We start from the raw sequence: 138,496 nt of genomic DNA, 5'->3' as shown, positions 1-138,496 counted from the left end.
GCAGGAGAGAGGCCGAGACAGAGACAGAGAGAATGGCCACTCGGGTCTCTGGGTGAGGAAGCCCTTCCCGTACCTCCACTCTCTCCAAATCAAGGGTCTGCCCTTCTTAGCTGCCCGACGCCACACGTCCTTCCTGGGAGGGAGGGAAGGCCACTCAAGAACCACCCAGACAGCGGGGCCCTTCTCCAGGGCGGTCCCGGCTGCAGGGCGCTGCTGCCCTCTGGTGGGCATGTGGGGTCCTGCGTGCCCCCAGTCCTCAGGAGGGGCCCCCGCTGCAGCTCATCTGGACGCCCTACCTGTCCGTCCTCGGTAGGTGGGTCTGCGCCTGTGGGCAGGTCCACACTTCCCCTCCCACGGTTCACTGTCAAAATGAAGAGTGACAGAGGCACATTGCCCTCACCTAGGCTGCAGGCTGGTTTCCACTCCCTCCAGGGACCCAGCAGCCTCTCCGCCACCTCTTGGCTGTCCTGACCTTGACAGCTCTGAGATGCCGGCCGGGTGTTCCCCGACCACCCCGCGATCTGTAGGTTTTCCCGGAGCTCTCTGGGGTGCGGGCTCGGGGTAGCTGCAGAGCTGGAGTGCCTTCCTGCCACCGCGCACTGAGCTGGTTGCCGTCCTCGTGCCTGGCTGCTGCTCACCTCGACCCCTGGGCTAAGGTGTCGGCTAGACTCCTCCTCTGTCCAGAAGCGAGTCCCTCCGGCAGCCCACACTCGGGGGAGGGGGCTGTGGGCTGCAACCCCGGGGCTGTCACAGCAGCAGCATCGTTCCTGCGGGATCTCCAGCCGAGCTGGGCGGCTCGTGGGTCACTGAGCCAGTCTCCACACCAGCAGGTCCCTCACCCGGGGAAGGCACTGGAGGGCTGGATGTGGCTCTGCATATCTGCTGGGAACAGGGACAGACCACAGACCAGGTGGGAACCGGAGTTGCCTGGGGCAGACCCTGCCTGGGCTGCCGGGACTAGGAGAGGCCCCCAGACAGGTGCCAGGAGCCCAGGAGGAGGCCAAGCACCCCGGCCTGGGGCGTCCATCCCTCTGAGCCCATGGAACTCCCCCCACACCCAGCATCGGTGGGGTCCCAACCCCCTCCCACCGGGCTGGGACATGCACAATCTTGGGCAAAAGCACAGCCAAGCCCTGTGGGTCTGGGGCCAGGACTCGGTCTCCAGGTGGCCAGGTTTCCACGCTTTCTCCCTGAGGGAAGAGGTTGTCACCTTGAAGTGCCTGCACCCACCCTTTCCTCGCCCCAACCCCCCTCCCCCCAAACACACATACACAGAGAAGGTGCTGGGAAAGCATGGGCCCCAGGCTGGTGGGGCTGAGGGAGTCCAGCCAGGGTGAGGGAGCCCAGGAGCGATGACCCGTCTGTCCACTAGGAGTCGCACTTGGCCGTGCCATGTGCCCAGCCTCCCGGCGTGGGAACCTGGTGATCAGAGTCCCGCAGAGTGGGCCAGCCCTGACCGCTGGGGGCTGCCCGCTGCTAAGAGCCACCGCCCCTGAGGGCTGCCCTCCCAGTCTCTGGTGAAGAGAGAGGTTCAGACTGGAGCCCACAGATCCCCCACATCCCCCAACAGAAGCAGATGAGGGGACATGGAGACAGCCCAGGCCACAGTGAGAGAAACAGGGAGGAGGAGGGAGGGCAGAGGGGGTAGGCGACCTCCAGGTGCCGCCTGCTCCTGGTAGCACCCTCCACACACGTCCTTCCAGGAGGGGGAGGAAGACTGGCAGGGAGACTAGTGCTTGGCGAGTGCCTGCTGGCTGCCACACACACACACACACACACACACACACACACACACACACACACACACACACACACACACACACACACACGAGTGCTTTGCAGAATGACGGTGTGACCACCCTGGATGTGAAAACACGAACACGTCCTGCCTCCAGCCGGTAAAGCGGCTGCTCCAGCCTCCAAGGCCCCCTCCTGCAAGGCCCCCTCGCCGCCCCAGCCGCCCCCTCCCTGCAGTCCGTGCCCTTCTGCTGAGCGGGTGCTTTGCTGGTTACTAAGTATTCTGATGATCACTTTGGGGTGTAATGATCCCCGTTTTACAAAGGAGAGAGCAGAGGCGTAAGTGCACCTTCCCGGATGCACCAGGGCAAGAGTGGAGCCCTTGGCCGAGACCCAAGTTCAAGTCCAGGCACGAGGTGGCCGCAGAGGTCTCTCAGGGAAAAGAAACCCTGTGACCGAGCGCCACACAGAGGGGCCCCCCGGGGCCGCTGGCTGGTGCTCCCCAGCTGGGAGCTGGGAATGGGCCACGTGGGGGCCTTCACACCACTGCCGTGAGCACCTGCTACCAGCCTGGGGGCGGGAGGACGCCGACAGCCCAGCCTCTGAAAGGCCAGGGCAGTAATGCTAGTCACTCAGACCAAACCTGAAAAGGCGTCATTTGCAGCCATTTGGTTGTGAACAGCACAAAAGCCTTGAGCCAGTCATCTGGTTTCTAAAACTCTCACCCGATTCATCAAAGAAGCCACATGAGTCCCTGAGTCCCCGACAGACGAGGCGGGACGTTCTGACTTCAGCCTCGCTGGTCGTGCTTTCTTCCCACTCCTGAACTTGAACGGAGGTACCAGTGTGCACGCTGGCGCCACACCGACGGCAGCTGTGTGCATAGACTGACGGTAGGCGAGTCGGGAAGACCCGCGAGAGCTTTGTGTGGGAGCCTCCCGGCTGCAGCGTTTAGGGAGGGGACGTCTGCAGACCTTACCTGTGAGCTGAGAGCTACCTGGTTCACATCAGGAACATTACAAACATGTTTGTTTACACTGACATCTGGAGAGCCAGCTTTTAAAGGTTTACCAGCACACGGCTGTCCAGACCCCGAGATGGGCAGGAGCAGAGCTGCCCATGGCCCTTGGTCCAGGGCGAGGGGCAGGGCTGTCTCCATCCTGGTCCCCGACGCCCTCTCTGTCCTTGCATCACCTCACTAGCATCCCCTCTCCCCCTTCCTCTAAATGGCCCGTTATCCTCTGGAAACCGTCCATACTTCACTTACTGAAGCAGCCAGGGACTATTATGGGTCATTTTGTCACCGTGGCAACCACTGTGGTCTGAAGGTTTTGAAGAGCCCTGATTAGGCCAGGAAGGCGGCTGTGAGGGGGAGTGACAGGTACAGCAAATCAAGGGGGTCTTTTAGGGGCTGTGCGTGGAGCCCAGCATCAAACGTCATCCCCACACCGCTGAGAAGGCTCCAGGCGGGGGATTAATGTAGCTCCCACTGGCAGCGGAGCCCAAATGCAAAGCTAATGAGGCAGCATGACATATGGGCCTTGGCCAATCTCATAACAAGTCTCCTTCCGAGGGGGAACGCGGCAGAGTCCACAGACGCTGCCTGCTCCAGGCCCCTCCCAGGCAGCCGGAGGCGGGGGAGCTCCGCCATGTGCGACCCCGGGCCAGGCCTGGGCACCTGGGAGGGGACCATCCTCACACAGGGGAGGCCTCCCCCTGCCCTGGGACACTACGGGGTCTCAGATGGAGCGGCCCTCAGGAAGACCCCACATCTCCCATCTCCCAAGGGTCTTCCTGGGAGACCCTACAGTAAAACTCAGGAAAAAGAACAACACATACTGTGAATGACTAATGACACTCATTACAAGAAGGTTTCTCCTGCTCCACTTGCAGATCAAATTATTGCCACCCGCCACTTCAACTTTAGGTTTTCAAGCAATGACAGTAATGGTTAACGCTTGCTGAGCTTTCCCTCTATTCCTGGAGTTATTTAATTTCGGGGGGGAGGGTGTAGCTCAGTGGTAGAGTGTGTGCTTAGCAGGCACGAGGTCCTGGGTTCAGTTGCCAGTACTGCCATTAAAATAATAATAATAAATAAATAAACCTATTTACCCCCCAAAAAAGATACCAAAATCAAACAAACAAAAAAACTACTTTGGGTGGATTACCTCCTTTCAGCCTTCACAGTAGCTCTACAAGGAGGGTGCAGCCATTCCACCCATTTTACAGATGAGGAAACTGAGGCCCCCAAAGGTTAGATAATGTTCTTAAGTCACATGGTTCGTCAGGGCAGAGCAAGGACTTGAACTTGAACTTGAAGCCTGGTTTCTGACCAACGTGGCCCAAGCGTGGACCCCCGGCCGGCCGAGGTCAGCTCTGAGACACAGTCCAACCCTGCTTCCAGCCCCAAACACTTCAGCAGCTCCGGCTTTGGGTCTCCACAGGTGAGATGGGAGGTCTGCTTTTCAGAGCAGCAGCCGGGGCACAGGAATAGCCCGCCACAGCACTCCCTCCCCGGGTGGGACGCTCACTCCAGCTTCACTCCCAGTGTCTGGGGCCCCAGCAGGCATCACTGGCCCAGAACCTTCCCTGCCCCTTCCCTGCGAGAGGATGCCACTCCCCACCATTGACATCTGGCTTGGCCATCGGACGTGCTAATGAAACATGAGGGGGAGGGTGACGTACCACTTACAGGTGGAGGTCTGAGAGCCAGGGCCTGGCCCCACTTTGGCCCTTTTCTCTCTGCCATGACAGGGGACGCTCCTCTGCCTGAGTCTCGAAATGAAGAAGAAACAGGAGCAAAACTGCAGTCGACATTCCACCAACACATTACATAAGTGAGGAAAAAAGCTGCAGCTGTGAGGACTGTTTGTTACCACAGCATAACCTCGTGTGAGCTGATTGATACACCTCCAAAGACGTGGACTGACCTAACCTGGTGAGGAGTTGGGAGGAGGCACCCCAGGGGGGCCCACAGAGCTACGGCCGCCCCTCTGAGCAGGTGCTCAGGAGCGAAGGGGTCAGCTGTGGAACTGACCAGACCCCACCCCTGGCAACACTGCCTCTCCCGGGCAGAGGCCAGTCATGTCCCCAACTGCAAGCGCTCAGGCCACTTCTGACATCCCCGGTGAGACTGCACGGAGCAGGTATCAGACACAACCTCCTCTGTCCACGATGATCCATCCATCCTTCCTCCCTCCCTCCCAGGGTCCCTACAGGGAGAGAAAGTTTTGAATTGGGTTGCTAGAGCCCTTTCCTTTGTGGAAAGATCGCACGGTCTCTCCACGAGGTTTTTCAACGTGGCTTTGTTACTGAACCCAACTTGGTCTCTCATCCCGTAGACAGCAAAGCCAGTCTACTGACCCCGGGTTGTGGTGAAGGGAAGTGCAGCGTTTATTGCAGGTGCCAAACAAGGAGTCCTGGAAGCTAGCGCTCAAAAGGTCCAAGATCCCCACTGGGTTTCAGGGAAAGGTTTTTAAAGACAAGATGAAGGAGGGGGTGTGGGGTGTGAGACCAGCTCGTGGGCCTTCTTCTGACCGGCTGGTGGTGACGCGGCCAAAATCATCAACCTGGTTCCAACCCGTCTGGGGTCCACGTGCCTGTGAGCAGCCTACGGTTAGCGTCTTCCACCTGGTGGGGGTCCTCGTATCTGCAAAGCAGCTCAAAGGATGTGGCTCAGAATATTATCTATAGCCCTTGAGGGGAACTAAAGGTCCCTGACTTCGCTTAATGGAGAACCTGTCATTATTTCAGTCCTCCTTGACCACTCTCCTTTGTCTCGGCACTTTCTCACTTCTCTGATAAATCTGTTCTTTGGAACTCGGGGAAGGACTCGGAGGCTAAAGCCCTTCTACAGACAAGAGGCAGGCAGAGGACATGGAGGGGGTCCATCCCAGGAGGGCCCCACAGGGTCCTGCTCAGCGACAGTCCCCCCTTTGCTTTGATACCCCTCAGTCTTGAGGGAGGAGCAGGTGCAGGACAAGAAGGGACCAAGGCTTTGGGTAGAAGGTTAATCACGGGCCCGACAGAGGGGCTCGGTTGTACCGGGATTCGCTTTCCGCTTCTCCACGTGCTCCAGTCACGTGGCCTCCCCATGTGGCCCGGGTGGCTGACTTCTCACGTGGCCATTCAGGGCTCCCACGAGAGTACTCATGGGAGCTGCCAGACCTTTGTAACTGGCACAGTGTCACTCCCTCCACCTTGTTTTGGTGAGAGGAGGGCCCATAACCCCGTAAACAAGCAAGACCCTGCGGGGCCTTCCCAGGACAGACCCCTCCCCTCCGAAGTCCCCAGATAACAGTATCTCATGCACATTTCCTGAGTTGGTTTGCAGCTGCTAAAACTCCCACCAAGGCGGGAGGGTATAGTTCAATTGATAGAGTGCCTGCTTAGCATGCATGAGGTCCTGGGTTCAATCCCCAGTACCGTCAGTAAAAAATAAATAAACCTAATTACCTCCCCCCAAAACAACAACAACGATAAAACAAAAACCAGTAAAACTAGTTTTAAAAAACTATTTTAAAAAATCATTTAAAAAACGAAATAAAACAAAAATAAAACCCCCACCAAGTGGAGGAAATTAACTGCTTGATGACCGTGAGCACGGAGCCCCCGGACCCACTGGCGCCTCAGGACTGATCACGTTAACCCCTATGACAGCGCCCTGTGACCCCGCCATCAACCACTCAGAGGACTGCGCATGAGCAGATCACACACCCTGCGACCCCCCTCCCTCACCTCATCTTTGAAAGTGCTTCTCCGAAACCCGTCAGGGAGTTGGTGCCTTTGGAGCTCCGGCTGCCTGGACTCCTTTCCTGGCGCCCACAATAAATGCTGCAGTTCCCTTCACCACCACCTGCTGTCAGTGTTCTAGGCCTCACTGCGCGCTGGGCCAGGGGACCCCAGGGGGTTCAGTGACAGGCCTGTGGATGGAGCAGCCTGTGTCATGGGAGGCTGAACATTCCAGGACTCAGGGCCCCCAGGCCCACCTCGACCGTGCCCTGCTTCACTGTCCCCCAGACTCACGGGTCTTCCAAACACGCAGGACGTGGTCCCGGCCCTAACAGGGGTTCCGACGTGGGCTGGACTTTGCTCTGGGCCAAGCACACCCAGCCACTCGCCTCCACCGGGGAGGTCCTTCAGGGCTGTTTTTCTCTAAACACACACAAAGGGGAAATTAACAGTCCCAGCGAGGCGAGTGCAGCCAGGGGTCCCAAGCAGCCACGTGTCGACTGGGTCCGGCGAGATCCCAGCTGGTGAGACTCAGAGCCTCGGGAGCTGGGGCCGGGCAGTTAGGACGCTGCAAATAAGTGACTGTGCTGGGCTTTGCCTGAGCCTGTGTGTCAGGTGCTGATCAAGAGAAGGCGGAACGCTTCAGAGACACAGGCGGGCAGCACCCGGCTCTCCCCGCTCTGTGAAGGCTCTCGGCGACCGGGCGTGCACACCCCACCAGGACTCTGCGAACCCCGTGCCCTGCACACCCACGCGCCTGCACACTCGCACACACACAGAGGATCAGATGGCACCCTCAAAGCACCAACAGTCATGCAAACACTCAGGCAATAAAGAAGGCACATTAAGAAGACCCTACACCGTATGGCAAATGGGGACGGCTCCTCAGTGAAGTGTGCCGTCAGCACACAGCGAAGCCCTTGTGTCAGCTTATGAAAAGGAATGAGGAACAATTTGGGTCACATAAATGTATTCAAAAAAAGAAGAGGAAAATGAGATGCTGGCATCTTGGAGGAAAGTTAGTTTGCCGTGAAATAGGTAACTTCTATGTGCGTCTTTTGAATCAACACTTAAGAGGGGGGAGGGCACAGCTCAGTGGCAGAGTGTGGGCTCAGCATGCATGAGGTCCTGGGTTCAAGCCCCAGCACCGCCATTAAAAATAAAGAAGTAAATAAACCTAATTACCTCTGCTCCCAAAAATATTAAAAAAAAAAAACTGCATAGTTCCTAATGCTTGAAATGTCCACCCTAACTGACAACAAATCTTTCTGCATCTAAGAGACTGTAGATTCAGACCCTAATGAGCCATGGGAGGGGCACCAGGAGCAGAGACCAAGCTGTTATCATTTAGAAAATAGAAGTTTCGCCCGAACAGGGGAGATGAACAGGGCCTTCTCCGCTTGGAGGAAGATGGAAAGCTTTCTGCTCTCACAAGGCAGCTGGACTCTGGCCCTCCATTCAGTCTTCACCCAGAGCTCCGGAACCAGCCTCTAACTTGAACACCCTGGTTCGCCTCCTCATGGCTCTTGCTGTCAGAGGAACCAGTGGTCTCCCTTCCCGCAAACTGAGCTGCCCGAGAAGTGGGGAGGGAGCAGCCTGGGACTCTCCAGCCGGGCACTCTGAGCTCGTGGCTGTGCTCACCTTGCTAACCCCGTGGGTTCAGCTGAAAGCAGAGGGCAGGTAGTGGCGTCCCCTGCACGGGCGCAGTGAGGGGATGTGGCGTGCGATGCCCTCAGCACAGCACTTGGCCCCATGTGTGCCTGCCATTAACACGTAACTGACAGGTGGCCCTGAGCCCCCACCACCCCACTGCCATGTCGGGGCTGGTGAGAGTTGAATATTGAACATTGAAAGGATGGACCGGTTACAAGTGACGGAAACTCAACTCAAACAGCTCAAACAAACACAGGTGAACAGAAGCCAAGGGAGAGATCGTCTCGCCCCATAAAAGGTGCGAGAACACCAGGGCCCTCTTGTCTGTCTCTGCTTTTCTTTTGAAGCCGACATCTACGTGGTATCAGAGGATGGCTATAAACCCCAGTGGACCTCTGTCTTGCAGCCTTCGGTTCCAGGTGAAGAGACTTAAGTATCCGTGATCTAACCTCGGGGCAGACCCTGACTGGTCCTTCCTGGATCAGCCGAGAGAAAGGAGAGCTCTGACTGGCCAGCCAGGAGGTGAGCCCACCTGAAAACTACGGGGTGGACCCACACAGAAGAGACAGGGCAGGGTGATCACACTCCCAGAACAGGTGAGCAATTCCACAGACGTTAAAAATATCACCTGTCCTCTGCATGGGGCGGGGTGGGGGGACCTGCCAACATGCCCCAGAGTGAGGAGACGGCTCCACTAGTGAAATGATAGCAAACCTGGTGACGGCGGTGGTAGGGATGTCTGCTCTGCACGAAACGGCTTTCTAAAGAAACTGATTCCTGAGTTTGGAACGTGCCCTCTTGGAGAACAATTGCTGAGGACATAAAACCCCAGGCCCTCCAGCCCTCACCACTCTCCTCCCTTTTCTCCCCACAGACCTGATCTCAGTCCTCTCCTCGGCCAACGAAAATGGGGGGCAGGACCTCCAGTGATTCAGCGGACACTGGAGGCTGGGAAATCACATCAGAGAAGGGCCCTGAGCCTTTGTTACCAAGGAAGGGGTGATGTTTCCTAGAAAATGAGAGAAGCAGGGACTCCAGGAGGATTCGGGGATCAAACAGAGTGTGTTAAGGAGACAGGAGAGAAGGGGGCTGGTTAGGGTGGCCTTTGCCAGGGGCGGCAGTGTTTGCCGGGGGTGGGGGCTGGTCGACCCCGTACGTGACCTCTCCACTCCTGAGCATCCCCTCCTTCCATCCTGTCTTTAAAGACCTTTCCCTGAAAGCCATCAGAGATTTTGGACCTTTTGAGCACTAGCTACCCGGACTCCTTGTTTGACACCTACAATAAACGCTGCACTTCCCTTCACCACAAACTGCAGTCAGTAGACTGGCTTTGCTGTCTGTGGGATGAGAGACCCAAGTTGGGTTCGGTAACAAAGCCACGAGGAGAAGCCACGTGGAAAAACCTCGTGGAGAGACCATATGATCTTTCCACAAAGGAAAGGGCTCTAGCAACCCAATTCAAAGCTTTCTCTCCCTGTAGGGACCCTGGGAGGGAGGGAGGAAGGATGGGTGGATCATCGTGGACAGAGGAGGTTGTGTCTGATACCTGCTCCGTGCAGTCTCACCGGGGATGTCAGAAGTGGCCTGAGCACTTGCAGTTGGGGACATGACTGGCCTCTGCCCGGGAGAGGCAGTGTTGCCAAGGGTGGGGTCTGGTCAGTTCCATAGCTGACCCCTTCGCTCCTGAGCACCTGCTCAGAGGGGCGGCCATAGCTCTGCTGGCCCCCCAGGGGTGCCTCCTCCCAACTCCTCACCAGGTTAGGTCAGTCCACGTCTTTGGAGGTGTATCAGTCAGCTCACATGAGGTTATGCTGTGGTAACAAACAGTCCTCACAGCCGCGGCTTCATTCCTCACTTATGTGATGTGTTGGCTGAAGGCTGCACGTCACGCTCACTCATGTTGTGTGCCTCCAGGTTATTATGACTACAGCAGAAACTTCATTCTACCAGGGAGAAAAAGTCACATGCAACCACATGGGGCTAAGCACAGGTCTCAGACACTCCTGACCCCCCAGAAAAGACCCTGGAAAGAGCGCTTTTTGCCCACACACGGGATTCTGTGTTACAGAGGATCACAGCGCGGAGAGGTCTGAGAGGTGGCGATGGCCTCAGGCAGGCAGCATCCCAGGACACGACCTCCAGCCCCAGGCCTGATTGTCCAGGCTCTGTGTCTCCTTCACGCCTAATTAGATTCCGTTGTAAAGAGATCAAGGCTGTTACTTTGTATCAGCAAGGCATCTTTTTCTGCAGGATTGAGTTCCTGAAATGGGGGAGGCTGTCGGGAGGGAGAGCCGGGAAATGGAGGGAAAGAGCCGGTGTTAATAGACTTTGGAGTAAAATCCTGACAGATTCAAATTGATTCTGCAGCCTGAGAAAATTGAGTGCAGAGGGAATTAGATTTATGCAGTGTTAAATGTAACTGCCTCCCGGTATCTACACCAAAAGCTGTTACAGCAGTAATCTTTGGAGATGGATGGAAATTGTGTGTGAATAGACCAATGAAGCGTCGGGGAACGGGCTGCTTCCGTGGAGATGTACATAGCACAGCAGCATGATTATTAATGACACGATAAACACCATGTGCTCGGGCGGGATTTAATCAGAGCATCTCAAAGGACCATCAAGCCCGAGGGCCCTGGACACTTGCGGTGTGTGCGGTCACTCGGGAACTCCAGGGGCTACTGAGGAAGGCTCTGGGCCCACAGTCCCGGGCAGCTGACAGGCTGTGGGGTCTCGCCTCTCCCAGCTGAGGGCAGGGAGGGCAGGATTCATTCTGTCCATTCATTAGCCCTGATCCAGGACACGCTTAAGAGGACCAGACCTGGCCCCCCCACTGCCATGACAGATCCCTGGGAACCTCCCGGTCCTCTAGCCCCTAAACACACAGCCAGAGCCGTGCCTCTACCCAGGCTCTGGAATCTTTCTTTTTTTTTATTGTCTCTGAGGACTGAAAACTAAGGTGTTTTGAGCCTCACTGAGTAGCAGCTCCTTGCCCCCTCCCCCCAAACCAGGAGCAGCGAGACAGACCCCTAGTCATGTTCAGAGGAGTGTGTCAGTCAGGCTGGAACAGGGTCTGCTGTGTAACAAACAACCCCCACACCAGCAGCTCAATACATCAAAGATGTACTGCTCGCTCACACTATGTGTCCAGTGTGCTCTGTGTCATCACCAGGGAGCCAGGAACCCAGGCTGACACACACTTCTACAATCATCAAATCAGGAACTAGGAAACATCATAAACTGGCCTCTAAAGGCTCAATTTCCATTGTCTGAAGCCAGTCACACAGCCAGGCCGAACTTCCAGGCAGCAGGGAAGCGTAATCCCCCAGGTGTCCGGGAAAGGAGACCAGATGACTTGGGAACAGCCCAAATGACTCCGGGCCAGCTAACCCTGCTTACCCTCTCTCTTGTCCCTGCACGCAGGACAGCCCTAAATTCCAGCCACGTCACAGCCAGGACCTCTGGGTGATGCTCTGGAGGGCTCCTGACAGGTCCACACAAGGCACCTCTGCATCCGAAGGTGCATCAGCTAAAAATAAAAATCACTTCGTCCCATGTGCTCGATGCTACACAGGTATGTGCACCAGGGACAGGGCGACCACGGTAAACAGAGGAAGAGCAGAGAGACGAGGCGGGAGTGGAAGAGGGTCCCCCGGGGGGGACTTCTGAGCCCCCCGAAGTGTGCGTGCTTCTTCACCACCCAGATTCCTGGAGGCAGCCCCCACGTGCTCTTCCCCCGAGGCCCCAGCCCTGCCCTCAAGGACTTCGCTGTGCCAGCTTGGCCAGCGTGACCTGGGGTTGGGGTGTCTGTCTTCCGGGGGACGGCGGTTTGTCAGCCTGCTCTCTGGTCTCAGGCAGTTGGCAGAAGAAGTTTGTCTCAAATGTACACATCCTCTTTTTGTCCAAACGGGTCTTGTTCTGTCATCACAACTGTCTCGGAGCCTTAGCAGGGGTCTCGTTTCTCACCCTGGGCTCAGAGCACCACCCCCAGTTCCAGCACCAACACCCCCAGGAGTGCGTGGCCCCACCCCGAGCTGGTCTCTGCCGGGCTGTCCGGCTCCTCGCCTTCCTCCGTGGATGGTGGCCACGTTCCCCGACACACCGTGTCCACGTGCAAACCCCGCGCTCTCATCACATCTGCGCTCTGAGATGCCTTCGGCCACGTGAGACTTTACCAGTGGCTACGGTGTCACACCTAACCTTGATTCTTCTCAAATCCACGTGTTTTTTTAAGTGACTCTTTATTCTTATCTTACCGCTATTTGTTTGGTTGGTTTGGTTTTGATGGCCGGGGAGGTAATTAGGTTTATTCGCTTATTTTAATGGAGGCACTGGGGATGGAACCCAGGACCTCCTGCCCACGAAGCACGCGCTCCACCACTGAGTTCTGCCCGCCCCTGTCAAATCTGCACTTTAAGTGAGTTTAATTTGGGGGTCTTAAATTGAGTTTGCTTTTCCAAGCCTTCTCATTCCTTTTCCACTTTCATTCCTGCTTCCAGCTGGCCAGTTCTTATCTGAGTTTGGCTCTCTCTTAAACCATCTCGCCAAGTGCAGCCAACAGCTCCCACCAGATCCCACTGGCATCCTCGCCGTCAGCCTCTCTCCCCAGCGCTGCAGTTTCCGTAGGTTCACCTGGTCCCAGTCACCGCAGTCACCTCCTGCCAAGCACCTCCCCCCACAGAGCACGGGGCTTTCTGTCCGTCTTCCACCTGAGCCAGCGCCACACAGTCCGCATTGTTTACTTTTTGTTCCAGCTACACCGTTTCTGAAACTTTTTACAAGACTGGATTCAGGCATAAACCTGGGCGGTTCAAAAATAAGTTTCTTGTGATTTTTAAAAAGAAGACCAGGAGGAAGATCCAGAGCTGGAAGGCCATCACAAAGGACATACTTGTACAACGCGGCAAAGGGATGGACGGCAAAGGCGAGGCGCCCGGGCAGCTCTGCCGGCCGCGGCCAGGCCAGCGGCCAGGGGGCTCTGAGGGGGCCTGCCGCCCGGGGCCCGACAGCAGCGCGCTGGCGCCCTCCGCCCCGCCTCTCCCCTGCCAGAGCCTCCTCGGAACAGATCCAGGCGGTGTCAGCCCGCGGGCTACGCTGCTTCCATAGGCTCAGAATTCCACGTCCTCGCCGGTGTCCCACGGGACAGGTCGACTCAACTCAGTCAATGTGTGTGGAGAGCACGAGAAAGCAGGGCCTGCTGGGCTGACGGATCTGCCCTCGACACGCTTTATTCACTCATTCATTCAACAACTAGTTGTTGAGGACCTGCTGTGTGTCAGACACTGACTGCGGCCCCAGGGATGCAGCCAGGAGAACAAGCGGGCACACAGAGACCCCTGTTCTTGGGGAGCACACATCTTAGCAGCAAGAGAGGGGAGACAGGAAACAGAGTGCCGAATCCCCGTGGATTTTGTGGAGACAAATAAGCAGGGAAAAGACGGGGGATGTGAAGGGGTGAAGTTAAGTAGGGGTCATGCAAAAAGCGAGAGAGTGGCCTAGTCACACATTCTCGGAGAAAATCATCTGAGGCAGAGGAAACAGCCAGTGCAAAGGTCCTAAGGCAGATGCAGTGTGGAATGTCCGAAGAACAGCAGAACCCAGGTGCGGCTGGAGGAGAGAGCAGAGAAGAGCTGGAGAGTCAAGATCGGGGTGACAGGGGAGGCAGGGCCTGCGGCTGCTGCAAGGACTCTGGCCTCTGCTTGGAGAGCAATGGGGGCCCTGGGACTGCGAGCAGAGAAATGACGCGGGCAGTCTGGCTGCTGACAGAGAGCATCGTGGGGGAACAGCATGGAGAACGGGTGGGCACACAGAGGCATGTAGCAGCTGTTCACTGCTGCCTAAGAAATGGCCCCAATGCTTCGCAGCTTAAAACAACGCCAGTCCGCTACCTCGCATCTTCTTAGGTCAGGAGCCTGGGGTGGCTCCACGGGGCTCCCCAGCCCAGGGCCCCCCACAGGCTGCTGCTGGGTGTCGGCAGGCTTCCCAGCGAGGGGTCCACTTCCAGGCTCACTCCCAGGCTTCTCAGCAGCGTCAGTCCTCTGAGGGCTCAGTCCTCGCTGGCTTTCAGCCAGGGGCCGCCCCTGGTCCCTGGCCCCACGGGCCTCTCCACAGGGCTGCTCTCAACGTGGTAGGTGCCGGTTCCATCCAACCAAGGAAGCAAGAGCGAGAGAGAGAGATGGGAGCCAGCACCTTCCTGCAGCCCAGCTCAGAAGGGGCCTCCCATCACTCCCGCCATTTTCCGCTCATTAGCGTTGAGTCTCAGGCCCCACCCACAGTCCAGGGATCACGGGGTTGTGGCCCCAGCAGGTGAGCCTCACCGTGGTGTCAGCCGGACGCCGTGCAGAGGGCGAGAGGGGAGCTGGGGGAGCAGCCGCCGCCCTGTGCGCCAGTCCGAGCCTGAGAAGGCAGCGGCGTGGGGCAGAGTGGAGGCGGTAAGAAGTGGCTGGGTTTGGATCCTTTGGGGAGATGCTGCAAGTGGTCTTCGGGTTGTGAGACCGAGAGAATCATCTTGTTTCTCCGCCTGAAGATGGGGTTGTCCCGACCGAAGGCTTAACTAGCCCAGACCCACTCTGGACAGGGGGCCCTCCTCCCAGCAGAAGAGGGAGGGAAGGAGAATGTGGGAAACTCCAAGACCCAAAGCCCCAGCTCCAGTCCGCCCACCCTTAACACACCGGTCACACTTCCCAGTTACTAAGTGAGTTACTCGCTGCGTGAAATGGGGGCTGCAGGAGCCTTGGAGGCCCTGCCTGATCCTCTAAGCCAGCTGGCCTCCCACTTAATCCTCTTTAAGACCCAAGGCCTCTGGGGAGGGCCGCTTTTTAAGGTTACAGACAACATCCCCACTCCAGTGGTTGCCCGGGGCAACGATGAGGGGCCGAGCACCCCAGCTGAGATTGGATTACTCGCCTGTGGATTCATCCCTGCACATTTATCCTGCTCCGCCCAAGGCCGAGAAGAGATTTGTGGCTGTGTCATAAGCGTATGGATGCAAAGAAGAAGTGATGTGGGAAAAATGCAGACCAGGACGACAGGAATTCATCTCAGCCAGGTTTGCCTTTCTTGTGCTCCTTTTGGTTCAAAATACTCCCCGAACTGAATGTTTCTGACAAGAATCCGGCTTGCGGAGACACACAGCACCCCCACCCCACCAGGGAAGACGAGATTTGAAGGCAACTGATCTAAGACGTCAGTCTCTGTTTTTCAGGGAAGATGTTTAAGGCAGGCCCCCAGAGGCTGGAGAAAACAGCCCTTCACCAGGGCTGGGTCTCTCAGCCCGGTTCTAGGAAGAAGCCACCCCACCCAGCGGCTTCCACCACCCTCAGGACAACCTGCAAGGCCATCTCCCCACCTCCTGACCACACGGCCCTCTGTCCTCTGCATCAGCCACGCTTGCTTCTGCCTCAGGGCCTTTGCACTTGCTGGGCCCTCCCCATTTCACACACCTGGGTCCCCTCAACTCACTCAGCACCTTCACCTGAACCCCGTCTGAAGCAGGGCCCCCCTCACTCGATAGCACATCTCAGGGCACTCATCACTTTCCTGAAATTAACTTGTAACGAGCCTCCTTGCCCAGTGCCTGACTCCCTCCCCAGGATGGAAGTCCCAGGGCACTGGCCTTGCACACTGTGTCCTCCCTGATCTGGGGAGGGAGTGAATGAATGAGTGGGTGAGTGAACGAATGAAAGAATGGGAGGCCACGTGGGGTCAGGACAGGAGCAGGTTGAGAGGCAGAGTCTCCTCTCGGCCAGAACTGGGCATGGCCCCAGCACCGGGTCGGGCACCTGCGCAGGCCAGGAAGCACATCCCAGTCAAACAGCAGCGGGGTTAGGGTCAGCTGAGGCCACTCACCTCTTCACAGACACAAGCCCAGTCACCACCTCGCTTGTTCTTGCCAGTTCCCTGCCCCAGCCCGTGGGCTGGGTCACCCCTGCACCCTGGATGGGGAGATGGCCCAGGCGCCCACCAGGGAGGGTAAGAGCAGCTGGGAGAGGCCAGGGGAGCCACTGTGTGCTGGGCCAGCCTGGGTGGGCCAGAATTTCCCGGTGCTCAGGGCAGAGACCACCAGGTGGCAGTGTGAGGACGTCCTGCCTGGGCCCAGCCCCTGAGCCCCAGCTGGTCCCCAACAGACGGAGGCGGGGGAGGGGGGTGCGTGGTCAAGGATTGGGAAAAGGCCCCTCCGCTTCCTGGGCAGGTGGTCAAAGCTGTTAGTGGGCACACCTCCCACGCCAGACCTCGGGCAGCAGGAAGACATGCTGAAGTACTTGTATTCCTGGGCCAGGCGCCCAGCACACCTGCACATACCTGAGTGCACACCTGAGCCCACCTGTGTCCGCCCACACTCCCCTACACTCTTCTCATTTCCAGCCTCACTGGCCACACTGATGTGGGCTCCGCCACTGGGTCCCTGTGTGACCTTGAGCAAATTATCTAACCTGGTACCTGAATTTCCTCATCTCCAATGGGGACAATGACCTCCTTCACAGAGCTATTGTGAGGGTGAAACAAGACAATGCGTGTCAGGTCCGTCGACAGATGACTGGATAATGAAGATGTGGTATACATACACAATGGAATACTACTCAGCCATAAAAAAGACTAAAATGATGCCATTTGCAGTAACATGGATGGACCTGGAGATTGTCATTCCAAGTGAAGTAAGCCAGAAAGAGAAAAATACCATTTGATATCACTCATATGTGGAATCTTGAAAGGAAGGAAGGAAGGAAGGAAGGAAGGAAGGAAGAGAGAGAGAGAGAGAGAGAGAGAAGAGAAAGAAAGAAAGAAAGAAAGAAAGAAAGAAAGAAAGACAGACAGACACTAATGAACTCATCTACGAAACAGAAACTAGACTTGCAGACTTAATAGGCAGTCTTATGGTTACCGGGGGAAAGGGCGTGGGAAGGGATAAATTTTGGAGTTTGAGATTTGCAGATGTTAATCATTATATATAAAAGCCAGATGTCTTCTGTACAGCACAGGGAACTATATTCAATGTCTTGTAATAACATTTAATGAAAAAGAATATGAAACAAGTATATGTACGTATGTGCATGACTGGGACATTGTGCTGTGCCCCAGAAACTGCCATATTGTAAATGACTATACTTCTGAAAAAAAAAAAAAAACAAAAAGATATGGAGGAGAGAAAAAGACAATGTGTGTCAGACCCCGGCCTATGGTACAGGCCATTTAGGGGCTGCTCCTTTGTTTTCGTTCTGCCCCTGACCCTCGAAGTCACAGCCACATCTCAGGGTGCACGACCCTAGGATGGCCATACAAGTCCATGCTGCCTGCAGCTCTCCAGCCGTGGTGTCATCCCAGGCAGGCCACCAAAGTGTGAGACAGCAAAGAAGCAGGTTTAGAAAGGGGTTGCAAGGCGGGTGCGGAGCCGGTGGCGACACGATGGGGAGTGGTGGGGACTGCGGCAAGTCAGAACAGGAGCCCACGTGGAGGGGCAGCTGTGCCCAGGCAGCCCCAGCTGACCGTCCCCCTGCAGGAGTGGGAGCCAGCGCGACCACGTCTTCCGGTCCTTCGAGAGAAGCTGAAAGCCTCTATCTGGGGGGGATGATCCCCGTTTTAGAAACGTTCTGCTGGCCCAATGAAACGCGTCTGTGGTTCGGATGTGGCCTGAGAGGCCCGGGAGTGTGACTTCTGTGTCAGAGTCCAGGTGGCGTGTGGGTTCCACGTCGGCACTGACCACACTGTGCATGGAGGGCCGGGCACCACTCAGTTTCTTCGTGTGTCAGAAGGAGGTGTCGTCCCCTGGCAGGGCAGCTGTAGGATGACAACGACGGGCCAAGAAAACACCTGCACCTGCCGTAGGCCCGGCGCACAGGTGCTCCATAAACCGATTGGCGTTTGAGGGCGTGGCCCTGGACCTGGGAAGCCTGGGTTTGGAACTCACGTCTAGTCCTGGGTTGTGGGGAGATTCTACCCAAAATGGCCAACCCTATATTTTTCAGCCCCACTGCTCTTCCAGAACCTTCCCTCACCCCTCCACACCGTAGGGTGGAGCCTAACCCCTCCCTTTGGAACTGGATGGGCCCAGCTTCTGCCTTGGTGAGCAGAGTGGTCAGAAGGGACACTTCCACCTTCTGAGGCGTGGCCGTCAGGGGCCAGAGCCTCCAGCTGGCTTTTCCCTCTGTGCTCCGGACACTTGCTCCTGGAACCGGCCACCACGCTGTGGGGATGCCCAAGGCCACATGGTGGCTCAAGACCCACCAGGCCCGGGAGATGACCTCAGCCCTGGGTCTTGCCAAGTGGAGCAGAGACCAGCTGTCCCCACCAAGTCCTGCCAAACCGCAGATTCACAATAAAACTTAAAGCCATCGTAGCTGTGTGCCACTTAGTTTTGGGATGGCTTTCATTCAACCATAGGTTGCTGAGAAATGTCTCCTCACCCAGGGACCTTGGGGCCGCTAGTGCCTCTGTGCATGTTTCCACGTCTGTAATTACAGGTAATGAGGTGCCGCCCCACACGGGTGCCGCGAGGATTAAGCACATGCACGTAGTGTGCCGGGTTGAATAGTGTCCCCTAAGCATGCGTGCCCCCCACCCGCGTTTCAGAATGTGGCTTTATTTGGAAATGGGGTCTTTGCAGATGTAAGAGGGTGGGCCCTGAGTCCAATGACTGGTGTCCTTACAAGAGGGGCGAGGTCGCAGCAGCCCCGACACCCTTCTCGTCTAGAGGAGGAGGAAGCATTCGCCGTGGGTCACCCTGAACCTGCCAGAACCCTGCTGCTGGATCGCAGCTGGGGCCAGATGTTAGCTTTAAAGCGACAATAAAATAGACTCACACTCGCTGCAGGTCCACAGGCTCCTAGCAGGGCTCCTGGGATGGAATCTCCCAGACAGCGTGTTCTCCTCGGTAGACAGGGCTGTTCTGGTGCTGAGCTGGCACAAAACGCCAGCTCCGAGGGCCTGGCGGCTGAGAGAGGAGGCCCAGCCCCACCCCGCCCCCGGACACACACCGCCGCTGCGGTCTCCCCAGATGTCCGGTGCAGAGCCCAGGTCCCAGCTGGGAAGCTTAGCCACTCGGCTGGGTGGCCCCATCACTGCTGGGGGCCCCCAGGCCTCTGCTCCCCGGGTTGCCTGGGCGCTGGGGGGGTTGGCCTCAGCATTTGCAGGCCTTCAACCACCACCTGCATTTCCAGATTCGGCAGCTCAGGGGCCCGCCGTGGGGAGAGGTTGCCAAGCGGGGCCTGAAGCAGGGCTGGGCCGCAGCTGCTCCGAGCTCGGCCTCTGAGCCTTGGCTCCTTCCCCGCCTTCAGGGAGTTTTGCCAAAGGCATTGAAGCCTGGAGCCCGGCCTCCCACCCGCCCCCACCCCTCCAGAACAGAGCAGAGGTGTTCACGCCAAGCCGAGGCAAAGGCCCCAGGGAGCCAGGGAGCCTGTCCTCGGGCCTGTCCGTGAGCGTGCAGGCCTGCTGCCCGGACATGCCTGTGGACACAGCACTTGGGCTGTGCACACAGAGATGCGCGTGTGTCCGTGGGGTCACATGTGTGCGCCCCTGCTTGTGGACACAGGAGCCCGTGTGCCTTGGCTTCCCTTTATGCCTGTGAGGCTAGAGTCCAACGTGCACGTCTGGGCGCCCAGATTTGTTTGTGTCTGGAAATATGTGTCTGGACCCGCGGCTGTGCTTGGGTAGGCACGAGTGCGTGTGTGTGTGTACGCGCGCGCGCGCATGCATGAGGGTCTGATCGGGGGCTGTGTGCGTGAGTGTGCGCATGTGCAGATGTGCTTGTGTTTACCTTGTGCACGTGTGGATCTGTGTGTGTCCCCCCATGGGCACGGGTGTGCTTGTGGCATGTGCAGGATGGGGTGGGGGGACTGGGAGAGGGTGCGCCTGTCTAGCCAGGACTTCCAAGGCCGCGAGGCTGTCCTGCTTTGCTGTCGGAAGCTGATGTCAGGGCCCAGCCTGGGCACACTCTTCTGCTCACTCCCAGGAATCCCAGGCTGAGTGCTACCCACCCAGGGCAGAGGTTTAGGTAGGGGTGGGGAGGTGGCCCCAACTTGTGCTACACGCCACACCCCCAGAGGCCAGCACCAGGGCCTCCCCGGGCCCCTGAGCTCCCCAGGCATCTCTGCCCCAGGCTCCAGCTGGAGGAGGAGCAGAGAGGAAATAGAAAATCCCGCAGAGGAATGGAGACAGGATTGTGAGAACAACTTCCCAAGGGCTCCCCTCCCTGGCAGCAGCCCCCAGTCCCCGCTGACCCAGCCTGCCTCCTCCGGGGCCCCAGCCCTGCCTCAGCCCCAGGCTGGACACTCCCCATTACAAGCTTCCCTGAGGAGGAGTTTGAGGTCCTCCTGCTGTCCCTGCAGGGGTAGCCTTGCCGTTAACAGTAACAGGGATTTGCCCATCTGAGGAGGGGCTGGCCGGGAGCTGGGGGCGGGGAGCAGAGCGAGCCCACTAGGCCTTTGGGCTGAGTCAGAGAGGCTGCTGCAAAGCAAAGGGGGGCACTGGGGGGGGGGCAGCTCTAGGAAAACATTGAAAACAAAAGACTTGCTAATTCTGCTTCCTAATGGCTGCGTGATCATGAGACCCAGGCCCTGGGCAGAGAGGCCTTCCCTGAGGTCTGAGGCAGGGGTCCAGCTCTAGCAGAGCGGGGCGTCGGATGGAGGGCTTCCGGAAGCTGTGTGTGAGATCATGGGGACACCTCCATCTGCCCTCTTTCCCCGTAATGACTCCAGTGCCCCTCAAAGGTGGCTTGGACCCCAACCCTAGGGCCAGGTTTCAAGATGACTTTCTGAGAGCACTGTCCCCAGATCTGTCCAGGCTTTTCCCACAAAGGTGTAAGGATGCTGGATGGTCCTTCCTGGGGTGGGCTGGCGTGTGGCTGGTCAACATAGGACTCACCCTACTGCCCAATCCGTCCTCCGTCCTCGGCCGCCTTGCTGTGCGGGAAATGTCTTGACAGCCGCACCTCCCAGTCTCCCCGTCCACTGGCTTCTGCACTTGCCGGCCAGCTGGCCATTGTGGTGTCCCCTCCCAGGTCCCCAGCTCTCGCTGGCTCACGTCACAAGGGCTCGCGGGCATTCCTTCAGGGGCGAGGCTTCCCGCTCTTGCCAGTCTCTGGGTGTCTCAGCAGCCCCTTAGCCTTGCCTGCAGTTCTGTCTGTAAACATCTCTTTATCAGGTTTCTTGATTTGAATTCTGTTTCCTGATGGTAGTGTGAATGATGTGGGCAGAAACCCCAAAGTCTCCACCGCTGTCTAGGGTGGGTCACAGGCGACGGGAACTGGAGATGAGACGTCTTCATGTGGGTTTGCTCCCCAGACTCAAGCAGATGTGCCCCTTCCCTCACCAGCGCCAGCGTCACCCCAAACGTGGCATCCCCAGGCCCACACCCCCATCCCATGCACTGAGCGCCAGTCTGTTGTCTGGGGGTTCAGAAGCCAAGGTCCCCACCCTCAGGGAGCTTACGATGTTTGGCAGAGAACGAACAAGTCTCCATGCAGAAGTACAGCCTTTGCAGGCCAGCTGCGAAATCTGCGAGGTCTAGTGCAAAAATTGAAGGACGTAGCCCCCGGCTGAAAACTCAGGGAAAAAATGTCCTTTAAGCACTAAAACTACAGTTTTTTTCTTTCTTCTGCTCTACTCTCTTGCTAACTGTCATAGTGTTTTTCATTTGATATTTAATGTCATTCTAACCAAATAACAATCTGACCCTGTTAGTATGAAGTTTGCTGTTCGTTTTTACATCGTGTGATGCACGTGCCAGAGCACAGAACCCATGTGCCGTGTCAGCAGCAGCACGTGGTGTGCGCGGTGTGGCTCGTCCCAGAAGAGAACACACAGCCTAGACCAAGGGCAGTTGGAGGAGGAGGAGGGACCGGGGACGTCAGGGGAGGGCAGAGGGGGTGGGCAGCCCAGACACCAGGGGAGGCAACTCCTGACCCACTGAGACAGGAAGGGTCCACAGTGGCCACACATCAGGACACTAGTTGAGCTGATCACGTCGCGTAGTTAGGGACACGAGATGCTCCCCTGCTCCTGCCCGCTCCACCAGAGAGACCCTGTGATGCCAAGGGCAGCAGGTGGGCATCTGCAGGGCACCAGGGCCCAGGTGGCAGAGGCTCCAGGCTCCCAGTGGGGTCAGGTCTCCTGGCCTGGAAGAGCCTGAGGAACACATGAGAGGTCGCTGCTACCCATGTGGGCGATCGAGAGGTGGCCTGGAACAGGAGCGGCCCCGAAGCCTGGTCCTCTGGGGTCAGAACAAGACGAAGGCAGATCCCACACCCTGCAGACCCAGGACCTCTCACCCTCATGTTCTGGATTCTGGATTATTTAATAGTGGGCGGGTGTTTCGTGAAATGGGGGAGTGGCTCCTGTGTTCCAGCAAGTCCCCACTCTGCGAGAACAGGTGGAGTGAGGGGCAGCACCTGTCTCCTCCCACTGTTCACCTGACAAGTCCCGCTGCACAGGGCCCACCTCTGGTACCCAGACGCCCCTGAGCCAGGCTTCAGAGCAGAGCAGAAGCTGTGTTTGTAGCAGCCATGGGCAGTAAGCAGTTAACTCAGAAGGTGCACACCGGAAGTCCTCCCAAGGTCTGCAGGACTGGTCCCTGCCAGCTCCGGGGAGGCGACCTCTGAGCCCAGGGGAGGTCCTGCCTGATAAGAGTGTCTCTGTTTACCTGGGGCCGTGGGCAGCCAGACTGTCTCTGCTGCAATGTGATTTATGGCCAGGTCTTTGGCCACACGGCATCAGCTTGACCTCTGGAGCGGCGGGAGGCTCAGGTCAGCCGTGTGGGCAGGCAGCTATGTCTACGTGACCAAACCCAACGAGAACTCTAGACCCTGAGGCTGGGTGACCCTCCCTGGCTGGCGACACTTCGCTCACTGTCACACATCACTGCTGGGAGTATCTCGCGCTGCCCCTGCGACTTCCCGGGCCGGAGATGACTGGAAGCCCAGCCTGGGTTCCCTTGGACTTGGTCCTCTGCGTTTCTTCCTTTTGCAGATTCTAACCTGGACCCTGTGCTGGAATCACCTGTATCCCTGAGCATAACAGTTTTCCTGAGTCCTGTGAGTCCCAGCAAAACATCAAACCTGAGGGTGATCTTGGGGACCCCCTAAACTTGCAGGGGGTGTTAGAAGCAAGGCTGCCTTGGGGACCCCACGCAAGCAGGAAATACTGTTCCTGGTGTCAGCACTCAAAGCCAGCAGGGGGGGCAGCAGAGGGCTCTACCTTCAAAGGCAGCCATGGTCACCCCTTGCTCCCTGTCCCCTGGCACAGAGAACATGTCACACTCTGGCCTCTGACCAACCTGCTTGTCTTCTGCACCTGTGAGCTAACCAGTATCCTTTGCACTAAACTTACTTCCTGCAAAGATCATGCAGAGTCCATTTCTGCTGCTCCAAACCCAGAATGCTGACTAATCCAAAGGGTGGCATGCTCGCTGGGACCCAAGCTGGGCGGCCGAGAAGGCCACTGGCACGCCAACTGCGACTCCACCTACCAGGGCGCGAGCAGGTGTGCAGCCCCCGAGTGGGGGCAGGTGCGCCACAGCAGCGGTCAGCGCGCAGGCGAGACAGCCGGTCTCGCTCTTTGAGGTGGGAGGAGGGACAGACAGAAAGTCAAGAATGTGGATGCACAGACCCACGAGGAAATAGCTGTGACTGTTTCGTGAAGGTAATTCCTAAAAGTGAAACCACCAGGTCAGAAGGGTCTGAGCCATTATAAAACTGCTCCCCAAAAAGGGAGCCCTCCTACACTGCTGGTGGGAATGCAGTTTGGTGCAGCCACAATGGAAAACAGCATGGAGATGCCTCAAAAGACTAAAAATAGACTTACCCGATGATCCAGCAATCCCACTCCTGGGCACATATCCAGAGGAAACCTTAATTCAAAAAGACAGCTGCACCCCAATGTTCACAGCAGCACTATTTACAATAGCCAAGAACATGGAAACAGCCTAAATGTCCATCAACAGATGACTGAATAAGAAGTTGTGGTATATTTATATAATGGAATACTACTCAGCCATAAAAAAGAATAGAATAATGCCACTTGCAGCAACATGGGTGGATCTAGAGATTGTCATTCTAAGTGAAGTAAGCCAGAAAGAGAAAGGCAAATACCATATGAGATCACTTATATGTGGAATCTAAAAAAAAGAAAAAAGGACACTATGAACTCATCTACAAAACAGAAACAGACTTGCACACATAGTAAACAATCTTACGGTTACCAGGGGAAAGGGGGTGGGTGGGAAGGGATAAATTTGAGATTTGCAAATGTTAACCACTATATATAAAAATAGATTAAACACAATTTTTTTCTGTATAGCATAGGGAACTATATTCAGTACCTTGTAATAACCTTTAATGAAAAAGAATATGAAAACAAATATATGTGTGTGTGTGTGTGTGTGTGTGTGTGTGTGTGAGACTGGGATGTTGTGCTGTACCCCAGAAACTGACACATTTGTAACTGACTATACTTCAACTAAAAATTAAAAAATAACAAAATTGCTCCTAAGAAGGACCATTTCCATGTAATTAATCGGCCGACGTCCTGTGCTGCGGCCCTGTGCTAGTGCTGGAGACCCAAGCCGACTGCCGGCCAGAGCAGCCGCTGTTCTCCCAGTCACCGAGCCTTACTTGCTCAGATGTGTGTGTCTGTTTCTTCACCCTCCGGAGGCCCCAAGGGAGGAATAAGGCAACATTCTGAGGTCCTGGTGGACGTGAATTTGGGGGGAAGCTATTCCACCCAGCACATTGTCTCCCAAAATAAAAACCAAAACTGATTGGTGGCCTTGAAGGCCTGCTCCCTCAGCCTTCCACCTTCCCCGCTGTGCTCCGGCCACGCGTCCCCTCGAGGTGTGGCCAATACTCCTGCTCTGTGTCCGCGGGCCTTTGCACTGCCCGTTCCCTCTGCCCTCTGCCTTCCTGACGCCCCCCACCAAACTTCCGGGGCTCGCCCCTCACGTAAATTTAGTATCACCTTCCCTGGTCACCAGTGAAACACATCAAACCAGCGTCACTGGCCACCGCGTGGCACACGACGTGGCTTCACGAGGCCACACGTCCCTCTGACGACTTTGTCCTCTGCAAGGGTGCCACCCCCAGGGCAGGGCTTTATCTCTGCTCGCTGGGGCACCAAGCGCCCGAGGCGCGACTGGCACGTGGCAGGGCCAAATCAAGTCCTGAGAGAGGGCTCAAGGGCCTGTGTGGAGGGGCTGAGGCCTCCGGGCCAAGCGGGTAGCTGGCAGGTCCCCCAGAGGACACCCCAGCAGCCTGGCTCCTGACCACCTGGCCCAGCACGGGCGTCTCCGCACGCCAGGCCACAGGAGGACGGCTGATTTAATTGAATTCCAGAATCCCTGCAATAAGCCAGGAAATTTATACCTGCAATTTGTGGGGCTGAGCTGAGCCGGCAGACGCCTCAGGCCTTGTTACGCACCAAATGGGAGGATTTACTGGGGCCAAAGGCACTGTGGACCTGGCTTGGCTCCAGCCAACCAGGTGGCCCTGGGTGGCTGGGCTGCAGGCGCGAGGTGCCCACTCAACCCTGACCAGCCCCAGCCCCAGCAGGCCTCAGAGGCAGGGCAAGCGTGTGGCCAGTGTTGGCCATGCTCTCGGGCCTGGACCTTGGCCTGCATGAGAAGGGGTTAGGGAGACATCTGTCCTGCTGCTCAGCTATTCCAGGTTCATCCAAGGGACTGAGTGGGGGACGCACGTGCCAATTGGCAGGGCCCAGCCAGAGCAGGGCTCAGGCTGCAGAGGAACAGGCATCCCCAGATGGCTGTGTCGGAGCCCCAGGTGGGGGCACAGGGCAGCTGTGAGGCCAGTGCCCTGTATTGGAAGCTCTCTCCCAGCTCCTGGGCCCAGAAGGCCCAGATTCTCAGCCTCCAGCCACCCAGGGAAGAGCGCTGGATAGAGGGGACAGCCAGTGCAAACCCCTGAGGCAGCCCCGTGGCGGGAGCACAGGGTGGTGGGGGCCGAGGAGGCCGAGAGAGAGCACGGCCCCCTAGGCCAATTACAAAGAGTGGCTTTTATTCTAGGAGAGGGCGTACTGGGTGAACGGCGCCCCACAGCTGCCCGCATTCTGACCCCCGACTTCACCAGGCCCACAGACCCACACAGGATCCAGGGTCCAGAGACCCTTGGGTCTCTGCTTCCTCCCGGCGGGAGACAGGGGGCTGGGCAGGTCCCCCTGGGGGAGCAGGTAGTGCAGGAAGAGGGGGGACTGCTCGGAAAAGAGGGAGGCGTGCTGAAACCAGTACCAGGGCTCGCCTTTTCCTGCTCAGAGGCCCAAGGCAGAGGACAGGGGTGTGCGGGGCGGGGGCGTCAGTCCCAGGCACGGAGGGGGCCCTGAGGGGTAGCTGTCCTCGGCATGGACGGCCCAGGGAGGAGAGCCACTTATCTGGAATTGTAATAGAAAGGAGCAAACCTGTCTCTGCATTAGACCTGTTCCTTTGACTTTAACCCTGGGCTCTGTTTCCTGGGCTTAGTCATGCTGATTCCACACTTTCTGTAAATGAACATTGCCTAGAGCCTGAAACACACAGGAGAGCCCCTTCTCAAGGCTCTGACCTTTAAGGATACAACACTTTGCCACTCATGTAAAGATAAGAAGTTGCAGAACAGGGAATAACATTTGTCTTGTTGGAGGTTTGCAGGAACATCGTGACCTGACCTACGGGCACAGGTGCAAGGACAGAGGATTCCGGCACCAAGAAGTCTGCGACAACCAACCACACCCCCCCCCCTTTTTAGTATAAAAGGAGCCTGAATTCTGACTTGAGGAAGATGGTTCTTTCCCCAGGACACTAGACCCCCATCTTCCCCATCTGCTGGCTTTCCCAGTAAAGTCGGCTATTCCTTGCCCCGGCGCCTTGTCTCGCGATTTACTGGCCTGTCGTGCGGCAAGCAGAACGAGTTTGGACTCCGCGGCAGAATCAGTGTGGCTGTTTGGGGCTTTCTGGGTTATGGCTTTGTAAAGAAAATTCTGGGTCCGTGTAGGAGCACATGTGAAGGTGTGTGCACACATGCATGGAGTGTGTGAGTGAGTGTGAACGGTGGGTGCAGTGTGTGACGACGTAGCCTGCCTGGGGTGGGCCAAGATGACAATGTTGCTGAAGTTCGGGACAAAAGAATCGATTAAATGCCCCCCCAGGCTGCGGGGTGGGGCCCCCCACACGTGGTGGCGGCAAAGATGGCCAGGAGGCGCCCCTCGACAGGTGACTGTCTTCCCATCTATGGGGAAGGGAAGGAGGAAGGGCTACTCCCCCCTCCCCTGCTGATCCAAGGCTGGCCTGTGTCCCACCCTGACCAGCAGGATTGGGGTGTATCATCACGTGAGCTCTGGGCCTGGACCGCGGGAGGCCCCAGCCTCCGCTCTCACCGCTGTGGAGCCCCAGGGGAGGCTGCCCTGAAGACCTGGGACCTGGGCTAGCCAGCCCTGAGAGAAAGGGGCCCCAGGCCTGGGGCGGCATGGGGTTTACATCCCCCACGCCGGCATGGCTGAAGGTTCTCGGGGGGACGGGGGAGGTGGTTCCATGATCACGGGGAGGCCGGCGCCAGGCCCCTCCTGCGAGCTGAGCGTGACCGCCACGGCCCAGCACTGACGGGTGTCGGCGCTCATCTAAGGACTTGTGACAGCTGACTTGTCCCCTGAGGCCTAACCCCCAGCGTCTGTGAAAGCGTCCTCATTTGGAAAGTCTTTCCGAGGTGATCAAGTGAAAATGAAGACTTAATGCCACGCAAATCCCCAGGACCACGAATATATTAGCTTACGTATCAGGGGACGAAGGCTGCTGATCAGCTGACCTTAAAAGAAAAGCCTGTAGCCCTGACATGGGAGAGGGGGCCGAAGAGGAGGCTGGAGGGACGGTGTCACCCACCTCAGTCCAAAAATCAAAACTGTCCCTGGGCTGGTCCGAGGGCAGTGGTGTTACAACTAACTGATCATAGCCAGTTACAGATTTCTGGGGGGGAAGGTATTAAAGAAAGGTCTGCAGACACCCCCTGGTAGGGGGCAAAATTATCCTAGTGAGCCCCCGCCCTGGTCTGACGCGTAGGCTGGGGTCTCCCACCGTCACACGCCCTGCGCCGCGTGGCCCTGCTGCTGGAGGCGGGGGCCAGAAGCACAGAGGAGGCGGGCGCAAGGCGGCCTGCACCCACCTCCCCACCTCTGCATCCCACACACCCCAGGGCCCCCGGCTGGCAGGAGGCCCTTCCCCAGTCCACCAGCAGCCCCTCTCTGGCCGACGGCCCTAGAGGACAGCCTCCGGGGGGGGGGGACCTGGGGAAAGCAGACTGTCCCAGGAGGGAGGGCGACCCCACCTCACCAGGCAGTCTGGATGCTCTTAGGAAAGGCACACGGATGCTAGGCAGCAAGAAAACAGCGTCCACGTGAAACTCCCAGCTGTTCTCAGAGCAAAACCTGCTCTGACGTGGCGCCAGCGCCTCTGCGCGCCTCCCGGAAGCCGGGGTTCCGGGTCCCCGGGCCCTGGTTGCAGGCAGGGGCTCACACCAGCCTCTAAGAATAGTTGTTTCATGTGCTACTTCCAACCTGCATCTCTCTCTGGTGACCTTCAGGTCGGCACAGAATCTTGCAGGCAGTGGCCTCGTTGCCTAGCATGATTGTAGCCACAAGGTCGAGGAGTGACCCCGCAGATCCCCCTTCTTGATCAGCCCTCCCTCCACCTGGCTGGTCACCCGCCTGCCTCAGCTTCCAGCCTTGCTGCCTGTATTTCACCACAGGCTAGCCTGAGAGTCTGGCCAAACCTCCTGCTCAAATCCACACACGTTTCACGGCCACACTGAGCCTCGTCGCCCTGGCGTGGCTGTGCTGGGCAGAACCTCAGCCCCCCAGAGACACCAGGGGCGAGTCCCTGCAACCCCTGAGTATGTTACCTCATCGGGCAAAAGGGACTTTGACGATTTTATTAATTAAGGTCCTTGAATGGAGAGATTGCCCTGGGTGATCAGGGTGGGCCCAGAGTCATCTCGGGGTCCTTGTGAGAGGGAGGTGGGGGGTCAGTCGAGAAGGAGAAGTGACAGCGGAAGCAGAGGTTGGAAGGATGCGCTTGGAAGGCGGAGAAGGGATGGGAGTCAAGGATGAGGGCAGCTTCTAGAAACTGGAAAAGGCAAGGAGTGAATCCTCGCTGGAGCCTCCGGGAGGAACCAGCTTGCTGACACGACCCCCAGATTGGGGTGGGGGGGGCAGAAGAAGAAAGGAGTGTGGCTCTGAGTCACAAGGGTGTGCAGCAGGGAGCCTGCCACCCGGTGACTGCTCCTTTCTTCCAGGGCCTGGAGCATCCGCTCCGGGGTCTGCCTGAGAATTGCGCCCAAGGCCACGTTCACCTCAGGGCTCGGTGCCCATCCTCTCCGCCCTTTTGGAAACTGAAGTCTCGCTTTGTTTCCCTCTGGGTCCCGGACCTTGTCTCCCGGCTGTGAGAGCCCTCCCTGAGCAGCTGGATGGGGCACACCAGACACTCAGGCCAGAGGGGCCCCCGCGGGGTGCTTGGTGGAGACGTCCGGTGGCTCCAGCCGTCAAACCATGTCAGTCCGATGTTTGCTCAGATGGCTGGAGAGCCAGGCTTGCGTCCCATGGTCTGCTGGTAACAGGCTGGGTGGGGAGGCAGGAATCGGAGGCCGAGAGAGAGCCAGCCAGCCCCACATGGGGCCAGGGCCCGATACAGCAGACCCTGGGGTCCCACAAAGAGAACTTCCTCTCCTGAGGAGGGAAGGACTGTCAGGTCCACTTCCTTTCTTTCCCCATGCCTCCAGCTCTCCCAGCCGGCTGTCCTGCATCTGCGGCCAGGCCACCTGACGGCCATCCCCAGCCCCGGCCCCCAGCCCAGGACTGGCTCTGGCGGACACGTTGAGGCGCTGGTGTCTGTATCTTTCTCTCCTGCTTGAAGGTCACACTCCAAATTTAAATTTGAAGGCTGCATTTAACTACCATCATTACTAAAGTATCGTGTGATCAGTAATGAAGTCTAAGACGGAACAGATGGAACCTGGGGTCATCCCCGGACCCAGGAGCCCCATCTCTCACCCACCCCTGAGAGGGCCTAGCAGACCCGCCCCGGCTTTACAGTGAACGTAGCGTTCACCTCGTGTCACTCTCGACATTGACCAGTTCACTGTCTCACTAATTCACGGACTAATTCCCTCATTCCTGGGCTGAGGAGCCCCGTCCTCCTGGGACCCAGCTCTCACACTTAACATCTGCTGGCCCCCCAGCAAAGACGCGCCCATCGGGAGCCTGCGAACGTGACCTTACTTAGAGAAAGCGCCTTTGTGACGGAACTACGTTATGTATTACCCCAGATCAGGGTGGGCCCTAAAGCCAGTGGCAAATGTCCTTACGGGCGATGAGCAGCGGAGGGGACACCCAGAGAGCTCCGTGGAGGTGAGGTGCCCCAGAGGCAGAGACGGGAGTGATGCAGCCCCAGGCCCAGGACACCGAGGATGCCCGCGGCACCAGCACCTGGAGAAGCCTGGACCAGATTCGCCCTCTGACCCCAGGAGGAACCAGCCCGGCAGCACAGGTCTCAGAACTCTGGCCTCCAGGCTGTTTTCAGCCCCCAGTGTGTGGTCATTTGTTCTGGCCGGAGGTGACTAGTCCAGCTGGATAGAGAGTGCAGAGCTGGGTGGAGAGCGGGTAGAGGAAAGGGTGCTGGCGGATCTGGGTGTGGGGAGACTGGTCTGCACTGGAACGTTTTTTCAGCTTCTCCAAATGTTTGAAGATTTTTCGAAACAAAATGTTGGGGGAAAAAATGAAATGTCAGAAAAATAGCAAATCAGTCTCTCCCCAGCCCGACTTGAGGAAATCAGAATAAATGTTTAAAGACTAGAGGTTTGAAGGGCAGCTTAACTCTGGCCAGCAGAATTCAGGCCACCCAGTGTCCCCCCGCTGCCTGTGCCAAGGCCTCCCCCGTCCCCAGCACTCTCCACCTTGGCTGTGCCCTCCTATCCTGCTCCCAGACCCCTGAAGCCGAGTCTTATGAGCCCACGGAGCGCCCCTCCTTGTGAGGCCTTAGCAGGACGACCTTACTTGCCTCCCATGTGTGAGGCTGAACATCCTTAGGGACAGGGTGGGGGCCATCCTTCCCCCGCCACGGCAGCTACTCCGAGACCCCAGGGCAGGGTCACTCCGTGGGAGTGGGGCCTCTCGCCCTCTGGGCTCTGCCTGCTGCCAGCGCCTGGAACAGGGCCTGACTCACAGCAGGCCCACCGACCATCAGCACTTGCTGGACTGGACGGGTGAATGAATGACTGAATGAATGAGTGAACAAGTGAATGAGGGCATCAGACACCGCCCAGGCCGTCACTGCTGTCCTGGGGACGCCACGTGGACACAGCCTTTCACGGCCTTTTACGTGAGTCGCTGTATCGGGCAGAGAAAATCTCTCTTAGCTCTTTTCACGTGTTTGCTGCTGTTACTCAAGCAGAATAAATACGACCAGCCCCCGGCTGGACCTGGCCCCCTGCCTGCCACCCCGTGGAGCCGGGGGGCCTCTGCCAAGTGCTGCCCTGGCTCCTGTCCCCTCCCCTCTGCCGTATGGCCTGTAAGGGGGACACAGCCTCTGTTCCGTCCTCAGCACTACAACCACCCACTGAGCCATCCAGGGAGAGTCCCTTTGCCTCTCTGGCCCCCATCGTTACGTGGAGATGGGTGATGCTGCTGACCTTGGGGGTGTCAGGAGGGCCAGGGGCACGATACGGATAAAGGGCCCAGATAGCGACTGCAGCTGGTCAGCCCGCGTTGCTGTGGCTGCTGCTCCGACGGCCAGCAGCAGTAGATATTTCCTCCTGGACCAAAGTCCACACTGGGTGGAGGGAGGGAAATCCCTGTCGGGAGACAGGCCACGCCCCCAGGACAGGAGTCAGGTCTCATGCCCAGGCCTCTGTAAGTGAGGAAGATGCTGTGAGGGGCCTGCACCCTGGAGGCGGAGAGGAAGGGAGGAGGGCTGGGCAGAGGGAGAAGCCCCCTGGGTGCGGGTCGGAGACGGGAGGGATGTGGCCACGAACCAAGGGACGCCCGGGGCCGCCAGAAGCAGGAAGACGCAGGAGGGTCCTCCCCTGGAGCCTCTGGACGGAGCGTGGCCCTGTCCATGCCTTGGCTGCAGACTTCTGGCCTCCAAAATGGTAAGAGAAGACATTCGTGTTGCTTCCAGGCAACCGGTTCATGGTGCTCTGTGACCACAGGCCCAGGAAACAAACACAGCACCCCAAAACCCCAAAAGCACCCCCGACTTGAGGAAAGGAACGCTTTCCTGGCTGCTTAGGCCAGCAGGTCTCCTACTGGAAACCTCTGCACCTTCGCACAGTCCTTCAGTCCTCTCGTCCGCGTCTAGTCCATTGGCACCAGAGGTGGGCGTCCCTGTGCACAGAGGGCCAAGGACGTGGTCTCAGAGTAGATGCATTTGGCACTGAAGGAAGAGAAGTACTCACATCCGGATGCACCACCTTCTGCTGCCTGGGTTTGCCGTGGCCTCCTGACGTATTCATTCATCCGTTCATTCATTCCAGGCGTTGGCTCACATGACTATAAATGGAGGCTGGGAAGTCCCACCGTCTGCCGTCTGCAAGCTGGTGGCCCAGAAAAGTGGGTGGGGTAGTCAGCCTGAGTGGTAAGACCTGAGAACCAGGGGAGCCAATCCCAGCCCGAGGGCAGGAGGGGACGAGATGAGATGTCCCCGTCACCATGAGGCAGGAGACAGGGGCGCATTCTCCCCCCTGTACCTTTGGTCCTAGTCAGGTCCCCGGCATTGAGTTCACCACTGGGGAGGCGCCCGCTCCAGAGTTCACCACTCAAACGCTAATCCCGCCCAGAAACACCCTCGCTGACCCTGAACAACGCTGCATCTGGGCACCCGGTGGCCAGTCACGCGGACGCACGACGCAGGGCCCCTGCAGGCTCTGTGCCTGCTCCTCCTGCAGCCCGGACACGGCATCCAGAGGACGCCTCTGGAGCATCGCTCGTCTCATGTCCCCCCAGTGCCCGTCTGGTTTAGAGAGGGTGTCGCTGCAGTGACAAGCCTTGCACACGTGCCCCGGCTTCCTCTCCAGCCTCTCGCCCCGCCGCCCACAGCCCAGCGGAGCTGCCTCCCTACACCCCTGCCTCACTCACCTCCCCACCCAACCCCTGCCACCCCCCCCCAGGTAAGGCAGCTTCCCTAGGCCGGCCCCACCAGCCCTTTAAACAGCCTCGTTCCCAACCCCCTTCCTTCCCGTCTCCCTCTGTGGCGCCTGATAGGACGCAGCGGCCAGCTGCGCGGGGCCGCATCCCAGGCCTAGAGCACCAGCGCACAGCAGGTCCCCACGCAGCGTTGGTTGAGGGAGTGAGGGTTGGAGCACACAGCATACCGGGGCATCTTGGAGGCCCCCCCCATGTGATCACCTGGCCCGCCCCACCCCAACCCCGGCCCGGAGCACAGCGAGGGGACCCAGATGGCACGGCTGCTGCACGTCTCTGCCCGTGGAAGGGCTTTGTGTGGCAGAGAACGCGTCTCTGGCACTAGGATGCTCAGTCTGCTCCAACCTCAGGCCGCGAGGGACGCCCAGGAAAGCAAGCCAGCTTTGCAGAGGGTGTGGCGAAGCGTTAATCTCACCCAAATTGAGGGCTGGTCTTTGGCTTCGGGAGGGTCCCCCGCCCCGAGGCCCCGGGCGTCCTGTCTGATGGGAGTGCCGCCTCCTGGGCCAGGGGTGCATCAGAGTCCTGCTGGGGTTTACAGCAGAGCTCTGGGCCGAGCAGCACGCATTCCACCTCTGGAGGGGCTGGACACCAGGGGCAGCCCTATGGGACCCCCAGCCCCGGTAAAGACCGGACACCATGGTGGGGAGCCCCTGGCTGGCAGCACCCCATTTGTGCTGCCATACATCGCGGCGGGGACTCAGCTCTGTCCACGGCCCCACGGGGAGGACACCGGAGGCTCGTGTTCGGGAATCTCCTGGGTCTGTCCCGTGCCCCTCCCTTGGCTGATGCTACTCTGTGTCCTTTCCATGCGGTGAACCGTGACCGTGAGACAGAGCTCTCCAGGGACTCCGGGCGTCCTCCCAGGGGTGTGTCCAACCTGAGGGGGTTTCAAGGACCCCAGCTCCGCAGTCGGGTCAGAAGTAGGGGGTCTTGTTTGTACTGGGCTCCCCCTAACTTTGAGTTGTCTGACTCTCACAGGATAACCAACACCACGACTGCTCCCCAGACTCACATGCTGCCTCCCTGGGAAAGCGTGTACTCTGCGGGAGCCGGAGGAGACATTCTGGCACGTCTGTGTGGACGGCGGGTCCTTCCTGTTCCTGCTCCGAAGGCTCCACCCCGGTCCTGGGTGGTGGCCTTTGGTGATCCAAGGGCCACTCAGTGCACGGGCATGACTTAGACCCAGGCCACAGAGCACACCCAGGGGACATACTCTGAGTCCACTGGATGTGGGACCGCCCACCTGCACCGCACAGCCTCTGCCTCTCGCCCAGTGCCCAGCCACCTGTGCACCTGCTGTCCCCACCGCCACCATGTGGGGTCCGTGCCTCAGGCCTTCACTCCAGCCTCTCTTTGAAGCCCCTGGCCTCTGCATTTACCTGTGACCTGAGCTGTGCCTGCCCAGCGTTCAACAGCAGGGCCAAGCACGCCTGTGTAGGGCCGTAGGGCCGTAGGGCAGACACCCCACCTGGGGGGCCCTGCCGACCCTCAACTGACCCCCGTGAGACCCAAGTCCAGCTCCGGCCTCTAGGCTGAGGTTACGAGCTGCTGGGGTCTCTGGTGGGCCCCTTGGTTACAGCAGCCGGGACGCCACAAACCCTGCAGCCATTGCGAGAGCATCTGTCCAGCCTGCGGGCTTTTCCAAAGCCGGTCTTGTTTGAACAACAACCCAGCGGTGCACTCACCCGCATTCACCCTCTGGCAGATCCCTGGGGGGATCAGGAACTGGGATCACCCAGGTGGCAGCGGCTGTCCCTGGGGCCACCTCGCAGCCCCTAGGAAGGCCTCCGCCTGCTGCTCCCTGCCTGTGGTCGCCCAGGGACGGTGAGGTGGAGAAGAATTGGGTTTGTCAGATGAGTAGCAACGCTGATTGAATCTGCTGGCTGGCTGCTGGCACCCTGCCGCCGTCTCTCCCTGGTGGGCTGGGAATCCATTTGAGATCGTTAAAAAGACGGTAATTGAAACATCCCAGGGACTAGACCCTGCGGTGAGAGAACACTGTCTCCAAGGACAAAACCCCAGCCCCAGGGCTCCGGCTCAGACCCCGGGGAGGTGGGGGCAGGGTGGGAACCAAAGCCCAGGAATAGACACAGGCACCTGAACCCTCCCGCAAACCGAGGACAGGGCAGGGTCATCCGTCTTCGCTTTTCCTGGAATTTCTGTCTGCCCTTCACCACCCTGCCCTGGGCCCCGAGAGGACAGGTCAGGGCCCTCTGCCCTCTGACCACCACTGGGTCCAGCCAATGGGAGCACCAGCGGTAGAGCAGGGGCAGAGGCGGGGGGCGGGGTGGGGGTTGCTCCCGGGTTCCCCCGGCTGCGCCCCTGACCTACTGCGACCACAGCTCCTGCAGGCACCTGTCCGCGTGGGGTCCTGTCCTCCCTCCCTCCCCGTGTCTGTCTCCCTCTGCTGTTCCGGCACCTGTCCCTCCGCCTCCACCCCTTAGCCGCAGGTGGACACAGCTCCTTCCTGTGCCAACACTACACACCTGTGTCCCTGTTCAACAGAGCAACTCTACTTCCTACAAAAATATTTCTTAGCAGTTGCCCTAGAATTTGCAATATACATTCACAACTAACCCCAGTCCATTTCCAATAACACCGCAGGGCTTCACAGGCAGGGCCGGAACCTTGGGACAAAATATTGCTGGTTCCTGGCTCCTCTCCGGGTAACACTGCATCGTTCACTCCCCCCGAGCTAGCACCACGCAATACCTTGTTCTAGCGTCCTTTGGAAGAAACTTTGATTTGCCACAACCCAATGACATGGCACGATCATCCGTGTCCTACAGAGGAGGACATGGAAGCCCAGATTGCTGCATGCACAATGTTTGAGGTCATTCACCGGCACAATGTCAAGCTGACTTCAAAGCCCTGCGCTGAGCCACGGTGCCTGCACCCCAGAGAAGCTGCGGGATGGGTGAGAACGGAGCCTCAGCTGGTTCCAGCCACCAGGCCCTCCTGGGAGCCCCGGGCCTCCTCTCGCCTCCCACACTGTGGGCCTCCTCTCGGCCTCCCACACTGTGGGCCGCGCCCTCAGGCCAGGCTCCCCTCCTCATCAGGATGCAGGACACAGCCTCACGTTAGCTGAGAGGCTCGTGAAGTGTCTGCCGAGCTGCCAGCTGGCGCAGCTGTTGCCATGGAAAAGCCCGGAGCGTGCAGACCGCCTGGCAGCCTGACACCGCTCCCCTGGGACCCCCCAGCCAGGCTGCTGGCCCAGCGCCCAGAGCACATACATGGCAGGGGACCTGCTCTCAGCAGGCCCCAGTAAGAACAGCCAGGGGCCTTCCCTGGGCGGGGCAGAAGACGTCAGGGCCCCCTGCACCCGTCGGGGCTGGGTACCCCCACTGTGGAGGACGGGAGCTCTTTCTGCCTGCTCACCTCTCTCTCCCTTTCTACTGCTTTGAGGAGCACCCTCCCCCTGTAAGTATAGTCTCAGGGACGCACCCTCACCTTGGTCAAACCCAGGTCTGGCCAGTCACTCGGTGCCATTCCCCTTCCCTCTGTCCATGACACAGGTTGGTCCAGGCATGAGCAGGCAACCTTAGTTAAACCAGTGATATTCCTGGATCTGTGCACACACTCAGGAAAGACAGATGGCTAAGCACAGAGCCAGGAAGACCAGATATGTCAGTCTGGGTTGACCTCTGGATCAAGCCATGCCTGAAACCAGTATCCCTGGCAACTCCAGTTGCCTGAGGTAACACAGTTCCGTTTTTATTCATGCCTGATTAGGCAGAGTTTTTGTATCCTTTGGTAAGAGCCTAACACCCTTTGGCTCCTAGAAAGATCCCTGCAGGTGGGCTGTGTACTGTTTCCACCCTGACCCGCCCTGTGTAACTTTGAATAAATCACCCCCCAGAAGCTTCGGTCACTGTGTGTCATGGGGACTGATCCCCACAGTGGCCCCTCACTCTAAGCATCCTCTTCATTACCTCCTGCCACCAGGAGGACCCCAAAAGAACTTCCTTGTGATGTCAGCCTTTCCCCATCTTCAGAAAAATATCAGGACATTCAGGGATCCAAGAGGGCCTGAATGCTGTCTTTTTAACAGAAGTTTGAGCCTCCTGCTTCGCCAAGGCAAGAAGAGCCTTGTCTCTGTGTGTAGCCAGCCAGGAAGTTCTTCCTAGTGTCCATCCTTGGGTTCCAGCTTGTGCCCTGCTGTTTTCCCTGGGACTCATTCCTTGCCTGATCCTGACCCTGCACGTGGAGTCTCCCAGGCTGTCTTCTGTCAGGGCTCAGCCAGAGGGACCCCTGGGTGGGAGGCTGTGTGTCCATCACCCTGGATAGGAACTTTCATACCCCTCAGCACTTCCTGTCAGACCTAGTGTGTTTTCCAAGTGGGGCTCAAGGGACTGGAAAGGGGTCACCCCACATCCTCTGCCTTCTTGGAGGAAAATTCCATAACTTACCCCAACTGAGTGCAAGTCCTCATGTCCCCCCGTCACATCACGTCTATGAGAAGTGACACTGCAGAGAGCCTAAAGCTAATGTATTGATCTTCCAGCAAAGGCTTGACCAAGCTCTGATGTCCAACATGCTCCCCTGACTCTCCCCATGCAGGCAAAGCACTCTTGCCTGACATCTGGGCTGAAGACCCCAGTGGCCAAAGAAACCTTCCCTGCACTCCTCACCACCATCATGACCTCCAACTCTACTTTCACTCTTAGGACGTTGATGATGATGGTGATGGAGGTGATGATGGTGATGGTGGTGATGATGGTGATGGTGATGATGGTGGTGGTGATGATGGTGATGGTGGTGATGATGGTGATGGTGGTGATGATGATAGTGGTGATGATGGTGATAGTGGTGGTGACGGTGGTGATGATGATGGTGGTGATGGTGGTGATGGCGGTGATGGTGATGATAGTGATGATGGTGGTGGTGATGATGGTGGTGATGATGGTGGTGGTGATGATGGTGGTGATGGTGGTGATGATGGTGATGGTGGTGATGGTGGTGATGATGGTGGTGGTGGTGATGATGGTGATGATGATGATGGAGGTGATGGTGGTGATGATGGTGGTGATGATGGTGATGGTGGTGATGGTGGTGGTGATGATGGTGATGGTGGTAATTTGGGAGCCATTAATGCCTGGATTAAAATTCTGGTTCATGACTAAAAGCCATGTGACTTTGGTCAATTCGTCCAACCTCTATGTACTTCAGTGTCCTCATTTATAAAATGAGGATGAAAAAGAATTGATCTCATTGTGTTGTTATGACAATTAAATGTCTAGATAGAAAGATAGTACTCTGGTAGTTGACAAGCCCTCAGTAACTCTAACTATCATTGTCATTGTCATCATCCCCTAGTCACAGTGTTTGATCAAGGATGAGCAAATAACCCAAGTGAGTCCAACCAGAGTGAACCCTGGGATTTCACTAGGGCGGTCTCACTAGGGTGAGATCACACCCTGGTAGAGTGTGATCGGAGCTTCAGTTCTGAGCCATTTTGCCACCCCAGGGCATGAGCCTGGCCAAGGACAGCAGAGCTGAGGGAGGGAGGGAGGGTCCTGGAAGAGCATCTGAAACCCTAGGTCAAGCTGTGTTTGCCCTTTTCAACCACATGAATAAAGCCCTTTCTTTTATGTAAGCCAGTTGAGTTTAGATCTTTCACAACAGAAAGGACTACAATAGATTCTTGTGAGCCTCTAAAGAGTTTTGAGGGTAGGTGATAAGTGAAGGATTAGCCATGCAAGTTCTGAAGAGTGAGGTAAGGAGGGAAGGGAGGACCTGGGGTGCTGGCTTGAGCTTCCTCACCACATGGGGTACAGGTTCCAGAATTGGCCCATCTCCCTTTGCCCTCCAGACCAGGGTTGCCATGTACACCCATATAGGTTGTACACTGCACAACTCCAGGAGGCACCAACCTTCAGCACTTAGGCCTTCCAGCCTATATTTGGAGGGATGATTTAGAATCTCTAAAGGTCAGCTCAGGTCAGGCTAAGTCAACTGTTCTCTGGAAATATCTGAAATTAGGCTTAAAGAGTAACCTGAACAAGCAAGATAAGAAAGTCCAGGGGTAACATATATCTGTGGAGACAGGAAAAGAACAGATGGGTGAAGTTTATGGGTGGGAGGGAATGGGGAGTGGTGGAGACTGTGGCAGGGGAGGGCATACTCGGCCTAAAGGTGTTCAAATGCCTAGACCTTCCATCTGCCAAAAAAGTGAGCCCACAGCAGAATTCAGATCCAGTTTGGAATCTTTGAAATAGAGACTCTGCAGCTTAGGCAGGGAGGGTGCCTCATGGCTCCCATGGAGCCTGGTGCTCAGTAAACATGCAGGCCCGAGTTAACCTGAGACTCAAGACAAGTGTGGTCTCTGAAGGACCGGAAGGTGGGGCACCTGTGTATGAGTCCAGAGAGTTATAAACATGACAGCCGGCGCATTCTGAGTCCCACCGACAGCCAGTGCTCTTACAGGTCACTGCAGAGACATCTTCTGCCTGCAAACACCTGGGTGCCCCCCTCACTGCCCAGCCCTCTCTGGTGTTCTGGGGACCCATGTGGCTGCTCTGCCTTGTGTCACTTCAGGACTGCTGAGTGACAAGGTGGGGCATTCCCTCCCAGCTCCCTTTTACACTGCGGGGGCAAACAACGACGTTCTGGATGGAGGACCTTCCACTGGCTGGGATCCCTGAATGACCACACAGAGCAGAGCCCCACCCGGATCCCCAACGGGCGGCACGAGCAAGGAGTAAAATGCTACTGTGGTGAGCGCTGCACTGTCACAGCACAGTCCAGCCTAGCGTGACGATGGCCTAAGCATCTTCAAAACAGGACAAAGCAACAGAGTGGGAAACAGCTTCAAAAGCAGCAACAGCTCCTGGGAGCATGGAAGTGCGTCTGAGCCCCTCTTCCAGCTGCTCCTAAGACCCACCCACCTCCTGTCCTCCAGGAGATACTGGCTCAACCTTCCTTCAGTTGGCAAATCCTCTGATCGATGTCCTTTCAACACACTCCTTCTGCCCAAGTCAGCCGAAGCCGAAGTTGGGTGTCTGCCATTTGCAACAACAGCAAAAGAAAACCTGACCAATCCAAGCTCATGTCTGGGTTCTCTGTAACCATAGCTAAGTTCTAGAGTTCCGAGGAGCTCAGGAAACGCTTGCTGGATAAACAAAGAAATGAAGGGCAGTGTGGTGCCTGACAGCTTCCGGAGCCAGGCTCCTCAGGGGTCATTTCTTGCCGGAGCAGGTGGTTGGTGGCACCAGCCCTGACTGAGGGGCAGCCAGGAGCTTGGGAGGTAGCATCGAGCTTCAAGGCACAGGGAACCAGAGAGCCTGGGGCCCGCCCCCTCCTCTGTGGCTTGCATGGGCTTTTGACAGGTCATTTCAGATTGCACTCCTCCAGTAAGTTGTGCCTTATGGCAGAAGACTCAACCTGGATTAAGCAAAAAGGGAATATATTGAATCTTGTGTATTTGAAGTCCACGCATAGAGCTCGCTTCAGGTACAGCTGGATCCAGAAGTTAAAAAATGTCTTCAGGTCTCCTTACTCAGCTTCCTCCATCCATTCCCTAGCAGGCATTCCCCATGTGATGGCAAGACCCCAGCTGACATCTGCCTGCCCCCAAGACCTGAGGGAAAGAGGGAACCTGCCTCCCATGGTTACCACCTGGGTCATGTGCCCATCCCTGGACCAATCACTGGGGACAGAAATGGGATGTCCCAGTTGGCAAAGCTTGACTGACACACTCATACCTGGAGCCAGAGATGGAGTTAACACCTCCCTAATTTCAAAGAGTCAGTATGGGAGAGGAAGGATTCCCCAGAGGAAAATCAGGGTGCCATTACCAAACACATGAAGGACAACAGATGAGGGACAACTCTCACTGTCCACTAAATAGCAACCCATGCCCCTCTTTCCAGCTCACAGAGCCTCATTTTGTTCCATAAGAGGCAGAAACTCCTGGGCCACAGGAAAGACTGACCCCTCAACACCAGCCTTATGATATGTGGTCTACCAGATTAGTAAATACACACCCCTTGCCAGATTGTCACTTTCCCAGCCTCCTCTACAAAAAACAATGGCCGTGAGACACTGTTCTGGTCAATGAGAACTCCTGGGGCCAGCATCACTGCTTTCCTCTCTATGTGGGCACTGCAGTGAGGACGTGATGCCTAGAGATGCATGTTGCATCTATAAGCCATCAAGTAAGAGAAATAAAAGCCAATGCTGTGAGTCACGTTCTATTTCTTGACTGTTACACGGGCAACATGGAACACATAACATTTTGTGAGAATTTACTGAACCCTGCACTTTTCCAGCTGGGGAAAGCTAAGAATTGCAATTGAGAACTGGTAACACCTACCAACTGAAAGTCTTGCATCAGTTCAACTAAGAGATTAAGTGAATTAACATGTGGAAAGTGTTTGGAATCACGTCTGATAAATTCTCAGGAAGTGATAGCTGTTAGCACCGTCACCATCACCACTCCTGCTGGCCTAACACGCAGCGCTTCCTCCATGGGGAGCTTCTCTTGGCCCCACATTCCTCTCCACATACTTCCCACTCCATGGTCCCCTTCACCATTAAACTCATTGATCCTGCCTTAACGTCACACCCACAGCTACCAGCCACGGTTTCCACCACTTTCCATGGCAGCAACTGGTAATGAGACAGGAGGGAAGGGGCAGGGCACAGCCATTCAAGGAATGACACAGCAATTAACACCAAGAGGCGGAAGATTCAACTCCCAGTGGACCCTGAGCTTCATTATACGCTCACTGTAACGTATCGGCATGGGAAATTGGCTCTCCCGCAGGCACCGTGGCAGTTCCGATGCTGACCAGAAAAGGTCAAGAAGTGGGCGGTGGCCCAGTTCCTGGGAATCCCCTCCCCTTCCCCAAAAGTAGCAGGAATAATCCTCCCTCTTGCTAGCATTTGAAGCTACCAAGCCCGTGAAAACTGGCAAACCCCATACCTTGTGGCCACTCTGTCTTCTGAGTGAGACAGCCTGCCCTCTGTCTACGGAGTGTGCATCTCTGAATAAATCTACTTTTACTGTTGTGGCTGACTCTTGACTTCTTTCCTGCACAAAACCAAGGACCCACACTTGGCAGGGCGCATCCCAGGGACTCAGCCGAGACCTGGGATGTGGCCATCCTCTCACCCACATTTTTCCCTGTATCAGTAACTTGGAGTGTGAGGCCTCGTTAATACTCACCTCCACTTGCTGACTGCAGGCCCCCGGGGACCAGGTCTGTGCCTCTAGAGGTCACCACCACCTCCACTGCACACAAAGATGTTCTGAAAGTTGTGCAGAACCAACAACTTGCTCCCGCAGGCTGGCAGAGCAGACCCGTGCCGGTCCCTAACTGGTGGGCTCATCACAGTCCGTGCCTGAGGCACCCAGCCATAGCCAAGGGGCTATGGGAGATCTTTTCTGAGCCTGGCTGCATGGACCCTCCGCCCTGCTCATCCCCATTTGCATCAGTCAACTAGTGCACAAAGTGCTGAGTAACAAACAGCCCCAAGAGCCCAGCCTCTTCAAACAGCAAGTATAGTTCATGTGTTTGGAGGTTGGCTGGACTGCTCACTTCAACTGGAATCACCCATTCCAGGTGTGTCTCACCCTCCCTGTCCTCCTGGGTCCAGTGGGCCAGCCTGGGCATGGCCTTCTCACGGCCCTGGCAGAGGCACAAGAGAACAAGTGGAAACACACAGGGTCTCTTGAGTCTAGGCTCAGAGTGGGCACTTGGTCACTTCCATCCTTCCCATGGACAAAGGCAAGGCATAGCAGGACCCAAGATGGGGTTTCCAGGATGGGGAGCAGCGTCCCCCCATCCGAGTAGTGGCCTGTAGGCATTTCCTGTGGTCACAAACTTGGTGGCTTAAAGCAACAGACAGCCATTCTGTCACAGTCCTGGAAGCTAGAGGTCCTAGATCCAGGTGTCAGGAGGGCTGCGCTTCCTCTGACAGCTCTGAAAAGACTGCCTCTTTGCTGCTGACCTGAACTTGGCAGGCTGAGACTTGCACCCATCACCTCCCCAGGGAAAGCCAGTCTGAGTCCATTCCGGCCCGAGGCCCAGTTGGACATGTAAAGTTCCACAGCAGAGTAAGCCAGCCTGGGTTTGGGTTTCTGTTACCTCCAAGTGGAAGAGCCCTGCGGCCCCATCCTCCCTCCCACAGGCTGCCCCCCACCCACCTGCCCTGCATACCGCTCAGGGCCAGGTTGGAGGGCAGGGTCCACGCAGACAGGACCTGCCTGCCTTCCCTTTCTTGCGTGAGCCTCCCATTCCTCCCCCAAGGCTAGCCCTGCTGGATGACACCCTCCAGGGAGAGTCAGGAAGTCAGGACGCCTGGGTGACCCCAGACAAAGGCCACTTATGGCCCCCACTGTGTGCCACCACCGAGTCAAGCCCACAACTTCTGTTCTGGAGACAACGTGCCCATGAAGGAAAGAAGACCAAGATGGCAGGAGGGTACCCGATCTTGGAGAGGCCTCGGGCCCCTGGAGGTGCACTGTCTGTGGGACTGGGTGCCAAAGCCTGACCTTCCACGGTGGACAGCTGGGGTGGTGGGGACAGCCCTGATGGGCGTGGCCTGTGTGTCTCTAGGGTGGCCAGGAGTCTGGGTGGCAGCTTTCAAGATGCAGAGCCCAGACAAACCCAGGGTCCAGAGGGGACCTCTCGCCACCCCCGCCCGCAGGACACAGCCATCCCACAGAGTCTGGCCCTTCCTCAGGACCCCAGGAGGTGGCCAGAGATGGACGGAAGCCCCTGGGGCTGCAGCCTGGAGCTGCCCAAGCTGCCTGGAGGTGGTGGGTGGGGGGTGCTGGATCGTGAGACCATGCATGACTGCAGCAGGCCGGGCGCCTTGCGGGGGCCCCTGGAGGTGAACTGGCCACTCTTGCTCTCACTTCTGCTGGCTGGAGCACACGGCTGTCTCATGTGGACAGCCCTACCAGCCACCCGGTAAGGGGAATTCTGAGAAATGTTCCCACTCAGCTGAGTCCACCCAGCACGAACCACCAACTTCGGGGAGAAGTGACATCTGAGTTAGGAGTGATGAAGTGGGAGGGTGCGGACACGGCAGGACAGGTGGGGGTCAGGACAGCTGGGCTGATCCTGTGGAGCAGGAATTAGGGGAAGGGGCACACTTGGATGAGTACACCCCAAACTTCAATCCCTTGGATACACACCATTGGACTGGCGTCACCTGGGAGACCTGCTGTGACAAGCAGGAATGCAGTCCCCAAATCTTCACTTCCCGTTTGTAGTAGGCCCACACACCTGCCCCTGCCACATAACCACAGTGCCACCTCCCCCTGACTGGAGTGGAAGGCATCAGCTTCCTGCCCTGTGAGTGATGGTCTTGGCCGAGTGACTTGCTTTGGACAGGATGTCGCCCGATGAGGCTTAAAGCACAGGCTTTAAGCACAGGCTTTCCATGTGCCCGTGCAGCATGGCTCGGCCCCGTGAAGATGCCTCAGGTGGCTTACTTCTTGCAGCCTGAATCCCAGAGACAGACCCTTGAGACAGACCTGAACCTGACCCATAGTCTGACGCAGAGCCCCTCTAGAAACCCACAGCCTTGCGGGAAAGAAAGAAAGAGTTGATATTCTAAGACACAGAGATTCTGGGGGCTGTTTGTCACACAGCATTATCGCGACGGGAGCTAGGACACCTGCCCGTTCCTGAGCCAAGAGAGCGAGGAGCATCTCAGTGAGCTGTCCACCTCCCCGAGACTGCATCCCTGGAAGTAGGCTACATAGCCAGAAAGAGGTGGGATGGATACTGGGAAGGCTGAAACCAAACCACCATGATGGAGCAAAGAGCTGGCTCACAGATGTGGCACCAGGGCCGGCCTGTTAGCCAGAATTCATTTTCTGGCTGTCACCCTACAACTAAAAAGTGTGTTTGAACCCCAAAGGGCTTCTGGCTCTGATGATTTATAGGGCCTGAATCAGAGCTGTGAGAGCAAATTGAATTTTGAATACAATTCCACATCAATTAACTTTGCTCAGAGCCTCACAGAAAAGCAAGGACTCTAAAGCTAACCCGAACAGAGAAGACTGATGTGAGCCTATGGGCCACCCTGGAAGCAACCCATTTCCAACAGTGGCTTTCAGAGCTCTGCGGGGGAGGGCGCTCTACTGTGTGTGGTGACTGGGTGAGGGTCTGGGCTGCAGGTGGTGACCAGGTGAGGACGTGGCTCTGGGAGTGGGACCAAGTGAAGGCTGGGCTTCAGGCCACACAGCAGTGGGCCAGCACTTTCAGGGTAGGCTGGGGGTGGGGAGAGGCTTCTCTCTGACAGCGTCCTGCCCTTGGGAAGGGGTTCCATTTCCCTGATTAGAGTCCTCAGGGATGGGAGGAGGCAGAAGGAGAGACCTGGGCCGGCTGCAGACTGGAACCCTGAGCCCTGAGCCCCAGGGGCCTGGGAGGAGCTAGTGAGAGGCTGGGGAGAAGAGGGAGGAAGTCAATGTCATTGAGAGCCACGCTGCTGGGGAGGTGGGGCAGGGCGTTAAAGGAGCCCACCCTCAGGGACCCTGGTTTGTTGCACATGAACAAGAGGGGCATTGTTGGGGGCACACAGCCTCTGGCCCCCAGCCTCCCAGCCCCAGCCCGTTGGAAATGCAAATTCTTGAGCCCCAAGTAGGACCAGGACCAGATGAGTCTGGTATGTTACCAAGCCTCCTGTCCCTGTGTGACTCCAGGCCTCACCTGGACCACACACCACAGAGGGTATCGCATCACACCTGGCCCCCTCCCCCTGTTTGACAGAAGGGACAGCAGACACAGAGAAGCTAGGTCATTTGCCCACAGTCTTATGAGAGGAGCTGAGGTTGGAATCCAGGCAATATTCCATTTCAGATTAAAGGTAATAAATAAAACGTGCAATGCTGTTCTTCAGTTGCATGAGCCACATCTCAAGGGCTCAAGGACCCTGTGCAACTGGTGGCCACCAGACCGGACGGCAGAGATCTAGCAAGTTCCCATCACCAGCGTGATCTAGAAGCTTAGTCACTTTGGGCTTCCACACCCCACACCCGCCAGACCCTCCAGGAAAAAGAGGGCAAAGTTGTATGCAAGCTAACAAGTCAGAACAAGAAGCAGAGCAGGCTGGGCCCCCCCCCGCCACACCCACCACACCAGCCGGGAGCCAAGGACGCGGAGCTCAGCCCCACAGGCCCCTGTAAATCCTGGGGAGGAGGCTCGGAGCCCTTGCAGGGATATCTAATCCTTTACCATCTGCATGGTTGGGGGGTTGGAGGGCGGGGGTTGATGCACACAAGTCAGGCAGGCCGGCTTCTGCCCTGACCACCCGCCCTGCCTCTCCCCTGAGGGTAGGTTTTCTGTGCCCAGAATCCTGAGGAGATGGAAGCTGATCCCTGAGGTGCTGGCTAGCCCCCTGGAAATGAATCAAAAAAGGGAAAACACCTCGGGGGGCTCCTCCTGGGGGAGAGCTAAGGATCCCAGAGAAGATGCCCCACATAGGGGTCTACAGAAACCCCATCCTTCACCTTGAATACACATCTAAGCGTCTTCAAGAACAGGTGATCAGGGAGGAGGGTATAGTTCAAGTGGTAGAATGCATGCTTAGCATGCACGAGGTTCTGGGTTCAATCCCCAGTACCTCTTCTAAAAACAAATAAACCTAATTACCCCCCCCAAATTAAAATAAAAAAGAAGAACAGATGAGCAGATACAGGAGTTTCTGTCCTTGAAAACTTCATCAGAAGAACTCAAGCTTTCCCAAGCATTTTTCTAGGAGAGTGGGGAAGGGGTGGCAAGAAAGGACCCACTGGAAGCCCCCTGCAGTCCCCACGATCAGCGGCCCAGGATACACAGAGGCCTGCGGGGCCCCTGGGGACGGGCAGGCAGGCCCAGTGTTACCCCTAGGACTCCCCCCTACCACCCCTACCCCAACACACACATTTTCTGGCCTTCTGTCCTCAGAGGGGAATTAGGGCCTCAGGAATGCAGAGGAAGTTTTCTGTCCTCCTAAGAAGGCTCTTAAAACTCCAAAGGGAGGCTGCTGGGGGGAGTCAGAGTTATACGAAAACCTGCAAGGGGAACAGGAGGAGGGGGAGGGGACCCTGCCACCACCCCGGGGAGGCTAGGAGGTGGGGGAGGTTCCCAGAGCAGAGAGCCTGACAGGGTGGGCCTGGGTGGACTGGAGGCCAGCAGCTCTGGGGGCCTGAGATTCCCACCCCCTGTATCCAGAAGTCTGTGGAGCTGCCTTCCCAACTACTCCCAGGGACGACCCTGCCAACTATCTGTGACAACCCAGACCACGCAGCTCCCTGCCCTGCACACCCTGGGGCCCTGGGACCACTGGCTCCTTCTCACCTGCTAGGTCTCAGCTCAGATTGCCACTCCTTGGAGAGGCCTTCCGGGACTACCCCATGCCAGCTTTCTATGACACCTCCCTATTGTGTTTTCTTCATGTGATCCTTTGATATTACCTTATTTGGCTCTGTGTTCAGGTTCTCTCTCACTTATAACAGGGCCGTCTGTCTCATCCATTAGTGCATCACAAACAGTGCAGGATGTACGGCATTTGGTAAATATGTGTTGAGTGAATTAATGACCTTAAGATTTGAGGAAGACAGTGGCCGCTCCCCACTTGCAGTGGGTCCTTACCGCAGTCTCCCCTGGGTGAAAGAGGAAGTTCCTCCTTACTTCTAGCTTTCAGCCCTCCAGCTGCCCTTTCTCATTGTTCCCTCCCTGATGCAGCCTTCGGTGGAGAACAGCGGTTCCAGCAGCCCAAGCCACTGTCTCTATGCAAACCAGGCAGCCCACCCAGGGTGGTGAGGTGTTCCCCATAGGGCACAGTCCATGGTCCCAGGCTCTAGTCTTGGGAGCGCTGCCTTACTGTAAAGCCTGGTGAACTTGACCCAGGAAGAGGGTGAAGGGATGCACTTCGTGTAGAACTCCCCCTCTTCACCCCACCTGCCCCCAAGACTAGAACTCAGAGGTCGGGGTTGCCTGAGCAGGGAGCGGTGGAGAGCACCAGGAGCCGCGGAGGGGCAGGACCAGCCTTCAGGGAGACCCCGGGGTAGGGGAGCAGGGCACACGTTAAGAAGCCCTGGACTGGGGACCAGGGTAATGAGGGGGCCGTGAAACCCTCACATGGCTTTCACACACCTCCACTCTTGGGCGGGGGTGGTCGGTCACCCCTCACGAGCCGAGTAAGACCCTTACCCCCTGCCCCCGTTTCAGGAGTGGTGGCGAGGACGCCTCACTCATAGCCCGCCATCATGGGTGGGGACGAGGACGCCCCATCCTTGCTCCCCTGCCCCCAGCTTGGGGGTGACGGTAAGCGCGCCCCTTCAGTCCATATGTCTAGTATGGCTGGAGGGGCCTCCCACTTTTCTGTTCATGCGCTCCCATTTAAAGATTCTTTCGGAACGAGGCCGCGGCTGCGGAGGTGCAAAGACGCCCCCAGCTCCGCAACGGGAAGAAAGGGTAGCGCTCCAGCTTCCCACACCTCCCACGTGCGGAGATGCCCGCCCAGGTGCACCCGGAGGGACGGGAAGGGGCAAGGCCTCCTAGCTCCCTCCCCCGAGGGGCGGGGCCGGGGCGGGGCCGGAGGCGGGGCGATGGAGCAAGGCCGGAGGGGCAGATCGTGGCTGGGCGGGGCCGTTAGGGGCGGGGCCGGGCCGGGCCGGGGCGGGGCTCGCGTCGGCCCTGCTGGAGTGCCCACTTCCTCTGGCGCCCGCCGCCTGGCGGAAGTACGTCAGTTGTTATCCGCTCGGGGCGCCGCTGCCGCCGCCGCCTCACGAGCCCCGGCGCCTCAGCCCGGGTCCGCGCCCCGCCCGCCCGCCCGCCCGCCGGGCCTCCGCCCAGCCTCTGCCCGCTGCCAGCCGCGCATGGGGCGTGCCCCCGGGGCCGCGGCCGGTGGCCGCTGAGCGCCGGCCGCCCCGCCGATGCGCGCGGCCGCCCGCGCCGGGGCGCCCAGGCCGCGCCGGGCCCGGGGCTAAGGCCCCCTGCGCGGCATGTCCGGCCCGACCCGCCACCCGCCGCCGCCCAGGGCCCGAGTCCGCGCGGTCTGCACCGAGCCCGGCGGTGCCGCGTAGCGCAGCGGCAGCGGAGCGGGAGCCCGACGGCGCGGCCGCAAGGTCACCGCGCGCCATGGAGGCCAAGGTCCGCCAGAGCCGGCGCTCACGCGCGCAGCGGGACCGCGGCCGGCGCCGGGAGGCGGCCCGCGACGCCCGCGACCAGAGCGCGTCGTCGGGTGACGAGCCCGAGCCCGGCCCCGGCAAGGAGAACACGGGCCTGCCCCGCGCGCCCCCGCCCCGCGCCGCCGCCGCCGCGCGCCCCCCGCGCCGCCGCCGCCGCGAGTCTAGCTCGCAGGAGGAGGAGGTCATCGACGGCTTCGCCATCGCCAGCTTCAGCACGCTGGAGGCCTTGGAGGTAGGTGGGCCCCCGCGAGCACGCTGCGGCCAGAGTCGCGAGCGGGGCTCCCCCGGGGCATCGGCACACCCACCCCCAGGGCTCCCCGGGCTGCGTGGGCCCCGCGTGTCTTCCGGGTTGCTCTTGAAGGACCCTGGAGCCTGCGGTTGGTGCAGGGATGTTTGTGTCTTGAGGCTGTGACTTAAAAATCTCTAAATTGCACTGTCCGCAATGGGTCTGTCTAGCTACTCAGTCGGCCTTTTTTTCAGTTGTGTTTCTGTTGCCAAGATATCACTCTGTTCAGTTCGGGATGTGCTAGGGAGGTGGACACTGCTGGACTTGGAGGTGAAGGTGATAAAATGGATACTTAGGGGATTCTTCCTGTTCCTCTCCTCCCGACCGAGGTCTCTGTTCAGATGGGGAGAGGGACGGTCATATTTTAGCTCCCTCTCTGGGACCACTGTTTGCTGCGTGGTTAATAGGATGGCAAAAAAATACTGCTTGTCTGGTTGACTTGTCATGGACAGTATTTGTTGAGCAAATACTTCCCTTCTTGCCTGAACCCAAGTGAGTGGAGAAGGAAATGAGTGCTGTCAGAGGTGGCAAGTGGACTGGTTGGGGAGCTGCTGTCTCCTAGAACTGGCAGGCCCCAGAACCCTGTGAGCCTCAGCCAGCCAGCCTGCCCCTCCACCCTCCAGGGGGCCCCATGCAGCACTTACTTTGGGGGACCGGCATCTGCTGGGTTTGGGGTCCCAGGGACTGCTCAGTTAGCAGCTCCCCTTCCCTTTCCCTGGGGCTTGGAGGCCAGCGATGTAGGTAGGATTCCCCAGTCTCAGAGGCTGAGCTCTAGGAGAGGGGAAGTCCCCATACTGCAGATCCCTGCAGTGAGCTCCCTCCGGGGGGTGGGGGCACCTGGTCTGTAGAGAGCCTTGGGGTCAGGCGCTTGCAGCCAGGGGGAGGTGGCCCAGGCACAGGTTTGCTGCTTTCTGTCTGGGCACATGGATGCACGGGGGTGGGGCACCTGCGTCCGAGCTTGTGCTAACACACAGCTCCAGGATCCTCTGTTGTGCACATCTGGAAAGCCTGAGATGGCTCCTGGGCCAAGGGGTCCTCAGCTGACACGCTTTGGTGGCATATGGGGGCACCTGCCTTGGCTCTTTATTGGGGAGGGGTGGCCCCAGCCAGGTCTTGCCCTGCAGCCTCTAAGAGTGGATACACCACCTACCTTCCAGATGTAACCACTCTGTCAGGTGGAGGGAAAAAGAACCCTAACTGCAGCCTCCAAGGTTCTATGCTCCATCAGCTGCTCTGACAGCTGGACTCTGGCACCAGCCCGTCAGCCTCTCGCAGGTTATGCCTCAGGGCCTCCGTACTTGCTGTTCCCTCTGCCTTGGTCACTTGGCACCTTCCTGTCTCAGCGTGGATGTCACTCAGAGAGCCTCTCGGGCCGTGGCCTGACGCAGCATCCCTTTCCCCCCACAGGTCCTTCTCCCCATGTTATTTTATATTCTTTCTTTCCTGTCAGTTCCCATTCTCTCCAATGCTGTCTTGTAATTTGCTCACTCAAAACAGGTGCTCTCCCCACCAGAACTAGTAGCTCTGGCATCTTGTCTGTGTGTGTGTGCCCTGTGGGGTCCTAGTGCCCCAGACATGGTTGTGGAGTGAACTAGTGAGAGGAGAAACCGAAGTTCAGGGCGGCTGCGCCCAAGGTCACTCACGGGCCCTGGTGAAATGAGCCTCGTCCACTCGCTGCCTGCGGTGGCTCTGGCTGTACCTCTCCTGCATCAGGGGACACAAAATACAGCTTTGGGTTTAGGGGACTTCCACAGGCTCAGACCAGACGAGACTGAGCCTCCCTTCTGCTTGGCATTCACACAGACGCATCACCCTGGGGCCGCTCCGTGTGCCTTTCTCTGCCCTTCTGAGCCAGGGAGAGGGCTGCTGCCTTGGAAAGTACGGGGCTTCTGGGCAAGTCATGACTTCTAGATCGGCCTGCTTGTTTGGCCTCATTTCTTGCTGAAGTGTAGTGGTTTTCCCCCAGAGTTCAGATAACTCACGATGGCTAGCGTGCAGCGATCGAGGACTTGGCCAGCACTGTTTGGAGCCTGCTTGTCCCCACTGCACAGATAGAGACTCTGAGGCCCAGCGCCATGAGTGTCATGGCTTCGGCCTGCCCAGTCTCAGATCTCTGCCAGGCCCTCGGGAGTCTGTCTTGGCCTCCATGTGGACGTAAGCTGCCACCCTGGGAGCATAAACAACCAAATGTCAAGTGTAGACCCGCTCAGGAGATGGGACCTATGCAGAGTGCCAGTGTCCCTCAAGTCCTCCTTTGTCCTGATGTGGTCCTCCCCACCCCCCACATCCCAGTAGGCCCCCTGCCCTCTATGCCCTGGGAAGGCCTCCTCCCACCCTGCTCCCCAGGCAGACCTCCCACCCACCATGTCCCAGGCAGGTGCCAGACTCCCCTACTCTCAGCCCCATGTACTGCTGCTTTTCTGTGTCTGCCCCTAAGGGAGAATGAGACAGATCCCTGCCTCTGGGGCAGCTGGGAGGGTCACCGGCCACTTCTGTTAAGTGCTGTGGGCAGAGCAGGCACTCTGTAATGTGGTGGCGATATTTGTCAGCTGAGAAAGAGCCCCTAGGTCTGGCCTGACTCAGGATGTGTCAACAGGTCTAGGGATAGAGTTGTCTCCATTGGAGTCCTGGGCTGGACGGCTGGAGTCCAGTGTCTGAGCTGAGGGTGTGCAGAGGCCACAGGCTGGGCACGGGGTCACACCCCTGAACCCTGGTCCCACATCAGCTTTCTGATTCTCCATTAATCAGGGTAGGGGCCATGAGCAGGTAGCAGTGGGATGGGGTCTTGTGTTGGGGCTCTTTTTTCTGTTCTCAGGGACATTTGGGATGGACCAATGGACAACTCTTGCTGTCTCTCTGGTTCCTGTGACGTCTCTGCCTCCTGGTGTGTTGACCAGAGGTGATGGAGAGGCCCTTGGGGGACAGGCCAGAGCAGCGCTGTGGTTCTCTACCTAGATCTACCCTTCTTCCCTATGACAAAAGCCACTCTTGGACTGCAGGGCAGGTTGTGCAGGCCCCTGGGTGTCCCAGGAGATCCACCTTGCAGGCAGGATTAGGACGGGCCTGGCAGACCTACGTGTGCCTCTTGGTTGCCCTCGGGGTTGGCTGCACAATGCTCCGGCCCTTGCTCCTCAGTGCTCTGTCTGTGCAGGTCTAGAGGGTTTGCCACTGGCACCCAGTGGAAACCACCCTTCTGGTTTGGCATCCGTATGATTCCTTGTTGGTTTGCTTTTCAAACAGTAAAACACTTTTACCTGGTTCAGAGAAATCAAGCTCTATGGAAAAGCGTATTTTGGAAAAGGTCTGCTCCAAACTCAGTCTCCTTCAGTAACTACTCTCACCAGCTCTTGGTGAGCATGTTTCCGGGGCATGTTACACAGCTGTCACCATACCGACTTGCAGTCTCTCCTTTTTTGTTGAAGGCAAAGATCATTCACCACATCTGTACCCGTGTCTGGGAGGTGTGTACCCAGGAATAGAGATGGAAAGGAAAACACCCCAAATTTTAGCTGTGGTCACAGGTGACTTCCTTTCTCTAATTCTCCTTCCTACTTTCTGATCAACATGTGTTAACTTTTATAGTCCACAAAACGTACACCTGAAACCACATGTGAACGACTCACAGAGAAACCCTGCTCCTGCCCCCACACACCACATCAGCAGGTGGGTGGGTGGTCCTGGTCTGGCCGCCCAGCTCCCAGCCTTCAGGGCTGTCCAGGGCTGTCCAGGGGCTTGCATTGCATTTCTGCTGAAAATAACGGAGCTCTTCCCAGCTTGGGATATGCGCCTCAAACCCGCTGACTGTAGCTGAGGGGCGGGTTTAGTTCTGGACATGGTCCCATGGTGGATGGGGTGGTCTGTGAAGGGAGCCAAGACTCCCCCGACCCTGGGTCACATCCAGTAGGCTCAGGACTGGTGGCGTCCCTGCAGGCAGGATTCCGCATCCTGCAGGAGTAGGGAGCATGTGATCTGTGCTGGCTCTGGGTGCTCAGGGCCCGGAGTGTGGGGACCTGGGTGTAGCCCCACTGGCCCATGGATAGAAGGAAGCTCATGCTGTTGGCTTGTCTGGGGGGCCACGTACACAGCCCAACCCCCTGACAGAGGGAGAACAGGGCTGAGACCACACACATGACGAGGCTGGGTGAGGAGAAGCCTCCAGGCCACAGCACCTCCTCCAGGCTACCTTCTGTTCTTCACATGGGGAACCTGAGCCGCAGAGAAGGAGAGTGCTGTGCCTGCAGTCACAGGCTGGCAGTGTGGTACTGAGACTGGAACCTGCCTAGGACAGTGTTAGGCTGCTCCATCTTGCCCCACAAGGGCCCACAGCTTGGGGTGGGGGGCACTGCTCCCTCCAGAGGGGACCCTTCCAGCCAGTGATTGGAAAGCCATCGCACAGCCTCCTTGGCCCACGTGAGCATCTGCCACCCTAAGGCAGCAGGAGATTTGCTACTTGCAGGGTGGGAGGGCTCTGGGCGCAGCCTGCCCCTGCACTGCTACTGTCTCCTGTTGTGGGTTAGCGCCTCGTTGTCCGGGAGCCAAGCACTGTGGGCACAGTGGTGACAACAACAGCTGCTCAGGACATGTCTGGAGGACTCCCCGTCCTCACACGTCCACCTTGTAGATGAGGAAACTGAGGCCCCGGGTGGTGAAGTCCTTGCCCGAGATCTGCCCATCTCAGTACCAATCTGCACCTGGACTTGGGCTGCATTTTTCAGATGCTCTTTGTGGAGAATCAGAGCTTGAGCAGAGGGTGGACCTGTACAACATCTGAAGGGGTAGCCTTTTCCTGGGCTGTAGGAGTGATGTTGTGGCCCTGGGCCGGCTGCCTGACCTCTGGGGGAGGGCCATCTCCTCTGAACACCGTGGGTATAGACATCAGTCTGCAGAGCCTGCAGCTGCACGCGGGCAGGGAGGGGTCCGCCGCGTCACCCACAATCCCCACAGGCTCCTCATGGGTGGTAGGGCCCCAGGCGAACACAGCAGTGGAGGCAGCCTCAGTCCTGGTGGGCAGTGCCCCTGTCTTTGCTGGCCAGCTCATCACCCTCACCCACCCTTGAGCGCAGGTGGGGGTCTTGAGCCCCATGTAGGGGGCCGGGGCCATCTCCTGGGCTCCCCCAAGGCTGCACAGCACTGTGGCCTCTGGGCCTGTTTCTCTGTGTCCTGCCCACGCTGTGCCCTGGCCCCTGTGAAGGCCTGTGGGGCTAAGGACATGAGGGTAGCAAACCGTCTGTCTCCCCACTTCCACCCCCACTGAGCACCTGGAGGCTGTGCTATGCTTGAGGGGGAGCCAGGGGACGTGTTGCAGCATGGTCCCCGTCTTCCCACAAGTTGAATTTGCCCAGGAGGGGCAGCGTGGGCTGTGGGGGCACCCCTGTAGCATGCGGCAGCCCATCTTCCCTCTGCCCCTGCTGAGTTTCTGGGCAGAGTTGTGGTCCACAGTGTGTGTGTGTGTGTGTGTGTGTGTGTGTGTGAGCGCGCACGTGCGCACCCTGTGGGGGTGGAGGGGTGGGTCCGCGTCCCAGGTACTTGTATGCGTGTGTGCACACACGGGCGTCTGTGTGGTGGGGCTGTGCCTGGGTACGTGTGTGAAGCCCCACGCGTGTCCATGTGCCCAGGACCTATCTGGGTCCAGGTAGTGAGTCAGGGAACCATGGGACCAGCGGGCTGGAAGCCGGGTCAGCAGGCCCCCTGTGAGCAGGGCTGCCTGGGACGAGAGGTGCTGAGAAGGGCACCTGTGTGCTGGCAGGTGGTAAGGCTCTGGGCGCCGTCCCATCACATTCTGTGCAGGTGGGCAGTGGTCGACTTCTGGAGAAAGGATGCTGGAGTCTAGCAACCACTCCCACCATGGGCACGGGGATCACTGTGAGCTGGGGGCAACCAGGGTGACAACAGTGGCACACAGTGACTGAGCAAGACACCTGCTGGGAGCCACCACCGACCTGGCCCTGACCCGTGTGGTTCACATGCAGTGTGTGGAGCCCCAGGAGGTGGGGGCTCAGTCAGCAGGTCTGCCGACGGGCAGACCCGGGTGTGGGCCTCTGCTGCTCGCCTAGGGCAGGGTTACAGCAGGTCTGGGCCGAGCCCACGCTGCCCAGGCCGTGTTGCCTGCTCCAGCTCCTCTGCCGAGAGCCCCTTCCTGCCCATCTTCGGTGACTGGCGTGCGTGCTGGCCCGAGGACATGTCCCCAGGTGCGGTCTTCACAGGGCCTCCAGGCAGCCAGGCCACCTCCCAGTCAGGTTTTCAACACCAGGGGTTGCGTAACAGCCGTGGCCTCCCTCCTCCAGCCTGGGCTGTTGCTAGGGAGGGTCTCTTAGCTCTCACACCTTGGGGCTTAGGCAGCAGTAGCCCCAGGGCAGGCCACGCCAGGCTGGAGTGGGGCTGCTGGCCGGCAGGGAGGCTCTGACCCGTGCTCCCTCCCTGACTCCCTGAGCAGTGCTGAGCACAGCTGTGTGCCTGGCCTCTGCCAGCTGCGGGCTTTGCTCCAGGCAAAGGAGGCAGACAGTAACTAGACGGGCCAGAGACTGAGAGGAGACAACTGGCAGGTTCTGGGGAGGGGCCGGGGCCAGGTGGGGCTTTCCGATTGAGATGTCTGGGGAAGGTCAGTGAGGCCATTGGCGGAGGGGCGGCTGGGTGGGGGCGGTGGGTGTCACTGAGGTCACCTGAGGCACTTTCTCTGTCGGGAGCTGGAATCTGAAACCTCCATTCAGTCAAGTGCTCTGGGAACTCGGGGCAGATGTGGTGTTTGGCTCCAGTTTGGAGTGGAGAACCTTCCAGTGCCCTGGTTTGCCCCAGTAGTTCTGGGAAGAAAACTCACCCGAGTTCCCCACATCATGCATCTCACCAGGACTCTGCTTGCACACGGAGGGAGGGCTGACTGGGCCCCTGAAGCCAGCCTGGCTGTTAGTACGCGCGTGTGGTAGGGGTGACGCAGGGGGCTGTGAGTGTGTCTACATGGGGAGGGACTGCCTGCCTCTACTTCTTCCCGGGAGCAGCCATTCGGGGTCGTCGCTGCCTTCTGGACTCTGCACAGGCCGCAGGCATGGAGTTGCACACACTGACCCGGCTACAGGTGCCTGTGGGCCCCAGACAAGGGAGGGTTCTCTGGTAAGAGCCTAGTGTCAGCAGGCGTGGCGGGGAGCATCCGTGTGAGGCACAGGCGCGGCCTTGTCAGGGGGCCGCCACCCACACACGTGATCTGCGTAGATGCTGAGAGTCATGGGAAGCGGGAACGATGGCAGTCAGAGTCTCCGCTTGCTTCATCCTCCTAGCAGCCCCTGCAGCAGGTGCTTGCTGTCCTCATCGTATAGCCGAGAAAACTAAGGCACGGGGGCTAAGTCACTTCTCAGGACTGCATGGTTGGCAAGTAGCAGAGCAGGACTGGAACCCAGAGCAGGTCTGGGGCGGGGGTCTTTGCTGCGCCTTTGAGGGGTTGCAGATTGGAGGCCACGCGACCTGAGAGCGGCAGGGCTCCTGCCCATCCAGCATGGGCTTCACCGCTCTAGTCTAGGGCCCGTGTGTGGCCGCTCTGCCTTTCCTGTCCTTGGAAGGGGCCTCACAGTTTCACACTGCGTCAAGAGTTGGCCCCATGGACCCTGATCCTTGCTGGGCTGGCAGGTTCCTAGTGGGACATCCAGACCAGCTCCCATGGGAGCCCCGGCCCACTGATCACCCCCAACCTGACATGTTGTGCCATGTGGGGTGCCTGGCAGCTGCTGCCCTCCCTGCAGATACACTCTCCAGCCTTGGGTTGTGGGGTGTTCATGCTCATGTGACCCCAAGACTCCTGCCTCTCAGGAAGAGCCAGAGTCCCCACAGGAACCCTTGGGAGCCAGCCATGACCTTGTCACTTACCTGACGTCACACATCACAGCTGTCCCTCTGACCCCAGCCCCACGTGCTGGTCTTCAGACCCTGGCAGGCCCCTGGCCAGTGCTTTTCCCACGTACTGCATGGCCTGCCCTCAGCCCCAGTGAGGATTTGTCAGACAGAAGCACGCCTAGACTTGTCTGCTGGGTAACACCAGGGGCCCCTGGCCCCTGAGATCACATCACTGCCTGGCCCAGATCCCCCAAGGGTCCCCTTTCTGTCATCTGTGGAAGAACTCGTGTTGCCCTGGAGACCTGGCGCAGCCCATCTCCTCACCTCAGGCCCCGCCCCTGGACCACCTGCCTCGGGCCTCTGCCCCTGGCTCTTGCCATCTCCCAGGCCCTCCCGGCCAGCTGAGGCGGCCAGTGAGGCTAGAGAGCGTCTCCTCCTCACACGTGGCCCCAGGTTGCCCTGTCCTGCTCTGGGCCTGTTTCCTCATCCAGAGGGTGACGAGATGCAAGTGCCTGCTGGGCGGCCTCACGTCCTCCCATCTCCTCTCTGAGGCCCTCCTCTGAGCTGTCCCTGTAGCTTGTTTCTCTTTGTCCCTCACCCCGGACAGAAGGCAGGCACAAGATGCTTCGGCGGTGGCTGCTCTGGCTCCTGGCCTGCCTAGGCTGCTCCCCCTCCCAAGGTGGGCCAGGCGGGCTGGCTGGCAGCAGCTGTGCAGGTTCGGGGGACGGAGGGGGAGCTCCCGGGGAGCGAGCCTGAGACCTGCTTGGGCACTTGTGGGCGAGCACGGGATGCACCGTCTGGGTGTGCAGGGGCTGGCGGTCGGAGCCTCCCCCGGTGTTATAGGCTAAGAGGGCCCTGGACAGAGACTGACTTCAGAACATAATTGTCAGGACAGTGGTTGTGAACATTAAGTCCCAGTTGAGTGTTGATCAGAGGGCAGCTCAGGCAGCCATGGGGCAGGTCTGTCTTCTTTCCAGGTGACTCTTCGCTGTCGCAACAGCACACAGCGGGGGCTCAGCGGACTTGTGAAGGAGTGGGTGTCTTCACAGAGCCCGGGAGGGGGCTTAACCCCAGGAGGGGCCTCCCCGCCTGCGGACTGGGGGCCCAGCGCTCAGGAAGCAGCCGCAGTGCTGACAGAGGCTGCAGGCATCCTGCTGGGGCTGCCCTGTGGCTGCCCGCCTGACTCCTGGGTCTTAGACCATCTGCCCTCCAGCCATGCTGGCCTCACCAGGTGTTGGGTGCCCAGAGCGCACTGTGGGCAGGGACTCAGGGACAGGGTACCGAGGACAAGTGCAGTGAGCCAACAGAGGACTGACCCAGAGGGGCCAGGATACAACAAGCAGGGTCCAGAAGCTTTTGGAGCGGCTGAGGTCAGTGAGGCCTTCAGGAGACCATCCTTGGAGGCAGTATAACACTTTAGCGGCCATGGTGGACTGTGCTGGGCCAGGGAATGAGGGACCTCTCAGGTGGGGATGCCTCGCCTGGGAGTCGGCAGACTGGCAGTGGGGTTGGGGAAAAGGTGGGGAGCAGTGCCTGTGTGGTGTGAGTATGAACTTAGGAGGGAGACGGGGCAGGGAGGACAGTCCTGTCCCAACAGTGTAGCTGGAGGGGGCAACTGCACCTGGGCCCCATACCAGGGTGGAGGCAGCCCAGCCAGCTTCCAGTGCAGCGTTTGACCCGAGAGAGGTCAGAGGCAGGTATCGGAGGTGCCCCAGGATGGGGGTTGGGCCAGGCAGAGGGACCTTCCACCCGCTCCATCCTGGCCTGCAGGACACTGTGGGCAGGGAAGGGCAAAGGCTGTCTGCTTGGAGGAAGGCACTGTTTGGGTGGTTCATGGGGCCTCCTTGGTTTCTCTGGGGCTTCCCCTGTTTTAGCACTGAAGCCCCACACCCCAGGAGCCCTCTCAGTCCCAGGCAGACAGGGAGACTTGGCCGCTTGAGGGTGGGGTCACCAGTTGCTGGTAGGCGGTGCAGAAGCCACTCTTTTTTGGCCAAGATGGAAGGGGAGGGGGTCCCTCTTGAGGAGAGACTCTGTGCTAAACCATGCGCTCCCCTGAACACAGGGAAGGACGTGTGGTCTGCCCCATGGTGCAAACCACGGCTGAGTAATCCAGGCAATGAGTGGGGAAGGTGGGGCAGGACTCTGGGTTGCGGGGAGGTTTGAGCCAAACTCGCAGGTGACGGGAAGTGAACCACGTGGCTGCCAGGGCAGAGGGCAGAGCAGAGCCGAGCCCCAGGTAGACGTGTTCTGAAGGGTGTCCAGGCCAGGGGGTGACAGCCTGCCAGGCGAGCTGTGAGGGAGGCTCTGAAAGTAGAAGGGGTGGGGCCGCACTCCGACTAGACGTGGGTAGGGTTCAGCCTGCACTCCTGGAGCCATGGAGAGCTGGTGCCTGAACCGCAGATCCCGGAGGGCTGCTGGGGCCCTCAGGTCCAGAAGCTTCTGAGACACAGGCCACCTCAGCTGCCCACAGCCTTCTGGCGCCTCATTGGGAGGGAGCTGTCACCCACCAGGACCTCCCTCCCATGCAGGGCTGGAGGTTGAGGGGCAGGTGGGGTCAAGGGCTGTGGTGAGGGCTCAGGTGGGTGGTCCCCTGGGACCAGGCTTTCCTCTCCTCCTGATGGGGCCAGTGACAGGGTTGCCCGTGTTTGGTGACAAGAGGTGGGCTCTGTGGGGCTGGGGCCCAGGTATCAGGAAGCAGGCCCCAGTGTGCTTCCTGGAGCAGAGGGGCTCCCACCTGGCTGGAGGGGTGTGGCCATGCCTTTGCCTACAGGGCCTGGAGGCCTGGAGGAGCCTGGTCCGTGTGGGGACAAGCAGCCTCAGCCCCCAGTGAGGGGAATCATTCCTAATCTGTGTTTGTCAGCTGTAATTACTTTTCTCTCTCCCCGGTCAGTTCATTGATGCAGTTAGAGACTTTATTGGTGCTGTAAGGTAATAATGTTTAGGAGAGCTGAAAGTAGTCATGTGAAATCACTACAGGAAAATCTAACCTGTGATTTCACAACAGCACGCACCCCGCCCCAGTGGTCCAGGGAGGGTTCAAGGGCTTGGCCACTGCCAGGGGTGCTGGGGGCTTCACTGTGGGGCGACTGCCTCAGGCTACCAGGGGTTGTGCACTGCTGTGCTTGGCAGTGCCTGCTCTGTAGGTTCCCTGCACGCGGGCATGGGCACATCTGCCCGTGTCTGTGTGCTCACAGGTGTGCACTGACCCAGGTGGGCTGCACAGGTAGGTCTGTGCGGGGGAGGGGGTTGGCCCAGGCTCTGCTGACTGAGGCCCTGCCCGGACCCCTCTTCAGGTCTCCTCACTTGGAGGCAGACACTCTGGTGACAGCAGGAGCTGGCCACCCCTGGGGGCTGGCTAGAGGGTCTGGGGTGCCAGTAGACATGACCCTAGACCCCAGACCCCAGACTGCTGGAGTGCCTCCCGGCTCACTCTGAATCATTGTAGCCTCGGCAGTGCCTTGGTTTCCCCATTTGTACAGTGGAACACTTGTATCACCCAAATTGGTGGGCTCACCTCCACACACCGCGGCCTCACTCCTCCCTGTGGGTCTCCCCATTGGCTCTCTGATCTGTAGCTCTGATTTCAACTTCTGGGCACAGCACTCCCTGGGGCCCTTGGTGTGGAGGTCGTTGTTGTGCTCAACATCACTGGGAGCCTCACCCCAGCCTGGGCGCAGCTGCAGCCCCAGTCTACAGATGAGGCAACTGAGGCTGGGCAGGGCCAGCACTCCCAGCACAGGCTCAGTGGGGGCAGAACTGTGGCACTGCGTGTGCCCGAGCGCAGGTGAGCCTCCAGAAAGGGCCCAGATACACCCTGCAGGAGTGGCATCATGGGCGGAGGGCAGCTCGTGCTCCCCAGCTGTGCGCTGTGGAACAGGTGCCTGCCCCTGTGACCGCGGGCCCGTGGGATAGACTCACAGGATCTGCGCCCTGAAGCCCAGGGACCTTGGGTCATTCTCAGGGCAGTGGCTCAGTGGGAGCCACTGCATCTGGACCCTGGTGAGCCCTGCTGTGGAGAGGTCCTGTTGAGATGGTGATTTTCCTTCCAGGAGAGGGAACTGGCAGGGCCATCAGCTTAGTTCATCCTCTCGAACCTTCAGGCAGGATGTGCACTGCAGGAGGCCTCTGCCCAGAAAAGCCGGGAGGAGAGAGCCTGTGGTCTCGCTGTCCCCTCGGTCTGCACAAGGCCCACGCCTGCTGCACACTGACTCACCCTTGGCCTGGCCAGCGCCGGCGGCTTTCCCGCTCCCCTCCTTCTAGGTGCAGGAGTTCCTTCCCTGGGCCCTACCTGCCACCGTGGGCTGTGGCCAGGATGGAGCTGGACTGAGTCCAGGCTGGGGAAGAGGCCCAGGCACTGAAGGTTCAAGGATTCTGACAGCCTAGTTGTTAAACACCAGAACGTTGGACACGGGCCTACAGAAAATATGATGAACTAGAACAATTTGTGGTTGACAAGTGCGTCCTTTTTGCCATGTGAACAGCACAGTGGCTGGATGTGTCTGGAGAGATAGCCTGGAGTTTTCCTGAGGCCTTCCTAGAACCTGTGGAGGGGCGGAGGTGGGTCCTGTGCGGCCCCCACCACAAAAGTCACCAGGCCTGCTTTGCTGCGCGTCTGCCGCTTTGTCGTCTTTGCTCACAGATGCTTGTAAGAAAGACAGATCCCAGCCCAGCCAGGTGTCCCCGTGTTTCATAGTCAGTAGTGGAATGGTAACACGTTCCGTATGTTTGCTCAGACTTCTAATCAGACACACCACAGACAGCCCTGTTCCCTTTCCAGGGCTCAGACATGAGAGCTCCAAGGTCATCCCCCAGGCTAGAAACGGTTTCTGTGACATTAGCCAGGTAGGTAAGAAGTGGCCTCGGACAGCCTAGGAAGGCCCTGAGTGGCTCCTTCACACAGAGTGAGTGGCTCCCCTGCAAAAGTGGGGCTAAGCCACAGTGACTTGGGAAGTGTGTGTCGCTGGGTCAGGTCACCCAGTGGCAGCACGCTTACTTTTTCCAGTAGGAAGTGGGAAGCTGGGGACAGCTAATTGGCCACCTTCTGTGGCAGTTGGAAGGTCAGAGAGGCCCAGGGGGCCTGTCAGGTCAGGGCTCTGGGGGCCTCACTGCTCCCGGGGGCCTGTGTGAGAACAGCCTGTGAGCAATGAGATCCTCGCAGGCTGGGTGACCAGGAATAGCGCTGGACATCTCGGGCCCTTGGACTCTGTCTCTGAGGGGGGACAGCACTTGTGTCAGGGGGACACCAGCAGTCAGTAGTTATTAAGTACCCTGCGTGTGGGGAGCCAGTTCCTGTCTTCACCAGTACTTTGTCGCTGGAGGGTCAGCATCCATTTTCTTCCCCAGGGAGGCCTGTGCCGTATCCTCGGCCAGCTGCTGACCGATGGAGCCTCCCTCTAGCATCCCTGTCCCTGGGAGATGGGCACCAGAGAGGGAGAGTGGAGCTCCTCGCCGCCTCAGGGACTTTGCACCAGCTGCTCCCAGTGGGAGGCTCCCCAGGCTCTGACCGAGAGTCCTCCCCACGCTCTCTGAAGTGGCTCCTTCCCTTCTGCTTCCTCCCTATGTTACCTTCCCGCCTGTTTGGGTGTTGTGACAACTTGCCTTTGGGGCAGGCTCCCTCCTGAGCTAGTTATAGCTACCTGGAGGCGAGCTGGCACACGGTTGGCGCTCGCTGCCAGTTAAAGGGAATGACCTGATGTCCGTGAACAGGGCAGGCGCTGGGAAGTCCTGGGGTCAGCGGGGGCTCCGTCGTCAGGGCACGGGGGGAGAGTGGTCCCCTCAGGCTGAGATGAACTGGTGCTCTGAGAGGTTCGGGGTTGGTAAGGGCATCTGACCAGGGCTCTAGGGGAGGCCACAGAAACGCAGATGACCTGGGGTGTCCCTCCGGTCTGATAGCTCACAGTGTCTATCCTGCGACTAGGAAGTTGCTCAGGCAGAAGACTGTGGAACTTTGGGCAGACCCACGTGTGTGGGCCAGGCAGGTCATCAATTGGGACCTGAGTTCCAGGCTGGTAGGGCCGCTTCCGATTGGGAGGGTTTCTGACCTCCTAGACTTTCCAGAACAAGCACCATGCTTGTGGCCTCATGGCTCAGCTGACTTTTAGGAGCCCCCAACCCTACTGGTACACCAACCCTTAGTGTGGGGTCAGAGGTCAAAGGCTGCTGTATGCCCCCTCTTGAGAGACTCTGGAGGGCCTGTCCCTCCTCAGATCCTGCAGTGAGCCCCGGATCTGTGTGACCATGGCTTTGGGCCCCTCCTTGGGCAGTCAGTCCGGGAGACAGGAGGAACCTCCTGCCGCCATGGGCAGCCATGAGCCTACCGTGCCCATGACTGCTCCCAGACCAGGCTGCTGGTCACACGTGGCGGGGCAGTCGTGGGAGCTTCCACACCTGGGGACACTTACTGAGGGTGTCACCGAGGGGCACTTCCTGTGGGACCATGGGGCTGTCACTGAGGGGCATTTCCTGTGCGGCCGTGAGGGTGGCACCTGGAATGTGGGGTAGCACCTGGGATATGTCACCACTGCCCTCATTAAGGCTGGCCTCCCCACCTCCTTGGGCAGATGCTTTCAGAATCTTGTGGGTCGCTTATTGGTGTTCCCTTACCTCTCTGTTCAGCAGCCCAGTGTGGCTGGGAGGGGTGCCACCTCACCCGCTCACCAGCAGAAAATACCAGGCCCTCTTGGGCTCTGGGCACGTTGGCGGGGCTGCAGATGGGCGTGGGTCCAGGACCACCTCTGCATAGTAGGAGCCGTGCAGGCGGTGCGAGTGAGCAGGCCCGGCTGCCCCCTGGGGCAGGGGAGACCACGCTCTGTTGTAGCACGTGCTTACTGAACACCCGCCGTGTCTCAGGCCCTTCTCGAGGCACTGGGTGCAGCCATGCAGGCAGGCACAGGTCCCTGTTCTAGGGACGAGAGCTGGCTGAGATGGGACCTGCTTTCCCAAGACAGGCTTCTGTGGCATCAGGATGCCCTGCTCCGTGGAGCTGGGCTGCTAAGTAAGCCCATGGGTGGGTCAGGACCAGAGGATGGGCGGCTGGAGCTGCACCATGTCTGCCTGTGGCCAGCTACTGTGGTGGTGGCCCTCCACCCAGGAATCCAAGGGGCACCCCCTAGGAAGAGCCTTCCCTCACTAAGGCTAGCACAGCTGCCAGTCTCAGCACCTGCTTCCTGCTGAGCTTGGGCGAGGCCTCACGCTGGGCCCAGATCAGGGCCCTCCATTACCGGCTGGGAAACTCACTCCCCCTCCCCAGACCCCCAGTCCTGACAGGCCCACACATATCTGACCCATCTGCCCCCTACCCGTCCGTCCATCTCCTTTCATCCTCCCTCAGATGGAGCCCCCCCAGGGTGGGAGGCTCCTTCCCAAGGTATGAGTGTCAGCTTGCGAGCCCACTCAGGGCAGGGTGGGGTGGGGGCCAGCACCTCCAGGTGGGTGCTGTCTCTGCCCAGGGCCCCACTCAGCACGACACAGTCTCACACGGTGTGTCCCTGGTGGGGTAACACGTGGAATCATGTGTCACTGCCGATTAACCAGCTTTGTCCTTTCTCACCCCACAGAAAGACATGGCCCTGAAGCCACATGAGCGGAAGGAGAAATGGGAACGTCGCCTCGTCAAGAAGCCCCGTGAGTCAGAAAACTGCCCATCTGCAGAGCCAAGTGAGAATGGGCGGCCCCTGGAGGCGGGCAGCCCTGAGCAGGACCTGGAGCCCACCTGCGACCCAGGGAAGAAAAAGGTCCCGCTGCAGCCTGCCAAGCAGGTGAGCCCTGGGCCCTGCCCCTGCTCAGAACCAAGGGCTCTGTGCCCCCCTTCCCCCGGGGTGGCCTCAGGACCACACCAGCACCTGGACACCACCCATCGGCATCTGGGCCTCCCTGGCAACGTGCTCCATCGTTGTCGGGTGTGGGGTATGGGGCACACGTGGACTGGGGCCTGGGGCAGCCGCCCGCTGGAAGTCCGGGTCCTGAGCAGAGGCAGGAGACCTGCCCCGGGTGGGTCACAGCCAGGGAGAGGCCAAACCGGGCCAGGAACCCAGGGGTTGGGGGTAGGGGTGCTCAGCTGAGGCGGGGCGGGAGGATGCACTTGCTGATAGGCTGGCCCCGTTTCCCCATTGCGTCTGTCAGGCTCCGCCGACTACAGGGTGTCCAGTGTGTCTGTAATGCGTGGGGACCAGGCTCATTGCTAAGTGCTCTCCATCTGCTAAACTTAAGTGAAATGCAGTGTGTCTGCGAGACAGGGAGGGAGTCACGTCACTTGTGGTTGGTGGTCCAGGTGCAAGGAGCAGCCCTGCCCCGGGGCCTTCCTCTGCAGCTGCTGGGAGCGAGCCCTCAGGGGGAGGGGCTGTCCTTGCTGGGATGGGGCTGGGAGACGGGTCAGGGGCTCTCTCCCCGAGTGCAGGGTTCTGTCCTAGGTGTCGGCTCAGCACTGCAGCTGCTCTCCTCTTCAGGGACTCACTGGTTTGCGCCTTCTTTTCAGAGAGGGGTTTTCTTGGTGTTTCACACTCCACTTTCAACTCCCTTGGGGATTGGAAGGCTGGTGAGGGGGCAGCATGTCTCAGGGACCTGGGCTGGATGGGGGGTCTGCAGGCACACCTGCCCAGGTGGACACGTGCTCTTTCTTCCATGCAGGTGTGCTCCCCAGAAGGGGGGCCGCTCCCAGCCAACCACTGGGACCAGAACAGCCCGGCCCAGCACCAGCAGCAGCTCCAGCCCAGCCAGCCCCAGGGGTCACTCCCAGCCCCGTGTCAGCGCTGCCAGCCCTGTCGGGCTCTCCCGGACCCTGGGCAGCCCTGCCAGCCCCAGCGGCCACTCTCGGGTCAGCGCAGCTGGCCCCAGCGGTCACTTCCAGGCCCAAGACGGCCCTGCCAGCCCCGGCGGTCACTTCTGGGCCCAGGTCAGCCATGCCGGCCCCAGCAGCTGCTTCCAGCCCCAGATCAGCACTGCCGGCCCCAGCGGTCACTCCTGGCTCAGCCCCACCAGCCACGTTGGGCACTCCTAGCCCCCAGGCAGCGCTGCCGGCGCCTGCGCTCCCTCCTGGCCCCGTGGCAGCGCTGCCGGCCCCTGCGGTCCATCCTGGCCCCCTGTCACCTCTGTCGGCCCCTGCGGTCTATCCTGGCCCCATGGCACCGCTGCCGGCCCCTGCGGTCCATCCTGGCCCCGTGCCACCTCTGTCGGTCCCTGCTGGCCCTCTGGCACCGCTGCTGGCCCACGCGGTCGTGGATGGCCCCACGTCTCCGCAGCCAGCCCAGCAGGGCATCCTCGGGACAGCGGTACCGGCCCCTTCGGTCACTGCTAGCCCAGTGCCAGCGGTGCCAGCCCCCACAGTCACTCCTCATGCTGCGTCCACGTCGCCGGCCCACCAGCTCACTCTCAGGCCAGTGCTGCTGCCCCCGGCGAGCATCCCTAGCCCTGGGCCAACCCCGAAGGTCCCTCCTGGGCCAGCCCAGCCGCCCTCGGCGGCCACTGCTGGGCCTCAGTCAGCCCCAGCAATTAGTTGAAGCCCCAGAGCAGCCTGGCCCCACCAAGTCTTCGCTGCTGGGCCCCGGACAGCCGTGCCAACAAAAGCGGCCACTCATGGACCCAGAACAGCCTCATCCACCCAAGCGGCCACTCCTGGGCCCAGAGCAGCCGTGCCGACGAAAGCGGCCACTTATGGGCCCGAAACAGCCCTGCCAGCCCCTGCGGTCACTTCTTGGCCCAAGCCAGCCCTGCAAGCCCCAGCCATTACTCCCCATACCCGAGCGCCCGTCACTCCTGGGCCGGCCAGCCCCACCCCGCAGGCCTCTCCTGGGGCCCCCAAGCCCGCCACGGCAGTCCCTGCTGGACCTGGTTCGGGCCCATCAGCCCCAGCTCTCACTCTTGGCCCTGGGCCAACCCTGCCGGCCCCTGAGGTCACGACGGACTCGATCCTCTACCCCTGCAGCGGCCCGCCAGGCCCCGTCTGTGAGCCCCGGAGCCTGACACCCATTTTTGCAGACCACCGCAGGTGTGGCTGTGCAGGGCGGGGCCGAGGCCCCTCACCCTGCCACCTGAGATGTGCTGTCAGACTGGCCGGAGGCCTTCTCCAAGCAGGCCGGGCTGTTGGCAGTTGGAAGCTGAGGCTCAGCAGAGGCAGGAGCCCCCTCCAGGGCTGCCACCAAGCTGAGGCCTGCCCACGCCAGGAAGAGAGGAGAGGACCCGCAGCGGCTTCCCACCTCCCCGCCACGGCGCCCCCGCCGTGCCCACTGCTTTGTGACGCGCATGCCCCGGGGAGAGGGGACACAGCCACCCCCTGAGGGCTCAGACTTGGGGGGGGGCCCTCAGCATCTCTCTGTGCCTCTGAAGTGCCCACGTGTCCTTGTATATTGAAGTTCCCACGTACACCTATCCCAGCTGCGCTGAGTGTGAGTTTGTGTGTGAACGTATGTGGCATGTGGTCTGGAGTGTGTGCGTGTACGTTGGAGGGGAGCCTTGCCCTCCTTGGGCCCTACTCGGTCTGGCCGGTGTGCATCCCCCACCAGCAGGACGTAGGCACAGCTGGAGCGGGGCCTCAGGTCCTGCTTACCTTCCCTCAGGCAGAGGGTGATGTGTGTACCCCTCCAGGGCCCTGTGATGGGGGAGGGGACGTGAGGGGCACTTAGGGCCATCTGTGGTTGAGTCTGAACTGCTGGTGACGAGGAGGGTCTCCCTCAGGACTCTGTCTCTACCCCAGGGGCTGAGCACTGAATTGGGGGGCAGACTCTCACGTCCCCCCCAGCTTTGGACCAAGAGAGCCTGCAGGGCCCGAGGCCACTCTCAGAATGTCCCCTTCCTACACCTTTCCCACTGCTGGCCCCCTAGGATGTCCCCTGTTGGGACACACCCCGCACTACAGGGCTTTCTCTGCCCCACCCACCTCACACCTGTGCTCAAGGTCACCCATCCCTCGCCCCAGGCCTCTGACTCAGGGCAGCCCCACACCAGTGCTCCTGGAGCCCCGGGCACATGGTGGGCAAGCAGCACCGGCCACAGGGGTCGCTCTGGCCAGGCTCCCAGTCAGCGCTTTGTGCGCCTAGTCTCGCGGAGCTATGACAGCCACCTCCGGTACCGGCCCGGTTCATGGAGGCCACAGAGGGGCCCCTCTGTTTCTGGATCCAGGCCTTCCTCCCTGGCCTCCCGGGGTTCTGATGAGCCAGACGTGGTGTCTGCCTCGTAGCCTGGCACCCAGAGCAGGGCCCCAAGGTCTCCCTCCCAGAAACGTGGGGCTTATTTTTCTGATTAAAGGAAATAAAAAGTGCTGTGCCATTATTTTTATAACAGCATCAGTGTTTGTAATTTAACAGACAAGCATGTGCCGTGCGGGAAATGGTTTATTCCGACAGGTGGTTCTCTGCACATCTATGCTTGCCTCTCGCTCATGACGTCCTGGCTGAGCCGCAGGAGAGCGGCCCAGGGAGGGGGACGTGCAGCCTGGACACAGCTCACTGCATTATGCGGCTTGGGGGGACTCCAGCGCGCCGTGATTGCCCTCCAGGCCACCCTGGCAGTCCCCTTGCTGGGCTGGCTCCTCCCATCCTGTTTCTCGGAGCCCTCGCTCGGGAAGGGGTTTTTTCCTAGATGCCCCTGAAGGTGCCTCTGAGGTCTTGTCATTGACCCCTCGAGTTCCCACTGTCCCCTTGTCACGCCCTGAGGATGGCGAGGCTTCAGGCGCCCCTCCTTCCCACTCCCCTGGAATCCTCCCCACCTGAGGGGCAGTGTGGGCCCCGTGCGTGCTCATGTCTGGGCTGGTCACAGGCGGGCCGGGACTGGACAGCGTAGCCACTGCCTTCCAAGGCCTTTCTGCGCTGGGAGTGTTGGCTGCAGTGCTTGGTTGCCACTTAAGGGGGGAGACAGAGCTGTCGGGCACCAGCTCTAATGGCAGGAGAGAGCAGAGGCCACAGCCCCCTGGGCTGAGCGCACAGGGTGCCCGCAGCCAAGGTCTGGGGCCGCCCTACTTATCCATCCAAAAGGGCCGCACCCTGGGTGACCCCTAGGGTGAGTAGGGGTGGGGCCTGTTCCCTGCACAAGCACAATCACTTGCTGAGGAAGGAGCCTGGGTCCCTCTGAGCCCAGAGAAACCCACCAAGCCCTGTGCATGACTTCCACGCTCGCCATGGCTGGCCTCAGGTTCAAAGTGCCGGGACCCTGAGGGGTGGGCACTGCTGCGGGGCACCCGCTGGCCGTGTCGGGGACTAGAGGACATGTGTCGTGCGTGTCCTGGGGGCTCGTGTTGCCGTAGGTCCTGTGTGGCCAGGTCTTCGTGTTTCTGAGAGCAACTGGAAACCTGGGTTTTTTTGTGGGGTCAGTGATTTTTGGAACATTGGTGGCTAATTCTAATTTGATGACTCACCTTGCCAGGCAGAGAACACAGGTATGTGGGCTCTGTGTGTCCCAGCGGCACAGGTTTGGGCCCTGATGACTGATCTGGCCCCGAGGCCAGGAGTGTGGGGTGTGGCCCACCCTGCCACAGAGAGAGTTGGGCAGCCCTGCCTGATGGGTGGAGGTCTGGAGGAGGCCCCACGCTGCCCCAGGGACCCCAAGGATGGAGACCGCAGCCTGGGCACAGTGCTCTCCTGGGGCTTCTCCTCCTCTGAGCCCTGCAGCCGCCTTCCCCTCTGCAGGCCAGGCTGTAGGCAGGGGGCTCGCACCTTCTGTAGAAGAGCCCCCACTAGGCCTGTGAAGAGCGAGGGCAGTGATTGTGGTCTGCTGTCGGGTGGAGGCGTAACCAGGTTGCTCCCTGCAGAAGCAGCACTGACAGGGCACGCTGTAGGTGCCTACTAAGGAGAGTCCCTTGGGATCCCCCCAGAGGGTGGCAGGGTGGCCCCAGGAGGGGAGGGGTGGGAGCACGGGTGACCCTGATGGGTCAGTGGGCTCCCAGTCCTTGAAGGGGGTCTGCACGCCCGACCAGCGTCCACCTGGCAGTTCCTTGGGGACGATCGCGTGTGGAGGTGCTCCCCGGTGAGTGCCTGGTCACTCCCGAAGGTTCTGCGCCTTCGTGTTGGTGACGCTGTGGTGGGGACTTGAATGGCGCTGGGCTGCGCCCTGCCTGGAGCGTCCCCCTGCCCCGTGGAGCCTGTTTTCTGGCAGATACAGAACGTGAGCCAGGGCCTCAGCACGTCAGAAGGGGCAGGCGTGCGTCGGTCTGCACTGGCGTTTGGCTGGGCAGAGAAGCTGGCCAGCCCTCCTCCCCAAGCCGGAGGCTGCACTGACTGCGAGACATCCCTAGCAGCTTGCCAAAGCAGGGTGGGGGATGCTGGCTGTAAGGAAGACAGTGTCCACGTCCAGCGACCCACCCTTGCCTGGAAGACTTGGCAAGAAACCTGTCCCAGGGCTGGGATTTGGGGGACCTGAGACTTCAGGGGCCACCACCCAAACCCCTGGGGGGATCCCAGTGGCCTTGTTAAAGGCAGGTTCTGACCCTGCAGGGAAGCTCAGAGCAGCGACCCTTATGGGAGCTACACCCAGAATCGTAAATGTTCCAGTAGCCACATTAAAAACATGAAAAGAAGAGACGAAAGTAACCCTAGTACATTTTGATCCATACACCGTAAGCTCTGTGCATCTGCAGATGCCGAGGGCTGACCGTGCTACGTCATTTTACATAAGAGACTTGAGCATCCCGCATCCGTGGGTTTTGGTATCTGCAGGGGGGTCCTGGAACCAATCCCCCACGGATACTGAGGGACAACCATATCCTAAATCCTATTGTTTCAGTACGTAGTCAGTATGAAAATTATCAATAGGATATTTGACTTTATTTTTGTCCCAAGTCTTGGAAAGGCAGCGAGTATCTTGCTCAGCCCTTCTCAGTTGAAACTGGCCTCAGACTGGTCCAGTGTGGCTCAGAGTGGGCAGGCTGGGGAGGGTCCAGGCAGAGGTGCCCTTTCTCGAGTTCCCTTTCTCCTCACACGTGCTGCCCTCATTGGTGTTCTCCTTCTCCGGCTCGGCCCGCCCTGTGGTTTGAACCCCGAACACGTGACGGCCCAGAGCCTCCCCTCTGGGCTGCAGGCCTGTGTATCCCGACGCTCCACTCAGATGCCACAGCGCCTCCCCGAGCGTGAACACGCCAGAACACATGAGCTCCACCCTTCCCCCCATCTCGGCGATGAGCCTTGCGTCTGCCCCGGTGATCAGACCAGAAGCAGGAGTCCCCTCCCACGCTCTCTCCGACCCAGGCCAGCCCTTTGCTTCCACCTCCTAAGTGTCCCTCTGAATAGGGTTTCGTTAGAAAATAATTCAAGGCAAATGAAAACAAAAATTCATCAGGATGTGCAGGGTGCGGCTAAAGCTGTGTTCGCAGTAAGACCGCCAGCTTCAGGGCTCGTGTTGGAAAAGGCTTTGGGTTCAAGATCCATGACCTTAAGAACCTGGAAAAAGAAGAGGCATCCCAAAGGAGAAAGGAGGGGACGCAGATGAAGGAAGTCGATGAACAGGAAAGCAAACAATCGGTGGGCGCAGGCAGAAGCGGTTTCCCGGAAAGCATCAACAGAACTGGGGAATCCCTGGTTAGAAAGCTCCCCCTCAAAGAACAGATCACCAGGGCTGGAGGCGAAAGAGGAGATACCATGGCAGGGGCCCCAACATTGAAGGATGGGACGGAGACAGTTTTACTCCAGTAATTGAACAACTCAGGTGAGATGAACACATTTTTTGAAGATTACAATTTACCAAAACTGACTTAAGATGAAACGGACGCTCTGAATAGTCCTGTGTCTGTTAAAGAAACTGTATTTGTCGTCTGGATGTCTGTGCCTCCTCATCACTGCCAGCCCACCACCGTCTTAGCAGCTGAGAGAAGGTGGCCTTATCCAGTGTTTGGGCACTGTCCCCGGGGGTAACGGAGCAACTCACTTAACCGGACCACACCCTGTTATGACCATTTTTCAGATGAGGATACTGAAGCGAAAAAGAAGAAGGAAAAACAAAGCAAAACAAAAAAAAAAAAATCCAAACGAAGAAGCATTTAAGTAACTTGCCCAAAACAAGCAGGAAAAGTGGCTGAGTCAGGATTCAAACCAGGACCGGCTCCAGAATCCGCGCCCTTGACCCTGACCTTTCCCTGGAATGCAGCAGCCGCAGCCTCAGCAACTACTGGCCGCCTCCTGTCTCCCTGCCCCTGCCCGTCTGCAGCAGCCAAGTTTCCTCTGAGGAGCCCATCTGAGCACACCCTTCCCTTGATATTCCTCCCTAAGGGCTTTTGGGGTTAGTGAGTGAAAGTCAGAACCACGCTGGTCCCGGGGAGCTGGCACAGCAGTCTGGCTCCTGGGGCTGTGATGGGTGCTCCCACCTCCCCCACTCTAGGCCTGGGTTGTAGCTTGGGGAGCAGCCACCTGGGGCTCCCCTGGGTGGCTCTGCAGTCCTCACCGGCGTGTGGGCCACACACACGGAGCCGGGGCCATGGCTTGGCCACTTGGTCGCCTCAAGCCAGTGACTGCTCCCTTCTGGGCCTGTATCCTCCTCAGTGGGGCTGTCCAGACCACACGCGTCTCAGGTTGTCGAGATGGGAAACTGAGCTGGCGTGCCCTGTCCCTGCTGGATGCGCGTAACACACACGGATTCGCTGCCTTTACTGCGATGACTGCTCTATCATTCATTATTGTGGGATGGTTTCTCCTGCCTCTGGGGCAAGACCTGGCCGGCGAGGCTCATCTTCGGCCTCTTTGGCAGGCTCACCTCGTCCCCTCGGGGTGGCCATCCTGGAAGGGCCTGTGGGCAGAGCCTTGGGCGCCTGTGCCTGGGGCCGTGGAGTCCCAGGGGGTGAAAGCGAGGCTGCCCGCAACCCCTGAGCACCCGCCCCCGGCACGGCCCTCCTGTGAACCGAGCATCGTGGGGGCCTTCCTGGCAGGCGCTGCTGGGAGGATGGTGGCGGAGGGTGGGTGCCCGGGGTGTCCCCACCCCCACCCCCGCCTGCTGCCAGGTCACAGCCTCAGTGGGAAGGGAGGGCTCGCCATCAGCATGTGCTTCTTTGGGCTTGGTGGTCAGTTCCTGTCTGGGCCCCGGGATGCCATGGTGACTGAGACGGGTGACAGCCCCTGCCTTCATGAAGCTTCGATTCCAGACAGGCATGAAACGAATCAGGGGATTTTGAGGTGACAGCAGGCCTGCCTGGGAATGGAAAGGAGGCGGCTTTAGAACAGGGGACTGGGGAGGCCTCTTCCAGCAGGTTACCAAAGCTGAGGCCCGAGTGAGCAGGAGACACCTGGCCAGTGCCCCCTAGGCGAGCATGGACATCTCTGTTCTGCAGGGGGACAGCTGGGGAGTTTTAATCAGCACAGTGACATGAGTTATGGTTTTAAAAACTCACCCTTGGGGGAGCTGGGCAGCTGTGGGATTGACTGGGAGACTGTTGCAGCTGGAGGGCAGGGCATGTGGCTTGAATCAAGTCGTTAGTCCTTTGGACAGATGGGGACAGCGATGAAGCCAGAGGACCTGCCCCTGCTCTGGAGGCACATGTACCAGAGCCCACTGACCACTGTGGGGCAAGACACGGCTGCCTCACCCCTGTCCATCCAGCAAGAGGGACCACACTCAGGCCCAGGCAGGGCGCCGCAGACACTCATGGGCACTTGGTCACATACAGCTTGTGTCCCCTGGGGCCTGCTGGCCATGCGTCTCCTGGGGCGGTGGCCTCAACTCAGCCAGCATCCCCTGTGAATCTGTTTAACACCTCCATTCCCCCATCTGTGCCTCATCTCCCACTCACCCATCTGTCCATCTGTCCATCCATCCGAGTCCCAGGGGAGGAATGTGGAGCAGTGCGGGGTGGCCAACCCCAGAGGGCAGCAAGCATGCTCCCTGGCACCGCTGGCTGTGGGAACATGCGGTCACCCCCTCGCACTGCTGGAGCCCCTCCTCCCTGTGCCAGGCCCAGCGCGCCATGTGAAGGGGACAAAGGACTGCTCCTTTGGGCATTCACAGCCTAATACAAGGAGATGGACAGCCAGCCAGTGACCCTGCCTCACTCTCAGAGTGACCCCTGGGGCCACAGGACCCTGAGGGGCCTTTCCCCAGCCTGGCTGACGGAGGCACAGAGGGAGAGTCGGGAGGAGTTCCAGGAAGAGGCAGGGCCCGCCCAGAGCCTGGGTAGGCATTAGCTAACCCAGAGTAGAGGGAGCACCAGGGTGTCCTTACAGCTGACACCCTGGTTCTGGCGCCTCGACCCCACTCGCAGCCCGGAGAGCCCCTCCCGCCTCCCTCCCGCGGGCACACGGCGGCTGCAGTACCACACTTCACCAGCAGGCGCTGCTGTCATTGGATGACGCAGTGTCCGAGTGACCTGGAGGTGGTGGGTGGCGTGCACACAGAGGAGAGGCTGCAGGCTTGTCGAGTGGGGAGCGGGGCCTGGCCTTCCCTGCACACTCCAGCATCTCATCCTTCCACCAGCCCCACTCACAGGTGTGTTTACATGGTCTGCGTGAAGTGTCCCCTCCCTGGGCCGGCCTTGCTCTGTGTCCCTGCCCTGAAGTCCACGCCTCCCCGAGGCAGCTCCTGCCCAGGTTCCCACAGAACTGGAGGCGCAGCACAGACCTCTGCCAGACACAGGTGTGGGCACCGGACTTGGAGGGCGGGGGCGCACTGAACAGAATAAAGTGTATGACACCCTCACTGCTGTCACATGCTGGGGGTGGAGGGAGGTCACCCCGGGCTGGGTGCTGCTGGGTAGGGCAAGGGTGCAGGTTCAGTGGGGTTGGGAGGCCCCACTGAGCACCAGGGACCTGAGTGCCTCTTGATAGTGGAAAAAGCAAGCATGTGGGGGTCCGGCAGACAGCCAGGCCTGGGTTCACACAAGGGACTCCCCCAGCGGAGCTTGGGGTTTACAGCCCTGGGGCAGTGATGTACCAGGTGTGACGGAGGGGGCAGGGAGTGGGACGCCCAGGGAGAAGGTGGGCCCCCACCCCTGGCACAGCGTAGGCCTCAGACCCTGCACTGTGAGAGCTTCAGGTGGACAGGACAGGCCATCACCCCCAACTCAGCCACGTGAGGCACCTGCTCCAAGGGTTGATGCGAGGATTTGGGGCCCACAGAAGGCACTGGACGCTGGGATCGGCTGGAACGAGCAGGGAAGGCGGGGTGGGGGGAGGAGGCCGACGAGTTCTCATGAATGAACACAGCTCAGCCCCCTAGTCCAGCTAGCGGGGGCCCAGTCAGGGCCAATGGCTTGGCTTCGGCTGCTCACTCAGCAGGGGCCTCGACCTGGAGCGCCCAAGGAGGTCTCTGGGACCCGGATCCACCGTGATCCATCCCTGGGAAGGCCCAGGGGTTTTAGTGCCCTCCAGAGGGCACAGTTGTCAGGGGGGTCCCTGAGAGGAAAATGGGGTGCTGTGAAGAGCAGGGAGTGAAGAAGTGGCCAGGAGGAAGGTCTTCCCCTCAGGCCTGGGCTGCCACGTGGCCCCAGGTCAGGGAGGCCGGGTGTGCGCACACATGTGGGGGTGGGGGGTGGATGCAGGATGGGGCACCTGGGCCGTTGGGAGTCTGTGCTCAGTTTCTGCAGGGGCATCGTGGGGTTGGTGGTGGGGACGCTGGTTCCAACTCCCTTCCTGTCGGAATGGTAGCCTCGCTGTCTAGGGGCTGAGGAAGGGTCACTGGGGCTTGGCCGGTGCCTGCCCCTTGCCCCGCCCCCCAGAGCCTGCCCCCAACTGGTTTGAGGGAGTCTGAGGGTGTCCTCAGCCACATCCCCCTTCTCAGGCTTCCCCAGGGTCTGAGGCCAGGCCTGCAGGTGTGGGGGCCAAGTGGGCCTCTCTGGAGGCCACTGTGGTCCAGCCGTGGGTCAGAGGCACCTCCCAGCCCTGGAGGAGGAGAGGTGTGGGGCAGAGTCCAGAGCCCTCAACACCGTGTGTGCTCGTGTACGCTCCCGAGAGCTCCGTGGAATGACCGTTGTCTGGGGGTGAAGCCGTCTGTTGGGGTGTGAGCTCCTGCGGGGGCTGCCACGGACAGCTGTTCAGGCTGTGCACTGCGCAGCTCCAGGGCACTGTTCCCACTGTCTCCACTGGTGACATGTGCATCTGTGACGTGTAACAGTCGAGCGTGCCGGGGGTGGGGGTGCCTCTGCTCCGTCTGCGCGGAGGGGCTCTGGGGGTAGTCGGAGCCTGTGTGCACCTTCCAGTGGGGGTCTCTGCAGGGTGGTGAGCGCAGAGTGTTGGGCAGGTGACAAGAGCAGGTGGGCGCTGTGTCCAGATGTTAGGTGGGTGTGGGGTCATCGAGGGGCTCTGGGTGCCCCTTTGTGTCTGTGAAGGGATTGGGGCGGGTTCGGAGCCCCAGTGAGCTTGCTCGCTGCTGGAGAGAGGGGTGCCCCAAGGTGTCCCAGGCACAGGTGGTTTCCTGTCCCCCACAGCTTGGGGGGCAGCCTAGGTCCTGCCTCTTGGGCCCCTTCTCAGCTGTGCCTGGACAGGCCGCCCTCAGCCCCACACCCTGTGGGTCTGATCACCAAGTGGAACCACATGTTGCCTGTCTGCGGCCGAGAGCACTTGGCGGCCGGCCCAGGAGGCAGACACTTCCTCCTGGAATGTGCAGCAGAGCCCGGGCTGGGGGCCCTGCCAGAGAGGGGTCACAGGAGGGGGTTCTTCATGGGCCAGCTGCCATGGCCTCACTGTTACTGCTAGAAGGCCCAGGACCCCAGGTGCTCTTGGCATGCCAAGTTGAGGGCAGTGTCCCTAACGCTGCTGGTCTGACAGCAGCGCCCTAACCATGCTGGTCTAAGGGAAATGTCCTCTCCCCACCTTTCTGACGGCTGTGACCTGACCGTCCCAGGTCGAGGGCAGTGCCCTACTTTTCACACAACCACGAGTCTGAAGGCAGAGCCCTGGCCCCTCCAGTCTAAGGGTGTGTTTTTGGAAGAGCTGACTGTTGCGTGTTCAGGAATTTTGCAGGCCAGCTGTTAAACTATCGGTAGCTGAAAGCAGCCACAGTGTGAGTGTTTTCCGCGCAGAAACAGAAACCGCAGGTGCTGCTTGTGAGGGCTCTCCTCTCGCCCAGGGAGCCCCTTTGCCCCTACCCTCCCCGATGGCCTCATGGCCCACTTCCTCATCTTTCAGAGGGGTCACCGTGAGTGAGGCCCTCTTCTCTGCTGCTGTCCTTCCAAAGCACCTGTGGCCGTCTGCTGGCCGTGTGCTGGCCTCTTCTCTGTAGCTTCGGGAGGGCGGGCCCTTGGGTCTGTTTGTGTTCACTGCCCAGAACAGAGCCATCTCACAGGCACTCAGTAAGCATCGGGTGGGTGGGTGGATGGATGGATAGATGGTGGATGAACGGTAGATGGGTGGGCGGATAAATGGATGAATGGATGGGTGGGTGGATGGGCCATAAGGCCCAGGGGTGGGCATAGTCACAGGAGCCCCCAGCTGCCCTCCCAGGATAGTCCCAGGGACTCTAATCTTGTCTCTCCAGCCCCAGCTGGAAGTGGAGGCGTGCCATCCCTGGCTTTCTGGCATAGCTGGCCAGCAGCATTTCTAAGCAGGTAGGAAGCAAAGAGGGCACCAGGACAGCCAGACCCGAGCTTGGTGACCGGCCATCCCAGTGTGTCCAGGATTGGGGTGGTTCCCAGGGCACATGACTGTTTTACAGGATTTTCTGAGACATGGGACTTCCAGAGCTAAAACCAGCCACCTGAGGAAGGATGGCTGACCCCAGCCTGCCCCCTCCTGCAGGGCACCACCGAGGAGTCAGGATAAGGTATCCCCTCTGGGGACCAGCTCAGAGGAGACAACCCGTGTGAACGTATGAAGTGGAACGTGGCATCCTCCCTCCTCACATGTGGGTTGTTCTTCAGCCTCTGCTTCTCCTCCCCACCTTGCTGGTGTCCTTGTGCAGTGAGCAACCTGCACAGCTGTACGCAGCAGCCCTGCACCAGGCCTTTCCAGTCCTTGTAGTATCTCTGGGTCCAGCCACCTTCTTCTGCAGCAGGGACCCTGCCCTGAGCTCAACCCAGAATACTGTCCCCCAGCAGTGAGAGCATCCCTGACAAGCTTCTGGGTGCCGCTGATGCTGCTGGTCCAGGGACCCCACTTTGAAAACCACTGGATGGGGACATTTGTTTTCTCGCAGAGACTCCCCTCAGCAAGGCCAGGAAGGTCCCCTGGGCTGGGGTCGTCCCTCCTTTTGGTGAGGCCTATCATGGGGTTCAGAGGCAAGAAAGGCCCATTCCCACGGGGCAGTTAGAGCCCAGCTGGTGACAACAGGGACACCTGGGGGCTTCTCAGTGCTGGTCCTGGGCTCAGGCTCACAGGCAGAACCTGTCTCTCACCCCCATAGTGCCTGTGAAGGCTGAAGGCATCCCCATTTCTCAGATGAGGAAGCTCAGGCTTGAGGACGGTCGGACGAGGCAGCACTAGTTCAGGGTCTCCGCGTTCACCGTTTGGCTGAGCAGGGTGGAGCCAGTAAGGCTGAGGTCCCACAGGCTCGTGATGGGGGTGGGGGCAGGGGGTCCTGCCTGGGGGAGGCCTGGGACTCTGCCCTGGGCCTGCCACGGGGAGGGAGGGTGGTACCAAGGCCAGGGCTTCCCGCAGGTGTGGCTAGTCCAGCTTCCCGAGGGGGTTTGCTCTCGCCTGAGCCCTGGCACCCTGCGCCCCAGGTTGACACTGGTTCTGTGTTTTGTCATTACGCTCTGCCCTCTACACAACGCAGGGATCAGTGGCTTGGCAGGGGTTGCACCCCACTTCAGGACCTAGGGCCGCCCTAGGGGCAGGGGCTCTGAGGCGCTGCCTTGAGAGGGGCTTCTGGCTTAGCCCACCATGGGGTCTGCAGGAGGAAGGGCTCAGGCCATGAGACGGTTTCGCGGGGACCCGAGAGTCTTCCAGAGCGTAGCTGGCACACCTTGCTCACTGGTCCTGGCCTTTCGCCCCAGCTGGGGTCTCCAGGGCTGAAGGACGCTTAATGACAAAATGGCTGGGTGTGGAGGACTGGGCCTCACTGACCCTGTTATGGGGCAGATTCTCAGCATTCCAGAGCTCTGAGAGTGTGTGCACTGGGCTGGGAGGCCTGGTGCGTAAAGAGGAGGGAACATCCCACGGTGTCCCCCACGCTGTCCCATGGGGACATTGGCAGCACCTGCGGCAGGAGTCATGGGGTGCTAGGCAGCGTGCTGGCCAAGAACCATGACTTCGGAAGGTTTGGACTGTCAGTGTGTGTCCAGACAAAGATGCGGGAATGAGAGGTGGTGGGACAGCAGAGCTCACTAGGTCCTGCAGGGAAGGCCAGGGTGGGGGCAGCCGGGAGCTGAGGAGACCAGGAGGTGGGAGGTGAAGCTGACGTGGTTCAGGGGTGGCGACTTCCTGGGCCTGGGAGGGTGAGGGGGTCAGGGGCTGTGATGTGCATCCCTTCCCTGCAGCTTTGTGAGGTGTGAAATTATTTCCAAGTAAAAAGAAAAACACAAGCAGGCTTCTGAGTCTGCTTCCTGCACTGTCACTTAACCTCTCTGGGCCTTGATTTCCTCCTCTGTAAAATGGGCACAGAGTGTCTAATCAGGGCTTTTGTGTGAAGTGTGAAAAGCTAAGGGCAGGCTCTCAGTGCAGCCATGTCTCTGGAGATTCCGGCAGGTATGGGACAAAGCAGCAGCTAGCCTAGTGGGTACTACTTGCTTCATTCTGCAGATGACAGAACTAAGGCACAGAGAGGTTGAGTAATGGCCCTGGGACACACAGCGGGGAGTGGCCCGGTCACACACAGCTCTGCAGATCTTGCAGCCCGGACTGCCCACCGTGGATTGTGGTGAGGACTGAGGAGGCCTGTGAGCGGTGGGCGTGTGGGGAGCAGGAACAGGGGTGGATTGCCACGGCTGGCCTGTCTTGACGCCCGGTGACCCAACCCTGGTGGAGGGGAACAGCACAGGCAGCCCACTGGCCTGCTCCCCATCCAGGCGTCTTTCAAATCATCCGCCGGCTGGAGGGAAGGGGGACGCTGCAGTTTTGTCATCCTGTGCCAGCCCTTCGCCCCCCGCGGGGCACCTCTTTCCCATTCTGCATAGGAATGGGCATTACTGGGCTGTAAATGGTCAGCTCCGCCCCTCCTGCCCCCTCCCTGGGTTATCGGCCCAGAGGGATGGGGTCGGGGTGGGGGTGAGGCACCTGAGCCTGGCCGTGTGCCTGCCCCACCCCACAGGCAGGGCCGTGGTGTGTTTGCTGAGCCCGTCTCTCCCTGTCCCCAGATGAAGGTCACAGTGTCCAGAGGGGGCGACCACAACAGTGATGGTGACAGCTTCCGAGAAGCCACCAGCTCCCGGAGGAGCAGTTCTCGGGACCAGCTCAGTGACGTGAGTACCCCAGCCCCTCACCGCAACGTTCCTGGGTCCCCAGGGTGACCGCCGCAAGCCCTTTGCTTAGGGGCCCAGAGTCTCACTCGAGGATTTTGTGCTCACAATTAGCATTCGCCTTCATTAAAACATGATTTTTCACTAATTAGGACTTCCCTGTCGGGGGGGATTTAAATGAGGAACTACCATTCCGCACAGGCAGGAGCCGGTGGAGGCGGCTGTGTGGGGGGAGGGGGGGCTCTGTCCAGCTGGGGCTGGGCGCGGGGTGGGTGCCAGGTGGTCAGCAGCCCACCCCGCTCCACTTGCTTCCACGGGCAGAGTTGTGGTCTGGGAGGCAGGACTCCCGCCAGTGTGTTTACCAGGAAGGGCAGTGGGAAGTGCGTCTGGCCAGGCGAGTGGTCCTGCACTGCAGGGAACAAGCCGGAAGTTCTCCCACCCGCCCCGCGGACCGCCCTATCTGCTCAGGCCAGCGGCCTGCATGGTGAGGTGGCGGGAGGGTGCCCCTCTGAGGCAGGTGCCCCTCTGAGGCACAAGCTGGCCTGGATCCGGGGATACCCTTCGGTGTCCTGTCTGAAAGACAGGTCCCTGAGCTTAGGTCCCTGGGGGCACCAGCTTGGGGGGCCCCAGGGGCTCCCACTGGGGTTTGACCAGTGACGGGGGTGCTGGGTGGCCTTCCAGGGCCCCTGCGTCTCCCTAGAGCTTGGAAAGAGTGGATGGGGCTGGTGCAGCAAGGGCTAGGAGTGGGGGCAGAGGGGCCCAGCGGGGAGGACTCAGGCGAAAGGGTCCCCCAGGAGGAAGCTTCGCTCCTGGAAGAGGCCTTTGTCTCCTTGACCCCCAGCTGCAGAAGTGGCCGCGGAGCAGAGGTGGGTTTTCTGCCAGGCTAAATGGAACAAGTCTCTTCATTATCATTTAAATGGAGGCTGGGGGAGGGCGGACGCGGAGGCCGGGAGGAGGGCCTAATTGCCCGGCTCCGAGCTTGTAGCCACAAGACGGGAAAATAGGCTGGTAATTGTCTGGGGCCGCGGGGGCTGCCCTAGTTCGAACTCCTCTAATTGTCGGCCAGGATGAATGGAGAGATTCTGAGCACAGCAAGGGCCTGCGTGAAGGCGCATGCTCGTGGGCAGTTATGGTGCCTTAGCCACCCTCTTCAGCAGGGCCAGGGTCTGCCTGGGGAAGGGGGAGGGGTCCCCCAACCCCTGCTGAGCAGAGTGGAGCAGCCCAGGCTGCAGTGTCGCCTGCCCTCCCAGACGTCCCTGGGTCCCTCCTAGTGCATGCTGGACCCTGGTCTGTGGTTCCCACATCCCAGACAAGCCCGTTCTCGCCAACTGCTGGAGGTCCCCCTCACACACACCTGCCCAGCCAGTCACCACGTCCTGTCCTCCTATGCCTTGGAGGTCAGCCCTGGTGAACACCACCAGCCCTGGGGACCTTGTGAAACACACTTAACTGGTTTCTTTCGTCGGGTCAGAAATGCCCATTTGAGCCAGAGGGAGCCCCATCCAGCACTGGGTCACCCTCATGGGGCTTCCTGGGATGGCTGCCAGCCTCCAGGCCACAGCTGACCCATCTGACACCTGAGGCCCAAAGTTACCCGCCCAGCTCCTCCTCCAGGAAGCCTTCCCTGAGGTTCCCCGCTGGACCGCGTGACCCTGGGAGGCTGGTGGGTGACAAGGGACAAGTCGACCTGAGCATAGAGGAGTTTGACCCCCGGCCCAGAACCATGTGTAGAACCCAGGGCTGGGTCTCTGGGAGGGGCCGAGACCTGGCCAAGGGTTGAGCCCATCCCTGAGGAACATCAGGGCTTTGCCTGCCTCTCTGTTGGGGTGACTCTGCTGGGCTGGACCACGTCTCCCGGGTCTGGGGGTGGCAGGTTCCTCATGAGGGTCCTCAGGGCTCCGTGATGCTCTGCTGTGTGGTCCCCAGCCCTCACGGCCCCCAGCCTAGAATGCCAGCAGAGACCCAGGAGTGGTCTTACTGGCCTGGCTTGGGCTCACAGTATCCTGCCAGGCAGGTTCTCTGACTGCTCAGGTCCTCGGGGGGAGGGTGGCCATCGAGGGGCTGCGACCCAGTTTCTAACTGTCCTTCTTCCTTCTCTGCAGAGCTCGGCGCAGGCGGTCTCAGGCAGAGGTTACTCCGTAAGTCTCCCGCTCTCCCACTGTCTGCTCCCCACATGCCCCTCGGGACCCCCGACTGTGCTGAACGTTGCCTCCAGGCTGGAAGTGGGGTTTGTACAGGGGTGGGGATGGGGCCAAAAGTGGGCCAATTCAGAGGGACCGTCACTCCCTCCCAGGGTCCTGCCCTGCAGCCCTGGCCTGCGAGGAGTGGGGGGTGGGGCAGGACACTCCACCTCTGCGGCCGGTGGGGCAGCGCTTGGTGTCGGGGGCCCCAGGCATGGAGCAGCGCCCCCCTGCGCTGACACCCTCTCCCCCGTCCATGCTCAGCCCAGGCCAGGGAGGCTGCACTGGGGCATGAGCCCCCTAGCTGTCGTCAGGGGTCTGGTAGGGGGAGGTCCAGGGGAAGGAAGGGGCAGGCCTGTGGCGGCTGATACTCCAGCTATGGCAGGGGCTACCCTCCCTGTCCCCCAGCCCCCTCCTCATATCCTCACGACTTTATTTCATTTCTCCTTAAGTATCAGGAGGAACGTTAATGACACCATAAACCCCAGAGCTCCATAAAGGCCGTTTCTGCAGATTTACAGCCATTTTGGCTCACTGGAGGGCAGGGGCCCAGGCTCCGCCTGCCTCATCCCCACAGCCCCTGATTTACTGCCAGTGCCCAAGTGCCAGGGTGTGACAGGCTGGCTCTCTAAATCACAGCGGCTTTTTATAGGATGTGTAATTAACCCATTAATTCCCCGGTGGTGGGGACAGCCATGGATCCCTGGCCCTTCCCTCCCCCAGCTCCCCAGCCCCCAGGGGCTGCCTTCTGCCTCCAACCTGGCCAGCCGTAGCGTCTACGAGTCGTTGACCGGGGGCGCTGCACACTTCTGGGTGGTGGTCCCAGGTGCCACCTGAGGGGAGTTCCCTGGGGAGGGCTCTGCCCTCCTTGGGCGGCCTTGGTGCTCTCAGCTGTTGTCACAGTCATGGTTGGCGGCCCCAGGCTGCTCCTGCCTCCCACAGACCTGGGCAGGCCGACCATGCCTACGGCCCCTGGGAGTTGACCATGTTGGCAAAGCGGCGTTCGGGCCAGGGCCTGGGCCAGGACCTGGCTCCAGGCGGGAACAGAGCAGGCAGACCTGCGCTGTCGGAGGCGACTGACAGTGACGCGCTGGGTGGTACAAATCGGGACTGCGGAAAGCTGGGACAGTGATGGGGACAGTGGGGGGCCAGAAGGCCCACCAGCACGCACCAGTCCCAGTGGGTCCAGGAGTCCTGAGGGGCTGGGCTTGGGGATGCCCTGTGCCGAGTCATGGCTGAGAGACCCAGGGCCGCTGGGATCTCCCTTGGATGGCCCCTCTGATTCCACATCCCCACACGTCATTCATGGTCTTCTCCCCAGAACGTTGCTTTGAACGTTGCCTGGCGAAGACCCTGTGATTGACACGCCAGCTGCTTGCAGCTTAACCCCCCACAACCGCTGCACAGGAGTGACAGATGGCGTCAGGCAGGGCCCAGCCTGCTGCTGAGCCATGGGGGTCCCTGAACTGTCTGCAGACAGTCTGCAGGTGTGTCAGCTGGGCCCTGCTGCGTGCCGGCTGGCGCCGCAAGGGCATGTGGTCGACCTGGCCCTGGTAGTCCTCTGGTCCCCTTGGTGTGATGGCAGGTGGGGCTGCCCCGGGGCTGGAGGAGTGGGAACGGGGCCCAGAGGACCCTTGCCCAGCAGGTGGAGGCTCCGGGCTGGGGCCAGAGGGATAGGGCTTGGGGGCCAGCTGGGCCGAGCTCAGGGCAGCTGCACTCCAGCCTCCAGATACGGACCTCTCCGTGGGGCCCTCAAACTGGAGGGTGCACACTCAGGTGGGGCTGCTTCCATGTGGCTCTCAGCGGAAGGGGAGGGTGTGGGGTGCTTCCTTGTGTGTTGGCATGTGTGTTACATGCACGTGCCAGTGAGGTGGTGTCTCTGTGTGGCCGTGGTGGGGCTGCAGACCTGCACCCAGAAGGGTTGCATGTTTCTCTCTGGCCGTCAGTGTGAGTCGGGGTCTTGTCCTCTTGTGTATCTGTCTGGGGATGCCTGGATGTGTCTGTGGCTGTGGCAAATGTGTGTTTATGTGCTGGTGAGTGCGTCCATGCCACACGTGTGTGTCTGCATGTAAGTGTCCATCTAGGAGCCTGTGTCTGGGCGTGGCACGGTGCATCTGTGACTCTGCAGTATGTGTGTGTGTGTGTGTGTGTGTGTGTGATTTCTGGCCACATGACACTGCCTGTAGGTGTGTGCGTTGGCCCCTGTGCCCCTTACCACCTATGCGTGCCTACAGTTGGGGTCTCAGGCCCAAAGGGGTCATGCTAGGCCTCGCTTCTCCCGGACAGCACCCCCCACGCCTGTGCTAAGTGATGTGGGACGTCTGTCATCTGACCTGGTTTATAGACCGTACTTAAAGGGGGTTAATTTGCCAAGGTTTATCCCCAGCAAATCCCCAATTATTGCTCATCCTCCCCCACTTCTGTCCCGAAAGCTCAGTGCGGCCTCCCAGCACGCCATCAGATGTTCATTAGTGCCATCAAATTAGTTAGGAAGTCATTTTCTTCATTTGGCAGGCTTGTGACCAAGGACGTGTGGATTCCTGTCCCCTGCGGCAGGGGACTTGGGAGTTTTCGCTACTAAAAAGCAATGAGGATCTAGGTGCCTACTGAGGCAGAGAGGCCCGCCCTGCCCCAGTGTGTGGAGTGTTCTGGAAGGGGGCCTGTGCCCACCGCAGGCACCCCTGTCAGGAGGGGCCTCTGCTCGGGGCCGTACTCTGAGCTGAGATTCAGGGCCGGGTGGGCCACTGACTCCAGACACGCCCCAGCGCCCCCTCAGCCCTCTCCCACCCAGCACCAGCCTCCACAGGCCCCTGGTCACCGTGGGCAGGAAGATCGGGCCTTCCCTCCGTCTTACCGCGCCCTGAGCCCACAGCATTGGCGCCCACTTGGCCGCAGGCCTTCAAGTGCCTCTCCCACCCCACCGCTTGTTGGCTCACCTTTCCCATCCCTTGGGGACAGCGCTCGCCCGCACATCAGGGCACATTTCGTAGTCCCTCCTCCCCTCAGCAGCATCTACTGAGCGTCCCCTGCACCCGTCAGCAGTGCTGGGAAGGGGCCAACCAGCCAGCTTCCCGGCCCCGGGGCTCCTGATCTAGGGGAGAAGGTGCTGAACAAAGCAGCTAAGTGTGGTCCCCAGGGAGGTGGTGAGTGCTGTGGAGGGACGGGACGGGGAGGGGTAGGCAAGGGGTGGCCCGAAGCCTCCCAGCCTCGCCCGGACACAGGGAGCAGCTGTGCAAAGACCCTGCGGCGGGAAGGCCTGGGTGAGGCTCCGACTCTGGTTCCCAGCAGAGCAGTGGTGGGTTGGGAGGAAGCAGCAAGTGCCTGCACCCCAGGCCAGCAGCCTGGAGGCGGAGGTGTGCCTGTGAGAGAGCGGCCTCCAGACTAGGTGCGGAAGGGCACAGGCCGCCCACGGCCCACCTGGACCGGCAGGGCCCACCTGCCAAACCTGCCAGGGCAGCCCCTCCCCCGTCGCACACAAGGCATAATTAGCTGATTGGCTTGATTGCTTTCAGGGGATTTCTGTTAATCACCCATCACCAACCGTGGCACCTCCTCTGGGTCTCGGGGGCCTCCACACCCCAGGCCCCTGGCCCAGGTGGGTGTCCTCAGATGCCATGCAGCCCAGCTGGTGCCCCATGGAGGAAGGCTGCTGCGGCCTGTGGCTTGCCCCTGGCTGGGCCCTTCGCTCAGAGCCGGGCGGCAGGGCACAGTTACAACTAACAGCCGGCAGGGCCCCGACAGAGCGGGCCCAAGGCTGGCACTGTGTCGGTCCTTCAGTTGCTGAGAAAGTCTCGCAGGGCAGGCGGGGCGCAGGAACGCACTGCAGGAAATACCGCAACATCTGGGGCCTCCAGAGAGTCCAAGGCCAAGGCTGGGGTCAGGGAAGTCTCCTTTACTCCCCTGCCTGGGGCTTGCTCCCAGCGGGTGGCAGGTGACAGTCCGAGAGCGGGAGCCGGGAGTGGGCGCCAGGAGCAGGTGGGAGCAGTGCCGTGGCTTCGTAAGCCCCCGGTCACCTGGGGTGGGGGGGTGCTGTGGACAGCAGATGTCTGCCGAGCACCAGAGCCCCGCCGCGGACCAGGCTCTGCCTGGGTGCAGCAACAGGCCAGGCCAGCCTGCTCAGGGCCGCGTCCCATCCGCCCAGCATGCGCGATCCCCAGTCCGTGCAGCCCATGTGTGCCCGTGAATGTGCACCCCTTCCTCCTGGAAGGGTCATCGGGCTTCATGCTCAGGTTTCTCCCCAGGGACACACTCTGGCAGGAGGGGCGCAGCCCTGCCTTCTGGGAACCCCAGGTGTGGGCTCGGGAGGGCAGAGCAGGTGGCCCCCGGGGGATGGGGTGCCGAGCTCTGGGTACCCAGATGGTTTCCGTGTGGGCCAGGGACAGTCGTGGTTAGAAATGAGATAATTGCTGGGGAACTCAGCTCTAGGAAGCATCAGACAGCAGAAGGGCGGGTGGGCTGGCAGAGTTGCCTGGGGCCCCTGAGCCGTCCTGAGGCCTGCCTGCCCCACCACACTCACCCTGGGGGCAGCACAGGCCCCCCCCCCCCAGACGGCAGAGCCCTCTGCTGCCCTGGCCGGTGTGGGCCTCTGCTGACCCGCACAGTGTGCGGCTCTGTAGCGCAGGCTCCGCCTTTACGAGGCAGGTTTATGACATCCATTACCCTGCTCCTTGGGCCACTTCCGAGCAGCCATAATTTGTACAAAAGCAATAAAAACCCGTCAGCCTCTCCCTGGAGTCGGGGGAGCTGCATTCTCCTTCCACCTTTAAGCACAAGACAGTCCTTAAGCCGGCGGCTGGGAAGTGGCCACTGCTCAGGGGTCAGCAGAGACGGCGGGTGTGCGGTGGGCAGTGTCCTTACTTGTGATGCAACCCCAGCCCAGGCCTGGCCTGCCTGTCAGGGGATCCACCTGTCCTCCCATTCTTCTGTCCAGCCAGCCTTCCCTCAGCTCACCTCTCAGGGTCCCTGGGGTGCAGCTATAGCCCACATTTGAGCAGTTGGAGAACATGGAAGTCCTTCCCTGTGGGTTGGTAGAGAGCCCCTGTGTCCCCCCGGCCCTGTCTTCAGCGTGTGTCCTGGATAGCCGGTGGGTAGGGAGTGGCCAGCTCCATCCTTGAGCTGGTGGTGAGGGACTTGGAACGTGGCACGTGGATACATCCATGGTTGTTATTCCCAGGGAAGCAGACCTGATGTGGAGATTGACAGGGGTAAGGCTTGATTTTGTGGTCTGCGCCCTTAGGAGGAGGGGCGGGAGGGGAGATTGCCCAGGGCAGCTGGACCGTTCATCGTGGTCCTGGGTCAGTGGATGGGGCACCAGGAGGGGTGTGGCCTTGGGGGCCTCTGCTCCCGAGCTTCCTGTGGGCAGGCGCTGCAGGGGCCACTCCACAGCTGGTTCTTCCTAAAGGGCGTCTCGGCGCTGCATCAGGGGACCCTCAGATAGAGCAGGGACTGAACAAGTGGTAAGAGGAGCAGGTGACCTGCACAGTGCTGTAAATGTCAGCAGTGCCGGCAGAGGGGTGCTGGGTGTGGGGGCGCTGCCGACGGTGGGGTGCGGAGTATGGGGGAGGGTACTAGACTTCGAGGGCTGCTGTCGGGGGAGGGGTTCCGGTATGGGGGAAGGAGCGCTCAAGGATTCTGGATTTTATTGGCATGAGCCGTTCCGAGTGGAGCGGCGTGTGTCTGACCACTCTCCTGGCCTGGGCAGTCGCATGGACGCATTGCTGTGTCTGGCCAGCCTCTGCAGGCAGCTGAGTCCCTCACTCTGCTGCCCCACATGGAGGTCAGCCCGGCCAGGGTGGGTGTGCACCAGGCAGGCCAGGGCAGCCCAGGGAACAAGGGATGGGCATCTTGGAGGGTCCTGGGGACCCACCCTCCTGGCCAGGAAACATCCCACCCCCACCCCTCTGTCCTGCCAGATGCTGGAGGGGAGGAGGCACCCTGTGCTCCCTGGGAGTTCCCATCCCAGCATCTTGGCCCTGAGCTTGTGTGTACTGGGGTGGGGAGGCCATCCAAGAGCCCCCATGGGTCACAGTCAAGCTGGGATGTCACAGATCTGGACAGCTGCTTGCCCCTAGGGCTTTGGGCATTGAAGAGTTAGTGCTTGACCCAGCAGGATGGCTTGGCCCTCCAGCTCAGTCAATACTCTGGCTCCTGGTTCTGCTGTATCAGGAACACTGCCAGAGCTGCCTGCAAAGGTCACATGTGGCCTCAGGTGCTGAGCAGGGGAGGGGCAGGGATGGCAGTGCCAGAGGCCACTAGCCCCCGCCTGCCTGGGGGCTGCACCGCAGTCCAAGGTTCTGCAAAGCCCTGCCAGGGATGAGGGGCCGACTGGGCAGGGCCCAGCAGGGTCTCAGGTTGGGAGAGGAGGAGGGGGAGGGGGAGCTGCCACCAGGCTGGGTGCCACCCGGTGCCTCAATCTTCTCATCTGTGAGAAGGTGGAGCCGCGGTACCCGCCGCAGAGGGCTGTGGGCAGAATAAACGGGCCTGCCAGGCACCTGCTGTTACTGCCAGCTCCCTCGCTCTGCACTGTGGGGCGGGTCGCTGTCACCCGCCACGTGTCTGCCTGTGGCATCACTGAGGGCTGTGGCCTCTACGCCGCCCGTCCTGGGGCCCTGCTCCACTGGGCTGCAGCAGAGCAAGTCTCGGCGTCCCTACCCTGGTTGGGGGACAGTGGCAGAAAGCAGATACGTCAGCGGCAGGTACTTCCAGACCACGCTGGCTGCTGTGGTGGCATCTGGTGGCAACCGTGGCGGGGGGTCAGGTCAGCACCCCAGGAAGAACAGCAGGAAAGTCAGGCTGAGGGCAGATGCAAGGTGGGGTGCAGGTGCGCCAGGGCCCCAGGGGAGGAAGGGAGGGCCCTCCGGCTCACGGCCTCAGCAGGGCTTGTCCCAGCCGCCCGAGCACACCGGGCCCTTTGGCGCTCCTCAGTGAGTCGCCCCTTGGGAGCTATGGGGAGTGGTTAGCAAGGGGGACTGGATGCTGGGAGGTGCTCTGCTCCAGCTTGGGGCCTGGAGCCCCAGGCTGGGTTTTCCGGGCCCCAGGGCAGGGTGATGTGGGTGTGTCCCCCCGTGCTGTCATCAAGCAAGGGTTGGCTTTAGTGGCAGGAGAGCATTCGCTCATGAAAAACCCTCCAGTCTCTGTGGCATTTTGCAACCGTCTTTAAACCTTCCCCACTCCCATTATTTTATTTCAAACTGGCAGCAACCTGGTGAAGAGGCACCAGCCACTGAGAGGCAGAAGCTGGGGTGCACACGGCAGCCCCCTGACCAGAGAACATCCCCACCCAGCACATGCGGGGTGCAGCCTTCTGTGGACCCCAGGTTTGCGCCCCCTGGTCACTTTGCAGGGACTGCCAGGGAAGCCACTCCAGATGCCCTCTGGGGCCCCTGCCCTGCAAGCCCCTCTGGCTCCATGCGGAGCCCCTGGCTTCCACACAGGGTCCCATTCCTCCCCTGCTCTCCACGTGGAAGTCTCCAGACACTCTAGACTCCACTGGCACCCCAGAGCTGTCTTGTCACACCCCACTGCTCTGTGAGCTCATCTCTGGGGGCTCTCCTGCCCGCCATGGTGTGGCCGGGCTGCAGGCCACAGGCGCTCACCTGGCTCCTGGGAGGGAATGGGCTCAGCCTCTCCAGGACAGCTTAAGGCCCTACATGGGGGCCTCCCAGTGGTGCAGTGGGATGGCTCGGGGCTCCTAGTGGGCAAAGAAGCCATGGGGCTGGCTTGGGTGCGGTCCTCCCCTGGGGACCTCTCCAGAGGGTGGCCTGCGGGGAAGGGAGTGTGACGCCAAGCCTTGGACGGCATTGTCACTCTCAAGTGTCCTCTGGGCTGGGACCACACATGGTATGGACTCTGGGGGGGCTTGTGGGGGCCACCACAGCCCCCTCACCTCTGCCGGGCCCTCCCCAGCCTCCTCCCTCTCCCCTCCAGACAGGGGACAGCTTCTGCCCCTGGACCCCTCTTCCCACCCATCTTGGCCTGCAGGCAGCACCTGGGGCAACTGCAGAGGGGTAGGGGTGGCGGGCCCACTCCCCTCCTGGCCCCTGCGGTCCCTCTAGTGGGGGCTCACCATGGCTTCCGGCCCCTGCTAGCCCCCAGGGCTTCCTCGCCCCTTACATCACCTGGGTGGCTAATTCCCTGCTGCTAGTTGAGGTCCCCAAGTGGGTCTGCCTTTCTGCCTGGACCCTGATCACAAGTTGGTCAGCCGCAGGCAGGCCCCAACCCCTCAGATTAGCCCAGAGCAATGAGGCCCCCCAGAGGCCTTGACCTCCCTCACACCTTCAGGCATTGTGAGCCAAAGGCCTCACCATCCTGTCCCTGGAAGCTGACACAGATGTTCTGGACAAGCCTGCAGGAACCCTCAAGGCAGCAGCCAGATGTGCCAGGAGCCACAGCTGGAGGGGTGGTCAGTCCGGGGAGCAGGTGGATGACAGACTGGGCTGCTGGGAAGCTGAAATTCAGTGCTGTGGAACAGGCGGGGCTTCTGGGACACAGGAGGCTGGGAATTAATGTTAACACTGTTCTGGTGAAGACTTTCTGTGTTGATAAATAATTCATAAGGCAGTTAGCGCTCCGAGTCTGACAACACGAGAATATATTAATACAGTCGACTCCACGAAAGGTCAGCCGCACGCGGCGGGCGGGGCCGGGGCCGCCTTTTATGCGTTCTCTGACACGGGCTCGTTCGTCATTCCAGCCCAGCAAGGGCTGCGCCTGGAGAGCCGCTCATGAGGGAAAGTGGGAGCAGGGCGGCGTGACACGTAGTCCGCGGGGCAGAGGGAGAGGGGGCCTGAGGTGAGGCCCCCGAGACCGGAGCAGAGGGTCCCCTGCCCCTGCAGCTTGCGTGGGGCCGGGGATGGGCGGGGAGAGTCGCACAGGGACCCCCAGCACTGCTGGCCATCCCCAGGCGTTGGTGGTTCCCTCACTGTGGTCCAGGTGCCGCTCCAGGCCCCAAGGTCAGAGGATTCAAGAAAACCCAGAAGTCCCTGCTCTGGTGGGGGCCACGGAGGGAGGGGCAGATGGGAAAGAGAAGTCAGAGGTGTGGTGTGTCAGCAGAGTGCACGGAGCCAATGAAGCCGGAAGGGGAGAGGGTGTGGCGGGGCGCCAGTGTAGGTCTGGAGGAGCAGCCTGGCCTCTTGGGGTACCTGGGGGACGGGCTCTCCTCAGGGGACCAGCATGAAAGGGCCCCGCCCATTGTGTGAGTGTGTGTGTGCAGGCCAGCGTGCATGTGTGGCTGGCAGGCGTGGGGGGGTGGTGCCAGGTCAGCTGGTGGCCCTTGGGGCCTGTGGAGGTTTGGGGACATCACGTTTGCCCCAGGAGTGAGACGCTTTTGGCTGCTGCTGTCACCAGGAGCTGCCAGCGGGGACAGATGAGGCACCGAGCGGGGGATGGGAGGTGGAGGGATAGATAGGTTGGGCCCCTCTGGGGGCAGAGTATTTGCTCACAGGACAGGCGGAGGCTTCCGGGGACTCAGGGAGGGCTCCCTGGAAGGACGGGGCTGCGCCAGCTGCAGCAGGAGATGGCAGCCTGGTGGAGGTGCCCTCCGTGCCTGTGGTCACAGCATCCTGCATCACCCCTCAGGGTGGGGGCCACATGGCCCCAGCACAGAACTAGAAAGCAGAGAGTGCGCCTCGATGAAGCAGAGGGGAAGAGAGAAGTCATCTAGGGAAAATGAGTCCGTTCCGAATGGGAGCGGCGAGCCTGGGTCCGCCGGCCGCCGGGCGAGTCCCAGCGTGGCTCCGCGAAGCCGGGGCCTCGGGGTCTCCCAGCGCACCCTCGTCTGGAAAAGCACCCGCAGAGCGATGCCCCAGTTGTTGATGGCCTTGGTAACCGGAGAAAATGAAAAGTCATTTTGTGTTTTTCATAGCCGTTAGGGTCAAGGCTCTGGAGATACCAGGCAGGTTTTCATCTTCGTGAACTTCATCTCCCGGAACATTCCAGAATCGTGTGAGGTGCTGAGCAGTGCTGTGGGGACAGCCCGCAGCACAGGCAGTGCCCCCACTCTGCGCTCCCAGAGCTCCTTAAGACCCCGGGTGGGGCAGTTCACAGGTCAGTGGTCAGAGCTCATGTCATCATCCGTCCACTCGCTCATTCATTCATTCATTCGTGCATCCATGCCCACGCCGTACTGCAGGAATGAGATCTTTGTTCTCAGGGAAACTGGGTTCAGTGGAATGAGACTGATGATACACAAACTAGCAGCTAATTGAAGCCGGTTGCAGAGCAAGGGCAGGACTGTGAATCGGCGCTCTGTGGGGTGCTGCTTGACCAGAGCCCTGGGAAGAGCGAAGAGGCCAGATTGGCAGGGATGTGGGGGCTAGGCAGCAGGCAGGTCGCACAGGCCAGGCATGGGAAGGACCAGAATTCTGTTCCAGGTCCTCCTGAGACTGGCAAGTTAGGAGGGTGGCTTTTTCTGGGCTGGCCTCCCTTCTGACCAGGCACTGACTCCACCACAGACTCTCCCCACTGAGGACAGGCCAGGCACTGACCACTCGTAAGCTGCGGTGTCCACAGCGACAGCTCAGACTTGAGGCCCAGGGTGGTGCCAGGCTGCCCTCAAGCCCTGCACCATGTCACTTTGCATTCCCCCAGAGTGCTCTCAGCCAAGTCTGAAAATGCAGGAGGAGGCCCTGAGGCACCCCCTGGTCCCCCAGGGCCCTGAGAAATCCACCGCCCAGCCACAGGACTGTTTCTTCTCAGCTGGGTGTGGTGGCCTCTGTGCCCTACCCCCCAGACCACTGCCTAGACCACAGGCCACCCTGAGCTCCCCACAGGGCCAAGGGTGGGAAGGGGCTGTGCACTCTGGCCCTCCCGGCCGGGAGGGGCCGTGGGGCATGCACACAAGTGGCGTGGGGGAAGCACCTGGCCAGGGCGGGTTTTGTCCCCACCTGTAACAGATGGCGGCCCTCCCTCCCACATGCACCTGCGTGGTCCCAGCTGCGCATCTCTGCTCAGTGGGTCTCACTCACCATCAGCTCCCAGAAGCAGCCTGCTCTCGGGCTATTAGGATGCAGTCACTTAATTGCTCGTTAATTGGGTAATTAGTGCTTTGTTTTGCTTTAAAGCCTAAACACTCATAAAAAGTGAATTAGCTGAGTAAACAAGAATGGAATTTTTCAGGATCCGCCCTTCGTTATCCTGCATAAGTAATCAGGCCTGACTGTGACTTCCTGGGCCGAGGTGGCCAAGGGTCCTTTGAGAGGCAGTGCTGAGACCTAGGTCCAGTCTCAGCCACCACGAGGGAGCCACTGGTGTGGGGCCCTGACCAAATGGGCCAGGCTAAGACTGTGGGCTCCCTGAGCCCAGCCACTCAGCCTCAGCACTCACCTCTGTGAGCAGGTGGGCCTGGGGGGAACGAGTGACGTGTGTAGACGTGACCCCAGTGAACAAACACAGTGTCAGCCCCATGCCCTGTGGTTTTCTGGGCCTCTGCCACCAGCAGGATGTCAGAGAGACTCCCCTCCCCTCCCCTCCCCTGCCCCCACTCCTGCCAGCCCCACGGTCCCAGGACTGCCGCCCAGCAGAGCCCAGACCCCAGCACAGTTGACCAGGGCACAGGGCCCGCTGGGGTCTAGACCCAGCTCCCAGCCCCTGCTCACTGGCCACGTGGCCATGAGCAAGTCCCTTTACCCTTTGAGCCTCTGCTTTCTCCTCTGTGAAATGGACTTACACACTGTGAGGGCTGGCGGCCACAGGTCCCACCTGGAGCAGCGCCTGCCAGGTATATTGCCCAGCGCTTCAGACCCAGTCACCCGATGATCCCACAGCCTCCCCATTCCACAGTCGAGACAACTGGTGATCCCCAGGGGAGGGCCAGTGGCCTCCCTGCCCCCAGGTCTACCCCTGATGGGGAGGGGAAGCCCAGCCAAAAGCTTTATTTACATGATTGAGGTGAGGATACAAGGGTGAAAAATGGCCTTTCCACCTACTCCAGACAGTGAAGGAACAGCAGTGCCTTCTCCCAGGCTGCTCCCGCCGGCTGGGGCTCATAGCCTTATTTGGCTCCACATTTTAGCTGAATCACTTAATTGGCATGTGTTCGACATCGCAAAGGAGCGTTTGCAGCAGAAACGAAGGGGACACCTCAAGCCTTTCCTAGTGAAGGATGGATTTCTGCCCGGGTGGGGTCACTCTGCTCCCTCGGTGGAGCCGCCCCTCCCTTCCCCCAGTTCTTCCAGGGCGACTCCGACACGCAGAATGTTAAAGAAGCCGGTGTGCGGGGCCACGGCAGGGCGGGAGCCTGAGCACAGACACGGACTGACCGCATAATCGGTGCTCCTGGGCCACACACGTGGGGCCACGTGGCCCCATGGCAGGAGGATGCCCAGTCTCGGCACATGCATGCGCACGGCACATGTGAGCCATGAGGACATACCCAGCGAGCGCTGCCGCCCACACCAAGGACTGGTGCCAGGCAGTTCCCAGGTGTCCCAGGCACGCCTCTGGCCACGTGGGTGCAGCCCAGGATTGGGTTCAGCACTGACTGCCCAGCAGCTCAGACCTTCCTCACCCCAACGCCCAGGTGGGCTGAACAACGTCCTGTCACCTTCTGCTCACACCCAGGCCACAGATCCTGCCAACTTTTTTCAGTTTGTGCTGTTCTGGTCTTTGCAGGTGACAGTGCCCACTGGGAGCGTGTCCCAGGCTGGGAAGGAGGGGCAGACCCTCCTTTGCCTCCGGCAGCTCTATAAGCAGCTCATGCACTACAGCTGGGGCAGGAGCCCAGCCCGCCTCCTGAGCGCCAGGCCGTGCGCCACCCCTCAGCCCTCTCTGACCCCTGGATCGAGGCAAGGCCGCCTGAGTGAGAAGCTGGAGGACAGAAGCAGGGCAGGGGGTGGCTTCATGCCTTCCCCCAGCCACCTTCCTCAAGGGCAGCCCTTCACCTCTGTCCATTGCACAGTGGAGGCTCCGAAGTGATCAGGAGGGTCCCACTCTGTCCCCACAGGTGTCTCAGGGCCAGGTCTGGATGCTGGAACATCTGATGGGAGCAGAGGCTCAGCAGCAGGTCTCCTTGCCGATGAATTTTTCATGCCTTTGTTTGAGAACTGGGAGATGGACAGCCTCTCCCAGCTCTGCTGTGAAGTGGTCGTCAACGCTCACACAAAGAGAAGAAAAGGCTTGTTTCTATTGCTGCCGAATGACCATGCTGACTTGTGTCCCCAGTCATGGAGGGTGATGAGCGACCTTCACCTCAAGCAAGCTGTTGCCCAGGTTTCTGGAAGAGACTTAGTGATGGAGTCCAAGCTCTCCAGACCTGTGCAGGTGCCCCTAGGGGAGCAGGCACTGTCAGGAGAGGAGGTGTCTGTGCCCAGGCACCATGGAGGACTCAGATGCCTCCAAGTGCTAGCCAGGCAGTATGAAGGAAGGGGCTGGGCCAGGTTGCGGTGATGTTGATGATGAAGGTGGTGGTGGTGATGATGGTGAAGATGATGATGAAGGTGGTGGTGGTGATGATAGTGAAGATGATGATGGTGGTGGTGGTGATGATGATGGTGAAGATGGTGATGATGAAGGTAGTGGTGGTGATGATGGTGAAGATGATGGTGGTGGTGGTGGTGATGATAGTGAAGACGGTGATGATGAAGGTGGTGATGATAGTGAAGATGGTGATGATGAAGGTAGTGGTGGTGATGATGGTGAAGATGATGGTGGTGGTGGTGGTGATGATGAAGGTAATGGTGATGATGGTGAAGATGGTGATGAAGGTAGTGGTGGTGATGATGGTGGTGGCGGTGGTGATGATGGTGAAGATGGTGATGATGAAGGTGGCGGTGGTGATGATGGTGAAGATGGTGATGATGAAGGTGGCGGTGGTGATGATGGTGAAGATGGTGATGATGAAGGTGGCGGTGGTGATGATGGTGAAGATGGTGATGATGGTGAAGATGGTGATGATGAAGGTGGCGGTGGTGATGATGGTGAAGATGGTGATGATGAAGGTGGCGGTGGTGATGATGGTGAAGATGGTGATGATGAAGGTGGCGGTGGTGATGATGGTGAAGATGGTGATGATGAAGGTAGTGGTGGTGATGATGGTGAAGATGGTGATGATGAAGGTGGCGGTGGTGATGATGGTGAAGATGGTGATGATGAAGGTAGTGGTGGTGATGATGGTGAAGATGGTGATGGTGGTGGTGGTGGTGATGATGGTGAAGATGGTGAAGATGACAATAACAGTGGCTCACATGCATGGAGCCCTGACTCCCAACCAGCTGCTGTTCTGAGCAGTCCACATATCCTGACTAGTTTTACTCCAAGCCCATGCCAGTGTGGAGGCATCATCCCGTCTCTGCGGATGAGGAAACTGAGGCTCAGACAGATGAAACGAGCTGCCAATGTCACCCTATGTGGGGGAAGCAGGAAGGGACCCTGTAACCAGGCTCCAGAGCCCACTGTGTGGCTGTGTTCCCAGCACGTGACAAAGACCAGCACTCGGGCCTGGACATCAGGAGAGGCAGGGATGGGCTGCAGCAGAGCCCACAGGGAGTGCTGCTCAGCAGTGGGCAGCGTGGCTCCTCATTCTCAGTAATCCACAGGGTTTCATGAGAAATCTCCAGATTTGTAAATGTTGGCAGATAACTTATTTTGTTTTTACTTAGGCCAAACTAAGCCCATCAGCAGCCCCATCCAGCTTATGGCTTCTCAAGCTGTCTCAGGGCCTTGTCCACCCATGGATGGGGAGCAAGGACGGCCACCAATTGAGCCTGGGAGGTACCATGTGATCTGCAGTGGCCTGAGGCATGAAGGAGCTGAGCTTCAGTGCTTTGGGATGTGGAGCCCCAAGCTCACATCTGCCTCTGACCTAGCTGAGTTTAGGGCTCCCAGATGGGTTCCTCGCTCTAGCCGCCCCAAGCCATAGGAGTGCGTGCCCAACACAGCCCCTGGGCAGGAGGGAAGAACTGAGCCCACTGGTGTAAGGCAGTGCCTCTCCCAGCCAATCATTCCAGTCACCCAGGCCCCAGGCAGTCAGGCAGGTGATGCCGAAGACTGCACTCAGGACTGTAACCCTCTGGGCTGACTGAAGGATGGGCAGAGAGGACGGCCCTGGGCGAGTGGGCCTACTGATACATTGTTTGCTGGCTAGGCCAGGCTGGGAGGAGCTTGTAGGCCAGGAGAGGGATGAGATTTGAACTTGGGGCAAGCAGGGAAGGAAAGGGTTGAAGTTGGGGTCTCATTAGGGCCAAGGAGGGCTCAGCTTTTGGGCATCAGCTATCAGGGTTTTGGACAAGAGCTGGCACTTCCAGGGCTGAGAGATACCTCCCTAAAACTCTCAGATTTGGGCATTCAACCATTCCAAAGGGGAACCCCTCATGCTTTGCCTTGTTGGAAAACAGTAATAATTATATTGAGTGGTGGTGATGGTGGTAGTGATGATGATGGTGATGGTGGTGTTGATGATGGTGATTGTGGTGATGATGGTGGTGATGGTGATGATGATGGTGGTGATGGTGGTGATTGATGGTGGTGATGGTGATGATGGTGGTAACGGTGGTGATGATGATGATGGTGGTAATGGTGGTGATGATGATGGTGGTAATGGTGATGGTGATTGTGGTGATTGATGGTGGTGATGGTGGTGATGATGGTGATGATGATTGTGGTGATTGATGGTGGTGATGGTGGTGGTGATGGTGGTGGTGATGATGGTGGTAATGGTGGTGATGATGATGGTGGTGGTGATAGTGCTGGTAATGATGACGGTAATGATGATGGTTATGGTGGTAATGGTGATGATGATGGTGGTGATTGTGGTGATTAATGGTGGTGATGGTGGTGGTGATGATGATGATAATGGTGGTGGTGACAGTGGTGATGATGATGGTGGTGATGATGCTGATGATGGTGGTGGTGATGATGGTGGCGGTGCTGGTGATGAACATAGCATAGGGTGCATATCGTGATGACTATATGCCCAGCACTGTGCTAGTGCTTTGCACGTATTCACTCATATAAGCTGCACAACAACCCAGTAGGTGGGTTGTTGGCTCTGTTTTACAGAAGCATACCTGAGGCACAGAGAGATCATGAGACCTGCCCAAGGCTGCACAGTGTGGGTGGTAACCTAGCTTCAGAGCAGGCATTTGCTCCAGAGCCATGTCTTGGCCTCCCCACCATACCCAGCACATCCCTTGGGGCCCAGGGTCTGTCCCCCGCCCTGTGGGCTCCCCGCCTGGACTCCCACCCCTATCAGGGTGATGCTCTCCAGGGCTGCCCAGCCTGACCTCGTGAAGGTCGCCTCACTCAGGCAGCTCCCGCAAGACAGATGTGGCTCTTTTTCCCTCCTTCTCCTGATTAATTGCCTCATTCAATTCCGACTCTATTGCAGTTAAACATTAATTCAGTAGGACTTAATAACATGAATTCATTTACGAAGCAGCCTGGGCTGAAACGGTGAGCTGTTTGGTTAATTATAGGCTCCGTGCGCTTGCTGGCAAACACCCTCCCCCATCCTCCACGTCGAATCACTCAGCTCTCACCCGTAGTACTGTCGGAGAACGCTGGAAGAGATGTGAAACCCAGCCTGGGGTGGAGGGGACCAGGCCTGGGGGTGTGCCCTGAGGGACAGGTGTGCCACACACGAGGCTGGACCTCCCTCCCCTGATAGTTTGATGGGACTGCGCTCAGTGACTAATTGAGCATGAAGAGGCCCGATCGGGGGTCCCTGGTATCTCCTGGCCCCTCAGCTATGTTGGTATCAGCTGCAGGGTCAGAGGGGTTGTTGCCCCCAATAGCCCTCCTCCTCCAGGACCCCCTCCCCACAGGCCACAACCCCCTGGTTCCCACCCTCCTCTCCTGGCACAGAGACCGTCCTGAAGTGCCAGTCACGCGGCTCCAACAGCAAAGCTCAGTCCAGACTTCCTGTGCCATGAAGCTTTGTGTGTCCTGGCATGTTCTGGCCGCTCACCTTCCCAGCCTCATCTCCCGCTCTCCCCTTGTCGCCTTCCTGCTCTGCCTCCCGAGATTCAGCCACCCGGCTAGAGGCTGAGGGGCGGTCTGGCCTCTGACCTTGGGTACAGGGCCAGGAGGCGGCCCACAGCCCCTTCTGCCATTTATGGAGGGACACTAACCCCGGAGGCCTCGGGCCAGCCTTGCGGGCTGCAGTGCAAGGTTGGGGGGCGAAGGGTCCCTGGGGGTGCTGGAACAGGAAGGCTGTCGGCCTCAGGAAGACCCCCTCAAGTGCCCATCCCCAGCTGCAGTGAATGGCTGAGGAAGCATGAGGCAGGTCGGCAGTGAACCCGTCCTCGAAGAGCCACACCCCCACCCTAGGGCGGCAGGGTGTGTGGGTGGGGGGGTCCCATCGCCTGAGTGCATCTGGTTGAGGACACCCCAGAAGCAGCCCGTGTCTGACTGGGGTCCGCCCCCTCCTCTGCGTCCTGGGGAGGTTTATTCTCAGCAGTGTGATCCACTTGGCACAAATGTGTCACCGTCGCAGTTGCTGGGAAGGGCTGCTTTCTCCTGTATGTTCTTTTCAGGCGGAGATCGCTGTGGTTTCTAGAGCAGTCTTTCTTTTTAAAGCTCCGCTTGCTGGAAATGGAAAACAAAGACTCGTTTACACGAGCATCACCATCTTCCCTTAACCAGCTGCGCTCACACGTGGAGTGGTTTCTACTGGGGTGTCTACAGGGGCGGAGGGGTCAGGTGCAGGGTGGCCCCCACCACAGAAGGCAGCACCTGGGGCCACAGGCCTGTCCTGACCACTTGTCTTCCCCAGGGTCCCAGCCCGCACTGCCCCTCGCCCTCCCCGCGTCCCCTTCCGTCTCCCACACTCCTGCCTTCTCACCCCTCGGTATGGCCCCGGCACCGGCCTGCGCTGACTCACCCCCTCTCTCTCTCCCCCTCCCCTCTGCAGTGCGACAGCGAGAGTGACGCGGATGACAAGGTAAGCCCTCCCTGCTTCCCTGCCCCCTCCTGCTGACCTTGACCCAGCAAGGCAGGCCCTGAGGACCAGGCAGAAAGGCGGTGGTTCTCCTGTGGGGTGTGCAGGGACCATGTGCCCTCCCCAGGTGGTGGAGGCTCGGCCTCACCTGGCTGAGGCCCAGATGCGCTGCCTGGCCTCCCTGGGACCACAGGACTGGACCCCAGCTCCCAGCCCTGTCAGCACCCATCTTGGTCCAGGGTTCCCTGGGATGAGGGCACCAAGGGCAGGGCGGGAGCCGTGCTCCGTTGAGGGCAAACGCAGCCCCCAGCATTTCCAGGCTGGGGGCCATTAACATCACCCCAAAACAGAGACTTCTGCTAACAGCAGCAGTGACTAGCTAACTCCGGGTTTAGGCAGCAGGCATGGTAGCACAGGAGTAACCCAGGGGCCTTCCTGCCGTGTGGGCTTCCTCTGCCCTCCTATCCGCGGCTCCTGCCTTGGCCCTTGGGGTTCGGGAGTCCTTGGTTCTGGTCGTCTTCCGGGCCGCTCATGTGCCGGGGGTGGGTCGGGGGAGGCCACCCAGAGCTCCCGGCCCAGCAGCTGTGTGTGGGGCACCTACTGCGTGTCCAGTGGGTGCAAGTGCCCGGGCACTCATTTGTCTGCTTGTCCCGAAGCCCTGTGGGGTAGATATTGTTGCTTCCTGCCCTAGACACAAGAGAGGGTAAGGAACCTGCCTGAGGTCACACAGCTGGGACCCAGCCGGCAGGGTGCGGGGTCCTCAGTGAACAAGCAAGCAGTCCACCTGAAGAGTCTCAGGTGGTGAGGCTGGCAGGAGATGGTGGCACCAGTGTGCTGCACAAGTGTCCAGGCAGTGGGGACAATGACACGAGAGACTTCGTGGGAGGCGGACACATGGGCCAGCTGGACACTGACTGGTGTCTAGGCAGACTTTTGTGAAGTGGAGTGCAGCTCTGTCGGGAGGTCTGTGCGGTGTCTGGTTCTCGGTTTCCACTTCCCTGGTGGGTCCTGGCCTGCCTGCGTCGGCAGGAGCTGTGAACGGACGATGGCCAGCCCCTCTGGTGTGGGCTTCATGCTCGAGCGCAGCCCAGCTGACAAATACACGAGCAAGTGTGGGAAGGAGTCGAAGGCTGCCTGGCGGGGCGAGCTGGGTCAGGGCGGCCTGCAGAGGATGCCTGGAGTCCGGGTGAGCAGCCTCCCGGCAGCGCACTGGTCTGGGCCGGGCAAGCAGGCCAGGAGCAAGTGTTTTATCCCAGGAGCCGGGGGCGGGGGGAGGAGGGGACCGGGGTCACGTGGTGGATGGAGGAGGAGCAGGCGTGGACAGGTGAGGTCTGAGGACGTGCCGTCCACAGTGAGTTGGCCCAGAAGCCCTGTGAGGGGTTGTTGCCATGCTCTGGACTGTCCAGGGAAGGTGGCCAGAGGGCAGGGCGACTGGGAGGTGTCTGTGGGCCCGGGTGCCCTCCCCTCAGCCATCCCACACATGGACAGGGCATCAGGGACTGAGGGATGTGCTGGGCACTGGGTCAGCTGCCATGTTTCCACAGACACCGTCACTCCTGGGGTCTTTAATGAATCAGATCACAGCACCTGGGGAACGCCCACTGCCTTCAGCACCTTCTTTCATTTAAAACCAGTTTGTAGGAAACGCTCTCTGAAGCCAAGGGCTGCTCTGAGGGAGGGTATGGGAACGGGGCTTCTGAGGCCCTGAGCTGCTGACTGCTCCGTCCAGGGCCCCTGTGGCCTGGCCCCTCCGTCAGTGCTGGTCCTGGCGTGTTTCTCCCTCCACCCCTGGGCCCACCCCTCCTCTAGGAGCAGGGACCCTGGGAATGGAGACCAGGGGGGTTGGAAGGGCCCAGCTCCACACAGCAGCTCTGACCACGCACACTGAGAATGAGCGGTCACTGCTGCACACGGCCATCAATATCGGGCACTGAGGCCGGCGGGCTGTGACCAAGGGCTGGTGGGAGGCCGTGGCTTTGGCCTCCTCCACACTCCTGTCTGCCCAGGAGCTGTGGGCAGTCCTGAGCTTTACTTGAGGGCCTGCCTGGCCCGGCCTGGCTGAGGAATGTTGGGGAGAGCTGGTGTCATCAGCAGGGGGCCGGGGGAAAGTTCACTCTGCAGTGGTCTGGGGTGGGGTCTGGAACTTGTGGTTCTTGTCTTTCTGGAGATTCCCTGTGCAGCCTGAAGTGGTTTCAGGAAGGCCAGGGTCTGAGTTCTGGAACCTTCTGCTGGGAGAAACTGGCTGGGTTCTGTGTGGGGCTGACTTCTCTGCTGGGCTGGGCACTTGGCCCAAACCCTTCTGGAGCTTCCACTGGGGCCTGGGTGGCTGAGGGCACTGGGGAGGAAGGGCAGATGCTGGCCAAGGGCAGAGCCCAGTCTTCCCCACTGCGATGGGGTCCCAGCCATGGCCAAAGTGCCAGGCCGTGTGGACCACACAGGTGATGCAGGGTAGCCTGTCCAAGGGTGTGACAGCCCCTGGCTCCATCACTGGGCAGGCCTTGGTGGGCCTGACTTTCCTGGGCTACAGAGCTCTGAGTGAGTTAGCACAGAGCACAACCCCGTCTGCTGCTGTTTGTGGGGTGGGGGTCCCCTGAAGTGGGCAGGGCTGGGCCCTGCTTCAGAAAGCCCGCTGGCTGGTGAGCCGGGAGAAGGTGAAGGTTCCCCCCTAGTCACCCATGTTGCCTTCTCTGTGAGCACATGGGGCTTCTGTGACACTGGGGTGTGTCTCTGGGCAGCGTGAGATGGAGGCCAGAGGCCAGGGCTGAGATTCCAAGCAGCTGACCACAGTGCAGCTCAGCCCAGGTGGAAGGAGGGGTGGCTGGGCTGAGCCCAAGAGCTGCCTGATTGCTGGGAGGTCTCGGGGCTTCCTGGAACAGCCACCGGGGAGAGGGGCTCCCCTCTTGGGCCCCAAGGCAGCTCACCAGCCAGCAGGGGCGCATCGTGTGATTTCTGCCCCTGGTCCACATGCTGCCTGTCTACCACAGGGCCCCGTATCAGTTAGGAGCTGTATTTGGCTGCTGTAACGGAAACTGGCCTCAATGTGGCTTAATAAAGGAGTTTGTATTTCTCACCTAAAGCCCAGATGTGGGCCTTCCAGGCTGGCATGGCCTGTCCATGGCCATCAGGCTCTGCTGTCTTTCTGCTTGGCCATTCTTGGCATGTGGCTTCCTTCCTCACAGTCACCTCTGAATCCAGAGAGGCAGCTGTAGCACCAGCCATCTCATCTGCATTCCTCCTTCCCACACCATTGATCATACAGAATGACTGACCGTACATATCACTGCAAGAAGTTAAAATTTTGTTCCAAGTGCAATGGGGAGCCACCATCCTGGGAGGTTCCTGCCCCACAGCCTTGCACTGGCAGTGCTCCCTGGGGACACTGATTATGCACTGTGGATATCTCCCATGGTCCACAACTCTTCGTCTCCTCCATGGCAGGGCACCTGGTGACTCGAGGCTGGTTGCTTCCGAGTTGGGGTGGTGGAGGCCAAGTGTCTCTGCAGTGTTTCCAGGATGCCAAAGTCCTGACTTGTGAGCACAGGCAGGAGGCAAAACAACGTCCATTTACAGCAGTGCCCTCGCCTCTCCTGGAGCCTGGCCATGAACCAGTACTTAGAATAGGGGTGCCTCCCAGACTACACAAAGTCGGAGCAAGCTTGACTTGCCACATTCTTGGTGCACATTCTGACCGAAGCAGCTGGTCAGAAGCCACCTGGGCTGCTCTGGGAGGGCAGGCCAGGGAAGGACGGGACGGTGGGAAGCCCCAAGCTCCAGCTCTTCTGGCCAGTTTGCTCCTCATGAACCTGCCAGCATCTGAGGTCAGACGCGCCTGAGCCCCCAGGGAACCACTGCTGACCCCACCACACTGTCCCCGGGGCTCCTGCCAGCCCACCCACCCACCCCTGGCCTGCCGGCCTTGGGCTCTGCCTCTGGCTCAAGGCACAGATGCACTGAGGACACTGTGCCTCCCAGACACCGACAGACAGTCGAGACCAGTGAAGCCGCTCTCCAGCCAGCCCAGCCCCAGGAGGCTGACATGCAGACAGACAGACAGACAGACAGACAGACAGGAAAACCCCTCCATCACCCCCCCACACTTTCTGAGGGACCAGGCCCTGTCCCAGGGGCAGCCCACACCCAGTTCTGCCCAGCCTCCCCCAAAACACTCCCCCTGCCTCATAACCCCCCCGACGTGCTCCCCCCTCCCCCGCCTCCCCAGCCCTGCTCTGGTCCCTCGGCTGCTGGCGGGCAAGGCGGCCTGTGCTGCCAGGATGCTGGGGAGCTGGGCGGCCAGATGGCTGTGGTTGGTGTCTAACTGCTTTTTTATTGGAAAAATATGGGGTGAAAAATTGTGCAGGGCTCATTAGGCAGCCTGCTGGCCCCGACTGGCGGCCGTCTGGCTGAGTGGCCCAGCGAGGTGGCTGGCTGGCCAGCACTCCCCTCCACTGCCCGTGGCCGCAGCCCTCTCTCGAGGGATGTCTGTCTGTCTGTCTGTCTGGCCTGTCTGCCAGGCTCACCTCCCCCACCCCACTTTGCCAGAATGTGCTCCCAGCGCTGGGCTGCAGGAGCAGGGGTGGACCAGGATGGGGCTGCCAGGCAGCCAGGCCAGAGGGGTGGGGGTCCTCTGTGGGGGTCCCCACAGCACAGGGCAAGACCACCACAGCCAGCCCTCCACTCTCCAAGCCTCGGTTTCCTCTTTGCTAAATGTTGAGAACCAGGGATCATGTTGGTGCCTGTGGCCTGGGGCGGAGGCAAGGATTCCAGGGGCCCATGCAAGCACCTGGCCCCAGGAAGCCCTCTGGCAGCTGTTGAGCTGAGCCGAGCGGGTACCCCCTCCTTCAAGGCCTCCCTGGCCCCCTCCCCAGCACACCCTCTTCCAAGGCCCCAGGTCAGCCTTGCCCTTTCTGGGCTTCAATCTACAGTGAGTGCAGACTTCCTGACTGGGGGCCTCTCTGATCCTCCATCTTCTCGTCTCTCAAATGAGGTCCACCTCTTGGACCCACCTCTTAGGTCCCTGTGAATGACAAGGAAAGGGCGTGACAGACGGACAGACAGCAGCTCGGAGCAGCACCCTGCCTGCAGCCTGCTGCCAGTCCCAGGGTCCCCGTGTGCCTCACCCAGCCCCACTCCTGGGAGCACCTTCCCGGGAGTTGCAGGCGGCTCACTCGTCCTCCTGTCTCCCCACCATGGGGCCCCCTCCCCAGCCAGTGGCTGTGGAGACAGAGGTGCAGGGAGCTGGAGCCTCGATGGCGCAGGACGTGCCTGCACACGGTGACCTCCCGGGGCTCCTCACAAGGGTGCTCTGCCCTGTGTGCTCTGCCCTGGGGCTGCTCCGCCTGGAGTATGTCTTCCCACAGGTCTGCCCAAGGCAGGGCCTTGGAAAGTTTGCCCACCGAGGGTCCTGGACAGGCACAGAGGTCCCAGCAAAGACCGTGTTTGGATGACTAAAATATTGCCAGCCCGCCCGGGCCAGCACAGTTTAGCCCCTGGTAACCCTCTGATGTGGCTGCAGCCCCATTCTCAGCGAGGAACCTGAGAGACAGAAAGGTTCAGTGGCATGCCCGAGGTCCCCCAGAGTGAGGCTCTGCCAGGCCTGGAGTCCCCAGAGAGGTCAGGCACTCTCAGGCCACTGCAGCCAGTCCCAGTGGGCGACGCAGAGCTGGGGGTGGTGTTATGTCCGACAACTGCTGAAACAAATTGCCACAAACTCGGCAGCCTCAAACAGCTCAAGTTTATAGTTCAGGAGATTAGAAGTCCACAATGGGTCTCGCTAGGCCAAAATCAAGGTCCCAGCAGGTCTGCTTCCTTCTGGAGGCTCCAGGGAGAACGTGGCTCCTTGCCTTTCCCACTTCTGTGGGCTGCCTGGGCTTGTGGCCTCTTCCTCGTATTGCTCTGACTCTGCGTCTGTGGCCGTGTCTCCTCTCACTCTGACCCCCCTGCCTCCCTCTTATAAGGACCCTTGTAACCATAGTGGGGCCACCCAGGCCTATCAGCATAAGCTCCTCATTGCAAGATCCTTCATCACACCTACAAAGTCCCTCTGGCTCCATAAGGTGACACTCACAGGTCCTGAGGTTTAGAATGTGGACGTCTTTGGAGGCTGTCATTCTCCTACCACAGGTGGGGACAGTGCCCAGGTCTCCAGCCTCAGGACAGCGTGTACAGTGTTTTCTAAGACCAGGGGTCCAGAAGAAGCAGGTTGGGGTAAGAGAGGTGAGGAAGGCCAGAGTGCAAGTGACAAAAACTCAACTCACAGTAGCCTGAGTGAATATGGAAATTGGCTGGGAGGAGAGAATGGGTTTCCCTTGTGCCATCAGGGAACTGGCTGGAAAGAGCTGTTGGGGGCAGACAGAGATGCCCCCGGGCGCAGGGAATGGGGGTGCGCACGGACCCCAGGCGCCCATTCACAAGTTCTGCATAGCTCGAGGCCCAGCCCAGCAGAGGTGATGGGGGTGCCTGCTGGGCCTGCTGGGCTCAGCAGGAAGCTAAGGTGCAGAGAGTCACTTCCCGCCAGGGGCACTCAGCACCTGAGTGCTGTGAACCTGCACCTTTCCAGCTGAATGGAAATGCTGAGGCTGAGGAGAAGAGGGAGGCAGGCAGAGGAGGCTGGAAGACCTCCCTGGTGGGAACCCTCTGCCCCTCCCTCCTTCCCTTCACCTGGCCTGGCCCCTACCGCACTCTGGCCTTCCCAGAACTAGCTAAGCAGGATGTGGGGGCGCCTACACCCCCAGGACAGCTCCCACGTCGACCCCCCACGCCGTCTCCCCAGGGCGCCCTGGGGCTGTAGCTGGCTGCCTGGGTGCTTAGAGGGAGGCTGTCCTCTGGCCCTTGGGCAGGCCCTACCCCCCTGTCCTGGAGAGGTCGTAGTCCCTTCGGACCCCACCTGGCCTGCTAGCCTCAGAGGAGGCCCCACTGGGCTAGGGGGCACCAGGGGCTGGGTGGAGGCTTGCAGGATGCGTGGTCCTTACCTTGGGGCACGTAGGGGGCAGGTGGGAACCATGGGATCTCCCAGGGCGCAGACGGAGGCTGAGCACACAAAACAGTCAGAGCTTCCGCACAGCACAAGTATAGTGGACGGGGCAGGGGTTAGGGCGGCTGGGACACCCACCCCGGTCCCCCCAGACCAGCCGCCTCCCATGACATGCCCTGGCCCTGCCACAGCGGAGAGCTGGATTAGAGTCACCGCAGGGCTCTGCCACTTTGGTCCCCAGCCAGACCAGAGGGCATGTCCCTACTCTGCCCCGCCCCACCCGCCTTGGGACCTGCAGACCCCAGCTCCCGAGAGAGGAAGGGCTTTGCAGCTGTGCTGGCTGAAAAGACCCAGGCCTGCCTCCTGCCTCTACCACTCAGCTGATGTCAGGGGACCAGGAGCTACACTTGCACGCTCCCACACACGCGTTCCTGGGCACTCACGCCCATACCCCTTCCCGATACACAGAGCTCATGGCTTCAGCTCCAGACACCGACTGAGGACACACTACCCTCAGGGATGCCTGCTTCATGCCTCACTGGACTCAAGCACCACACAAGGGCAGTGGGCAGGGCCGGGCGCCCTCTGCAGGGTCCTTCCTGCCTCTCGTGGCGTCGGGCTTCCTTAGCTGGGGGCCGGATGGCTGCCGTCTCCACCTCCCCCGGGTCTGTGTCTTCTCTGTGCAGAAGGACACAGTTGTAGGACTCGGGGCCCACCCTAGCCCAGACTGTGCTGACCTCAACATCCTCATCTTTCATCACAGCTGGAAAGACCCTAATTCCAAATACGATCACATCCTGAGGTTTGGGGTGTGCTTACCTCTGGGGGCCACATTCAGCCACTGCGAGCTGCCCTGTCATCCTACTCGCAGCCACCTCGTGGACAGCACAAGCCACAGAGGTCTGTTGTGGCCGCAGCGCCAAGGACAGCAGAGGGCCGAGGGCCTCCGGCACCAGGGGCAGCGGCCTTAGAAGCCTCTCTTAGCCCATCCGACGCTCCCTCCTCCGAGGCTTCCCAAAGGGTCTTCTCAGGTGCATGAAACCCCACGTCTTTGGCCCAGTCTGCATTTCCCGCTCACAGCTGCTTTGCACTGAATGTGCATTTTCTGGTCGGTAAGGAGGCCAGGCAGCCTGGAGCCGCGTCTGAGTTCACCCGTGGTCAGCCCGTTAGTGAGCATCTGTACATTTTTCTGGGTTTTGCTTCTTTCCCAATACTGGACCCTGATGATGGATACGTCCACTTAGTGAGGACCCTTTCCCCCATGCCCTCCCCTCAGCTGAGCCTGCCAACCTGGCTGGGAGGGTCTGGGCTCCAGTCCACACCCATGGGGTCACTCTGGGTGAGGCCACTCTCGAAGCGCAGCAAGGACTGACCAAGGCCAGCAGGCCAGGCCCATGCTGGACGGGATGGGTGGGAACTCCTTGCCCCCTCCCCACACAACCCCCCAGCCACACTGGCCTCCTCGCATGCATGGGGTGTTGTCTCCGCAGATGTCCTTGTCACACGGCCCACGGGCCTTCTTCATCTGCAGCCTCTGCATCCGCTTGTCCCCCACAAAGGCAGCCATGGGGAGTGAGCCAGCTGTCACCACCACAGCCCAGCAGAGGGGTGCCCATTGATTGGCGCTGCTGAATGGCAGTGGGGTGAGCACTCCCAGTGCCCCCCAGTTGAGGGTGGAGCCCGCTCGTGGGCCCTGTGATGACACCTCCCCCTTGCTCCGCGTGACAACAGCAGTTGTAAGACTGGCTTGTTGAACCGTGAGCTCTGAGTCGCTGTGCCCCTGACCGCCGTCATGCGGGCCCTGAGTGCGTTACGTGGGTTCGACCTGTCTGACATCGCGCCCCGTGCTTTCTGACGGCCCCCTTTATTTCTCTTGGTAATCTACTCCCACTTTTTCCTCTAGATTTCTCACCTCACTAGATCTTTCCTGTCACAGCCCCTTACAGGAAGACGGGCTCCTCCAAGTTCTGAGGCAGTGGCGGGAGAGGCCCCGAGAGAGGAGATGAGGACTTGTTCTGGACCTGGGTGACAAGGCCAGGCTGGGGCTGGCAAATCTTAGCTGCTCCTGGGGCCGGGAGCTGGCCCAGCCACTCAGTTCCCGCCCACTCTCCCCCCACCACCATTGGCTCCTGGGCCCTCTCACTGCGGGGGGTGGGGTCTCCGGGCAGCCGGGGAGAGACTGGGTGCAGCCTGGCTGCTAGACACTAGCCTCTGCCTCCGCCCCATCCATAGGCGGCATGGCGATCCAGCACACCTCCCGGGCCCTGGCGACTCAGTAGCCCAGTCTGTGCAGAGTGCCTGACACGATGCACCAGAGTCACCACCCCACGGAGCTCCCAGCTCCATAACCAGCTGCTGGTGACGTCGCCAATGCCCCCCTCTCAGGAGCGGCCCTCCACTCACCTTTCATCCCCACACCTGCGTGTCACAGCAGCTCCTTGGTCCCCGGCCCTGGGGTGGGTCCTACAGAGGGGTCTTGAAGACGTTACCATCCCTCTCCTCCTTAAACACCCCACCCCAACACACACCTCTTCCTGTTGCTCAACACAAATGCCCAGGCTCCCTCACAGCCCCCGAGGCCCTGTGCCCCCACCCCACCTCCCTGGATGGCCCTGCCAGGTTGTTCCTGTTTCAGGGCCTTTGCACTGGCTGTTAGCCGTCCCAGAGGGCTCTTCCCCAGAGTTCCCTCAGCTTGGTCCTCGTCTTCCAGGTCTCAGCTCAAATGCCCCTCATGGGGAGACTCCCCCAGCTGCCATTCAGAAAGCACATTGTCACTGTTCCTCACATCGCCCTTACTGTTCTGTCCTCCCCGTCCGCACTGGTCTTGACTCTCTCCCTGTGTATTGCTTGTCACCCCCATTAGGCGTGCACTTGGCTCAGGCCTGCTGATGGGGGCAGGTGGGCAGCTCTATGCAGCCCAAGGACTTGTTCTTCTGCATCCTGTCCCCTCACTGGGGGCCTGGATGTGAGTGGAAGTAGAATGTGGCGACTATGACAAGTTATCCCAAGCTTGGTGGCTGAATACTACACATTTATTATCTCTCAAGTCTGGAGGTCACAGGAGTCTCCCTGTGGGAGTCAAGGTGATCATTCCCCATCTCGGGGTCAGCTCGTGACCAACCACTTTGCCATGTAGGGTAACTATTTGCAGATTTCTGGGTTAGGGCTCCTTTGCTGCTGACCACAGAGAGGTAGATCCGGACATCCTGCTGCACAAACGTCTTTCCCCTTCGCTGCTAGAGGCCCTGGAGTCGGGGCCGAGTACAAGACCCAGCTAGGGCATGATGCAGCAGGCACGGGGGCACCCAGGCCCGAAGACAGGATTGGGGGCATGAAGTTTATGGGGGATAAAGGGAATACATGTAATCGGTATATAATTCAAACAGAACAAAAGGGCTTAAAAGCCCCACCTAGGGCTTTTAAGCACCATTGGCCATTTCTTCTGTACACTGGAGATTTCCCGTGGGTTTTCCAAGTGCATGTGTTCGCCTGTGTTTTGTCACCTTTTGAAAAGGAAACGCTGGACCAGCACATACAGTTCTGGAGCTGGTTCCTACGGTCCATTTGAATGGCTGTGGGCTTTCCCACTGAAAGGACCCGCCACTGATCTCCCCGCCTAGGGCAGGTCTATGCAGGCCCTGAACCTGGGGTCTAAGCTAAGGGTCCCCGGATGCTCCACCAGAGCTGACCTCCAGGTGCTCCCAGCCCCACAGCAGCTTAGAGGCGGGGCTCTCAAACTGCTCCCCAGCGCCGCTCGGCCCTTTCCTCGCGTGGACTTCTTCACAGCACGTTTCGTGATTGGGAGTCGTGCTGCTGGCGGTGTGGTGTTCGGCCTGTGCGCTCTGAAATGGAAGGTGCCAGCCTCGTGCGCGTGGGTAGGTGTCGGGCATATACTCGGCCTTCTCAAGGGGCGGTTATTCCCCTGGGATCTGAATTCAGTTGTGGCCCACGGAGTGGCCAGGGGACTCCTGAGCGATGGTCAGGGTTGGCGGGTGCTGGGCAGTTTGAAATTACAGTAACTGCTTGGACCCCTTCTCCCACCTTGCGTCCCCGTTTCGCAAATGGTGAAACCGAGGGCAGGGCTTACATTGGACGTTGTGGGGAGTCTGTTGTCCTTCTTCTAAGACCCAATTCCTCGACCTCGCCGCTGTGTGACTCAGTTTCCCCTTCTGTAAACTGGGCGGAAGATCCATCCATATTCGTTGCTGTGACCATCGGAGGAGTCAGTCCGTAAAGCGTTCCGTACAGCTGGCATCGCGCACCCTGACCTTGAGGCGGGGATGGGACGGTGATCGCTCGAACCCAAGCCAGCAGCCCTGCGCGGGCAGATCCGCGCCTCGGGGCTGGATTAGTCGGGCCTGCCCGCGCCCCGCCCCCGCCCCGCCCCGCCGCTCTCGCTTGCCGCTTTCTGCGCGCCCGCCAGCAGTGCGCCCGCCGCCGCCGCCGCCGCTCTCTCTGGGCCCTGCGCCGCGCCAGACGGTGCCCGGGAGCCAGAGCGCACCGAAAGCCGCCCAGAGCGCGCCGACTCGGCGCGGTGGACAGATGTGGCCCGTGCGCGCCCCCGGCCGGGGCTCCGGCTAGGCAGGGCGCGCCGGGAGAGAGGCCACCTCGACGGGCCGAGGCTGGCGGGGGCCCGTGCTCCGCTGCCCGCGTCCATGCCGCCCGGCTTCGGCTTCGGCTTCGGTTCCGGCCCGAGGACTAGCGGCGATCGCCTGCAGAGCGCGCCAGACCCGGGGTGCCCGCGCGGTGAGTGCGCGCTAGTGGCTCCGGGGAGGGACTTGGGACTTGGGGGGTCGGGGTTAAGAGAGCAGCCGCCTCCCACCAGAGGAGCGGGAAGCAGGAAAGGCCCCCGGTGATCTGCTCACTCCGTCTCTCTCGGGAGCCGGGCGCGCGGAGACCCCTCGTACCTCCGACTGCGCCCCCCGGGTGCACGAGGCGGTAGACCAGCGCGGGTGCCGCCCCCGCAGAGAGTACCGAGCCTCCGCTAGGGCGCTGGGGGGCCCGCGGCTGGGGCGGGCCCGGGCGTCGTGGGGGGCGCGCGTCTTTGTCTGCGTCCCGGCGCGGGCTCGGACACCCGGGCTCCTGGCGGCCGCCTCGCTCACCTGCCCGGAGTTGGAGCTCTTTGTCTGGGGCGGGGCGCGGTCGACGGAGGTTGTGCCGCGTGTCTGAGCCAAGGCTGCCCTGCAGGTCGGGTCCTCGCAGACAAAGCGCGCTGTGATCTCTGCCCTCGGCCGGGATTGCCCACCTCTGAGGAGTGAGTGCTGGCTCGGACACTCTCCCTACAGAGCATCCTCCTTCCACCGGGACCCTGAACCTGCAGCCCGGGGACCTCCAACCTGTACTTTGTCCTGAAGTGACCCTTTCCTTCCACCCCCCACACAGGCTCAGCGCCAGGACTAGAGGATGTGACAGCCAGCTCCGCCTGGGTCAGGTCCCAGTATATAATCCTTGGGAAGTTATTAGCACAGGTCTGGTGGTGGTTCTGGGGCTGCCCACCCACCTTGAGTCAGCCGGCCAGTTCCAGACTCCTTGTCTTGGAAGAGAAAGAACAGGGGGCCGGTCCCACCCGGGATGGCTTTGTACCTGTGCTGGAAGGGGGCGGGAACCTGGGCCCAGGCCCCCAGAGGTCCTGGGAGGTAGGGGTGCCTGCGGGTGTTTGTTGAGGGCCTTCTCCAGTGGGCGTGGCTGTGCCTGGCCAGGTGTCCAGGTCCTCGCGCTGCGGTGGAAGGCTGCCAGGTCCTTGCCTAAACCCCGGAGGTGACTTGGAACCCTCAGCTTCCCTGAGGAAACTTAAACTTGGGCACTGGGAGTGTGGGGATCAGATGGACGTGGAAGAGTGGCCTTCACACCTGCTGTCTGCCTTTGCCTCTGCCCTGCGGCATCCCGGGGGTGGGGAGGGGTAGGGAAGACACTCCCCGTGGCTGCTGCTCCCTGCCTTCTCCACTCCTCTCTCTTGACTTTCCCAGTGTCTGGGGCGCCACCTCCTGGCTCTGGGAGCCAGTGCTCCAGCCTTGGGCCTTGGGCTGAACCAGAACCGGCCTGGCTGGACCTCCCGCACAGGGCAGAGGCCCTGCAGCCTTAATTGAACTTGCTGCTCATCTGTGCCTCCCCAGGCTGGGACCGGGAGCAGTCCTGCCCCACAGGAACAAACTTGTTTTCTCAGTGACGCGTTTGCCACGTTCCCTTCCAGGCTGTATCAGAGGAGTGGGTTCCAGGGAGGGCTCATGGGGCGCCGCTGAGGCACTCTGTCCTGCCATGGAGTAGCTCTCCCCCTCCTGGTGGCCCAGCAGCCACGCACCTGGAGGGTAATGACAGCTGAGCCACTGAGCTCCTTCATTCCACCTGTTGAGGACACCCCCGGGACTGCTGGGGACCCTCGTAGGCTGCTTGCGTGGTTAGCAAGCATCCCTGCGGGCCAGAGGGGCTGTCAGTGCCGCAGGTACTGAGGACCTTAAGGGGCAGCCTCAGGAGAGGGGAGCAGCCGCCCCTTCCTGGCTCATCTCGTGGGGCGGGTGCACTCACACCCTCTTCCCACTGGTGCAGGGCCTCAAGTGAACAGGGCTCAAACCTGTGCCAACTAGTAGGTGGCACCCTCAGACAGGGGTCTGGGGAGGTGAGGGGGTGGGGAACGCAGCTGAAGCCACTCAGTCAGGGCCAGGGGCCTCAGGTAAGCTTGGGGCCCAGACGGGCCAGCTGGTACAACCCTTGCCAGGCTGGGGGCGGTGGGAAGGCACTGGGATATTTTCAGTCTCCAAGTGACCTGTTCTGATTTGGTTTTTAAAGATGCTCTTGGCTGTTAGATGGAGAATTAATTTGTGAGAGTGTTAACGAGACCAGGTAATGATGACAACAGCTGTTACCAGGGCACTGCTGTTGGACCTCAAATGGGGGTGACAACAGGACCCCGTCCTGGGGTCACGGTGAGGGTCCAGTCCTCTTAGGCCTGGGCTTCTTTGGGTGGGCTCTGGGAGGGTGGGAGCATAGGTGACCCAGTGCCTTCGCCCGAGGGTACAGGGCCCCGGGTGCAACTGGCCTCATGCCTAGAGGCAGGCTGTAGCTCCCAGCTGTGGGCGGAGCCTGGTGCAGAGCAAACTGGCGTGCGCTGTCCTCATCCCGGTCCGGAGGTGGGATCCTGGCCCTGAGGGGTGGGAGGGCAGGCGCCACTGACCACCCCCCATCCTGCCCCTGCGAACCCTCAGCTCAGATGGACCCCCATGGGGACTCCTCTGGGGTGAGGCGACAATCCAGGCTCTCTGACAGCTGCTCCTCACCGTGCAGAAAGCCTCAGAAACAAACACAGGAAGAGGTCACAGCCACAGCGTCCCTGCATGGGACGTGCCCCGGCCTCAGCCTCCCTGCTCCCCTGTGGGAGGACCCTCCATGTCCCACCACCCCTGCTCCAATGGGGGAGTAGCACCCCTGCACCCACCCTCCTCTCCAGGGCCCTCTTGCATCTGAGGCCAGCTGTGGGCCCCTCTGCAGCCGTGAGAGCCCTGGGCCGGCCTGGCTGCAGGCTGCCTCCCCTCCGGTGCAGGTCCGGGTCCAGCCTGGGGCTGTGTTTTCAGGCTGCATTTGGCACCTGCTTCCCTTTGCCACTTCCCAGGACATGATTAGGGAGGGTGACCCTACTCCAGCACAAGCGTTTTGTGGTACGTTCCTGGGTTCGCTCTCCACGTTTACAGCAGTGAGTCTGGAGTGACTCTGACCCTGGGAGCCACCTTCCAAGCAGAGCTGCCCTGGACTCTACTGGGCCTCATGTGTGCCCGACTGTCTGGGGTTCTTGTTTCTGTTCTGTCAACTTTTGGTCTGTTCTTGCCTCAGTCCCCATCTTACAGTCGGTTTTCCTGCACCATAATTTACATGCAGTAAAATACACCTTTTTAAGTGTACAATTTGATGTGTTTGGATAAATACATACCACTAAGTACCTACCACAGTCAAAGAGTGTTTTTGTCGTCCCATTTTGGGAGCGTCATGCTTTTTCTCTTTCATGCTTTTTTCTTTAAATGTTTTATTTATCATGGTGAAATTCACTCAACAAAATTTAGGGACATTGAGGGACATTAAATACATTCATATTAACCATCACCACCATCCCTCTCCAGAACTTTTCATCTTCCCAAACTGAAACTCTGTCCTCAATAAACACTAACTCCCCAGTCCCCGGCCCCACCATCCTGCTTTCCATCTCCATGGATTTGACCACTTTCGGAACCTCATGTGAGTGGGATCACACAGCATTTGTCCTTTTGTGTCTAGTTTATTTTCCATAGCATAACGTCTTCAGGGTTCATCCACATCGCAGCACATGTCAGAATTTCCTCCCTTTTTAAGGCCGAATAATATTTCCCTGTGTGTATGGACCACATTTTGCTTATGCATCCATTCATGGACACGTGGGGTGCTTCCATGTTGTAGCTGTTGTGAATAATGCTGTCGTGAACACGGGTGGACAGGTATCTGCTGGAGGCTGTTTTCAGTTCTTTGGATACATGCCCTCAGTGGGACTGCTGCGTCGTATGGTAGTTCTCTGTCTCAGTTTTTGAGGAGCCTCCATACTGTTTTCCACAGCCACTGCACTGTTTTATTTTTACATTCCCACCAGTAAGGCACAAGGGTTCCAGTTTCTCCACACCCTCGCCAACCCAAGCTGTGTCCTGTCTTGTTTGACAGTGGCCATCCGCATGCTCTTTGGTACTCAGTCCCCATTCCCACCCCCAGCAACCGCTGCTTCCCGGCAGCCAGGACAGGGGCGTCTGTAGACACCGGCAGTAGAGAAGTGGTGCCCAGGGCTTGAGGAGATGCAGGGATTGGGGTTGACTGTCCTTACCAAGGCCCTGCACACACACGGGTGTCTTTCTGGGAGGGGAGCAGCTGAGTTGGGGCAGGGGACCATCAAAAACTGCCACGGTCCCTCCTGAAGCCAGTTTGTCCCCACTCGGAGTGGCCCTCTCCACTCTCAACTCAGTCAGTACATCACGGTGGCCATGGTCCCCAGACCTGTGACTTAGGCATTCTGAGGTGTGGCCAGTGGTGTCCTGCAGCCTGGGGCTAGGGGGCGGGGGCATCCCAGCTCTGCTCCCAGACCCTGCCGCCTCCAATGTCAGGCCCAGCAGAGCCCTCAGGTTCCTGGTGCTGGCTCTGCAGGGAGGCGCCCAGATTCCCAGGTCCTAGCTCCCCACCCAGCAGGGCCGTGCTGAGCCCTGCATTCCTGCTGAGTGGGGCACCCTTGGTTCCCTGGCCACAGGCTGAGTGACCTGTGTCTGAGTACTTACAGCTGGGCCTGGGTGTGGTCACTTTCCTACACAGGGGCACTGGGCACAAAAAGGTGTGTCCTGCCCCGCTGGGCGGCCATTGTATACACAGAACCTTCCCAGACCTGTCCCCTGGGTGCCAGGGGCAGGGAGCGAGGGCCAAGTTTGCCCCAACCTTGTAGGTCCCTCTGGTCTCTGACCGTCCCCTCTTTCTTCCAGGCGTCTGTGGGCTCCGAGAAGCTCTTTGCCCCGGCAGCTGATAAAGGTAAGTGGCCTGGGCTCCTGGCCTCTAGGAGTGGACAGGGCACACTCTTGAAGTCAGGGGACCCAAGTTAGGTCCTGTCGTGAGTGTCAGGAGCAGTGCCTGGGGCAGGAGTTGGGTGCTGGGATTTACTGAGGGATGGGACCCCTGCACCCCCACCCTGAGAAAACCACAAGAACAGGCAGCTCTGGAGCAGTGGTTCCCAAAGTGGGGTCCCTGCACCCCCTGGGGACTGTTAGGAATGTGTGTTCTGGGGCCCTCCCCAGGCTCATGGGGCCAGATGCCCTGGGGATGGCCAGCAGCTCACGGCTCGTGAAGCTGGGCCCCCGCCCCCCGCCCCCGGCCACCACTGCATGTGCGCGGCTGTTTGCATTGAAATGAAATGGACTGGACTCACTCTTTGGCCACACCCCAAGCCAGTGACCCTGAGTGCGACAGGCCCGTACCCGGCACTGCATTGTCCCAGAGAGCTCTTCTGGCCGCTGTGCTCTGAACAGGCATGCCCAGGGTTGGTCCCATCGAGGCCAGGAGAGGCCTTTGTGACCCATCCCGCCGGTTGTGGCTGTGGCCTGGGGGGTGTCACCCTGCTTGGGCCCACTCCCCCATGCACCTCAGTCTCCCGTCTGTAAAATGGGGCCATAATAGCCCCTGCAGTGGAATCACCATGGTCAGGAGGTGCAGGACACTGCCTGGAGAGTGGGCAGCCTGGGGTGGGGGGCTCACTGGAGGGATGGGGACTGAAGTGTTGGGGGGGCAGGCTCCACACTGCCTGTTTCCCCATCAGAAACCAGGCTCCTCCCGGGGTCGTGGACCGCAGTATTGAGCCTGGACCCTGGGCGCACTCCGGCCCCTCTCTCCACAGGCCCCACACTGGGCGACAAGTCCGAGGCCAAGGCTGGGGCAGCACCCAAGGTCTCAGGCCTGGAGCGCAGCCGTGAGCTGAGCACCGAGCCGCCCTTCCTGCCCCCCGTGCACAGCCCCGCGCCCGCCCTGCCCTCCGCCGGTCCGGAGCCCGGTGCCCCAGCCAGCCCGCTGGTCAAGAAGGAAGCCCCGGCTCTGCCCCGCCTCGCCCTGCAGCCGCCCCCTGCGCCTCCGCAGCCCCGGGCCGCGCTCCCAACGCACGTGCCTCTCCCCGCGGGCGCCTTCCCAGGCCACGGCCACGGCCACAGCCACGGCGCGCACAACGGCCTGCACAGCCTCAGGTGGGCGCGGGGCGGGGCCTGGCTGCGGGGGGCGGGGCGGGGCGTGCGGCCGGGCACTGAGCCCTCCCCCATCCCTGCAGCAGGAGCAGCAGCGCCAGCAGCGGCGCCAGCCTGGGGCTCGCGAAGCACGCGTCCCTGTCGCCTCACGGGCCAGGCCCCCACCTCTCTACCTCACACTTGGCGCTCCGCTCGCAGGCCCAGCACCAGCACCACGCGGCGGCCATGTTCGCCGCCCCCCCGACACTGCCCCCGCCCCCGGCGCTGCCGGCCAACAGCCTGGTCATCCCAGGACACCCTGCCGGTAGGTCCGGGCACCGTGGGTTGGGCCGGGGTCACTGTCTGCCCACCTCCACTCTGGGGTCCTCACCCCTGGGGGGAGGGGTGCCAGCCTCCGAGGCACAGACTTCTCTCCCACCTGCTCCTCCAGACCCACTGGGCCGGATGGCGGGGCCCCAGAGCCTGTAGCCCCAGCAGGCTGCCTTTCCCAGGGCAGAGGAAGCTTCCTGCCTGGGCCTCGGTCCTGCACACATGCACGCAGATACATGGTTGCACACACATGAGCACACAGACATATATACACCCTGTTTCATCCTGAACCCCTGCCAGGCCTGATCAGGCAGTCTGGGACGGGGTTGGTGGAGCTTGGAGCTGCTCCCATCCCTCATTCCTAGGCTGCTGGGGGTGGGGTGGTGGGCAGCAGGGCTGAACTGTGGAGTAGAGGGGTCCCAGGTGAATAGCACCCGGCTGGTCCAGCCTGGCCTCTCCCTTCCTGCTTGATTCCAGCAGGTGCCCCTTCATGGCCAAATCTCAGGTCATCTCTGTGGGTGTATAGTATCTTTCTAAAGTTCTGAGTCAGGGTTGGGGCAGCTTGGCGCCCCAGGATGGGACCAGGACAGTGGTCTGGGGGTGACTGGACGGGCTCCCCAGGGTAGCGGCCAGGACGGGCAGGGGCTGTCTCCCGGGGCTCCCAGGGTGGCTCACGGTGTTCTCTCTTGCCTTTAGATGCCAGCCTGTTGATCTCATTCAGCCAGCCAATCATGTATTGCCAGCCTCATTCGGGGATTCTGATTGGTACTTGGTCACAGGCACCTCTCTTACCTCCACCCTGGGGCCCGCACCTAGCGAGCGGCCACCACGGCTTGGCCTGCCGAAACCGGGAGTGCCAGGTGACTATCCGCCTCGCCCCGCCGGGAGCCCGCGGCCGACGTGCCTCTCTGTCTCTCTCTTTTTCTCTTGTAGATCACGAGCTGCTCAGGCAAGAGCTGAACGCGCGTTTTCTGGTCCAGAGCGCCCCCCTGGGCCCGGGAGCTCTGCTGCGGGCGGAGTTCCACCAGCACCAACACACACACCAGCACACACACCAGCACCAACACACATTCGCCCCCTTCCCTGCCGGGCCACCCCCGACGCCGCTCCTGCCGCCCGCCGCACCCCCGCCGGTGCGTAGGCCGCGTGCCGGCGGGCGGGTGGGCGGGGGCGCCCGGGCGTGGGACACGCAGCAGGCACACGCAGACGCTCTCCGCACGCACGCAGGCTGACACCGTCCCTCTCGGTCCGTCTGTTCATCCAGCCCCTCCTGGTCCCCGCCCGGGTCATACCTCCACGTTTCCTACCCCGCCGCTCTTTTGGGCTTGAGTGAGCGCCCCATATCCCCCCGGTGTGTAACATGGCCATGGGGCCAGTTGCATCTACGTGGGGTCCTCAACGTCTCAGTTGGCAGAGAGGCAGCAGGTCTGGAGGCCTGACAGGACTGAGGGGCCATGGGAACCAGGACCCCTCCCATGTTCCCAGGCCTCGAGGTCTCGTCTCCTGAGCCAGCTGCTGAGGGAAGGACAGAGTTCCCTCTGCTCCTGCCAGCTTTGCTTTGACAGTTTGACCAGTTTGCTGGTGGCCTGGGTGTGTCCTGCAGCCTGACCACCAGCCCTGGGCTCCATGCCCACCCCCCCATCATGGCTGCAACCACCTCCCAGCCTCAGCTGGCGGCATCTGTAGGCCACCCAGTCGGCCAGCTTGCACATCCCATGGAGGGACCGGCAGGACAGGGAAGGGCCTTGCCCAGTCAGAACCTGGGCCCCATGGAATTTGTTCAGGACCATGGGGGCAGCACCCTCGGGGAGCCTGGGGGACAGCTGGCTGGAGGCCCCCAGCCTCAGAAGCCAGGATGAGCATCCTGGCCACTGCCTGGCCTGACGGGGTGGGTGGGTGCTTGGCCCAGTAGAGGGCATCGGCATGGTCAGGAGGCCTCACCCTCTGCCCTCTTCCCTTCCAGTTTGACAAGTACACGCCCAAGCTGGACAGCGCCTACTTCCGACATTCCAATGTGAGTGTCCCGCGCTCCGGCCCGTGCAGTCTGCTCGGGCCTCTCCAGGCGGGCTCAGCGTTGGGGGGTGTGGAGGGTAGGGCTGCGCCTTGTCGCTGTAGCCTCCCAACTAGTGTGGGGGCGACGGGGCAGGGACACCCGGGCACCCAGCCGAGGCCCCTGGAACGCCCCTCCTTCCTTCTCTTGCAGTTTTGCCCGCCCTTCCCTCCAGCCGTCCCCGGACTGCCCGCCCTGCTCCCGCACCCAGGTCCCTTTGGATCCCTGCAGGGTGCTTTTCAGCCCAAGGTACCAGCTCCTCCCAGGACAGGGTGGGCACGGGGTGTGGGGGCTGCAGGACCACCCCCCAACCACCACCCCGGGCAGCTCCAGCTGCCTCTCATGACGTTGTGCCTGTTGTGATCCCAGGCGAGGGCCTTTGGTGGGGCCCTCTGTCCACCGGGGGACCTGGAGAGCCCTGCTTCGCCCATTCTCACCCTCCTCAGCAGGGAGCGCTGAGGCTTGGGGGTGGGAGGAGCAGCGCAGGGTAAGATCTGGGCAGGGAGCCGCACGGGGCCATCCGCGTGGCAGGAGGCCCAGGCAGGAAGCCCCCCGAGGCCCAGGACCAGGCGCTGGGCTTGCTCTGAAGTGGGGCTGTCTGGGGCCTCGGGGAGACACTGGAGGAGCCTCTTCCCACCTGTTCAGAAACCTCTGGACTGAGGATACGGTGGGAAACCAGGCAGCCCCTGGGTGGCCGTGTGCTGGGCCCCACAGCGGGTGAGCCAGGCATGGGCACCGGGGTGGGGGGGGTCTCTTGCCTCCTGGGACCTGCAGAGATGTCTTACAAGGCCCTGTTCCTCTCTCCTCTCAGACTTCAAACCCACTCGAGGTAACAGGCCGGGCCAGTGCTGTTCACACCCTCCTGCAGAAAGCCCCCGGGGTAGGTGGCTGCCTTCCCACCCTCCCTCTGCCCGTGGGGGACAGCCTGGTCCCTCCCAGCCCCTCATGGAGGCCCACCTAGGTGTGTGCTCAACCCCCCCGGGGTTCGGCTGCTTGCACAGCCTGGGCCTGATGCTTCCTTCTCCGTTGATGACAGGTGTCCGACCCGTACCGGACAGCAGTCAGGGTGAGTGTGTATGCACGCCTCACCTTGGGAGGGGGAGGCCTGGTGGGACCTCAGGGAAGGTCTGAGGCTGGGGAGGACTCTGGGTACCTCCTGGGTGGCCATGGGGGTGCACTGTGCCCACAGGAGTCTCGGGGTGATACAGTGGGCCAGAGCAAGGAGGTCCTGGCCTCCCAGCTGAGCCTGTCGCCCACCCCGTGGCAGAAACCTGGGAAGTGGTGTGCGGTGCACGTGCAGATTGCCTGGCAGATCTACCACCATCAGCAGAAGATAAAGGTGAGCCTGACTGCTTGTCCTACAGGCCCAACATCAGAGGGCATCCCTGACACACCCTTCTGGGGCCACGTCCTCCCCAGCGTTCCCGTGTGTCCACGTGTGTCCATGATCCTCAGGCATTGCAGTGTGCCCCTTGCCCGGGTGCTGGGCTGGGCTATGATGGGCTGGCGCCAGGGAGGAGGCAGGAGCCGTGTGCAGGGAACTCAAGGTCCCTTACCCCCTGCTCTCCCAGGATGACCTAGGTGGCGGTTTGGGAGGAGCTGACCCTGCGGTCCTGGTGACCATGGGCACCTGTGCTGGTCCCACCGCCAGTCAAGCCTTCCTGGGGGCCTTTGGCCCTGCCTCCTCCTTCATTAAGTGCCTGCTTTGTGCCTGGGTTTTCAGCAGTGGACAGAGGAGACTAAAAGTGCTCACGGAGCCTGTGTGCTCCTGGGAGGGACAGACAGTGAACAAGAACCTAGCTCGGGGCCGTCCCCATCCCAGGGGGTGGTGCCAGGCACCCTGGCCGAGTGACGCCAGGAAGAGGCCCCTCCCAGGAGGTCAGGATGGGACCTCACCCCTCCCATACCACAGGAGAGTCCCAGCACCCTTTCCTGCCATACCCGGTAACACGTGTTACCCCATACAGGATGTTTTTAAATCATCACGTCCTAAACAGGCTACCAAGGACCAGTCACGGGAAGGGATGTGTGACGGAGTCCCGTGTGTTTCCATATGCAGAAGCTCAGATAGGACCCCCTCGAAGGCACAGTGGAGGCGGCAGGGCGGGGGGCTGTCCCTGCCACCACAGCAGGTGGAACCAAGGACTCAGCCAGGCCCCGTGCCTCCTGGGGCCCTCCTGACTGAGGGACTGGCCGCCGAGTTTTATTTAGCTTTAATCAATTTAGATCTTAATACTGACTCTGAATTGAGTCATTGGAAAACTGGAATGACTCAGGTGTGAATGCACTTTTTCAGCTCAACTTTACAAAATCTAAACTCAAAGTGTTTCCAGTGAAAATACAGCATCCAAGCTGAGATGCATTTTAAGCCTAAAACACACCAGCTTTCAAAGGCCGTGTAGAAAGGAGACACCTCCCCTAAAACCCTCCTGCATCGGTCACTGACGACATTTCGGGTTCCCGAGTCGGCTGGGGCGTGACTGGGATGAGTCTTAACCTGGCCGACCGCCTGCCGGGCGAGGCCAGTGGAGCAGGCAGGACCGCACCTGTGGTCCAGCTCGTTGCTGGCTCTTCAGGGCTGCAGGTGCGGCCCTGGCAGCATGGAGAGCCCAGCCTCCCAGCAAGCACGTGCTCTGTCTCGGCAGCTGCAGCTGGACCCCCACAAGCTGGACGTGGGCACCAAGCTGGACTTGTTCGGCAGACCCCCCGCCCCAGGAGTGTTCGCTGGATTCCACTACCCGCAGGACCTGGCCCGGCCCCTCTTCTCCAGCTCCGGTAAGGTGGCCCAGCCTGCAGGAGGTGCGGGCCCCGGCCCTGGGCGAGCAGGGGCCTGCCTCAGGCAGAAGCGCTCCCGCCTCGTCCTTCTGGCTGGTACGGGAGCAGAGCTCCAGCCGCTTGGGCAGCGTTCTTGTGTCTTGGTGCCGGAACGAGGCCCTGGCAGTCCTGCCGTGCTCACCCGTCTCCTCCCGCAGACGCTTCCGCTAGCCTGGGGCCTCCCAGTCCCTGCCTCCCTCCTGGGAAGGTTCGGCTTTTCTCAGAATGGAAGGAAACTGCTCCTGAGAACCCCCATGCTCGCCCACACCGGCACTACTCCAGGGGCTTGCTGTGTCAGCGTCCTTGGGATCAACCCCAGGACCTAGCGCACATCACCCCCAGCTGGAGTGTGGCAACAGACAGACACAGCAGTCAGCCAAGGAGGAAGGGCGGAGAGTCAGAGTCAGGAGCACAGGACACACTTCGTTTCCCCAGCCAGGAGCGGTGACACCATGAGAGGCGCTGTCACCCGAGGAACCTCAGAGAGACCCAGCGCCCAGGGTCTTACTGTGGGCCGGTCACACAGGCGCCTCTGCCTGCAGGTACCAAAACAGCCGACTCCCAGAGGGAGAACAGGTGCTCAGCATAAGCCACGTTGTTGGCACGAGCACCCTAAGCGTACGTGAGGCATTCCTATCAGAGGAAAGTGAGAAGCCTCCTGAAACTCAAGCTCCCAGACACCAGCCGAGGGCAGCTGTGCACACAGGCCTTTCCAAGGCTGGTGGCCTGGAGCCTGCACTCCAGGCCTGCTGCTCCCTCCTCCCCAGCTGTCAGGCCCTAGCAGGATGTCACCTCCTCAGAGGTGTCACCTCCCCAACCACTCTTTGTTGCTTTTGCTGCTCTGAGTCCATGTATACCCACCACCACCCAGTGCCCGCTTGCAGGTGGACATGTGGCTTGCCCGTCGGCGTGCTGGGGTGATGGGCGTGGATGGGGTCACGCTGGCTGGCCTCATGGGCATGGTCAGCCCCAGCTCCACTGCCCTGATGGCTCCCAGGCCCCAGCCCGCGCAGAGGGGCCTCCCAGGCATCTGGGTCCCTCAGAAAGCAAAGGGCCTCCCATCCGGGGTTCAGCCCTGTGAGCCAGCAGCCGTCGTTGACCAGAGCCCACGGACTACAGCCTGGGCCACTCTGTACTTCGTGGGGCCTGAGCCCCACCCACCCAGGGCCCCGTCCTGCTCTGCCTCCCCCAGCACAGGCCCCATCGAGACCGTCTGATTCCTGGGACTGGGCTGTCCGTCCGTGGACACCTGGTCGCCTCCCTGCTTGTCTGGCACCGTCCTGTGGCTGGCTCTGCTCGCCCCTCCGTCTCTGGCGTGTTTTCTTCCTTCCATCTGTATTGAGGTTGCCACTCTCTTTCCCTTTCCTCCTGTCCCTTTCTAAGGCAACACGCTTCCCCAGTCACCCTCCACGTGCTCTGATATGCGGTCTCGTTAGCCCCGGGGCCCCTTGTGTCCTAACTAGTGGTTTGGTATCTTTGACTTAGAGTCACTTAGGAGTGAGGGTAACTTTCCAGTTGGGAGCTCTGTGGAGATTCGGACCTGCATGTGTCTGGCTGGAGGAGCCTGGCCGCAGTCTTCACCAGCAGGCACTCAGGAGGCACTGTTGTTGAGGTGGAGGGAGCTGGAAGGACATGAGGGGGCGCCCACGTCACCGGCTTCACCAGAGATCCACCTCTGGACTGATGAGTGGGTCCCCCACCCTAAGTGGCAGGATCAGCCGTGTCCCGATCACCCCTTCTCAGGGCTGCGCTGCCCTCCAGGTTTGGTTCTGAGGGGTGTTGGGAGCCAGGGCTGATGCCACAGTGACACTGGGAGCGGTGGCCTGCAACCAGGGGACACCAGAGGAGGAACTTCCTCCTTCCGGCAGCCGTGACACAGGCCGGTGCCCGTCAGCACCCGGGCCCCACCCCCAGTTGGGTGACTGGGATCATTTGTTAGCTCTGGCTAGAAAGTCCAGGGGGTGACTTCGGGGGCAGCCCATGAGGGCTCAGCCTTGGGCCTTGTTTTTCTGCCCTTTTTCCTCTGGGGGCCCCACGGCCATCAGCCCCTCCCTCCCTCCCTGCCTGCCCGCCCCCACCTCGGGGTCCTCCAGGTCCCCGGGAGACGAAAGCCCCTTCCGGGTCATGTGCTTGGAGTGAGAGGTAGAGCAGGCTGGGGTGCACCCACCCTGGGAACCAGCTGCAGATGGGAGGCCCCAGGTGCACTCAGGCCTCCATCAACCTACTCCTCCCCCCACCAGGTGCCTCCCATCCCCCCACCAACCCATTCGGACCCTCAGCCCATCCTGGCAGCTTCCTACCCACTGGTCACTTGGCAGGTACGTGCCCCCCGAGGTCCATGCATTCCAGCTGGCCTTTGCTGACCTCAGGGCTGGGGGATGTAGGTGGGGAAGTGACCCTGAGAACCAGGGGGCCCCTCAGATTGCATAGGTGGCACCTGCAAGGTTCTGGACCCAGTGGGTCGGGGTGCAAGGGGGTGCCTGGTGCACACATGGGGACCCCTGAGCCCTGGTTGCCCCCACAGACCCTTTCAGCAGATCAAGCACCTTTGGGGGCCTGGGGAGCCTGGGCAGCAACGCCTTCGGAGGCCTGGGCAGCCACACGCTGAGTAAGTGACCACGTGCCGTCTGCTCTCCCTGCACCCGCACCCTCCCCTCGCACAGGTGCATGCACATGCGTTCTTCATCCACACCTGCGCCCATCTGAGCTGCACCAATGCCAGGGCAACCTTCCCCCTCCAGCTGCCTCTTTGGGGTACGCATGGGCCTGGGGCTGGGAATCCGGTGCTTTCTCCCAGCGGTTCCACAGGGGCCTCGGTGTAGGTGGATGGGGCAGTAGACAGGCCTCACTCTCCCGCTGCCACCCACCCCCACCCCCCAGCTCCTGGCGGCAGCATCTTTGCCCCCAAGGAGGGCCCCACACTGCACGGCCTGCCCAGCCCACATGAGGCCTGGAACCGGCTGCACCGGGCACCACCCTCCTTCCCCACGCCACCCCCGTGGCCCAAGCCCACAGACGCCGAGCGGGTCTCAGCCCTGACCAACCACGACCGAGAGCCGGACAAGGGCAAGGAGGAGCAGGAGCGGTAAGTGGGGACCTGCCTGCCCCTTAGCTCCCCGACCCTGCTGGCTTCCAGCCCCCCTTCGCCCCACTCCCGTCCCTCCCAGCAGCCCCCAGCCAGCTCTGCTGAGCCCTGGGTGCAAACTGAGCTCTGCCCTGGAGCTCTTCATTGGGAGGGTGTGAAGGCTGCACTCTCAGGGCTGGGATAGGCTGGGGGCAGAGGGTCCCCCCACCCTGCCCCCACAGGGGACCCTTGCTGGGGCAGGATCTGGGCAGGCACCACCCAGGGCAAGGGTCCACTTCCTTGGAGGTCCCCAGGAGCTCAGATCAGCAGGGCAGTGGAGCCACCTGGTTCACACCTGGTTCTGGGTGGGCAGAGGGTGCTGCTGCACACTGGAGGGGGGATCTGGGCTGGAGGATGGGGGCTGAGCTTGTCTGTGTGCCCCCCCCTCCCCAGTGGGCAGCAGGGCTAGACCAGCACAGGGGAAGTGGGAGCCATGTTCCCAGGTCAGCGGCAATTTGGGGCCTGACAGTTGTTGGGGAGTCCTGGGCCGGCCTTGTGGACAGGAGCAGGGAAGGGCTCCCTGTCCGGCCCTTCCACCCACGTCCCCTCCCCCCACTTTTCCAAATCCAGAATTTAGGGCATTCCACTCCTGGGCATCTCTGCATGCCAGGCACTGGGGGTACATGGGGTGGAGCTCAAGGGAAGGCAGGGTGGGGGAAAGGGCAGCCTTGAATTAGCATGGAAGATGGTGGGGACATTTGTTCCAGGACAGCACTGTCACTGCAGAGGGTCAGGAGCCTGGGGAACTTTGCAGGTCCCCTGTGGGGACCTCAGGGTCAAGAGGGTGATGGTGACCAGATGCAGCACTGAGGGTTCTGTTGGGGGAGGGGGACCTGGGGACTCCTGAGGGGAAAAGAAGCCCCGTCTAACCACTCAAGCCCAGCTGCCCTCACAGCCCCTCATCGGGGCGGAGGCCATGCCCTCCTAGTCCCCAGCCTCAGGGGCCAAGAGCTAAAATGTACAGACAGAATGGCACCTCCGATGGTGAGAGCCAGCCTATGACAGGGCAGCTGGGCTGCGGTGAGCCCAGCCAGGCCGCACACACTCTAGAGAGAGGACTCCCAGGCCCCCATCCCTCCAGTGGGTCTGGGGCCCAGGTGGAACTCCCCTGCGTTCCTCACTGAAGACCTGTTATGCTTTAGAAGCTCAGTAGCCTGGGTCCAGGTGGAGAAGTCAGGTTCTGCTGCAAAGCTGGTCTCCAAGTTGTTCACAGAGGGGAGGCAGGCATGGGGGTATACGTGGTCATCCACATGGGTTGGCAGGGTGCTATTAGCAATTGCATGGGTGCCCGGGGTGCTCAGTGGACCCCCACGAACCCCCAACCCTACCCCCTTGCCAAGGACCGTGAGGTCACAGCAGTGGGCTATGGCCTTGCTGCCTGAAGGTGGGAACTTGGTGGCAAAGGAGCCTGCTGCGGGGTGTCCTGCCTGGCTGAGCGGAGGCTGTCTGTCTCGTTGCTCCCAGGGACCTCCTGGAGAAGACACGCCTGCTGAGTCGGGCCTCGCCGGTAGCCCCGGTGGGCCACCCCAGCAGCAGCCTTTTGCTTCGCGGCCAGGGCGATCCAGGCCGGCCCGGGGTCCCCGCCGAGCGCGAGGCCGAGCCCCGCGTCAAGGAGAGCCGCTCCCCAGTCAAGGAGGACGGCGCCAAGCTGGCCGCGCGCCTGCCGTCACCCCAAAGCAAGGCAGCCCTGGGGGACAGTCTGCGCCTGGCCGGCTTCCTGGGCCGCGAGCCCGGGAAGCCTCCGGAGGCGTCGGCCGAGCGGCCCCCGAGCGACGTGAAGGTCAAGGAGGAGCGCGGGGAGGACGGAGATGCGCCTCCGCAGCTTGGCCCGGGCCCTGCGGGCCGTGAGCGCCTGGGCTTCGCGTGGGAGCCGCTGCGGGACGCCTACCGCGGCCTGGAGCTGCCCCGCCGCGCCCTGCCCAGCCCGGGTCCCGCCGCCCTCCTCGAGCCGGCCGAGCGCCCCTACCGCGACCGCGAGCCGCACGACTACAGCCCCGAGCGCCTGCGGGAGGCGCGCCGCGAGGAGCTGGAGCGCGCGCGGGCCGCGCACCTAGGCGCCTCCCCGCACCTGGGCGCCGCCTCCCCGCACCTGCCCGCTGGCTCCGCTCTGGACGGCGTGGCGCTCCTGCCCGCGCTGGGCGCCCTGCACTACCCGCGCCTCGCGCCCGCCGCCGCGCTGCACGGAGGGCTCCTGACGCGGACCCCGCCTGCTGCCGCCGCCGCTGCCGCACTGGGCGCGCCGCCCCCGCTGGTGACCGCGGGCGGGCCCCCCACCCCGCCGGGGCCGCCGCGCAGCAGGACTACGCCGCTCGGCGCCCGCGCGCCCGGGGAGGCGCGCGACTACTCCCCGTCCCGTAACCCGCAGGAGGTGGAGGCGCGGTAGTCGCCGCGCGGTCGCGCCCGCCCCGTGTACAGACGCCCCTTCGCCAACGCACTGCTGTCAACTTTTCTAAATGTACCTTTCTAGAACTAAAGCACAGTTCCATCGGTCCTGGGGCGACGCTCGCCTTTCCACTCGAGCCTGTGGAGTCGGGGATTTCATACACAGCTTTTCTGGGGTGATCTTTTGTTTTTCGAGCTTGAGATTAGGCTACTGGAAAAAAAAAATTAAAGTTTGTACCTTTTTTTCCCAAGGGTGAGAAGCATTTTTAATAGATTTGTATTTTTTTCAATTTTGTGCTATTTAGACATGGAAAAGAAACAAAACAGAATTTTGCTTTTTTTAGTTTGGATTTGCGATGTAATGGCCTCAGATCCCTCTCCAGAGCCCTAGGGGTTTTTTGTCTTATTTATAGAGAAAAAAACGGTCATTTTGTCCAACGCACTGTGAGGACCCCACTCAGGCCCGGCCCTGGCCCTCCCTTGGTACTTGGAACCGAAGTTACAGAAAATTAATAATGTACAAACTTTTTTTGCCTTTTTATGCAGACGTGTAAAGGGGTTTCTTTTTCAGTTTGTTTTTTTTTTTTAAGTGTAAATAGTCTTAATATAAATATATGACGTTATTAAATTCTTAATCTAGGTAGACTTTATAAAAGCAGTTTCTAGAAACTCCTCTGGTTATTTGCTCAACATGGTCACAAAAGCCGCCGGCTGTCCGTTGGGAATGCCCTCAGACGTGCACCTGCAACGTCCTTCAACTATGCAAGCGCTGGGCGGCGGGCACCTGCCCCTCGTGCTGACTGCGGCAACCCGGAACCGACACCAGATGGGTGGAACCCTGGAAGCAAAGAGGCTAAAAAGGCTAATCACGAAAGGACACCTGTTCTCCACGGAGGCCAGCGGAAGACGTCTGTCTCACGTGCTCCCACCAGCCGGGGCCTCAGCACAATGTCCTTTTGGTTTCAGTTTTGCTCTCATCACCTTGTGAATGTCACCGGGCCCCGTTGTCAGTGTCCCTCGTTTCCCGATGTCTACACCTGTGTCCTCGGCATCTGAGCCTCAGTTCAGCCAGCTGCACCTGTTTGCTTTGCTCGATTCTGTATTTTCAACCCCGTTTCCACTGTCAACTCCAGTTACTTTAAGCATCCTGTTCACCCGTCAACCGATGAAGATAAATACAGCCTTGATTTTGGAGGAAAAGCTGGTTGAGTGTTTTGTGGGGCTTTGTGGCAGGTGGAGGTCAGGCACACACCCTTGGTTCCTTCCCTCATCCTTCGCTGGTGACCAGCGACTACTTCCCAGGGCTGCGTCCCCCAAAATTCGCGGGTAGCCGTGGGCAAAGTGCTGTTTTCCTGCTGAAAAGGGGAATTTCAGGGTCTGTGGAGGAGGCCCCCGCCTCTCCATCCCCGACCGGTCAGGAGCATTGGGAGACTCCCGCGGCCGTCACCGGCTGTCGGCCTGCAGTGCCACCTGGCGGCCACTGGGGGCGGTGCTGGGCGGAGCGGCACCTTCCTTTGTTGAGACTTTCCTCCCTCCCACCAGGTGCCAGGCGGTTGGGCGGCGCAGTGGGTGCATCAGAGAGAAAATCGGGGCAAGAGGCCCGCCCCGGTGGGCCCGCCGTCCCATGGCCCTGGTGCATGAGGACAAGGAAGGGGTGGTACTGGGCACAGAATAATGTTACCGCTCATCTGAAAGGGATGTTATTTTTACTGTGCTTTCTCCCTGGTTACTGGTGACGTGGAGAAAAGCCAGTGGTTCTCCTTGGCTGATGTTGTGTCTGGAAACCTCAACAGTTTTACCATTTGTTGATACTGGTTTTTCTGAGAAAATCATTTCATCATGATCAAACAACAGCAGTTTCATCTTTTTTACATTTATTTCCAATACATTACACCTCTTCTGGAGTTGTTTTTTTTTTTTTTAACAGCATCAGCCAAGACCACCACATGGATAGGACGCCAGTATTACGTATTTTTCACATACCGTGGTCTCTAAGTGCAGGCGTATGGCTTCATCTGTGCTTGGTGAAAGATGTTTCAAATCCAGGGGGGAGGGTGTAGCTCAGTGGTGGAGCGCGTGCTTAGCAACCACGAGGTCCTGGGTTCAATCTCCAGTCCCTCCACAAATAAATAAATAACCCTAATTACCTCCTTCTCCCCTGAAAAAGTTTCAAGTCTTCAAGAAGCCAGGACCTTGCATTTTGGATGATGTATTTAGGAGTGATGCTCAGTTGCCAGGAACAGGTGAGAAGAGAAGCCGTGACCTAGGTCAGGGTGCAGGCTTCTCTGAGGGGTCTGGTTGAGCAGGTGAGGGCTTTGCTCAGGTTACCTGTCCCAGGGCTCACTCCGCTTTCCAGCTGCCCTGCCCTTTGCTGTGGTTTCCATGGTACCCAACATGTCTTCAGGGTCATAAGGTGACTGCTGGTGCCTCAGAGTTCCTGGCTGGAAGATGGAAGAGGGGAGGCCTTCCCTTCACAAAAGTGCCCCCAGCACTCAGCCTTATCAGAAGTGTGTCACTAGGCCATCCCTATCTGCAAAGGAGGGAAAATTGGTTTCCTATAAGGCACATTGTAACCCCAAATAAAGGGTGGGGGAGCGGATGCTGGACTGGAGCCTGGAGTCCTGCCTGGACTCGTCAAGGGCTGGTTAACCACCAAGGGACCTCCAAACAACAGAGGACACTCAACAGGAGGACACTCCTGCGGTGCCCCTCGACCCACAGGCCACCCCCGTCCCCCCAGGGACTGGCCCAAGGGCGTCTCCTTGGCAGTCTTCACCAGAAGCAGACAGCAGCGCGGTTGGCTCCTCAGGGCACCGCTGTCCCCTCCCATCTGTCCACACAACCACAAAACACACCAGCGTGCCCTAGGCCACACCAGATTTGTTTCACGTCAATCTCATGAGTTACACTGAAATGCTGACTTGCAAAGCCAGGTCGGAGGTGAGGGAGGCCAGCGTTCCTGGAAGCCCACCACAGGCAGCCGCTGCTGTTCCTTCACCCCAGGCCTCCTGTCGCGGCCGCATTCCTCCCAGCCCAGCCCTGCAGCCACTAATTGGTCTCCGTCCAGGGGTCTCTTCTGGAGGATGGTACAATGGGACCACGCCGTCTGTGGGGGACAGGGCACACTGTTTATCCACTGGCTCACCCAGGGACACTGGGGTCACTTCCAGTTGTGAGTGGCAGTGAATGGAAGGTGAGCAGACTTCTGTAGCGGTGTGGGTTTTCAGGGCACTGGGCTGCCCAGTGACTCACCAGGGCCCCCCGGGAGGCAGGGAGGAGGGGGGATTGCTTGTAACAGAGCCGGGAAAAGAAGCCTGCAGGTGCGGGTGACGGGCGCTGAGGACGACCGGTCTCCAGTGAGAGTTAACTTTCTGGCGTCCGGGGAACAGAGGAGCGGGCTGTGGTATTTGCCCCCAAGAAGAGTTTCCAGAAGAGCCAGGGCCTCTGCTCTGGAGGCAGGTAGGCGGCCTGGGGACTGAGGGAGGGGGAGGAGTGAACGCATGGCCCCCAGGAGTCTTCAGGGGGTCGGTGCCCATGTCCTCACTGCGCCGTCAGCAAGGTCAAGGGAGCCTTTTCAGTTTGAACAACCCTGAGTGAGGACTTCTATGTGCAGTGAGGAGTTACACCCGCCACCGGCACCTGCCCTTTTTCCCAGGGAGACCTGATCTCTGCTTAAGCGGGCTTCCCAGGGCGGCGCCGTGGCCTCCATCTGTCTACAGACACGCTCACTCTGTCAGGGCAGTAGGTTTATTGTCACCACGTCATCATACGCAGGTTCCAGTGGCTGCGACTGGTTTTCACAGACCAGGACAGGACTGGTCTCAGAAGTTTCCGTTTAGACAACGAATCCCTGCAGGTTTTCACCATCCCAGTAAGAGTGGCCTGAGCCACGGTGCAGGGCTCCCACCTTGCTGGACTCAGGCCTGACAAGTGGACGTCCGCGGGGTCCACGTCACTGGAGGACAAGGTGAGAACTAGGAAACACACAGGGAGACCCAGGCCCGGAGGCAGGAGCAGAAGAGAGCTGGCCTTTGGGGCCAGGCGCACCCTAATGGCCAGATACCTCTCCCCGGCACTGCCGCCTCCACCGGTGGATCTGCCCAGACACCCTCGGACTCACTTGTGTGGGCACCAGCTCGCCCAGTGCTGCTCTGGGGTCTGAGGCACCACAGGAGCAGGTGAGGAGGGGCTCAAAAGGGTCTGGTTCTTAACCTCCAGGGTCAGAGACCTTCACAGTCAGACTGAAGTTATGGATTTGAGCATCAAAACAGGTGCTCAAAAGCTTCACCCCAGTGTCCTCTCCAACCCAAATCACATCCGCAGTCACCGTGCCCCAACACCCCTCCACCCCCACCTCCCCTCCCCAGCCCCCTACCTCTGGTGGCCCCCCACCCCCTGTACCCACCTCCCCTCCCCAGCCCCCTACCTCTGGTGCCCCACCCGCACCAACCTCCCCCGTCTCCCATCATCTCCCTCTGCCCCCCTAGATCCCCCATGGGCCTCTTCATGTTCTGTGTCCTGGGGGGCTGCCCTCTAGGGGCTGCCTCACTGAACTCTTTCCTCCAGGTTTGCAGTTCAGCCCATGGAAGACTCCAGAAGGAGATGGGAGGGAGGAGGAGGAGGGTCCGGCCTGGGTGGTCCAGCCCTGCAGGTGTCAGTCCCCGGAGGCGGGGTGCTGCCCCCTGCTGGCCCCGAGCACCCCCACCCGCCCACGGCTGTGCCCTCTGCCGCCCCCTCATGCTCCTGCTGCAGGAGAGGGAAACAGAGGCCAGTCCACCTCTGGAGGCGGAGCCCGGGACTCACTGGGGGCAGGCACTGGGCCAGGATGCCGCTCCGGGGAACGCACCGGTGCCTGCTGAGCTCGCTCAGCCTGACGCAGCACTTACTTCGGCACTCGCTGTGCTTCAGGCAGAAGTCCCCCCTGGGCTGGGAGGCGGAGGGCAGTGGTCAGACGGGTCGGCCCAGCCCGCCCCCCACCCCGTGTCGCCCCCGCAGGCCCGCACCTTGCGCCAGGGCAGGCACTGCAGGAAGAGCGTCCTGGCCGTGCAGAACATCTGCGGTCTGTAGCCGTTGGTGGTGCAGCAGCCGCTCTGGCACTCCGAGTGGCCCTGGCAGGAGTGCCCGTTCGGCTGCAGAGATGGAGACCCAGTTCCTCCTGCCAGGCCCTCAACCTCCCTCCAGGGCCGCCCCCTCCCCGCCTCCACGCACCTTCTGCCAGGACAGGCACTGCTGGAAGACATTCCGGGGGGTGCAGAACTTCTGGGGGCTCAGGCTGTTTTTGACGCAGCAGCTGCTCTGGCATTCCTCGTGTCTCTCACAGGCCTCCCCGATCCACTGCGGCAAAAACGGAGGCAGGAGGGTCCACAGAGGATGATGGAGGCGGTGGGGCCCAGCAGCCAGGTGGGAAGAAGGGCTGAGGATGAAGCCTCCGGCCCCCTTCTCCCCACTCACATTTTACAGGTGAGATACTGAGGCTCAGAGAGGGTAAATGACTGGCCTAGGACCACAGAGCCAGCAAGGAGCCCAGGCCCAGGCCAGCCACCTGCTCACCTTCTGTGAGGGGCCTGCCCTCAGTTCTCAGAAATGTGGTCTCCGAGCTCCTTTACAATCTCAAAATTACTAAGGCCCCAGAGAGCCACTGTTGTGGGTTATACTGTTGTAAGAGACCACAGCTCTCACCAGCTGAGAGTTAAGTCCCTGAGCTCAGGTGCTGGAGGCCCTGCAGGTGAGGAACAAGGACAGAGGAGGGAGCCCACTTCTAGGGTGGGGCTCTGGACTGTGGGGGCCCAAGGGGAGCACCCCCTGGTTTCTGGGGGATAGACTTGGAGAAAAGAAACAGGAGGGCCCTGGTGGAAGGGAGCCCACCTGGCAGGGCGTCTGCGCCCCTCCCCCACCTCCTGCATCCTCGCTGTGCAGGGGGCCCCATGAACCAGGCAGGATCCAGGAGTGACACAGAGCCAGTCCACATGACAGACGGAAGATCACGTGGTCCTTGCCGTCACACCACGAGGCGCTCGCTGTCAGCCCCACCTGCGCACCCACTGGCCCTGCCTTCCCCCTCACCTCCTCCTCCACACCTGCCCCGGCCACTCTCTTCCTCCGTGCTGGGTTCCCCGAGCAGCTTCTGTGCCAGGCGGCAGGGACCAGGTGGCAGGATGGGGTGGGAGGAGAAGGGGCACAGAGCCCCAGGGGCAGGAAAGGGGCCTGGGTTCCCACCAGTGTGGGCTGTGGCCTGGCGACTGGAGACGTGGTGCTTACCTTGTAGGACTGTCCCAGGCCCTTTCTCCTCCACGCCAGGGACGCAGGCAGCAGGCAGAGCAGCAGCAGCAGACGCCTAGCGCTGGCCATCGCTGCAGCCCTGCCTGTGGGTGCCAGGGTGTCACGGGGTGCCCCACCCCAATCGTTCTCCACCAAATGGATTCTTCAAACTTAGTGGGGAGGGTGTGGCTCAGGGGTAGAGCGTGGGCTTAGCATGCCTGAGGTCCTTGTTCAATCCCCAGCACCTCCGTCAAAATAAACACACTTAGTTTCCCTCTACCCACAAAAAAACACATAAATAAACAAGCACTTCAAAGTCTATTTCAACATGGGTATGAGAACAGTGTTTTAAATTTTTCCTCAAAAAAGTGTGCCTGTGGAGCTGGGACACTGTCTATCAAAGGTGCATGCCACAGGCAGGCAGACTGCCAAGGGTGAGTCTGCAGGTCTCCCCCAGCCTGGAGAGCCTCGCAGCTCAGCGGGTGCGCGGGCCTCTGGGCAGCCCATCCAGTCTGCTCCGAGGCCTCGCCAGGCACCCCCAGCCCACACTTCCCTGGCCCCGGTCCACCCAGGCTCCTCGCCCTCCACTCAGAAGCAGCTCTTGAGTTTCATCGCATCTCCAGAATGGAACCCAAGACACACTTTCTGTCCTGGGAGATGGAATCTACAGACAGACAGCAGCCTGGAGTGGCCAGGCTGGGAAGGAGACCACAGACTCTCTGTCGGCCCCAGACACCAGCACTGGGTTGGTAACCGCAGCCCCACCTCCAACTCGGACCAGCCTGAGGAGCCAGGTGTGCCCCTAACCAGTCACAGTCCCCTGGGCTGCGTAACAAACATCACAGACAAGCGCAGCCTGCAGCCTGGAGGCGCGAGTCCTGGATCAGGGCATGGACAGGGCTGTTCCCGCTGAGGCCTCACATGACCAGCTTGCAGGTGTCCGTGCCCTGATCACCTCTACCTCATTTTACCTTCATCACCTCTTTAAAGACCCCCATCTCCACAGACAGTTACATCCTGAGGTCCTGGGCTAGGACTTGAACATATGGATTTGGGGGACACAGCTCCGCCCTTAAAAACCCCCCATGTCTAGTCAGTCAAAGGTCTCAGAGGCCGCTAACCACACGATTCAAGAAAGATGGCAGCAAACAATGAATCACATCAGTGGTTTCCAAGATAAACAGCAACCACGTAGCCATTGTACGAACTTTGTAAACCCTGTTCTATATCATATCAAATCTGTCATTAGGTTATAACTATGTAAAAGGTAAATCTGAATCACAACTTGAACATTTCAAAATTTCAAACTTGTAGTGTTCTTTTCTCTACTTTAACCCAGAAAAACCCATTTTCTTGTCTCAAACCTCTAGGCCCTTAGGAAGTTTACAGGCCCAGTTTACGGAGTTGGGCACGACGTGCCTGACCGATCGAAGAGCCAGCCCAGCACGGGAACACGCTGTGCCCCGTGGAGACATCCAGTTTCCAGAAGGTCACAGCCCCCCTGTGCTCACAGCCCAGCACCCGCAAGAGCCAGGAGGTGGAAGCAGCTCAGGTGTCCACCCATGGATGGATGGATAAGCAAGATGTGGCCCATACGCACAACAGAAGATTATTCCCCTTCAAAAGAAAGGCTGCTCTGACACCGGCCACACACAGATGAACCTTGAGGACGTGCTCAGCTAACTGAGCCAGACATAAAAGGATCCCGCTCCTGTGAGGTCCCCAGGGGAGTCAAGTCCACAGAGACCGAGACAGGGCGCTGGTTTCCAGGGTCTGGCGGAGGGGGTTAGTGTTTCACAGGGACAGGACAGCGTTTCAGTGTGGGAGGATGAGTGTCTCAGAGAGGGCTGGTGGGGGTGGTCACCTGACGGTGCAACTGCGCTTAATGCCGCTAAGCTGTGCCCCTAAAAATGGCTGAGGTGGTAAATTGTTCGTTGTGTGTATTTTACCATAATTTAAACAAAGACCACAGACCTGCCTCTAGGGGCCCTGGAGGCATAGCTTGCAGAATCACACATTCACAGCCCCTGGTTATTTGGAAATAGTCTCCTATGTAGGGTCCCCTTTATTGGATATTTGCTTATAAATCTCTCAGATCAGGCACCTTTCCCCATTTGGCTTTTTCCAAATGTCACTGTCAGGTATGATTCCATAGTATCTCAATCTGCCAAACAGAAGCTTGATGCCAAATCTTGCCCCAAACTTGACAAATCCCGGGCAATTAAATTACACAACAAAACCATAGTGACCATATCTGGGCATAAGCTCCTCATGTCACTGGTGACCTTCCCTGCCTCTGACACTCTCTGAAAGGAAGGTCAGAGGTCAGCCCTGACACGGGTCCCGAGCAGGCCGCCCGGCGTACTCCCACACAGAGGGACAAACACGTCAGTAACCGTGTGATGTTTCTGGCAGGAAAACTACCTCTGGCAGCTGCTAGTGGCTGAAGGAAGTCGGCGGTCCTACCTTTGAATCTTGGGTCCCACCTGCCCCTCTGTGGAGACTGAGGCTGGCCAGGCTGTGGCTTCCAGAAAAGACTCCAGGGAGCCCAGGGTGGAGCTGTGGCAGAATCACTGGAGCATCTCCCCGGCCTCCGCTTCTCTGTCTTCTGTCCCCGCCTTCACTCTCACAAGGAAGTCTCACCGCCTTCCGCGGGAGAGACCACATGCTCGGGGCAGCGGCCAGGCCACCCGTGACGCAGGGTGCAACCACAGTCCCGGGGCCAGCTGCAGCCTCTGTCGGCCCAGACGGCCAGCATGGGGCCAGTGACCACAGCTTCTCAACTCAGGACCTGCCAGAGAGGCCAAATGTGGCCCCTAGCCCATTGCTGGGTCCCCCCACCCTGCTCAGCCACCCCGCCCTCCCCACCAGCATCCCCCTCAGGCGCCCCTGGAGCCGACCTCTCTCACTCAGGGTCCCCACCCACCTGCCTGGGCATCTGCCAAGCCCTGGCTGTTTGTTCTCACAGGGGTGGTCTGCACGAATTGCTCATTCAACTCACGTTTACTGACCTACCTATTATTGACTGCATGCTGGGCTCTACGGAGGGAAAGATGTGTGTTGTTTCCACTCCACCCCATG

The 138,496-nt window shown here is 60.1% G+C and overlaps 2 protein-coding genes across 9 annotated transcripts; one reads left to right on the top strand and one right to left on the bottom strand.

Annotated features, from left to right (window-relative positions):
* The first annotated feature begins 48,975 nt into the window (after window positions 1-48,975).
* FBRSL1 (fibrosin like 1) lies at window positions 48,976-130,357 on the top strand. 7 transcript variants are annotated; one of them, XM_032471940.1, is made up of 20 exons: window positions 48,976-49,639; window positions 65,068-65,268; window positions 80,640-80,744; window positions 82,844-82,879; window positions 100,767-100,796; window positions 117,237-117,282; window positions 118,142-118,481; window positions 118,565-118,782; window positions 119,484-119,552; window positions 119,721-119,920; window positions 120,751-120,801; window positions 120,991-121,086; window positions 121,649-121,717; window positions 121,874-121,903; window positions 122,027-122,176; window positions 123,483-123,612; window positions 125,892-125,969; window positions 126,176-126,259; window positions 126,532-126,736; window positions 128,240-130,357. In XM_032471940.1, the coding sequence occupies exons 1-20, from the start codon at window positions 49,358-49,360 to the stop codon at window positions 129,156-129,158; spliced, it is 3,339 nt and encodes a 1,112-aa protein (XP_032327831.1). In that variant the 5' UTR covers window positions 48,976-49,357; the 3' UTR covers window positions 129,159-130,357. The 7 variants fall into 7 exon arrangements, with proteins under 7 accessions (XP_032327831.1, XP_032327832.1, XP_032327830.1 ...); XM_032471939.1 differs by having other exon boundaries at window positions 48,977-49,639; window positions 118,562-118,782; XM_032471943.1 differs by having other exon boundaries at window positions 48,978-49,639; window positions 118,562-118,782; window positions 122,105-122,176.
* Window positions 130,358-132,548: 2,191 nt separating this feature from the next.
* Window positions 132,549-137,983, bottom strand: LRCOL1 (leucine rich colipase like 1). 2 transcript variants are annotated; one of them, XM_032471951.1, is made up of 6 exons: window positions 137,882-137,983; window positions 135,416-135,519; window positions 134,366-134,491; window positions 134,161-134,286; window positions 133,961-134,083; window positions 132,549-133,112 (listed from the first exon to the last, which is right to left on the bottom strand). In XM_032471951.1, the coding sequence occupies exons 2-6, from the start codon at window positions 135,503-135,505 to the stop codon at window positions 133,110-133,112; spliced, it is 468 nt and encodes a 155-aa protein (XP_032327842.1). In that variant the 5' UTR covers window positions 135,506-135,519; window positions 137,882-137,983; the 3' UTR covers window positions 132,549-133,109. The 2 variants fall into 2 exon arrangements, with proteins under 2 accessions (XP_032327842.1, XP_032327841.1); XM_032471950.1 differs by lacking the exon at window positions 132,549-133,112 and having other exon boundaries at window positions 133,733-134,083.
* Between the last annotated feature and the right edge of the window lie 513 nt (window positions 137,984-138,496).

The sequence above is a fragment of the Camelus ferus genome, chromosome 32 (assembly GCF_009834535.1).
Source record: "Camelus ferus isolate YT-003-E chromosome 32, BCGSAC_Cfer_1.0, whole genome shotgun sequence".
In the NCBI taxonomy this organism is placed as follows: domain Eukaryota; kingdom Metazoa; phylum Chordata; class Mammalia; order Artiodactyla; family Camelidae; genus Camelus; species Camelus ferus.
This window is presented reverse-complemented; position numbering and strand designations above follow the sequence as displayed.

Bases quoted from the DNA above. Each gene is read 5' to 3' on its own strand.
- FBRSL1 (XM_032471939.1), top strand. From the start codon at position 49,358: ATGGAGGCCAAGGTCCGCCAGAGCCGGCGCTCACGCGCGCAGCGGGAC. The intron at 121,087-121,648 runs GTACCAGCTCCT...CTCTCCTCTCAG, and splicing joins AGGGTGCTTTTCAGCCCAAG to ACTTCAAACCCACTCGAGGT. The intron at 123,613-125,891 runs GTAAGGTGGCCC...TCCCCCCACCAG, and splicing joins GCCCCTCTTCTCCAGCTCCG to GTGCCTCCCATCCCCCCACC.
- LRCOL1 (XM_032471950.1), bottom strand. From the start codon at position 135,505: ATGGCCAGCGCTAGGCGTCTGCTGCTGCTGCTCTGCCTGCTGCCTGCG. The intron at 134,492-135,415 runs GTAAGCACCACG...TTTTTGCCGCAG, and splicing joins GCCTGGGACAGTCCTACAAG to TGGATCGGGGAGGCCTGTGA. The intron at 134,084-134,160 runs GTGCGGGCCTGC...TCCGCCTCCCAG, and splicing joins AGTGCCTGCCCTGGCGCAAG to CCCAGGGGGGACTTCTGCCT.